This window comes from Camellia sinensis, chromosome 4 (assembly GCF_055761805.1).
Source record: "Camellia sinensis isolate YWXY chromosome 4, ASM5576180v1, whole genome shotgun sequence".
NCBI classification, from domain to species: domain Eukaryota; kingdom Viridiplantae; phylum Streptophyta; class Magnoliopsida; order Ericales; family Theaceae; genus Camellia; species Camellia sinensis.
In genome coordinates, this window is record NC_138964.1 from 8,157,741 (window position 1) to 8,301,919 (window position 144,179).

The 144,179-nt window shown below is 34.7% G+C and overlaps 4 protein-coding genes across 9 annotated transcripts; 2 read left to right on the forward strand and 2 right to left on the reverse strand.

The window, feature by feature from the left end:
- The first annotated feature begins 2,540 nt into the window (after positions 1 to 2,540).
- On the forward strand, positions 2,541 to 5,513 carry LOC114314476 (peroxiredoxin Q, chloroplastic). Its single transcript, XM_028260958.2, has 4 exons — positions 2,541 to 3,050; positions 3,253 to 3,390; positions 4,397 to 4,486; positions 5,184 to 5,513. The coding sequence occupies exons 1-4, from the start codon at positions 2,841 to 2,843 to the stop codon at positions 5,400 to 5,402; spliced, it is 657 nt and encodes a 218-aa protein (XP_028116759.2). The 5' UTR covers positions 2,541 to 2,840; the 3' UTR covers positions 5,403 to 5,513.
- A 457-nt stretch (positions 5,514 to 5,970) lies between these two features.
- Positions 5,971 to 13,948, reverse strand: FMO1 (flavin-dependent monooxygenase 1). Its single transcript, XM_028260955.2, has 5 exons — positions 13,413 to 13,948; positions 11,498 to 11,738; positions 7,257 to 7,435; positions 6,795 to 7,144; positions 5,971 to 6,704 (listed from the first exon to the last, which is right to left on the reverse strand). The coding sequence occupies exons 1-5, from the start codon at positions 13,854 to 13,856 to the stop codon at positions 6,359 to 6,361; spliced, it is 1,560 nt and encodes a 519-aa protein (XP_028116756.2). The 5' UTR covers positions 13,857 to 13,948; the 3' UTR covers positions 5,971 to 6,358.
- A 31,012-nt stretch (positions 13,949 to 44,960) lies between these two features.
- Positions 44,961 to 71,322, reverse strand: APEM9 (3-phosphoinositide-dependent protein kinase-1). 6 transcript variants are annotated; one of them, XM_082924216.1, is made up of 9 exons: positions 71,104 to 71,319; positions 63,943 to 63,977; positions 63,246 to 63,868; positions 58,373 to 58,460; positions 56,879 to 57,043; positions 53,601 to 53,678; positions 51,005 to 51,290; positions 47,720 to 48,075; positions 44,961 to 45,459 (listed from the first exon to the last, which is right to left on the reverse strand). In XM_082924216.1, exons 3-9 carry the CDS (start codon positions 63,265 to 63,267, stop codon positions 45,330 to 45,332), a joined length of 1,125 nt encoding a protein of 374 aa, XP_082780342.1. In that variant the 5' UTR covers positions 63,268 to 63,868; positions 63,943 to 63,977; positions 71,104 to 71,319; the 3' UTR covers positions 44,961 to 45,329. The 6 variants fall into 6 exon arrangements, with proteins under 6 accessions (XP_082780342.1, XP_082780343.1, XP_082780344.1 ...); XM_082924217.1 differs by having other exon boundaries at positions 63,246 to 63,871; XM_082924218.1 differs by lacking the exon at positions 63,246 to 63,868 and having other exon boundaries at positions 58,373 to 58,456.
- Positions 71,323 to 127,047: 55,725 nt separating this feature from the next.
- Positions 127,048 to 128,109, forward strand: LOC114314471 (uncharacterized). The gene has a single exon (XM_028260950.2). The coding sequence runs from the start codon at positions 127,370 to 127,372 to the stop codon at positions 127,964 to 127,966; it is 597 nt and encodes a 198-aa protein (XP_028116751.2). The 5' UTR covers positions 127,048 to 127,369; the 3' UTR covers positions 127,967 to 128,109.
- Positions 128,110 to 144,179: the final 16,070 nt, after the last annotated feature.

A 144,179-nucleotide genomic window follows, 5' to 3' on the forward strand; every position in this document is an offset into this window, starting at 1 on the left:
TCTAATAGTCAGATGTCATTTTGACATAACTAAATACAAAAATTGGTGTGTTCGGAAACACACTAATTTCTGTGTTTTTCTGTATTTGGTTCTACCAAAATGGCAGTTTTGCAAAATTTTATTTGTTTTGTTGGAAAGAAAGAAGGTTTTGCCTAAATTGACACATATGACAGCTGTCAAAATTTGTATCAAATTTGGCACAAGTTTGGTATTTGCCAAATTTGACAACTGCCATATGGCATGATTGGAGCACCATTTTCTTTTCTAGTTGCCAAATTATAGCAATAGCGGCTCTAATGGTAAACTATTGGAGATACTCTTACTATATCATCTTAAGTGGTGTTTTATAAAGATGAAAACTGAAAACTAAAAGTTACGTATTGAAAATTGAATACAGAATTTTTTAAGCTGAAAAATTATTTGATAAAAATTTAAATGCTGAATTAAAAATAAGTTGTTCAATAAGTATAAGATCAAATTTGAAATTTATTATTTTTAAATTATATATTTTAATTTTTATATTGTAATGGTGGTGGTAATGGTGGTGATGTTGGTATGCTGGTGGTATGATGGTGGTGGTGGTGGTGGTGGTGGTGGTAACGGTAGCGTTAACATTAATGGTGGTGGTAGTAGTGGTAACAATGGTAATGGTAATAAAAAGATGATGATGTTTATAACAATAATGATAATAGTAATGAAGGTGGTAGTGGTAGTAGTGATGGTGGCAACGGCGACGGTGGCACGATGGTGGTGATTGTGGTGGTGATAGTAGCAATGGTAGTTGTGGTGGCAATGGCTTGGTGATGTCATGGTCATAGCGATAGCAATAGTAGTGATGGTGGTAGTAGCGGTGGTTGTGATAGTGGTAGTGATAATGAGTTTATAATAATATATATCAATAGTTATATTTAATATTTATAAGTTACATATGATTTAATAAGTTTCATATGATTTAATATTTTCTTAAATTTTAATTTACATTTTAAGAGGCACTTAAGTTTGTAAGTGATATCAATTGTGATTATCAAATGGACTTAATTGATTATTATTTAATACATTCAGTTTTAAGTGCTGAATCAAATTATCAAACACCCTCTTAATTTGTTTTCTTATATATGTACCATTTCACAAAAATATTAATTTTTAATTCTATCTTTCCTAATTTTACTACACATACATCTAAATATTTCCATCTCAACTATACTAATTTTATATAGAGTAATGATTAAGAGCTATAAAACTAGAACTCTAATTTGAGCTCTAGTGATATGACATAGAAAACAAAAAAATAAGCAAGCATAAACATCACATCACAGGGTGAATTTCACCATTAGAGCTTCTCCTAGAGTTTCAAAATTAGAACTTCCAATCATTTTTGTTTTATATATATGTTATTTTTATGACAAATTTTTTTTTTCTTTTCTAAAACAATAAAAATAAATTCACTTTATCACCTTCACTATGGATAATTTTCACTTTACCTCTTGCCCCTTGATCTTTTGATTTACTTCATATGAGTTATACATATCAATTTTATGATCACAATGCTCATTCAAAAACAAATTTATTCACACTACCAATGTATTATAGGCAATGTTGCTCAAGTTGCAATGCACACAAATAGCCAGAAAATTCAAGAATTAAATCAATTCGACCTTTATAAGTTGGATTGGTTTGATTTTTTTTTATTTTTAAAAAATATTAGTTCAACTTGGAGTTTTAAAATCATGTCCAAATTGGACTGATTAACTCAATACATAAACATAGGATAATGTTGTGGTACACACTCTAAAAATAGTGTACACCATATCTAAGTTATGTCATTTGTGAGTTTGATTATCACAAATGGCATAACTAAATACAAAGAGAGTGTAATTTTTTTTTAAAAAAATTAAGTTATTACAAAATATCATATGAAGTATAATAAACAACTCCTTTATTATAATTAAAATAATATCATAACTAATATCACAATATATCATAACTAATAACATAAGTAATAATTTATAACCATTAATACAAAAATCACAATTAAGGCTTCGTTTGGCAAGTGACTTTTTAGTTAAAAAGTCAAAAAATCACTAAAAAAATCAAAAAACCAACAATCCATACTAAAAAGTCAAAGATTTTCTTTTTTCTCTACCTTTTGTACATCTTTTCGTAAAAAGTCAAAAAGTTATTACAAACATACTAATTTTTTTTATATTACATTTTAACCAAAAAATTAAAAAATTATCAAAAAAATATGTTTCCAAACGAGGCCACCCAATAGAATTTCTCGTAATTGTAAATTTAGTCCTAACACGAACCAAATCCCTAATGCCAAATAGTTGTATTTAGTAGTACAACCGTAATCAGAGGTTGAGGCCAACAATTGTCCACGCCCAAAAAAATAAAAGCCAATCTATCCCCACCCCATCTTCCCCAACCACTCATCATCACCCTCTTGCACTTGCCTCCCCACCACACACACACCTCCCTTATCCTTCCTCAACACCAACAACAACCAATAACAACTCACAAACACTACATGTACTACTATATTCAACAATATTGTAGATCCCTAAAAAACACAATTTTCACCATCCTCACTTATCTGTGATTAATCCAGAAAGGAAAGAACAAAAAACAAAAACAAAAACAAAAATACATAATGAGGTCCCAACTTTGGGGTCTGTAGCATTGTTATTATGTGAAAAACAAACAGAACAAACAAATTAAGAGCATGGTTTCTCTGAGGAGATTAAAAAGAAAGTAACTCTGCAACTGCGTGAACCTATCCTTCATTTTCTCCAAAAGCCTCACACCTTCTATCCCTATACACTTCACTGCTGCTGCTAATGGCTTCCCTCTCCCTCCCAAACCACTCTCTTCCTTCTCTACTTCCATCCCAATCTCCTAAAACCCCATCATCATCATCACCTCTCTACCCCTCCATTCTCCCCAAATCATCATCACATTCTCAATTCTATGGTCACAAACTCTCCTATGCCTCCTCTCTATCATTCCCATCTTCTGCTTCTTCACTCAAGACTTCCATTTTTGCCAAGGTATATGCATTTTGTTGGCTTCTTCATACTATGTTTGGATCTTGAATTTGTGAATAATTCATTCAAGACTTCCACTTTTCCTGCCTTTTCTTTGTCCTCTACCAAGCCCTTTCCAAATCCAAAATACATACACAAATCTTATGCATTGTACGTGTAATTGATGTCTTATATATAATAATTGTGGGTATGTATTTGTTTAAAGGTAAACAAAGGTGGGGTGCCTCCAAACTTTTCACTGAAAGATCAAGATGGAAGGAATGTGAGTCTCTCCAAATTCAAAGGAAAACCTGTGGTTGTCTACTTCTACCCTGCTGATGAAACTCCTGGTTGCACCAAACAGGTACTCTTCCATTTCTCTTCCCTTTTTCTTTTCCCTGTCTTTCCCTCCATGCTGTGTTTGGATTTGGATAAGAATTTATGGAGGGAAAAGGAGAAGAGGAGGGAAATGTAAATGAAATATACAAGCTAGATTTTTTTCACATTTCCCTTCACTTTTTTTATATAATTTTTTTTTTTGTTTTCCGTCTAAAAGTTCCTAATCAAATCCAAAATCCAAACACAATCCTAATGTTACAGTAGTTATAATGCAGTGTTAAGACTTCCAAGTTCTGGAACTTCCTGGAAATCATAACAAAATCATCAAAACATTGTGCAAATCACTACATTTGACCAATAAATGCGTAATAAGAATTTGTCCACTGCATATACACAGATATGTTTGTATGCTAGTGATTCTTTTATTGTTGACTGTGAATTTAGTTTTGCTAGGGACTGATTCCGAAATCACTTTGCATGTGTTTGGTTTACTAGAATAAGACTAGAATGGAATTGTCATTCCATTGAAATGTAGGTAAAAAAAGAAAGGAATTTACATTGCAAATGGAATCACCATTCACCCATTTAGGAGAATGGCAGTTCTGTTGGTAGGCCAAGAAATAGTCATTCCATTTCTGCTTGAAATCATTCCAACAAACCAAACTCTACCTTAGAAACTGGAAAATTCTTTTGAAATAATTCCAACAATTCTTGGGACTTCATTATAATCATGTAAAAATTATTTTTTTAGTACCTTCCTAGAAAATGGATCATACACCAGATGAGCACAGATGAGCTAGTACTCTCAATTCAACCAATAATGTTTGTTTTTTGTCTTTTTTTATTTTTTGGCAAGAAATAATATACTGTTCCAATTCAAAGCCTTATTTTGGCGATTTTGAGGTGCTACTGTCTGATTAAACTAGTGAATTTCTGTAAGCACTGAGAGTTACTAGCTTTGAATGAAGATTTCTCAAAGCAGCCTCTTAATATAAAGATGCTAATGAATTTATGAGTCTTTGTATGCACAGGCGTGTGCTTTCAGGGACTCTTATGAAAAGTTCAAGAAAGCAGGAGCTGAGGTTATTGGAATCAGTGGTGACGACCCCTCATCGCACAAGGTAATATCGACAAATGCATTTCCTGGACACTGCAGCTGAAACAACTTTGGTATCTCTGATTGTTTAACCAATCAGTTCAGAGGAAACACTGCAGTTTTTTTTTTCCCCCCTTACACTTGTTTGGTTATAATCAGTCCATTTTTTCTTCTAAAATTCTGTTGCCAGCATTTGTTTAATTTGGAAGTAATAATGCTACAAAATAGCATCGATGCATCTTGGGCGCTTGATGGCCCCGTCAGATGCACCTTTTTTCTTTTTTCTTTTTTTCAAATTGAGAATTGTGATGAATTAATATATTTGACACAACCTAATCAGTCGCCATTCTGTTTAAATTAAATGTTAATTTTCTGCATTTTAAGCCAATGGAGAATTCTTAGAATTGTGAATTTTATTGTTACTACTTGATGAAAGCATGTTTCAAGTTCCTTTTGCTTTGGCAAACAAATGTTCATTGATCCCTTTCTCTTTTTCTGTTTATTTACTTTCTCATTTTTTGGTAGGAGAAAAAACATGTTAAATTTTTCTCAATACCCTCCTCTGTTATGTTATGCTTCAACATATACATACCATTTTTTTTTTCTTGTTTTACTTGTAACAACAGAACTTCAACAAAGCAAGTGAGCAAATCTGTCTAATGTTTTTACATTTTCTTCTTACAATTTAGCTTGTGGTTGATGAAAATTTTGGATGGATATAGGCTTTTGCGAAGAAATACAGACTTCCGTTCACATTGCTCTGCGATGAGGGTAACAAGATCAGAAAAGAGTGGGGCGTACCATCGGATCTGTTTGGAACATTGCCCGGAAGACAGACCTACGTTCTTGACAAGAATGGGGTGGTTCAACTTGTCTACAACAACCAGTTCCAACCCGAAAAGCACATCGATGAAACCTTGAAGTTACTTCAAAGTCTTTAAACCTTTCTTAATTTGAACTTGTCTTACTTCCTCCTCCCCCCTTCACTCTCTTTCTCTGCGAGTTATTCTTATTTTCTTGAATTTAGATAATCGATTTCTTGATTTCTCTTATGAGTTTGGGCCTTGTGAGTCGTGTATATGTTATGTGCAACCATTGCAGTTATTAGTTGAATCAGGGCCTTTCCCTTACAAAATTCATGAAAAGGGGATGATTCTGCTCTATGCCACCTGAATACTGTGAAATGTAAGCAATGAGAAGTCAGAGATTGGTTAGCCTTTGTGCAGTTTAGTTTTCGGGGTTAAATTGTAGCAATCCACAACTAGGTGGAGCTGAGTGAGTACTTAATCTTGGACCAACCACGTTGCACGAAGAGGGAGCTAGGACAGGAGAGTGAGGGTCCTATAGAAGAGTTTAAGGTTACGAGTGGGAGTGGCAGTGGGAGTGGGAGCAGGAGCGTGGACAGGAGAGTTTAACGTTACAACCAGGAATGGGGGCGAGGGTGAGATCGAGCAGTGAAGCCCCATAGGAATTTTCTGCCACTAATAAGGAACCAAACCATGTATATACTTCTGATGAAAACATAAATTTCTCATTAATTATTTTCCAATAGTACAAATGCTTCATTGATTAAGCACAAGTCTTTATAGCTTCTACGCATTGATATATCTAGCAATTTCTTCCTATAAACATTGGCTCTTCTTTTTTAAATTTGCAATAAAAGATATTAAATTAAATAATAAAGAGGAAATATCAAAAGATGGAAAAACAAGAAAAGTAACTGCAAATCAATAGAATACGAGTGAGACTTGTGCAAAAATGACACGGTTCTCACTTGCACCTAGCTGCACTCCATTGATTTGTAATTATTTTTTCCGCTTATCATTTTTCTGATATTCCCTTGATAAGAAATCACTTAAATAGATATAGTTAAAGGCAGAAGTGTAGCGTCATAGATTTATTTATTTTTCTCCTCATAATCTTGACTGTTATACGGGCTAAATGCTTCGGCGAGCCAACTCTTCTTCCTCCAAGAAGTCCATCCCATCTCTTCGCAGATTTCGTCGCTGTGGTTGATACTGAAAGTCGAAATGCAGCTTCTCTTGTAGAAGCGGGTTGCTCTTTTCATGATTTCCAGCTCTTCAGTTGTTTGCTCAAGCATCTTCTCCACAGCTGGGAGCTTAAAATGATCATTTACAAGTCGAGCCAGCCATTTGCACCTCAACTCTGCAGTGTGCAGATTCGAAACACTCTCAATGTAACCGACAAATGCCATGTTGGGAATCAATGGATGGATCGTGCCCCTGACAGTGAAACAAAACTCATGTTGTCATCATCGCATTTTTCACAATATTTTTCAAAACATTTTGTTTTCAAAAGCACATTTTGTTTACCTGTACAAGGGCATCATGCCAGAGTAATACTCAATCAAACTGCAAAAAGGCTCGGGGATTATGGCTTTGAGCTTTTCCTTACCATCAAAACCGGTTGCTAGGATCACAACATCAGCTTCCAACTTGGTATTGTCTTCAAATTCAATTCCTTTCTCTGAAAACCACCATCTTGATGCTTTTTTGAATGCAATCTTTCCTTTGTCAGCCTCGGCGAAGAAATTTTCAGGGAGAATAGCCATCTGGCAAGATGCATAGTCTTCTTCAAAGGGGTGGTCTGGCCTCAATCCATACTTGTCCAGTGGAAGCTTCCAAGCCAAATAGGACTCGATGATTTTCGACACAGCTTGTCTCTGTCAAAAACGAAAATCAAAGAGCCATGATTTTAGCAGTACAGATCTATTATCAAATTGTAGCTAGAAAATAATGAGATACTGTTTGTTTGTAAGAGAAATTTGAACATACCGCGGGAGATAATAGGCGGCAAAGGAAGTTTCTAGGGAAGCTCTGGTTGGGTCTTTCATGGAGGAACTGAGAAGATCTTGTGGAATAGAACATGTAGAAGGGTAAGCCCCAAATCCAGTAATGTGGAACAGTCCAATGCAGGGTCCTGATCACCATGGTGCATGTCTGCCCATCTGATCCTAATATATAATACCAATTCAAACAACAAAATCATTACATAAAAACCTCAACTTCTTAATCATTATAAAAAAAAAAAAAAAAAAATGATTTGATGGAGGTGTGTAAACGGTTGGATTTAGTTCGATCGAAGTTTTGCGTGTCAGTTGTTGATTTATTATAAAGGGCAAATTCACATAAAAATTTAAGGATTTTATAGAAACTGTCGAAAAAAGGGTGGGGTTATTCTATAAATGCTTTTCTCTTTTAACTTTCACTACAAAACATGCTAAATAATTCTCTTACTCAAAGAATTATAATATAATAAGTATATTTAAATGTAGTAATTCAATCAATTCAGTTGGTATTGAATAAAAATTCTCAAAATCAAAACAAACTGTATCTTATGAAAATTTCAAATTTCAATTAGTCTCACGTGGTCAATTCAATTTTATTGAATTTTTTTTAGAATGAACCCAATTTAAAGTAACATATATGTGTCATCATTTTAATGATTTTTATTTTTTTTTATAAAGAAATAAAAATATTAAATAATAAAAAGAAGAAAATAAATTAAGGGGTTGTTTGGGATGTCCTAAATAAGTGTACTTTTTGACTTTTTGGACTAAAAAGTAGAGGAAAAAAATATGGTTGTTTGTGTTAATTTTTTGACTTTTTATGGAAAAATGTGTATTAAAAAATTGTATAAATTAGTGTGTAGGGGAAAATTAGTATTGGGAGTTGTGCAGCCGTAATTTTTGACTTTTGGTGAATAGTGATAACTTTTTAACTTTTTGAGTAACTTTTTGACTTTTTGTCTTTTGGGCAACTTGCCAAACTTGACCTAAATTATCTCAAGAAACATGTAGTTCTTCCTTAATTTTCAAGTTCACATGTTGAAGATAAATCAAATTTTCTTGAGCAACATGTAATTCTTCCTTAATTTTTAAGGTCACACATGTTGAAGTTGATTTTGTTAATTTTTTATTTGGTCATGTTTGGATACACACTTTGTGTTCTGAAGAGAATTTTCAAGATTGACCAAATAAGGAAATGAAAACCCAGTTGTTTGTGTGGATGCTGAGAAATTTTCTCATACGTAGTTTTAAATTCTCTCTCCATTGTCCAAACTTGGCATAGTATAATTCTATAATAAAAAATAATAAATAAATAAATTAAAAACATGAGTATACAATGGTCAACACATCACATGCTTCATCGTCTGTTCTTTTGGTCTGTCACACACTTCATTAATTGTCTATTTGATGGCTTGACCAAAAATGGCCTTTTCTCACTCAACTCTCTCTCTCTCTCTCTCTCTCTCTCTCTGTCTAATGACTTTCTTGAGAAACAAACACAAGCATGTAACATGTTCCACATTCTCGTGGAAATTCTTACGCAATCATTTGTATAATAACTACAATTTTTGGTCAACTATAAAAGGACAAATTAAAACCCAACAACCAAAGAAAAAAAACTACGGACCCAAAAAATTACTAACAAAAACTGGAAATTGATTCACAAACAAACAGAATTTTTGTATGGAAGCCCAGTAGCATGATGTGGTATTGTTAAATTACAAATTTATGAGCAATAATAGTTGGTGTTTAGTTTAAAATGAAAGGACTATAAGAGCATTCACACCAAACTCTTTAATCTTTTTAGTTAAATTAAAGTTATTTCATTATTTTAGTTACTCACCTTTTAGCACCTACTGCATCAAACTCTTTATTCTGATTTATTCTTATTAAATATTATTTTCTTATTATGTTTGTTAGTCTTGTTTTTTATATTAAATTAATAAGTTACCAGCCAAACAATTCTTTAAAAAAAAAAAAAATTTGCCGTTGACCTGTTGACCGAGCGGACATCTGGTAACACACAAATAGCGATGAACAGTGCCTCATTTATTGTAACAAGTTACTATACCGATCGTAAATTTTGACGAGTTTCATGCGAGTTTGATGCTGCCTCATTTTTGAAGTTTTTAGCTAAAAAATAAAGTTTGAAGAGCTTGATGAGGATGCTCTAAAAAATTGCACCACTTTGTACAAAAATTATGTTTGCATAGTATTTAGTTTTTTGAATTCAATTTTTTGAAAATTGAGTTTTTTATTTTTCGTGTTTTATTGTTTTTAGTGAATATTTTTAAAATTTTAAGCAATTTTTTTTTTACTTTTTTAGATATACCTTACTGAGATTTATCTAAATAATAAAATATTTGTGAAAAAATATTTTAAAAAATTAATAAATACACAAAAATCTGAAAAATGTACTGAATTTTCATAATTTTTTTTTTATATTTTTGGTATTTAGTGATATTTTTTAAAGATTTGTTTTCATAAATATTATACTTAGGCATGTCTAAAAATTAAAAAAATTACTTAAAATATTTAAAAAATTTAGTGAAAATAAAAAAAAATACAAAAAATAAAAAAATAGAATTTTTTGAAAAATAAATTCTGAAAACTGAAACTAAATAAAGTGATTATTATTCAAAAAAGGATGTGGTGACCATGCCACACACTAAGGCTTTGTTTAGTAATTTTCAAATAAGCTGCTTTTTGGTTTAAAAAATCAAAGTAAAATGTTTGTTTCATTTGGCTAAATAAGTAAATTCCACATAAAAAAATATAACTCTATTGAAAATTCCTATAGATATCGGGCTCAATACTTTGAAAAATTCTACCTTGTTTCTTTCCTTATGTTAACAATAATTCCACAACACTAGGTTTTGTTTGAGAATATATTATTTTAATACTTTTTTATTTTTTAATTAAAATATGACGTAAAAAGAATTAGTATTTTGAGATTGATTTTTACGAAAAGATGTGTAAAAAGTAAAGAGAAATGAGAATATTTGATTTTTTGATATAATTTGTTGGTTTTTTATTTTTTTTAAATGATTTTTAACTTTTAAACTAAAATTGAATATTGCCAAACGAGACCTAAGGATTATGATCACCCATTTCTCATAAATTCAAACATTTATATAAAAAAAATTTACAACAAAAATAATAATATTTTTTTAATTACCAAATATACCAACTTTTTTTAGATTCTAAATATATATATATATATATACTAAAAAAACAATTGCTAAATTCCAATGGAGCAAAATAATGCAAGAGTTCAATGGAGCAAATGTTTGTAGAGGATTGAATAATCCCATCGAAGCAAAATGACTTGGATATAAAAAAAAAAAATTAAAAAGCAAAAACAAAAGCAAATCTCTATTGAACTAATAAGTCTCACATAACTTTGAATCTTTAAACGTTCTCTTTAACTCGTCAAATACGGAGACAACAACGTCAACAATATTATTATTAATATTTTTGGTAAGAAAACACATGGGGAGGTATTGTTGATTAAACTATAGCAACTTAGCGAGAAGAATCATGACTATGTGGATGCCCTTCTAAGACACATTAAGTTAAAACCATCTCACGCGGATAAGAGCAAAAACTAGAGTATTTATAATCTAGTAACTATAAAAATTTTGTAGCAACATTTTTTTATACAATTAATTTGTCACTAGTCAGATTGTCTGTTTGCACGTATTTTTGACAATAAAAAATAAAAAATAACACACTAATCACATAATAAGTTGACTTAATCGATTGGGATCAATCATTATCAAAGATAAATATTAATTACCGCTCCTATATTATGAGGTTATATTGTGCTGTTGAACTATAATTGTCCAATTTGATGTAATAATTATCATATTCGTAATTAATCTTATATTAACTAAAGAAAAAAAGAAATCGACTTGACCCATCTTAAACAGCTAAGTGAAAGGCAAAGTACACCCATTCAACCCTTTTGTGTGCGCATTATTGACCATAGCATATAGATCAAGGTTTGAGCTCTTATGTTTTTATATTTTTATATTCTCATGTCTTAAAACTCTCAGTAATTAAATAATGTCTTTAGATTTTCACATCTTAAATTATCTTACATGTATGTTTTAAGACAATAAAATATAAAAATTTGGAGACTGAGGTTACTAGACCTTATATCTATTATGTATTGTGTAGTGGTGAGTGTGTGTGTGTGTGTGTGGATCTTAAAGCATTAGTTACCTTGGTTTGCTTCAGCACATTCAAAAGCAAGATCAATAGCTGATTTCTTGTAGCCAATGACTGCAACCTTTTTTCCTTTGAGTAGTTTTGTGGAAGCTTCTCTGTCGAGTTTGCAATAATCAAGGGAATGCAAGACCTGCCCCTTAAAGATTTCAGGGCCTTTGTTGTGTGGAAATTCTGGTATTTTTGGAACATCGCCATATTTCCCAGTGCAAATCACAAGAAACTCAAAAGCATACCACTGCCATCAAACAAATTAACATAACAAAAATCAGCACAACAACCTTAATAACACACGCACATATACTAAAAGAGTTCACACACTGCGTGCAGGTGTGTGTAGTTGGAACTGTTGTTGAGCTCGTGACCTAGAAGAGAGAGGTGTGTAGTATTTGGTTGATCGATTTTATGTTTTTTTTTTTGTCTGGTTCTTTTTGAGAATCAAAACTGCGTGACAAAATGTTCACACTAAGTGAAGAATAGCTATGTGTGTGTGTGATAGTTAGTCTCACATGCATAAATACAAGTATGCATGCACACTTGATCATGAAGTCATCAATTTTGTTTTGAAGAAGGCTTAATTCTCCAAGAGAAGAAGAGCGGGATAAATTTGATCATACTATGAAAGTAATATTATATAAACAAAAATTATGAATACATAATGACGTGAAATTGTTGATTTTATAATTTGAAGCTTAAGGCCCATATAAGTGGCTTAAAAATTAAAAAATGTCACTGTTACATAATTTTGAACAAAGCTTCGGTGTTGAAATTATGTGAGAATAGGCTTTTCCTAATGCAAATTTTTCTCCATTAATATGGAAGATATATGATTCTACAAAAAAATAAAAAAGTAAAAACGTAAAAAAAAAAAAAAAAAGAAGAAAAAGAAAAAATCTAATGAAAATTCTCCATTAATATGGAAAGCATAGGAATCTACAAAATATATATATAGAAAAAAAAATACAATAAATTTATACAAAATGATATAGTTGAGTTGTGGCTTATTACTTTAAAACAAGGGAGAATTACACTGATATGGTGTCAATCAAAAATATTTATAAAAAGTAAAAAGTAAAAAATATTATAAATATTAATAATTATAATTATAAATTTTTTCACCTTTTATAAATAATTTTTTGTGATCCGCTGATATGTTATTGTCCCTTAAAACAAAATTCGATAGGATTTTTTTAGTTGCAAATTAGAATAGTCACTATAACATCATTGTAATGAAAGATTCTCTACAAAAATTCTCAAAACATTGTGTATTTATTTCACTAGTTAGGCCTCGTTTAAGAATTTGTTATTTTAGTAATTTTTTGATTTTTTATAAAAAAATATGTAAAAAAATAAAGAGAATGATATGATAATTTATAATAATTTTTTAACTTTTTAACTAAAATATATAATTGACAAACGAATTCTATAAAAGTTTTTAAAAAATAAAGTATCACTTTCATTTTCTAGTCACTTTTCCAATATTTTCATAGGGGTGTAAGATTGTTATCCCCCAATTATGATTTTGCCATCATATATTGATCATATATTTATCGATATCAAATAATATTGACTCATATATCAATAATTAATAATATAAAAAATTGAATAATATCAAAAACATAAAATCTCATTACTTATCGGCCACGACCCCACCCACCTCCTCCCTCCCCTTTGACATTTTTGTATGTTCTTGTCATATGATTCAAAAATACCCCACGTCTTAAGTACTGTCCTTTAAAGTGTACGCCATATTCATTTGAAAAATCATGAATCAGCTGACACAACTTTATTCCCTAAAGGAGAGTAAAAATTGTCAATCACCGAAGATGAAATTAAGTTATCTTTTTCGAAAAGGACGGTGCTTTGGATGTTTTTGAAATCAAAGTTTATAGGTTACAGGGAGAACAACCACCTGAACAGTCTCCGACTGGTCGGTCCGAACAGCGACCTCCCATACCGGATGTCCTGGCAACAGACTCCCAAACTCTCCCGGATTACCACCATGATCAGACTCAGTGGTTTTCTGGTCACCGACAAACTGGATTTCCACCACCTTCGAGTTGAACATGACGAGCCTCAACAAGTCAAAGTGCCTAGCATATGAATACAAGTATTCCAATATCTCCTCCGCGGATGGGAAGCTTGAATTGTCTCTCTCCGGCCAAGGATAGTCGGAGAACTCGTAATCGCAACGAGGGGTCTGGAGTTTCGTAGACCTGAAAGAACAGTGCTTCCAGACCCCTCCAAGTGAACCGGTGGCCTCAAAGACCACCGGATCGTAACTGGAGAGCTGTTTAGCAGCAGCTAAGCCGCTAATGCCGCCTCCGATGATACCGATTTTGGAGAAGATAACCATTTGTAGTTGAATTTAGGGTTTAGAAAATGAAGAGAGAGAGAGAGAGAGAGAGAGAGAGAGTTGAGAGAGCTAAGCTTGAGAGAGATGTGTCTAGCAACGTAATATGTTGAGAAGTATTTATAGAGGTAGTGCATGTGGGTCACGCTAGGAGCACGTGACATGGACTTTGAGCTCTCTTGAGAGAGAGAGAGAGAGAGAGAGAGAGAGAGGGGTACAGGTCGATGAAGGGAGTGTGTGGGGGATGTGGGAGATGACCAATTCTTTTTCGAAATGTTTATTGTATTATATATTGTGTTTTGTTAGTTACAACAGGTTTAATAACACAAAAATCTCTTCATGTCTCTGGCGTTACCGATATTTTATATTTTATTATCTATTTAATTTTATATTTATAGCAAAATTGGGTTTTTTTTTTTTTTATCAGCACAAAACTGGGTATTTGATGATGGAAATAGCCATCCAAAATGCTCACTGAGTCACTAGAAAATGAATTAGAATTTTAAATTTAAACTTCTTATCCTTGTCATTTATATATATATATATATATCTATATACATATATATATCTCGGCAAAAGTTGAAAGTTGTTAGATTGAGATCTACGAAAATTAGCCTTTCCACCCTTTGCCAATCACCAAAAGCTTACTTTCTTAATTCAACTTCCTCTAAAGAGAATTGAATTCATAACCTCTCTCTAAGAACTAAACTCTTTGAAAAGTTATGATAACCAACTAGTCTAAGCCTAGTTGGTTTGCAACGACACATCTTCAATGAAACTTCTTCATACATTTAGATTCAAATTATTATTCTGTGTTTATTTTGTTTTTTGGCCTTTTCAGCTAACTATATAGTATTTTTGTTTGCTAATTACATGATCAATTCACATGGAAAGCAATATGAGTCATGTATGATGATACAATTCAATACATACATTAATCTGAAATTTGGTAGTTATAAGGTGGAAATTTCGCAGGTTTTCTTTTGGTGATTTGGTAGTTATTTGGTGATTTACTCTGTAGTTTCAACTCTTAATTTTGTGTATATCATTTTTTTATTTTCAGTCGACATACGCGGTACAATACATGTTGATGAACATGTCTTTTGCCTAATCCCATTTTTTTATTTATCATTTATGTTAATGAAATCAATTTTAAATTTAAAAATATCATAGTTATGATATAATGGCATTTTTTTTTTTATTCCATTGAAGTAGTCAAAAACTAACAGTGTAAAAGATATATATATATACATATATATATACTTCTCACACTAAGTCCTCTCTGCTATTTGATTTTATTGCTCTTAACATCTGAAAATTATTAGAATGTTTAACGCGCAAGTCAAACAATATTAATGTTCATGGTCATTTTTTTCCTTCAAATGTTCATTTTAATATGTTGTACTCTAACTATAAATGAGGTTGAATAAGTACACACACAAATGCATATCATTACATATTGAGCAATACTATACCGATATAATTTTTGTACAAAATTTCGTACAAAATAATATTGTGTTTTGGAATCTTTTTAATTAATACTCATTAATTAATCACTTATACAAGTTAATAAATCTTTGAGAAGAACTAAAAATCTTTTAGTTAGAGTACAAACGTTAACTTTTTTAAATAAAACAAATTATGTATGGGTAAGAACCTATTAGTAGAATTAAAAATAAAATTGTTAAAATTTCAAAATATGATAGATAATGGGATTAGAAAGAAAAATAAAAATATTATTAGGTCAAGCAATATTAGCTTAAAGTAAAAAATTTAAAGTATATGATTGTCCTTAATCTTTATTTATTTTATTTTATTGCTAATGGGATTCAAACTCTAACCTAATATATATGGTCCATTTAATTTTACTTTATAAACTTCATTCATCAAATAAACTTTTAATTGCAACCACCCAATTCACATAATTTTGTATGATTTAGTTAAATTACTTTAACATTGAAGTTATTTTAATTTTCTATCGATAATTTTTTGATCAATAGAAGAAGAAATTTTATCGATGAAATCAACATACATACAGTACAATTTTTTATGTATATAAGAATAAGATTTACCTATTTAAATGTATATCTATCAAATTACAACACATTTTCATTTCCATATCAATCCAACCCATATTTTTGTCCCATATTATGATGGAGAATGGATGCAAGAAAGATATGTTTATCTACATATGTCGTTTAGATGGAATATAAATTTATAAGAAAGATTTAATAAATTCCATAAATTCTATAAGTCTTCAACAATACACTCTATAAATTCCACATTCTTCGGTCTATTAATAAATTCCATGGTTTGGGAAGAAAAAAAATAAAATAAAAATGTGTAATGAGAAACTTCATGTGTTAATCAATTTATAAAAAAGGTTGGGTGCAACTAATTTCACCGGCATTTTAAAAACATAAGAGCAACTAGAGTGTCACATGAGTTCCAATGAGGGATAACAAAAATTTGAGTAAACTCTACTTTTATTGCTTTATATTAGCCCTGTTTGGTAGAACTGTGGGAAAGTGCTTATAGCTTATGCCTAAACAGCTTATAGCTTATAACTTTCAACTTAAGCTGATTTCCAGCTTATTCTTAAAGCATCTCCTGCCCTACTCAAAGAATAAGCTGATTTCTGACTTCCACAAAGCTATAAGTTATAAGCTATAAGTTAAACCAAACACATCAAAATAGCTTAAATTAAGCTGAAAGTTGAAATAAGCTATAAATAATTTCTGCCAAACAGGCACATTAGATAGATTTAAATCAAGATTTGAGAAAAACAAATGTTGACATCTAAGTAAATGGATTGAGCTTTCAGAAAGAAGGGGAGATGAATTTAAAGTAGTTGAGTTCTATACATTTCTTTTTTTTTTATCAGCGAAAAAGCAAGTTTTATTGATAAAATTCAATGTACAAATCAAACATTGAAAGTAAACATCAATACAACTGAGGCAAATTCTAGATTTTTCTCTTAATATGAATGTCTGTAATTTTCTGTGTAGAGTAATTAATTTCAATTAGAGGCAAATGTTTAGGATCTGTTCAGTAACCATTTCGTTTTCAGTTTATATTTATAAAAATTTTAAAAATTGTCATAAAAACTTGTTTGATAATTTTTTTGGATTATAAATTGTTGTCTCAGTTTATAAATTTGAAGAAAAAACGTAAACTCATTTTTCAGTTTTCAATGTTTTTTTTCAATTATTTTTTTTTCAAATAATTTTTTTTTTCAATTAATTATTTTTTCAAATTTTTTTTTTCAATTAATTTTTTTTCAATTAATTATTTTTTCAAATTTTTTTTTTCAATTAATTTTTTTTTCAATTAATTTTTTTTCCAAATAATTTTTTTCAAGTAATTTTTTTTTTCAAATATTTTTTTTAATTAATTTTTTTCCCAATTAAATTTTTTTTTAATTATTTTTTTCAATTAATTTTTTTTTTCAAATATTTTTTTTCCAATTAATTTTTTTTTCAATAATTTTTTTAATTAATTTTTTTTTTCAATTATAATGTGTGTGATCCCATTGTCATAAATAATAAAAATAAATATAAATATTTTAGGCCTGAACAAATATATTTTTTAGTTTATGTTTTTAAATTTTTTTAAATATTTTGTTCAAACCAAACGCGTTTGTAATTTATGTTTTTGTAAAAATAAACAAAAATCAATTTATAAAATTTTTGTAAACATAAATAAAAAATGTAAACGATACCAAACGCTACCCTAGTAAATGGTGTAAGCTTTTAAAGAGAAAGGGGGACAAGGGTTTCTATATTTCTTTCTTTTTTTCATTTATTTATTTTTGTCTACAATGGTTGAGTGTTTGAAGAGTGATAATTCTAAATGGAGTCCTCTAATGTAATTTTAAATTAATTTTCTTTGTAAAGTAATTGAGTTGAATTAGAAAAAGGAGAAAATGTAACATGTGTTTATCTATTTCTTACTATCTTTAAGACGTAACTTTTCCAAACAAAAACAAGAATGGAAATTAGTTATTTCAACATCAATTTCACTTAAAGTATCCACAATTGACTAATTATTTCTCTTATTTAGCTATTTTAGCTAGCTCAAATCCTTATTTCATCATGATAGTCTAGCAAAGGGTTGGCTAAGTTGGCATTGTGCTACAATACCTAACCAAAAGTAAGTAGGCATTGTATACTAGCTCAACAAATTTTATCAATTTATTCCTTGCTTATTTTTTTCGTTGGTAAGGCTAAAGTATTTTTCTTTTATAGAAAAAATATTTTAATGAAGATAGTTAAAATAGAGAATATTTTTGGACTATATATAGCAAAAGTGACTAGCTAAAATTTAAATAATAATAATAATAATGAATTTGGCCTGCTATTTTGACTAACCATTGTTGGAAATGCTCTTAGGGCATCCACACATAAAAAAAATTTGTGCCAATTATAATTCAAAATGCCAATTTTATATTTTATGTAGCTTCTTTTTTTTTTCTTTTTTCTTTTTTTAAATCACCATCCATTAAACTCTCTATTCTAACTCTATTTTATTAAAAATATATTTTATTATCCATTCTCTCAACGAACTGAATTGGAAAAGTCAAAAATATTGTGATCAAATCTATCAAAAATGATAAATTATTAAATAACTAATGAATAGTAGTATCTCAACAAATTTGTTGACATACTGGTCTCTTTTGGAAAGTTGACTATTTTAGTAGGCTATTTTAATTTTTCACTATTTTAGTATGTTAAATTATTTGTATTTGGGAAGATAGTTGAATTTTTTTGTAGTTTGATAGGATGTTTGTCAGAGAAAAAGTAAAATGGTTATGGATTTGATGTAATATTTTGTCTTATTAGCTATTTTAAAAAAAAAAAGAACACTTTACCAAAGTAATTATAAATAATAGCTAGTTATAGAATTATTTATTTATTTTTTTAGGTGGGGAGAATTAGTTTGTTGAAATCGATGAAATAGTGTTTACATGGTTTATTAGCTATAATTACTCAAAAAGTAAATTTGCCAAGATTGATGTAGTGTTTACATGGTCTTAAAGCGTCTCCAACGTGTCATTTTTTTGTATGTACAAAATTAGTGCTCTAACGTTAACATCAAATTAGTATCAAATTTAGGATATCTCAAATTTTTTATCAAATTGACGACACTGAAACCTTTTACCAAATTATTGTAGATAACTATTAGCTTTACAAGTGGGTGTTGGACAATACATGAGCACTGAATGACCAGCCAGATGTTCAGCTGGTTGTCCACGCAGTTGACCACCTCCTTGTAAAATTGCCTATTAATTTACACTGACCGGTCTATCGACTAGACATTCCTCTGATTGTCCTCCCAGTCAATCGGTAGTTTGATGAAATCTCAAATTATTCCATTGAAACGAGCGATATCATATGAAACTTTTACTCAAATTTTTACTTAAATTTGATGGAAAAAAAGAGAGTAAACGTTAAAAATGTTCTTATGAGAGAAATAAATTGAGATAACTTACTTTTAATGCTATACTAGCGATATGTGTTGTTAAATTTTTTGATTTGGCAATTATATGAGACAAAAAGTTATAAGAAGTTACGTGAGAGTATTTTGGAAAAATTAAAAAATCTTGATAACTTGGATGCAGACTTTATATAATAGTATAGATATTATCAATTTTTCTCCTTATACGTGAGAGTATTTTGGAAGTTACGTGAGAGTATTTTGGAAAAATTAAAAAATCTTGATAACTTGGATGCAGACTTTATATAATAGTACATATATTATCATCACAAAATTAGATATATTGTGTAATTGATTTATGTGTTTATAGACTTTTTCATATATTTTTAGAATAGATTTAGAGAGAGACAGACAGACAGATAGACAGACAGAGAGGGAAAGAGAGTTGTATTGAATGTAGTGAATATGCATGAACCTATAGATTCTCATGGAAAAAAGACTCTGGTTTTTAGTGCGCAGCCCATGGGATGGAAAAGGAAACAACCAAGAATATAACAAGAAACATGAAGGAAATGAAGGAAGAAGGATCTTGAAAACTAAATTTAAATTAATTAATTAAATAAAAACAATTGATTATATTACATACACAACAAATATGAAGAAGAAGAAGAAGAAAAGTACACGCGATTTGAAAATCAAAGTCCCTCCTCATATCTTGCATTATCTTTTTCGATTGTTTTTTTCTTGGTAAAGAGTTCATTCAAGATTTTCTCTTTTCCTGGTAAAGAGTCTCACCATGTTGATTCAATTCAAACCTAAAGATTGTTATACATATCTCTAGATTTTCATTTTCCTGGTAAAGAGACACTGTGTTGATTCAAACCTAAACATTTGCTTTCACTTTGAATTTACTATTTTTTATTGTTAATTACACCAAAACCCTCCAACTATTAGCATATATCATATTACCTACTCATTGATGAACTTACATATTTTGACCCATATAACTATAAGAATTATCATTTTCACCCCTCCATACTACCTTCAAAATGGGATATTTGTACCATTTTTATAATTGAGTGGTTAATAGATGAAGGGGTAAGATAATATTCCCTAATAATTGAGGGGTTTTAGTGTAATTAATTTCTTCTTTCCTTTTTTTTCTTTTTTTTATCCTTTTTTAATTATTACTATAGGGGCGTTTGAGACTTTGTTTTGACTATTCATGAATTTTTAAAAATTATTTCACCTAAAAAAAGAAAAAGATTTTTAAAACTAATTTTAAAATTTTTTAAATATCTTTTTGAGTGTTTATTTTTATCAAATTAGTTTTTTACTTTGCAAAAAAAAATTGAAAATTCAACAAAATAGAAGATTTTGAACCCGTGACTTTCCATATAGAAAACAAAGAACATCGCCAACCATCTATATATATATATATATAGGGAGATGTTACTATAAGCACCTTTACAATGGTGCATGCATGACATATTTTTCATAGGTATGGTTTGAAAAGTGGGTTGACTTTTTGACATTTTGACATTTTTGACTATTTTAGCATAAGGCTAAAAAGCCTGATTTGATAAGGGTTTTTGGCTTTTGTAACTTTTTTATAAGAGAAAGAATATAGGACTTTTCTTAAGTGTGCAACTTACACCTCACATTTACGCCTTTCTATTTGCTGTCATGTTTTATGTTTACACCTTCCACTTACACCCTTTGTGTTGGTTGCATATGGTGTGCAACCTTAAGGGGTTGCACACCATAACAGCACCCAAGAATAAAATGATTATAGGTTGGATGTAATATTTGGGGTTGGTTTGGGATGTCTAAAAAAGTGCACTTTTTGACTTATTGGTGGGTTTGGGTTGGGTTTGGGTTGGGCTTGATGTGATGTGTTAGAGAGCTGATGTGATTTAAATAAGATGATGTGACTTAAATAAGATAGTGACTTTTTGACTTTTTGACTTATTTAGTACATGCCAAACTAGCCCTTGGTCTTATTAAGCTAAAAATCTTATTTTATTTTTTATAACTATTTTAACCAAAAAAACCTTCAAACCCTCTTCCCAAACCATGCCATAATAATACCACAATATTTTATAACATAAATGATGACATTATTTTTTTCATTATAGAAAAGATAAGTTTTTGTTTACTATTAAAAAATATAACTTTCACTTCAGCGTACACATCAAAAATTAGCTATTTGTAACTTAAATTACAAATCAATAAAATATATTATAAATATTCATAACTTTCAATACAAAAAAATAGTAATTTTTTTATGGATATATGATATATCACGCCCAACAATTACCTTTACATGCACGGAAAGCCTAACCCTTCTACCACGGCAGCCGGCCTTAAAGACGTGACCAAAATACATTGGAGATCAAGCTATCCAACTTTAAAAAACTACATTAAATAAAACATTTTAAAAAAATATATTTGCATTCCATTTGTTTCGGAAAAAAATATTTTTTAGAAAATATTTTACGTATTTTTTGATGTTTCGTAGAATGAAAAACGAAATTCAATGAAAGATATTTTGTATGGTCAATAAAAAATAAACCTATGGGTGGAAAATATTTTTTATTTTTAAAATACGAAAAATATTTTTCAAATTAAAGTCTTACCAATGTCACCACCCTATTACAACCATTCTCACCTCACCATCACCACAACCATTGCCACCATCACCGTCGCTATCACCACCACTGTCGCCCCATCACCATGCCACTACTTCCACCTCCACCACTACCACCAAATATAAAAAAAAGTTTTGTCCAAAAAATAATTTTTGAAAAAAGTTTTGCATAGAAAACCATGCCACTATTTCCACCTCCACCACTACCACCATATATAGGTCCAAAAAAATATTTTCTGAAAAAAGTTTTCCATAGAAAACCATGGAGTGTAATCATGTCATCATCATGATTCAATTGATATGCCTTACCTATCAAAAAAATTTCAGCAACGATTGTGTGAATATTACAAATACATCTTTACCCACATAAATTTTCACGTAAATAAAAAATGAAAATATGTTTGTAAAATTACAACATCAATGCTACAGTGCCACCGAATAATTGCACTCTCTATATATGAAACTTTCCAAGGTCAAAGAAGTATTTCATTGTCTATAGATGTAACAAGGCAATTGTTTTTTTTTCTAAGTACTGAAAGACTACGGCTCTGTTTGAAACGATTTCCAAACTAGTTTTCTACTCCTATATTTGAATATGATGTTTGGATAGGTACGTGGAATTAATTTTCCACATATCTGCAGAAAATTCTGTTTGAGAGCGTGATTTTCAAATTTTTTTTTTTTTTTTGAAATTTGGCCTAACCGGTTGTTTCACCGGTCGTCTGGCCGATTGGCCAAAACAGTGCAATATATATATATATATATTTTTTTTTCAATTGATATGTTAATTTTTACATATTTGAAATATATATTTTTCGAATTTTTTAAAATGTTTTATGTGCTTTAATAGAATTTTGAGTTGTATGTTTGGTTATGAGTTGTAAGTTTTTGTATCAAATATCAAATGTCACATCAAAAATTCCCTACTCAATTCAAAACTATTTTCAAAACTCTTTCATCAAACAAATTTTTCACGCTCAAATCATAATTCCAAAACTCACAAACTCAAAATACAACTCATACTCTCAAATCATAGTTAAAAAGCTCTACCAAACGCAACCAACATTTGTATGTCTTTATGGATATTTTTTTTTTTTTCCAAGTATTGATTGACAACCTTAGTCCTTTCAAAGGAAAAAAAAATTGGAAAAAGAAAAAGAAAAAGAAAAAGAAAAAGAAAAAGAAATAAATAAAGACAACATTTGTTTCTTTCAAGTTTCAATATTAATTATCAGCATAACAACCCAAAGCAAAAAAGACCCAAAATCTCAACCAAAAATTTTTAAAAATAAATTTTAAGACCGATCCAAAAAATTCCTCTGCTATAAAATGTGAAAACTAGGCCTTTTCATGCTCTCCAAAATAATGGATTAATTTTATGTAAAACAAATAGAAGGTGCTTAGACTTATACTTATTCCAAGTATGTTAAATTCAGTTGTTTCGTTAAATATAATATTTGAAAGGTAAATCCGCTCTAGTGTAAGTATCAACGGTTAAACTCCAGCCACCAAGTAAGATTATCATACGTAATCAATCCTTGAAAAATGTTGTTTTATATTTGGTAGTTTTTTAATTACTTCACACAACCAAACTATATTTGATAATTCTGTACTTGTGATCACACTGGAGTCTGGATTAAAAAATAGTTTTAATGCAAATCCACTCTCAAATACATTCAAACTTTCAAGTTGTGTGATCACACTGAATTTTCGTCATACCATTCAAATTCACCCCTATTTTATATTCAAAATTTGGTGAAACAAATTAAGTCTTGACCTTGGTTGAATTAACTAATTTTCTATGCTTTAAAAGGTAAATTACAAAATAATGTTCGTTTAAGAAAAAATTTAATTAGGGAGAGGAGAAATTACCCTATTACATAAAATATAAATAAAATAAAAAGAGAGTAGAGAAATGAAACAATGGATAATATTGTTCCATTATGATTAATCCGCTAAAAGCAAAATTAATTATTATGTCAACTATATCGTTTCACAAGAGCGTTATGACATAGTCGAATCCATTAGGAAGAACACGAGAGTTTAACATACATTATTTAAAACTCATACTTAAAAGTTTAAATCAATAAGTGGATAGCCCGTCAAATATATATAAATATTAAGATCCATTCCTTTGATTCACCCAATGTGAGACTCTTACCTTCATATATGCTCCAACATCAACAATAGATCATGACAATTTAATTCTTGATTCCTCCTCTCTTTAATTGGACTTTCAAGTGGTGCTTTTAACTAATGACATAACAAAACAAAAAAATAAAAATTGATAAGATAATACTGACCCATTTTATTAGATAATTTATTTAGTGTATTTTGTGATTCCTTAATTATTGAGCACCACATGTTAGTATTTTCTCTAAGTGGCCGAATATACTAATTGTTTTTGGTTTGTGAAAACAACAATGATAGAGACCACTAATTTTGGAGCTCTAAAAAGACCACTAATGACATGGCACTCAATAAAAAAAGAAAAAAAATAAAACACCAAGGCCAAAACATCAAATCATTCCTGGTGGGACCCACTGCCACATCATTAGTGATAGCACTAATTAGTGCTCTCACTCATTTTCCTTGTGAAAAATCATATTTTATTAGGCATACTAGTAAATCCCTTATAACAACTAGTGATCGTCAGCGGCAGTGGGAAACGGATCCTAACCCTTCCAAGGTTTTGGTAAATCATATTTTACATGTATATATTTTGTCAAAAAGATTTATTTTTCATGAATGGTCCCTCCAGATTCAATCTCACGCCTTCTAAAATTTTAGAAATTTCACTGTGTAAAGGTTTCTCATTTTTTGATCAGCAAAAAAAGCTTTATTAATATAATAATACAAAACATGCATAAATTACATCAATAAAGCGGAGGAGTGCACAAAGCATCATAGCTAACCTTCACGATCCCAACTAAGTTGGCACCGCAAAGGAAGCACAATCATTTACTAGCACTAGCCCAAGATTGGTGAGAAACCAATCAGAAGCAACCAAACAAGATAAAGAAAGAAAAAACAACGAACATCCAACATAGCAACAACACCCAATTCAACTGCAACCAAGATTGGTGAGATACCAGCCAGCAATCAACACCATACAGCAGCACCCTTCTACTATCTGCACAAACCAAAGCAGCCTCCTACAGTAACCAGACCAGCCTCCAGCAGCAACTGCAACCAAGAACAACAGCAGCAGTTTCCCTTGCCACAAGAATTGACATGATCCAAACCCGTCCCTATAGGTTTAGCATCGTAACCGGCCAGTAATCCTTGGATTACTGAAGGCCTCTGAACAAATTAACAAGATTAAGGGGCTAGCGGAAGCAAATACATAAATATAGTTATCCAATGAGTTGTGCTGACTTATGTAAAACAAAATGTTTAAAACTTTATATACATAACCGGTAGTCGTATATTATACCCACACACATTACAGTATTTTAAGTACAACCAATGACATCAAATCAAGTCTTAAATAAACAGAAACCACAGAACTTAAACACAGGACATTTCAGAAACCTCCACGTGAGGCACAATGGCTGGCTGACAACAGAACACAGATCCAGACAAAAGCCTTCAGGCTCGGGCTCCAGAATGCTCACCTATACATATATATACACACAATGAGCTAAAACCCAATGAATAACATTAAAGTAAAGGGGTTAGTGAACGAAATCCGAATATATCATAAGCAGAAAACAGACCAGAGCATAATCATTCTCATATCAGAACATAATAAAGGTACATCCCATAGAACACATCACAAAACGTCTTCCGACTAGAGTAATCGGTCCTGGATACCGATTAAACACATATCACTACAATGAAGTGGCTAACGAGATCTCGTAATTACTTGTATGTCATGGACCCGCATTTTCATGTCGTCCCCCATGACTTGGGACTATCTATGTATGCCATAATAGATTTCAAACATGGAATACTCATTCACGAAAACAGATATCATTTCAGAAATCAGAACTTATCATATTTCATTTGAAACGTAATTCATATGAACGTATCTTTACAATAACGTTACTCACAATGGTTCCAGCAATGGTCAATCAACCCTTGAGTCTTGACCTACAATCACAAAATACATGATACAAACATGTCTTATCATTACACATTCAAGTGGCCATTAAGGCTTAGCTTTCATTACATTGGTTCTTATTCTTTCTTATCACATTGCCTAAAACACACACACTTGCAGTCTCGGAACTTAGTACATTCTTTTCTTAGTGTGTTTCTAATCCATAACCTCATTACTATGGCTTAATTAAGGCTTAGGAATGCCTAAAATGCAATGAGGATGCCAAAACATGCCTTGGAACACTTAGGCAAAATTTCTGAAAATAAGGTCCACGCTTGAGCATAGCTTTCCTCGCTCAAGCGGACATGCAAGATGTGAATGGTCACTCGAGCGCACGTTCCTTCGCTCGAGCGATCTGTAAAAGACATGAAGGGAGCTTGCAATTCACGCTCGAGCGGACTTTTGGTCGCTCGAGTGAAAGTGCATGCACTCAGAGCGGTAGCTCGAGCGTAAACTCCTACACTCGGGCGTAGATGCAAAATCTGAAATTTCCAGATTGCACCTCCAAGCTCAAAACTCGAATTCCAACCTTCAAAACACATCTCTTGGGCCCCAAAACTTGAGATAACATAGAAAACTTGTAAAACATAAAGAATTTAGGATTATTTCATAAAATTATGGCCCAAGAGTTTTCCAAAAGCTCACAATTTCAACTTAAAACATGATGAATGTTCATGAACACAACATACATGGGTTTTTCTTGTATCAAACTTCTCAAAACATAATCAAACACCACAAAACAACTTGAAACTTGATGATTTCCCTAAATGAAGATGAATTTCAAACATGCATGAGAGAATTCTTGGAATTCATGCTCAATTTGTGAGAAAATGTACATGCATGCATGAATTGCAACTCAAATCTTTATTCTAAGCTCAATATACACATCAAACTCATAATCTTGAAGAAATTTCATGTTAAATGACTTAGTTACACAATCTAGAGGTTGTAATCTTACCTAGAGTCTTGAATTACTCTTGTTCTAACACAATCTTTGATCAATTCAAGCTATAGCCTTCAATTCTTCTACAATCTCTTTCTTTCTCTCACTAGAATTGTGCTCCCTCTCTCTCTAAAATGTCTCACCAGATTTTTCCACTCAAGAGATAAAAGAAAATGAGCTCAAAATGAGCTTATGTCTCATATATATGTTTATGGTGCTAAAACACATTAACTAGAATATTAGGCTAATCAAGCATGACTTAATGAATAAGACTAAATCAATTTTTAATAAAATTTGTCATATGGTTCTAAAAATTTCAAATAACATATTGACGTAATCAATTTCGGTTTCGGATGCCGATAAGGCTTTCGATTTACATATTAAAGTGAAATTCCAAACAGATATTTCTGTAAGTAACAGATAGAAAGCTAAAATCATACAAAGTGCAGAATAAACACATAATTTATTTTAATCCTCTCATTAACATCATTAAATACGGATTAGTAGCTAATTACGAATAGGGGTTGTTACAGTCTCCCCTCCATAAAAAGTTTGGTCCTCCAAACTCAAGTTATCTTATATCAAAAGAAATGATGTTCATCGAAAATATAACTGCAATTCTTTACAAAAAAGAAGCATAACCATATTCATAAATATGCTCATACTCAATCTCGACCTTAGCTTCGCATAGAAACAGAATCACAAATCATATACAGAGATTAGGGTTCGTATCAAAACAGAGTCTTATACGCATTCAGATTTTAATCAGAAACAGATTCATATACATGTTCATATTCACATTCATGTCCAGATCATACACAGATGTCACAATTCTTACTTAAACATACGTGATGCATACATTAGCACTAACAAATCCGATGACCCATAGAGGGACCTGATAACCCATAAAGGGACCTGATGACCCATGAAGGGACGCATATTATATGATGCTAAGGATGTCACGAATACATATTATAAATTAGACAATCATTCAGCATACAGCATATAGCACTTCAGAAAACAAAACTTATTTTGTCACACAGAAAATAAATACAGTTGGACATAACTTTATTAAGTTATTACTCTCATTACTTATGTCAAGTACTTATGGGATGTCATAGATTCACACTGTTTCCTGTTATTAAATCATAGATTCTTGATTTACTCACTCCCGAGTCATCCATCCGGTCCTTATTCGATTTGGTTTTCAATCCGGTAATCTTATTACAGTTAATCCTGGTCATTCTGAAGTTATCATTCATATACTATTCATCAGCCTCAGTTTCCACAGATTCAATCGTACTATGTGTCAATACAGAAGCAGTCATACTGATTGCATATCCTCCCAGGTAATCAGAGTTTATAATCGAACCAGTCTGCTGTCAATAAATTCCATCAGTTTTGAAGTACAGTAACACAAAAGCAATCATTCTCTTAGTCAAACAAGTTCATGGTAGTAACGGTAATACCGGAGTAATTAACCATGTGTCATGTATACGGTATTCCCATATTCCCCAAGCACAAGTTACCAAATTTCATAATCTCATTCACGTGTTTTCCCAATCGATTACAAGCATATAGTAAGAAGCTATTCAAAATCACATAGTCTGTTGTTGACGGTTCACATTCTTCCTAAGGGTTCAAGATTGATTCTAATTCTCATTCGGTTAGTTCCCTTAGCAACACGGCCCTGTTATTCAATCATAAGCAATTCACAATCCCCCATAATGTAATCAGTCAGATAATAGCTCTCAATAAGGGTCTCCTCAGATCAAATCAATGAAAGTTCAACCAGGTCATATCAGATGAAAGTTCTACCCAGTCATATCAAATAAAAGTTCAAGGCGTGAGTCATCAAACAGAAATTCTCTCAGGTAAACAAAGGTCTCATCAAACCATAGTTCTATCAGATTAGATCAGGTAAAGGTTCGAGTTCATACTTCATTCGCTTAGGTGCATAATCAGGAGTTCTACAATTGTTCTAAGTTCCTCGATTCTCAAATCACATCAAAGTTATGTATCACAATAGTTCATGTCAAAGTGTTCCAGGTCATATACAATGTGTTTCCTCCCAATGATTCTACAGGTAAATGCACAGGCATGCAGTTATTCATATCGAGAGGTAAGCATTACAGTAAGTATAGCAATTTCCCTAATGAGTTTTTCATGTAAGCATGAGGTACACAACGGTGTATCACATAAAGTTTCTCGGTGGTACACAATAATAGATTGTTATACAAAAGTTTCAAATCGGTCATACAGTCGCTAAAGTATAGGCTCACTAGTCGAGTCAAACAGTCTTGTCAATGTTCAACAATTACAGTCCACGGTTTAGAGTTTATCATTCAGAGTTTAGTCACACAATCCCAGAGTCATAGTCCCAACGGTCAAGTTATCAAACAAATAATCATATCAATCATTCTGAGCAAAGGTATAGTCATATATATACATGTCCAGAGTCTAACAACTTTCCCAATACAAATTCACGAGGTCTATGTACAAATGAACACAAAACAGTTTCCCTAGATACAATAGTTAAGGCAACAAGTCATAAGTCCACGCAGTCTAGATACAAATGCAGCGAACACAAAGAATGTGTCGAGTTCAATTAATTAACATCCCACGCAAAGGTATAGGCATATGTAAGTCCAAACATGTTCCATATCCAGTCAATAATAGTGTGTCTCCCTATTTAACAGTTCAAGCATAGTTCAACAGGTCAGTCACGATAGTTCATATCAGCCAGTAAGTCTCTAAGTGTTCATTAACCACGGTTCGATCCCATCAATACTAATAATATTACAAGCATGGAAACATACAGACAGGTACGAGTCCAAAATCAATTATCATTTAGGCATTCATTCACAATTCATAAGCAAAAGTTCGTTCTTCCAAACTGACATAGGTTCTCAATTTCAGAAATTTCGTACGTGGCTGATTCATGTATATAATTCGAGATCACGGGTCTACTCATTCGATGATGTCAGTCAATATATAACAGCTCAGTTCAAGTCATGGTCGTACAGATTTCCCAAACTATAGTCAATCATGATGTGTTCCTATGTTCAATAATTCTAGCATAGTTCAATGGTCATACCTAATAGTTTATATTAAATTTTGCAATACGATACAAGGATTTAACCCAGCAAGTTCTCGTTGTCCATAAGTCTCAACAATTCCCAAAGCTCAGGTAATTCGTTATAGGGCTTCGGACATCTCACATAAAATTAGCAAGTTTTTGAGGCAGTCAATAACTAAGGGTTCATAATTCTAATAATTCAATTGGTTCAATTAACATGTCTACAATCTATATCAAGTTAAGGAATGTACACTTCCACACAAATTCTCATATAAACAATTGCACATAGTTAAGGTAATACCTACGTCAGTTGTTTCAGTGTTCCGAGCATTTTCTGGAACTAGGGTGTAAACCCTTCCTTGCCTCTAGGTGTTGTTCGGATGAGTTCGTGAGCAAGATTTAGCCAAGTGCCCTTTCTGACCACATCTAAAACAAGCCCCTGATAGGCGGTGACAAATGCCCCAATGTTGTTTCCCACATTCTTTACAAATAGGTATACCATTGTTCACATTGCTTTCCCGACTCTCCTTGTTCACAGTTAGTGCCCTAGATTTTTCATTCGTAGAGGTCATCGAATTACTAGTCATTTCGATTTTCTGTTTCGTTCTTTTGGATTCAGTTGATGATGTTGATTTTGATATTTTCAAGGCTACTATGTTTGCTTCGGACATTAAGGCCCTATCAAGAACATCCACGTATTTTGACAATTTTAAGACGCCAACTCGATCAAATACATCTAAGTCAAGCCCACCTTCAAATTTTCTAGCCTTTTTGTAGTCAGTGTCTATCATGTGGGGTGCATGTCGGGTCAGTTCGGTAAATTTTGTTTCATATTCAGCCACAGTCATATTGCCTTGTTTTAGTTGTTCAAATTCGGATACCTTCCTATCCCGAATGCATTAGGAAAAATATTTTTCAAAGAAAATTTCTTTAAACTTATCCCATGTCACACCTTCATTATCATTCCGTACTAACATCCGCCATCTCCTAGCTTCTTCCTTGAGTGTGAATGTTGCCAACAAAACTTTCTGTGCCTCAGTACACGGAAATACCTCAAATATTTTCTCAGTTTCTAAAACTCAAACCTCTGCTTTTAACAGTTCAATACCCCCTTGAAATTCCGGTGGTTTCATCTTATTATATTTCTGTGTCAGTGTTGTCATATCATAATTAGCTGGTTCAGGTACATGTATTTGCCCTTGTTGCTGTTGTTTCAGATTTTCGGTTCAGGCTTCAACCATTCTTTCTAACTGGCTAATTCTAGCGTCAGAAGATTCAGATTCGTCTATATTCCTTGTCCTTTCCAATGGTTACACACAAACAGGGTGCTTATTAATATAAGGAAAGTTCTCACTAATTTCACATTTCATTCCATATCAGACGCGTTTATACTTTTATTTCAATTCAGATACAGTTACATAATCCCTTACTTTCATACGTTCATGTTCACATAGATTCCACATTCGGTATTGAAATTAACATCACATGTTATTCCACTTAACTTCTTTGATCATGCACAAAGGTTTCATTTCAATTCATTTTCAATAAGGATGTGTTCATAATAGCTCACATACCTACACATGATAATGCAATGTCCCTATTTCATTTCTAGAACATCCTATAGCTCATATGGATACGTGTGTGCGATATAACTCGTGCTCTGATACCACTCTATCACAACCCAAACCCACCCCTATAGGTTTAGCATCGTAACCGGCCAGTAATCATTGGATTACCGAAGGCCTCTAAACAGATTAACAAGATTAAGGGGCTAGCGGAAGCAAATACATAAATACAGTTGTCCAATGAGCTGTGTTGACTTATGTGAAACAGAATATTTAAAACTTTATATACATAACTGGTAGTCGTACATTATACCCACACACATTACAGTATTTTAAGTACAGCCAACGACATCAAATCAAGTCTTAAATAAACAAAAATCACAGAACTTAAACACAGGACACTTCGGGAACCTCCACGTGAGGCACAATGGCTGATTGACAACAGAACACAGATCCAGACAAAAGCCTTCAGGCTCGGGCTCCAGAATGCTCACCTATAAATATATATACACACAATGAGCTAAAGCCCAATGAATAACATTAAGGTAAAGGGGTTAGTGAACGAAATCCGAATATCATAAGCAGAAAACAGATCAGAGCATAATCATTCTCATATCAGAACATAATACTAGTACATCCCATAGAACACATCACAGAACGTCTTCCGACTAGAGTAATCGGTCCCGGATACCGATTAAACACATATCACTACAATGAAGTGGCTAACGAGATCTCGTAATTACTTGTATGTCATGGACCCGCATTTTCATGCCGTCCCCTATGACTTGGGACTATCTATGGATGCCATAATAGATTTCAAACATGGAATACTCGTTCACGAAAACATATATCATTTCAGAAATCAGAACTTATCATATTTCATTTGGAACGTAATTCATATGAACGTATCTTTACAATAACGTTACTCACAGTGGTTCCAGCAATGGTCAATCAACCCTCGAGTCTTGACCTGCAATCACAAAATACATAACACAAGCATGTCTTATCTTTACACATTCAAGTGGCCATTAAGGCTTAGCTTTCATTACATTGGTTCTTATTCTTTCTTATCACATTGCCTAAAACACACACACTTGCAGTCTCGGAACTTAGTACATTCTTTTCTTAGTGTGTTTCTAATCCATAACCTCATCACTATGGCTTAATTAAGGCTTAGGAATGCCTAAGATGCAATGAGGATGCCAAAACATGCCTTGGAACACTTAGGCAAAATTTATGAAAATAAGGTCCACGCTCGAGCGTAGCTTTCCTCGCTCGAGCGAACATGCAAGATGTGAATGGTCGCTCGAGCGCACGTTCCTTCGCTCGAGCGATCTGTAAAAGACATGAAACTTTTGGGAGCTTTCAATTCACGCTCGAGCGGACTTTTGGTCGCTCGAGCGGAAGTGCACGCACTCAGAGCGGTCGCTGGAGCGTGAACTCCTACGCTCGAGCGTAGATGCAGAATCTGGAATTTCCAGATTGCACCTCCAAGCTCAAAACTCGAATTCCAACCTTCAAAACACATCTCTTGGGCCCCAAAACTTGAGATAACATAGAAAACTTGTAAAACATGAAAAATTTAGGATTATTTCATAAAATCATGGCCCAAGAGTTTTCCAAAAGCTCACAATTTCAACTTACAACATGATGAATGTTCATGAACACAGCATGCATGGGTTTTGCTTGTATCAAACTTCTCAAAACATGATCAAACACCACAAAACAACTTAAAACTTGATGATTTCCCTAAATGAAGATGAATTTCAAACATGCATGAGAGAATTCTTGGAGTTCATGCTCAATTTGTGAGAAAATGTACATGCATGCATAAATTGTAACTCAAATCTTTATTCTAAGCTCAATATACACATCAAACTCATAATCTTGAAGAAATTTCATGTTAAATGACTTAGTTACACAATCTAGAGGTTATAATCTTACCTAGAGTCTTGAATTACTCTTGTTCTAACACAATCTTTGATCAATTCAAGTTATAGCCTTCAATTCTTCTACAATCTCTTCTTTTCTCTCACTAGAATTATGCTCCCTCTCTCTCTAAAATGTCTCACCAGATTTTTCCACCCAAGAGATAAAAGAAAATGAGCTCAAAATGAGCTTATGTCTCATATATATTTATGGTGCTAAAACACATTAACTAGAATATTGGGCTAACCAAACATGATTTAATGAATCAGACTGAATCAATTTTTAATAAAATTTGCCATATGGTTCTAAAAATTCCAAATAACATATTGACGTAATCAATTTCGATTTCGAATGCCGATAAGGCTTTCGATTTACATATTAAAGTGAAATTCCAAACAGATATTTCTATAAGTAACAGATAGAAAGCCAAAATCATACAAAGTGCAGAATAAACACATAATTTATTTTAATCCTCTCATTAACATCATTAAATACGGATTAGTAGCTAATTACGGATAGGGGTTGTTACAACAATATACCAGCAAATTGCCCAAATTTACTCTTGGCATCACAGCAGCAAGCACACCAGCAAATTTACTCTTAGCATCACAGCAGCAAGCATTCTACAGCAAAACATTTAGCAGGAAGCAGAACACTACAGCAGAGCACAGAATAGAGGAAGGTGCCTCCTGCATGCTAACTAAACCACCATGCTCAGGTTCAGACAAAAACTCCATCAACACAGCTCCAAGCCAATGAGTTCCATTAGGCAGGAGCCTTAAGACTAAACCAAATATAGCAGCAGCATCCTTGAGCTAAGCCAAGCAGATCAGTAAACTCCCTTTGTGATAAAGCCAAAGCAGATCAGCAAACATAGCATACACGGCTCCAAACCAATGAGATCCATCAGCAGCCAACTTACAGGCATATAAGCATACATAGCAGATCCCAAATACAAGCATTGGACCTCCAAAGCCCTGAAGACCACCCCATGATTGATGCAGTACTACACCAAAAAAAAAAAAGAACAAACCCACACTACTGCTCCATTAACCCAAGCATTTTCTCACCAGACATCACAACAGCTGCCAGATCTTAATCCGGACTCCATTGGTAGTACCAGAAAGCTTAGCTCCATTCACCGCCACATCTGATACATGTTCTTCTGATTTCCCTGATCCTAAGCTTCCAAAACTGATTCCATGCCCTGGTCCACAGGTTATGTCCGTGGCCTGCACCTTCTGTGACCCACTTACTATTGATATACAATCATCACCAACAGACGAAACTTTCAGAAACACCACTGCGCAGCATAGCAAACCTATAATACAGCAGTAGTCCAACTTCAGTCCAGCAAAACTGCCTAGCCTATCAGTTCTTCAAACCCAGCAAATAAAGTTACTAACAAAACAAACCGAGCATAGTAGACTCAGCAGAGCACCACTGCTGAGCAAACTTGTATCCAGCTTACCCACCCAGCACTAGCACCTAACTTCTTCCCATAGGAACCATAGAACCAAAAGCATCAGCCATAACAGTCCAACAGTGAACCAGCAAATTGACAGTAGAACATAATAGTCCAACAGCATAACATAATTTAACAGCAGATTCAACCACCATTTCTGATACAGTACTGCACTTGTTGCAAATTAAACACCAGATCAGTAACAGAAAACACCACATCCATTGGAGAGGCCTTTAACCACATTGCTACTCTCACCTTCACAATGTCGCGCAGATCATCCCAAATGGACCATAAGATGGTTACAGGGATAACTGTCCAAATTTTCCTTTCTAACTTTTTCATTCTACTCCCTAACCACCACTGCAGCACACCATTTACAGAGCCAGGCATAACCCACTGGAAACCCCACCATTTTATGATGTTTAACCAAAGCCTCCATACAAAAGAGCAAAAAATAAGAATATGGTCCACTGTTTCTACCTTACTTTGACGAAACACACAGACAATAGATGCATTCCCATGAAGAATACCGATTCTTTGCAAAAAACTAGAAGTTTTAACCTTACCTTGCCAAGCCAACCACCCAAAAAATTGCACCTTAGGAGGAGCATAATTATTCCAAATTGATCCTACCACATCCAGCTTAGGTCCAAGGAAAGACTCATACCAATTATAGGCTGACGAAACGGTAAACATCCTTGATGTGTCTGCCTCTCAGATCAAATCATCTGTTTTGTTACTGCAAGGTGTAGGTACATTAATAAGCAAAGTGTAAAATCTATTAACCTCCTGTTCCTCCCAAGCCAGCAAAGCCTTTCTGAATATCACTATCCAGCAGCCAGCTTCACCCCTTCTCTGAAAGAAGCTCTTTACCACTCCATGTTTGTTAGTGGATAAGGAAAACAGCCTGGGAAATTCCTCCTTGAAACACACGTTACTTGCCCCACTTATCTAACCAGAAATGTGATCTACTTCCATCCCCCAACACAATCTTGGCATTATTAAGGTAATAGTTATAAAGATTTGAATTACACAAGACATTATATATTAAATCAGACCACAGTTTAGATCCTCTTCCAACTAAACTTGGACGCCATCTACCACCATCTATATTATATTTTCTACAAATCACAACCTTCCACAAAGATTGATGCTCATACCCAAACCTCTACCACCATTATAATAACAAACATTCGTTTAAAGTTCTAATTCTTTTCACCCCCAATCCACCAAGAGCCTTATTTTTTGTAATAACCTCCCACTTCCCCATATGCACCTTCCTTCTTAGATCAGATCCACCCCAAAGGAAGGCCGATTGGATTTTTTCAATCTCCTTAGCCACCCCTACAGGAATCTTGAACAGAGATAAGTAGTAAATAGGCAGGTTAGTCATGACCGATTTGATTAGAGTTAGCCTTCTAACAAAAGAAAGCACCCTTCTCCTCCAGGTAGATAGTTTTTTCTTGAATTTATCTAAAACAGGTGCCCAAGTACTTTTCCTACCTGGATTAGCCCCCAAAGGCATCCCTAAATATTTCAAGGGTAGCTTCTATTGCAGACAATTAAAACTAATGGCAAAAGCTTGCATCAGCCTATCATCCACACCCACGCCACAAATGACACTCTTGTGGTAGTTTATTTTCAAGCCTGATAAAACCTCAAAGCATCTCAGAATTCGTTTGAGGTTCACAACTTCCACCCAGTCAGCTTCACAGAACAAAATAGTGTCATCTGCAAATTGTAAATGGGAAACTATAACACCATTACGACCCACCTCAGCCCCTTTTATGAACCCCAACTCCTTAGCCCTACATAGCAGGATATTCAGCCCCTCTGCTACAATGTTGAAAAGAAATGGTGACAATGGGTCACCTTGCCTCAGACCCCTTTGGGGACTAAATTCGAATGTTGGAGACCCATTAACTAGGACAGAGATCTTAGTAGAAGTCACACAGGTTCTCATCCATCTCACCCATTTCTCACCAAAACCAAAGTTTGATAGCATGGAAAATAAGAACTCCCAGTTAACTGAGTCATACGCCTTTTCAAAATCCAATTTGATTACCAAGCCTTTTCTATTAGATGTTTTCCACCCATCAATCACCTCATTGGCTATCAAGACCCCATCTAGTATGTGCCTACCCCCCAAAAAAACAGATTGAACCTCACTAATTATCATGGGCATCACCTGTTTAATCTTGTTTGCTAGCACCTTAGCAAGAATTTTATACAAAGAGCCAATCAAGCTAATGGGCCTATACTCATTCATACCAGATAGGTTATCAGATTTTGGGATTAGTGCAATAAAGGAACTATTGAGACCTCTGACCAAGCTTGCATTCTGATGAAACTCTCTCATGAATTGGAGCACATCATATTTTACAATGCCCTAACACTTCTTGAAAAATGACATGTTGAACCCGTCAGGCCCAGGGGCCTTCTCACAACTCTTGATTACCTCTCTTATTTCCTTCTCCGTGAAGTCAGCCTCCATTTGTTCCACCACTTGAGCACCACCTATGTTTTTAAAAGGACCAGATAATTTAGGTCTATGGCTCCAAGGCTCAGAGAATAACCTCTTGAAATGATTCTTAACTTCTTCCTTGATTCCCAAAGGCTCCTCAATCAAGGATCCATTCACAAGAATTGAGCACAAAGAATTTCTACTATTTCTACTAGAAGCCAAGATATGGAAATATTTAGTATTTCTATCACCTTTAGATGCCCAGTTACTTCTAGATATCTGCAACCATATCTCTTCCAACATTTTACTAAGCCTCCAAGCTTCACTCCTAACTTCCTTTCTTCGAACCTTTTATGGAGTAAGCAGTGGTCTTTCTTCAGCTAAAATATCAAGGGCATGGGCTTCATCTTCTACATTTTAATCTTTTCTTCAATCTTACCAAACACCTCCATGTTCCACTATTTTAAGGCATTTAAACCCTGCCACCCTTCCACTATAAGCTCTAACCAGGTTTGCTTCATAAAAGGAAGAAAATTAGGATGTAACAACCAGGCATTAATAAACCTGAACGGCCTAGGGCCCCAATCCCTATCATCCTCCATTAAAATAATTGGACAATGGTCAGACAACATTTGAGGAAGTCCCCATAATTTGAAATTGAAATGTTGCACCCATTCATGGTTAAGAAAGAATCTATCTATTCTGCTCCACTTCTCACTATCTTGTGAATTACACTAAGTGAACTTCCTCCCAAGCATGGGCATATCCATCAATTCCAATTGCTCAATCATATAATTGAAATCCCTCATCCCTCTATTCCCCCTGGAGCACCCAATCCTTTCTGAGATGGTTCTGATTTCATTAAAGTCCCCATCCATACACCATGGCCCCATAAATCTCCACAAATTGAAAGTCTATTTGGTTGGTGAAATCATTTTAGTGTGTTTTTTTTTTTAACTAAAAACAAAAAAACAAATTTTTCTCCTAACTTTTTAATAAATATCTTTTTTCCGACTTAGTTAAATTATTTTTTATTTTATAAACTCTAAGAAAATTTACACCAAACACTTTGGCATATCCACTAGATAAAAAAAATAAATATATATATATATATATATTATAAATAGCCCCAATAAATTGTACCAAGTAAGGACTATATAAAGTTATAGAAAGTAGATAGCATGTGTAAAATTAAATTACTCTTATAAAATTTTGGAGAAATTACCCGTAGCTCCCGTTTGAAATATGTATACATTATTTAATCTAATAACTTTTTTAGTAGACGCAAAAGTCCTTCACATTTTCCCCTCTCTCTCTGCTTTTTGTCTCATTCTTTACGTTTTCCTCTCTCTCTTTTTTCTGCATTTTCTTTTCCTTCCCTTTGTTATGTCCGACGACCGATGATCACACTTTCCTTGTTCTCTTTCTCTTTCTAATAGATAGTCACCGGTGACCGATGACCACCATTGATAGTTCACCGACAACCACCAACCACTGACATCAACTCATGACTTCATCCTCACCGACAACAAAGATGTGATCTACATCAGATTTAAATAGATCTACATGAGTTTCGAGTAGATCTAAACCAAAAATAGTTGCCAGAGTACAATATTCTTTCTATATCTATTCTTTCCTTCGATTTCTCAAATTTTCTAGCTTTTCTCTGTTACACACGTTTATTTTTCTATTTTAATGGAGAAAATTTTCGAATTCTGAATAAGTTGTTTTTAAGTTTTAGGTACAGGTGGTGTAAATTGTAAAATTTTACAATTTCTGCTTTTTTGGTGCTGAATGAATCATGCTTTAAACTGCAAAATTTTGCAGTTTCATAACATGTTTTCCAGATTAATAGAATAATGCTTTGAAACTGTAACATTTTACAGTTTCAAAGCTTACTTTTCAGTTTGTTCAATATTACAAATTATTTGCTTAAACCCTACAAAAATTAAAAAATAATATACATTTTTTCCCATTGTTGTTTGTTGTTGTTATGTTTTTTAACTATAATTTCTCCATTTATCCTTTTTTTTTTTGGACAATATTCTGAATATTTCGGTAAGCCTTCGATAATGTTCTTTACATTTTCCAGTGATGTTCAGAACACTCTGGTGAACTTCTGACGCTCCGGCAACTTCCCGGTAATGTTGAATATTTCGGCGAGTCTTCGGTGAGTCTGACGGAAGTCGTTGGATGTAACAGCATTTTTAAAGTTCTGAAAAAAAATTTAAAAAAAAATTGGTAACAATTAAAAATATGTAGAACTAATTAGTGCAAGTATTTTGTTTTAGAATTGAATGAATTTTAAACTTTGTGTATGAGACTTATTAGTAAGTGTCTTATAATTTTTTATTGAGCTAATAGTCCTATATTGATTTATATTTTGATAATTATTTGATCTTTTTAAACTTGGCCGATCCACGGTTTACCTTATGCCTTTCTTCTGGGCGGGCCCCCGATGGAGGATTCGCGTGGGTGATTGTCTATCATGATTAGGGGTGTGCATAATACCGCCGAAACCGCCGAAACCGCCAAAACCGCACCGCGCCGCACCGCCAAGGCAAATTCGTTATTATTTGTCAATCGAACCGCCGGTTTTTGGTAAGAAAAATGGCAAATTCTAGTGACACTTTTATCAATCCGCCGGTTTTTATTTTTCTTCCAAACCGCACCGACCCGCACCGCTATTAAATCATGTTTTATAAGATTCTAAAAATTCTTTTTTACTTAAGTTTGCTTGTTGTTCTATACCTTAGAATATAGTATTACATTACTACTCGAGGGGAATTCAAGATGTCAGTAATCCAAAATAAAGTTAGATTCCAATTCACTTTTCAATCTTTTTTTTTTCTGGCCATGTTGCAAACTTGTATCAGCTCACTTTTCAACCTAAATACTTTTCAACAGTAAATATTTTCAATTTATTGTAAACCCTGAATGATATTAATTTTATGTATTGTATTTGATCATTGTAGCTTCCACAGATGCTTGTAATGAACTGATGACATAGTCGTTAATATTATCATGTTGTTGCTACATTTGCTGCATCAGAAGAAAGCTTCGCAAGATGCTTAACATCACGGTATCTCTCGTCTTTTTTTTACTCTTTGATTTAAGTTTTGTAATTTGAATGATATTTTTTTATAAACCGCCAATCCGCTCAAACCGCCAAGGCAAATCCGTTATTATTTGCCAACCGAACCGCCGGTTTTTTATAAGGAAAATGGCAAATTCTAGTGACACTTTTATCAATCCGCCACCCGCCATACGGTTTCTATTTTTCTCTCAAACCGCACCGACCCGCACCGCGCACACCCCTAATCATGATGCACGTTAACTTAACCATTCATGTAGTGTAAGATATTTATGGATGGTTGTGAAAAGTAAAGTCCGTGATGGGAAGGACTTTCAAGGATAACACACCATACATATTTTTTGATAATTTGATATCTGATTCATCGAATCGACTAATCTACGAATCAACACTAACGTCCACTTGTGGAGGTTCAAAATTAAAGTCAAGATAAAACTTTATATAGACTGATTTCAAAAAAATATTTGTACTTGAGAGATTTTAAATTCGAGATCCTGAAAGGAGCACACTCTTAGAATCTAAGTCTTAACACAACACTGAAATTTTCCATTGACTTTGCATTTGACTGGCTTATTTCATGTTTCAACCTAGTTGAGATATGGCCTTTAAGTTATGATGCTTTTGTCTTGGTCCTTTGTATCTTCTTGATGTAATTTTTTTTGTATTTCTTGTACTTTTATTTTACATCAATGAATCTTTTTTTATTGATAAAAATAAAAAAATAAATAAAAAAGATCATTGACACACCACATATATGATGGCTAAGGTCTCTGCTCTCACACATATTCTGCAATTCAATTCCATTTAAGAGTGCATATATGGTTTTGTGTAAAGAGTAGAAGATCTACTCACGTTTATGAAGCTCATTCAAGCATAAGAACTCATCTCGTTTGAAATCCCAAACAAATTCAGCATCAATTTCACAAAAATAATATGTAAATAATGCTATAAAGGGACAACCTAATAATTTTTTGCTCTATAGATCCTACATTATTCCATCCACTATCTTATTAAATGCTAATTTGGTCAAAGACAATAAGCAATTAAATTTGAGAGCTAGTACAACAAGACTACACACACACACTTGACTTTGGAGTGGTTAATGAAATGGAGTCAACAAATGGAAATGTATGTTTGATGACATGAGCTCCATCCTAACAATCCAACCAACATGCGTTCCCAGTTGAAAAATAACTTTTTGCCCCCAGATTGAGCCCATCAAAAAAATTTATTTTAATTTTTTTTTTTATAAATGATGTGTTCTTGACTTCATGCTCATTTCATTTAGAGGGCATAGAATGGCTCTCAATATGAAAGTTAATAATTAAAAAAATATAAGATAAAAATAGCATTCTTACCATTGATGATTGATCAACTGAAACTATTTTTATCTCATAAATTATAAACAGAAGTTGTACAACAAAATTTACACAGACTTAAAAAAAAAAAAATTAAATAATAATAAATAACTCTAATAAGTTGTACCAAACAAGATAACGTTAAATATGAAGCAATTTGTGATATTTTTTTAATAATTGTAAAAGTCAGCCAGTGTTGACCATGCAAGTGAGAGTAGTATTCATTAGAGAGAAGTCAAAGTTGCAGTTCCTCCAAAATTTAGGTTAGTAATTAAAAGGCTCTCTCTCCCTCTCTCAACAGACAAGATACAAGACGTAGTGATGGAGACCTCATTAAGCGTTGAAGCTCCTTTTTCACATACACCTAAAGACAAATTGTGATGTAGTGATTGAGACTTAAGCATTGATCGAACTCCTTTTTCACATATACCGATAGACAAATTGTGAGAGAAAAATGAACTGTAAATTCAAGTTCTTCTATATGTATGTTATGTTATATATGAGGGTCAACACGAATGGTAAGTCATCCAAGTTCTATTTCACACGTCTTAAATTTAAATTTTGATATCTTATTTCACCCGATATGTAAGATTAGTAAATGATCATATGTATCATGAGTTTGCGCTTTCGAATATGTCCAAATTGTTTTTTTTTCTCTAGCATTGGTTCTCGATTATAAAATATATATAAATATATATTTGTTGCTTCAAAGGAACAAACACATGGAGGGCTTATTGGAACGTTGAAAGGGCAATAGATAAGTTTGAACATGTGCTGGCATTGTCATGAAACCTAACTTTGTCAGCTCAACCCCTTTGACCCTCTGAAGCTACCTAGTATTTAATATATATATTGTCTCTTCTATCGGGAGTTTAAATCTTATTCACTTGATTAATTTTGTTAAGACTTTGGGCTGGGTTAAGACCCAAACCAAATGTCCACAGATGGTTTGACCCAATAGTTGTGATAGGAGAGTTACCTTGGTAGCTATTTCTTTATGTCTCATCATTGTAAGTAGAGGTGTTCAGCGGATATTTCCATCCGTCAAAATCGATCAAACTGAACTGATTCGCCGTATTTTGAACGGATACGTAATGATGAGCAAACGGTTGCAAATTTATTTTTTTTCAATCTACCTAGTTTTGGATGGATAGCAGATTTGAGATTCTTTTGGCCGCAACCGAACCATCAAACCGCGAGCACCCTAATTGTAAGATGCCATAGAGACTGGCCTTGTTTGGCTAGAGGTTATTTAACTAAAATAGTCAATAAGGTAAATTGTCACATCTAACTCATAATGATTTCATTTTTTCTCTTACTATCATCTAAAACATAACTTTTTTAGCCTAAGCAAAAATAGTCAAATAGCCAACTAAAATAGCTTATAACCAAACGGGGCCTAGTATTCTCCTTCTACATCGAACGGTCCGCCATCTTCACCTTTCAAATCAAAGGGTTTGACATATCCCCCCTCTAGATCGAAGGGTCTACCAAAATTAATGTATTTTTGTAAAAATTTTTTCTTACACAATTGTAATTGTCACTTATGAATGAGACTTAAAAGTTGAGGGAGTTGAGAGAATGAGAGTTGATAAATGTGTTTAAAAAATGAAAGTTACCCATTATGCAAACATTTCCAGATGAAAGTTGCCCACTTGGGTGGAATCCATAACTTCCAAACCTTCTTCCACACGAAAGATCCATCCTGGACAGCAGGGGCTGCATTGCTTAATTGCAAATCCAAAGCAATCATGTATCCAAATTTGACTGTATAATCAACAGATCGGTTTGGGGCTCAAACTGGTCACCCTTATTATCCAAAAGAAGATGAATACCCTGAATATGCCTGATGCAATCCTCAGGGAAGAACACCCTAAGCAAATCCATCTGCCATCTGCAATTCTGTTCATCTATAAAATGAAACAAAGACACAGAAGAAAACCCAACCTTCTCCCTTTCAAACGATTGTGCATGGACAGTATCCATTGGTCCTCTAATGGCTCGATGGTTCTGCCATCACCTACAATCTACCTTGGACCTTTCTAAAGAGATAGGTACTCTTCCCCACAAGGTACTCTTCCATCCCAAGATCCTGAAGAGATAGGTTGTACCATCAAAAAAGCTGTAAACGACAATATTTCCCAAACAACACGCAGGCTAACAAATTATCTAGATTGGTGATAATTCTCCAAGCATGCTTAGCCAAAAGCGCTTGATTGAACAAGCTTAAATCTCTTAACCCCATCCCTCCCCCATGCTTTCGGAAGACAAATTTGACTTCATTTTTTCCAGTTGATGCCCTTATCCTCATTACAGAACCAAAGGAATTTTCTAATAATAGAATTAATTTGGTGAACAAAAGCCTTAGGGATTTTGAATAGCAAGAAGATATAAATGGGGATAGACTGCGGGACAAGTTTTACGAGGCCTGCTCTTTCAGTTAAATTCAAGAATTTACACTTCCATTCCATCCTTGAAGTCTGTTTAGAATCCTTTCCAACAGATTTTTGAACCACAGGGATTTATTCCTACAGGCAAAATCCATTCTCACTCCTACATAGACTCCAGAAAAAATCATCTTGAGTACATTTTGATCCTCTATGGTACAATTCGGACTTAAAAACAATTCTGATTTCCTAAGATTAATTTTGAGGCCCGATTGATCACAAAAGACTTGAAGGAAACCACTGAAGACACCAAATTTCTTTGAGACTAATCGCTATACCACGACAAATTCTTTGAGACTGTAAACGATTAAAATCTTCTGACAACACTAGCATTACCAAGATGAGAAGGCAAGGGGACAAGGGATCCCCTTGAGGAAGGTCATCTTTGGGTTGAAAATAAGCAGAATGGTGACCATTAACAAGCACAGAAAAGGATACACTAGAATAACACTGTTTAATAATCTGGAACCTTAACTAGCTGATGAATCAATTTGCTACGACTTTTTCATTATTATTATTATTATTATTTGAAATAAGAAACCAGTAAATATTGTTATATTAAGAAGAACGAATTAGAAAAGCTAGTAGCAAGCCCAGTCATCTGCTACAAATTTGATGCACTATTGAGAAACAGCAGATTAAAGGTCCACAGAATTTATTGACATTGCTTTCGTTCACTGGCAATGAGGACTGTCATAAAAACTTCTTGAGCCCACATACTACTAGCTACCTAAAAAGGGACCTCGATGTAAACATTTTATTGTTATGTACACTGATTGCAACAGTGCACTTTAGTCCACAAGGGACAAAGTGAAATTTGTCTTAAAATAAATTATCCATACCAGTTCAAAAAAATAAAATAAAATAATACAAAAAAAATTTACTGATTGCTAATTTGCCATATAGCCTTGAGAAGAGTCCAGTTAAACAGCACGGCACCATTAGCGGGTCCCACGGGTTGCAGCAGGGACAGATTGAACAGCAGCTAGAGGGTTCACTTGGTAAGAAAAGGCAAGCTGCCACAAGTCCACCAAAGCCTTCTTCATGGACAAAGCTTGTCTTTTGAAAATCCTGAAATAAAAATAGACTTCAATGCAATATTAAACAACCATCCCAATAAATTCAACAAAAATTGTAGAGGCATTTAGAGAGGGGGGTAGCTGGGAAGCGACTGTCGGAGGTGGAGAAGTGGCAGGGAGAGGCTTATGGAAAGGAGGCTACCAGAGGACGGGCATGGTAGGGGTGGAGGTCTAAGAAAGAAGGGTAAGATTGGGATTATGGTGGGTGTTCTCGGAAAAAATGGTGGGGATCAATTTTGGTCATGGGGTTCCAAAGAAGTGGGGGTTTCAAATTAATATGATGGGGCCATTTAGTAGCGCTCTTGATAAATCGTTGAGAACAATTTCTACCACATTTCAAAATGAAATAGAGTTGATATTCTCAGAATGTCAACCTCCAAATGGATCCATAGTCGGAGGCAGATCCACCATGGGACTAAGGGGAGCAGCTGCCCTCTCTAAATTTTTTTAAACTTCAACTTTTACTTAGTTTTAAAATTTTCTTTTCAATTTGTCCTCACTGAAATTTCATATATGCCTCCTAAATCGTTGTAATCCCTCATCTTTTATTTTTTTAACCTAATTCCTGCAAATTTCCCCCCTTAATACTGTGGTTGTTCATAGGTTGGATCGGATCAATTTTACCGCCGACTATGAAGCACGGACACGTCTCTGGAGGCAGCGTATGGGTGTCGGACACGTGTCGGACACGGACACGCGTCGGACACGCGGTAGACACGTGTCCGACACTCGACCTAACGTGTCCCCTTTTTTTTTTGAATTTTTGCAAGAGGACACTCTGTCGGACACGCAAACAAAAAGAAACCCTAACCAGACCTAACCTATTGAAGATAGAGAGAGACAGAAAGAGAAAGAGTGAGAGAGGAAGAACCTGTTATAGCCTAGATCGAGTCCTCTTCGTCTCTGATCGAGGTATTTCTTTCGCGTCGCTGTTCGTCTCCTCTCTCTCTGTGTTCGTCTCTCATCGTCTTCGTCTCCTCTCTCTCTGTCCATCTCTCTCTGGTCTCGCCTCTCGCTCTCTGATCGTCGCCGTCGCCTCTCGCTCTGTGTTCTCACCGTTGCCTCTCGCTCTCGCTCTCGCTCTCTGTCTCTCCCTGTTTTTTTGTTTCTCACTCTCTCTTCCCTCTTCCTTATTGCCGTGTCTGGCTCTCCCTCTTTATTCTTTATTCTTTTTTATGCCTTTCTTTTGTAAATAAATATAATAAATAAATACAAATAATATATTTATTTTTTAATTTTACATATAATAAATAAAATAAATAAATAAAATTAGTATATATTTTTTAATTTTACATATAATAAATAAAATAAATAAATAAAAATAAATAAAAATAGTATATATTTTTTAATTTTACATATAATATATAAAAAAAATTATATATATTGAACGTGTCCCTAGCGTGTCGTGTCCCCTATTTTTTAAAAATTTGCATTTTTGCGTGTCCGTGTCGTGTCCGTGTCGTGTCGCGTGTCCGTGTCCGTACTTCATAGACCGCCGAGTTGAAAATACCATCATCCGATTTTTAACTGTCTTGCTCAAAATCGATCGTTTCTTATATTTAGTTGAGGTTAGTTTTGGTCTGGTTGTTAGAACACTCTTAAATGTGGATGAACACTCTTAAATGCCTTCTCTCATCAAGAAACCCCAAATGGGGGTGTTGGGTGTAAGTAGCCTAGCCCTCCGGTAGGTATAAACCACTTGTTTTTTAAAGTTTTCCCAGTTGGTCAACCAAATTTGTACCCTGGTCGACCAAATGACCAAGTTGGTTAATCAAAGTACTAACATATGTTACAAACACCACATATCTCTCATAACAATAGCTAAATGGTGCATGTCCAAATGTTGGCCTGTTCTCATATGCATAATAAAGGTTGTAAGAAACAGATAAGTTAACAATGATGAGAATGCAGTAGTTAACAGATATAAGAAAGTATATTTTCTATCCTTATCACCAATTTCACAGCTCACTGTTTAGTCATGAAAGAGCACAGTCCTCATTTCACTCTAAAGAAAAAAGGACGGGGTAGTTTATATTTGATGTTTGATTCTAAACAATCTACAATATGCTCTCTCTCCACAGGATATTGCACATCATAACTAACAAGTAACAACCAAAGTAAACATCCAAAACCAAAGGAGACATAAATCCTTTTTTGACTGTTGATATTGATGGCTTGCATAGAGCAAGTAAAAAAAAATGAAAAAGTATATCATAACCAGCAGAACAACCAACATGGAAAGCACCACTTACCTCTTTAATGTGGCTTGCTTCCTCTGCAAAACATAATACAAGAGAATCATAAAACAGCCAAGTACAATTTTCCCATTTGATATGACCAGCTGACCATTGCCAAACTTAAACGTGATTGTACGGAACCACCAAAAGCATGGAACTCTTTGAGACAATTTTAAAACTGCTCGTTTCATATCATTCCCTCCTTTGAATGGGTATGAGGCTTTGAAGGCTTCTGGAGATCCCTCAGATGTGTTTTGTTGTTTTAGAGAAGAACGAGTCTCATGTTTGTCACCTGGCAAAGCTACGACAGAACCTTGTGATGATACATGGGCCTTGGGAGAATAAAGAGAGTGTAATCTCCTCAAAAGGTCCTACAAGAAGAATTAGGAGAACAATTAAGTAGTGTGAAAAAACAGAAGAAAATGCAATGTATTGTAGCAATTTACTAATACCGGCCCAACTGATAAAAATAAGGGAGATAAAACCTGCTGAGATAGGGGTGGCTTTCGGGCGGTTTTGTAGTGTCCCACCCACGCCTAGTATCTATGATGCACGGACAAAGACACGGGACACAACACGGATACAAGGACATGCAAATTTTCAAAAAATAGGGGACATGACACGCTAGGAACATGCTCAATATATTTTATAAATAAAAAGAATTTTTTCTATTTATGCTCAGATTCAACAAAAATATTCAAAAAATAGAAAAAAGAAAAAAAGGGTAAAAAAGGGTTTTGTTCAAAAAAAAAGTATTAAAAAAGAAAGAAGAAACAAATACACACAGAGAGAGAGAGAGAGAGTGTGTGTGTGAGTGGCACACAGAGTCAGAGAAAAGGGGTCAAACACAGAGAAAGAGGAGAGTGAGTTGAGAGAAAGAGTCGTCGAACAAAGAAAGAGGGAGAACTGAGTCGAACACACAGAGAGCAAGAGAGAGTCGAACACACATAGCAAGAGAGAGATAGAGAGAGAACAAACATCAGAGAGAGATGAACAAAAACGAAGAAGAAAAATGAAGAAAAGAACATACCTCAATCTAGGGCTGAGGGCTTCAACAGGTTCTTATTCTCTCTCTCTCTCTCTCTGCGTGTGTCTTCGATGGGTTAGGGTTTCTCCCTCTATCTCCAATGTGTCCCCAAGCGTGTCCGGCTAGACAAATTCAAAAAAAAAAAAAAAAAAAAAGGGGGGGGGGGGGGGGGGGGACACGCCAGGTAGAGTGTCCGACACGTGTCAGACACCCATACACTGCCTCCAAAGAGGTGTCCGTGCTTCATAGCCTGGTATCATATAGGGGGTGGGCCAAATCGGGGAGATGGTGGGAACAAAGAGAGGTGGGGGCAGATTAATTTTGTAACTTCAAAAATGGGAATACCAACAAAAATTAGAGATAGAATAGAATTATAAATAATGATTAATTAAAAGATATAATATGAGAAATAAATGAATACAGATGAATGCTAAGTAATATTTTAGTGTTTTAATCTTATTATACTCAAAAAATTAAATTATATATACACTACACACACATATTTAATAAATATAATCAGTGCGGGGGTGGGGGCGTGAGGCCCACCCACTTCCTCATCGGGGTGAGATTGGGGGATGCAAGCGTAGAGCAGAGCAGGAAAAATTGTCATCCCTAGGCAAACTTTCTAATAAAGAAATGAATGTAGTATCCGCATTAGAAAGGATAACTGTAAACCGAATAGTACAGAAAAGTAATGCAGGTCCTTGCAATTCTTTTTAGCCACACCTTTCATGCTTTAAGAAGCTGTAGAGACTGAATTGACCCCTTATTTTGAGGGCCAAGAAGTTGCAGGAAAAGAAAAATAAAAAATGGAATTCAAAACAGATTAGACATGCCACTTTTGATTACCTCGAAGATGTGAAACATATAAGAAAATCAGATTCTTATTATAAGAAACTCTAGAAAAAACTAGTAAGATTCCGTATACCATTTTCTATTCCTACAAAGCTACAACAGCCTTATATAAGAATAAAAATAAAAAAATTCTACCCCTCAAAATTGGGAGATTCTTTTTCCCAAAAAAAAAAAAAAGAACAAGAAAAATAATAGTAGGCTTTCAAACACAAGATTGGTTCTTCAACATCACTTAACTAAAAGCATAGATGTAAGAACCAGATTATAATCAACAACTCATGCAGAACAAACCTCATGCAGAGAATGGGAACCAAAAGGAGACAGACTGAAATTATTTATGGGCATAACAAAGGATTTGTTGCATAATCAATTTTGGGTCAATTTCAATTTTACAGTAGTTTTAAGCTAAAATATTATTAGCATAGTTTTACTTATGCTTTCTTATGTTTGTACCATTAATGATATTTTTATTTTTACTTCTGGTATATCAAAAAATAATAATTTTGTGATTTCTGGATTGCTAGGCAAGTTCTGGTCCATGGGCTTCGGTACAATTATATTACTAACTCCAGTTCCAGAGCAGTCTTGGCATTTTTTTTCTTATTGCAGTTTCCAATGTAGTACTACTCTTAAAAAGTAGTCCAGAAACATTAGTCTTTTGAATACATAATACTGTAAGAATTTGAGAGAAAGTGAAATTTTATGATCTAATGTAGAGATGAAACCAAAGGAATTCTAGGTAAGAACCCAAAAAATTCTTTTTGTTTTTCCTTTTTTTCGTCTCAATATGTGAGATTTAGCACTCAACATCTTTGATTTTCATTCTGGAACAAAAGATTCCATAATGTTAAATCATTTTCCCTACCCATTTAACCTTTAATTGAACACTAAGAACCATAAATGGTTGCTGTTGGGACCAAGCATATTGCATTCCTTCAGTTATAATGCTCAGTAGCATTTTGCAACCTAGTGAAAAAGTTCCAACATTTGCATACAATGTTTCTAAATGTAGCCAAAAGTTATTCCAAGGTTTCTCTTGGTTGCTTAGTTCATGCCGACCGTCTGGCATCACCATGGGAACCCCTCCTAGTAACTGTCGAATATGAACACTTAGATATAAAAAATCAAAATTTTTCCAAAAAGACTTAACCCTATATACTCCATACATCAATAAGGAAAATAAATAAAATAAAATAACATTATACTTCTTGAATGGAACATAATTTAAGTGCAAGGCCAGGATTTTGAAACATAGATTTCTACAATCCAAGTCAAGGATTGACAACAATGATTACAAACTAACGCTAAACAAAGAAATGGTAACCATATAAATGACCTCTTTTTTGTTGTTGTAATAATAACCTCAAATCATCCTAACAATGATGAAGTTCAGATTAAGATGAGTGAGCTTATTTTACCTGTCGCTTTTCCTCAGGTAATGTGGCTTTCTCAACCCAACAGATAGCATGGTCTATGTCTCTCAAAACCATCCCAAGAAGTGTTATAACATAGACTTCAACAACTTCCAAGTACTTGTCAACTTCTAGCAAAAAAGAACCACTAGATCCTTCCATATAATCCATATTTGATTCTAAACTTGCAAGAACATAGTATCGTTCATCCAAAAATCTCCACTTGCTAAGAAATTCCTCAAGAAATTCTTGAGTCCCCGAACAAGGACCTTCCGATATCTGAAAACACACCCTGAAAAATAAAAATAAAAAGAAATTGTACAATTGTTGCACCCAACTTGTTAAAAATTACTTCCTCCAGAAGATATGTTTGCCATGACACCTATTACCGTGACCTCTTAGAATAATTACTTATAACACAGACCACAAAATTGAGTATGGGTAAGCATTTGGCCTAGAAAGCTTACTGTTCCAACATTCACGCAACATGTGTTGTCTACATAAAAATTTAAGTCCTAACATCCATCCTATTGACACATCAACATGGGTTAAGTAACCACATAATAGCAGCATACACACTTCACATTACCAAAGGTAAAGGTGGATGTAAGTATATAACAGACATTAATACGTCAACAATGTCCTCACATCCTAAGTTGTGTGTAGCATAGACATCATGAGAAAACTCATGATCTAATAGAGGCTGCATGTTCCATCGTGAGTAAATTAGCAGAAAAATAAAGAGAGTTTTCAAGAAGGCACTTTAATACTATGTTTGGGAATTTAGGAGAAAAAAGAAAAGAAATGATTACTTAAGTTATAAGAGAAAAGAAATGATTGTAATTTCTCTCTTTCTTGTTTGGATTAGTAAGAAATAAAAGAAAAGAAATGATTGTAATTTCTTTCATTCTTGTTTGGTTAGATTTCATAAGAGAAAAGAAAAGAAAAGAAATTGTTTTATGTTATATTACCAAAAGCCCTTGAGGACATGGGTGTCAATCTTTTTATTTCTTTTATTTTTAGAAGGGCAAAATTGGTATTATGAAAATACAAGAATCTGTTAGTATCTTTTCTCTCCCAATCTCTCTACTTTTAGAAAGATTGAAAATAAGGGTTATAAAACAAATGGGTTTCTCTCCATTTCTCTCTACTTAAGTTATTCAAACAAGTAAGAGAAATACATATCTCTCCCTTTCTTTTCTTTTCTCTCCAAATCACTCAATCCAAATATAGTGCAAAATTAAATTGAATTGGAGGAGTTTAATATTGTGTGTGTGTGTGTGTACTTGTGCTGCTCCTTTCCTTTCCCTGTTCTTTTTCTTTCTTTTTTTTCTTTTTTTTTTTTTTTTGGACAGGTTATGGAAAAGGCATATGAGTAGCTTTTGGCAATTCCTAAAATATAGTGATATTTTCCCTCAACAAAAATATCATTTCATGCATTTAATACTTCTATCAAAATATTTATTCAAGAAAATTCAAAATATATAACTTCCCAAGCAAAGAGTGCCCTCCACATGCTCTTCCGGTTAAATGGAATTTTTGACATCATGTTTCTCTTAACACATTGTTTTAGTTTTATGGGCAAAATCCTCTTTGTCCCCCGGTGGTTTTAGTTTAGAGCACTTTACCCCCCTAACATTTAAATACATGCAAACACCCATTTTGGCTTGTTGCATTTTACCTCCTTGTTACTAATTCCATCCAAACTAAAGTATGGCACATGCTTATTTGGAGAGTCGCCATGAAAAAAAGAAATGAGTCAAAGACAAATTTCAATGTACAAAGACAATTATGCCGTTGTACTCATCATCTTCCTCATTTGAAAAAGTTAACCTAAAAATGCAAACCTTAACCCTAACACACCCATCCCACTACCTCCACCTTCAGCCCCACTACCACCTCCCCGCCACCACCAACTGCCTCCACAACAACAGTCACCCCACCTTCCCACCACACAATCTCCCATCCTTCGCCAACACTGCCTTCCCCACTTGTTCTCACAACTACCTCCCTGCTAATATGTGGTTAGGTTGTGTTAATAATAACATATGATTTATTTAGTTAATAAGTGGTTTAACTTAGAAATTATGTCTAAGAGAGGAGAAAGAATAGAATATAAGAGAAAAGAAAGCAATGAGGGCATTAAGATCATTTTACACATACTAAAATTAGCATTGCATTTTGGTCCACTACTACATGAGGTTCTTTGCATATATTTAAATGTCAGGGGGGGTTAGCATGCTGTAGACCAAAACCATTGTGGGATAAAGAGAATTTTTGCCCTATTTTTATTTACAAGCAAAATCCTATTGTAAGGCACTTCAGGACTGAAAAAGGAGAAAAAAAAATAAAGAGGCATTTTTTTAAACAGGTCAAAAGATGCACCAAAAATTGTTTAAGGATGAAAAATTCTATCTCCAGGAGCATTGTTGTCAACAATGCTTGTATTTACAAGTTGATTTGAATCACATAGACATTTAAGTTTATTGTAAACCCTCAACACATGAGATGACAAAATTTCAAAACTCAGTTGGAAAATTTGGTCCCAAAAACAGACTTTGAACTGAATTGAAAAGTAACATGTAAAAGAGTCAAGAGATACCCAGCTAGAAAAACTTGAACAGGAATGTCAGTGACTGAACCAAACAACAGCAAAAGCTCATTTAATATGTCTTGTGTCCTGCCATTAGAAAGAATCACAAAAATCATAATTAGGACTTGAAACACGTATATGAAAAATAAAATGAAACATGTAATGATATTAGGCTTTTAAAATCATAATTAGAATTTTAAAGTTATGCATTGTGTACATGTATATGAAAAATAAAATGATATTAGATGGCGATCAGGCTGAAATAGCAACTTGAAACATTTAATGTGCACACACATGCAACCAAGCACATAAGCATAAGGAGACACAAAGAATACACCCCACAGAGAAAAATGTGCAGGCACATACACACATACTCCTACTTATTAATGGAGTCTCAATCAAAGTTAATAATGTCAAGCAGACCTTGTGATCAATGTATCCCTACCCTATCATTCATATGAAGGGTAAACTCACACAAGACATCAATAATGCAATTAAATCGGAATGAATGAACAATAGTTCTGTTAACTGTCATCTTGGGACTTGGGAGTATACCCCATCAAGATTCATGGACGAGAACGATACTTCGAATCTTGATTTCATCCACAACAAGACATCAACCAAAGAACTGACGAGAAGCAAGTGTGCAAACTGGCAGTGCAAAAACATCACCTCTTGAACAGACACTATCAGATAAAACAAAAGGCTGCGAAGTGCCCTGATCAAGTAGTACCACCGTATTTTTCACATAAAATATTGGACCAATATTAAAAATCCAAGAAACATCAGTAAAATATGCATGTGGTCCACATATTCAAGAACGGCTAAAACATGCTCGAGAGATGTGAGAGTGAAATAATTCTTTGGACCAGACTTTTGTTGCAACAGAGTGATGATACAAACGCCATGATCACAAAAATAAGAAAAATTTCTTCAAAAGAGCTATTAAAATCAACTGAAGGAACTAGATTAAGAGACTCATGAGATGGATGCTCATAGATAATATGGAGAATATTCTCACCATCAAATACAGAGGTAGGGGTAACAGGCTCATGAGTAAAGTTATGTTTACTTGTTTCCACCCACTGGTCTAGGTCAAAGATGTAGAAACTATCATGATAAAATGCCGACTTTCAACTTCATGAACTAGAGAGAATATTCCGAGAATTTGTAAATAAGTTAAAAATCAATCAGGAAGTGCTATGCTTCTTCACTTCTTTTTTCCCCATACAGTGTTCCTTTGTAATTGTACATTGTTGTATAGTTAACTTTGCATTGTAATTGCGCTTAATGGTAACGATTCATTGCAATCAACTGTAGTAGTCATCCACAAATGTAATATTTTTTTAATTTTAAAAATTAAAAAAAAAAAACCACAAATTTTTTTTTTTTTTCTGTTAGAGTGGTGAATATATAGAGAATAAAGAACTTGTGAGAACCCGATATAAAAAATAAATAAATAAAATAAAGATAATATTTATGATAATATTATAATACTTTCATAAATATCAAACTACTTTCTTGAATCCTAAAGTGTCAATTCATATTATTGAAGGGTATTTTAATTAAGTTTAAACCTATAGTAAATTTATGATGTAAGTCTATAATTAAGAGGCAAGGTTTTAAATAATAATAATAAACTTAAAAAAAAAATAAAAATAAAAAATAAAAAGAAAAGAGAGAGACCGGTTATGCAAGTGTTTTGGAAAACCCTAAGCTCTCATATTATTTCCACTACTCGCAGTCATGTGTGGCCAAGGGAAGAGAGAGAGAGAGAGAGAGAGAGAGAGAAGTCATAGCCAAGGGAAGGGATAGCTTTGGGTGTGTTGTAGCCATGTGTGGCTATCTAGGAGGTAGGCACCTAGTTTTCTTTCTCCTTTTCCTTGTTCTTCATCTTTTATTCCATTTTTCCGTAACTATCAATTCTTGCTTATTGCTTGACTAAATAGGTGTTTGAGAGGTGGATTCCTTATACTACTTTATTGATGATTGCATGTGGTAAATGAGTGCACTTTAGCTTGGAGTTGCTTTGTTTATTATCCCTTTTAGTAACTTTTGTGTTAGTAATAATGTGTAGTTTTTCACACTTTGTTCAGGGCACTAGTTGGACTTTCATATTCTTTACAAGGATTGTATTGTTCCCTTGTTAAGTGAGTAGTTGCATGCTACGTATTTTAATAATGTTCCCTTAACCTAATCTATTTGAAAAGTGAACTATCATTTCGTGACTAAACTTTCTTGGTAAATTTATTATTATATCACTGGAACTAAGACATGCTTGTAATAGTAAATTATCTTGTTTTATGAAATTGAATCATTCTGATTATATGAGGACCATATGTGAAAAGTCCAACAAACTTATTCCATTGTGTGTGGTGACTCTAACCACTAGAGAATAGATCCAGATTAGGCTGTGATGACTCAAGTGCTCAACAATTGTAACTAATAAATTTGGGTTAGGTTGGGTGACCTTCAATCAGATTGTCTTTAGAGAAAAGATCCAACATGTCATCCCGAGAATGACTCTTTGCTCAATGTTGAAACCATAGGGCTTTGTTGCTTTGAGAACTTTGTGGCATTTGTTAGTTGTTATTCTTTGGTACCCAGATTATGAATAAGGTTATGCAATTGCTATTTTAAGTGGAGACAAGTACTTGTTATGCTTTTTCTAAGACACTATAAGGTTTTAATTTTGAACTGTGGAACCCAATTCTTTGAACAGTATTTTTATCAAAATTGTGTATGAAACTAGTTCCTGTCCTATACTTTTTATTTTGGAATTGAAACTTGTGTCAATTGACTTAGTTATATAACATTTTCAAATGAGAGGACTTAGAATTGGACTCATGGCTTGGCAGGGACTCTATTGCATGGACTTCTAGGACAATTTTTTACCTAGTTATGTCAATCATTGTACATATACATTTTGGTTTGAGTATTATTTAGAATTGTTTTATTGCGTGGTTTATTTGTGTCCACTTGGTATAATTCTCGAGTTGGTTAGGGCTAGTTCTGCCCATTTATTATTTTGACTTGTCATTGGAACGAGTATTGGTTTGTTTATGACATTAGGCTATAATTGCATTATTTAGTGTATGATTATGCATTCTTGTTTAGGCATACGCGTGCATTGGGCTAAGGCTTATGGCCCACGGCCTGTCATACCTTAGATTTGGGGTGTGACAAAACTTAGAAGGGAACATAACACATCCTACCAGAGACACTAATGAAGACATCACCAGGAAAGAAGAAATCTAGAAGCAATATGTATAGATGAATTATGGCACCTCCTAAGCTCCTTCCAGGATTGAACTAGCACCATACTGGCTGATTCCAACATGTCATTCAATTGAGTTTCTTCTCCAGCTTTAATGAACTTATTATGACATAAATCCCTTAGAACAGAAGAGGCAATTGATGTTGCTTCCTCATACATGCAGGAAACAAGGTAGCTGCAAACAAAAACAACAATAAATAAATAGATTACCGATACTGAACAATTAAAACCCATTTTTCATTATTACTACTATATAAGTATGTATTATCATCACAAATCTACCTAATAGTGTAAGTGAACAAGAGGGATCACCGGTATGCTAGATAATTATTTATCTCATATAGTCATAAACATATAGGCACAACACATATATGAGGAATGGGTATCATAGAATTAATCTTCCCAAAATTATATGAGCATGTTTGTTTGTTTTCCTAGAAAAACTTTGGAACAATTTTGAACTACTATGTAAATAACCTATTTTCTCCATTCTCATTAAAATGCGTGTATGCATTACTCTGGTCTCGTTTGGGAAGTGGCTATTTTAGTAGGCTATTTGGCTATTTTAGTGGCTATTTTAGTTTTTGTGTTTGGGAAGATGAGATGATTTTTTAGTTGAGTTATTGTATTGAAAAGTGTGTTGAAATGATGTTTAAATTTAAAATGACAAATTTATCCCTAAAAATATATTTTTTTAAATTGATATCAAGGGGTAAAATGGTAATTTAATTATTGATGGGACAAAGGTTGTAGCTGACAGTGTAGGCACAGCCTACACTGCCGGCTGTGCAGATTTTTTTTTTTTTTTTTTTTTTTTTTTTTGAAAAAGGTTGCAAAAGGTTGTAGCTGACAGTGTAGGCACAGCCTACACTGCCGGCTGTGCAGAATTTTTTTTTTTTTTTTTTTTTTTTAAAAAAAAAGGTTTGCAACAGTGTTGCTTTTAGGCTAATTTGTCAAAATAGGCTATAATAGCCTTATTTGGTGCTTCCCAAACAGCGCCTCTGTGTGTGTGTGTGTGTGTGAGAGCGCACGTGTTTGGGTTGTTATTGTAATATTAATGGCTTATTGCTTTCAGATAAACAAAAACACTTGAAATTCAAGAAATTTAATGCAAATTTAGAACAATTTTGGCAATCAACAAGACTAAGAATGTGGGTATGTTTCCGTTTTTAATTGAATTAAGATATTAGTAACCAAAGGGCACTTCAGAAAACTAAATGGTTACTGAAATGGTTATTTATTAATAGTCCTGCTCCAGGAAGCAACCCACGTCATACAAAGCAATAACCTAGGCTTCAATTGATGTGCATAAGAGTAAACATCCAAAACAGAGTAAACACATTCAACTTCCCCGATTGCAAGAGAAAAATAAATTGCAAATTTTGAATCTCAAATATGATTATGATCATTTCATATTTGGGATTGGGAAATCTTTTTTTTTTTAAGAGAGAGAAAATCATGGAATTATCAGCAGAAATAACCCCAAAAAAATCAGGAAACTGACCTTTCAGAACGTTCGATTTCTTCCCAGATTGCATGGTTAGAAGCAGAGATGGAGATGGCCATCTCTGTACAATTCTCTCTCTCTCTCTGCAATTCAATAGGTCCAAAAAAGAGTTAGCACGAAGGAGCGGATTAGGGGTGGAAGAATGGATTTTATTTTAATTCTAACACAACTCCCTAACGGAAAATGAAGATCTAGCAAATTGATAGAGACAAGAGATGGAAGCAAGGTCACCAACACAAATATTGATAGATCTTCATTTTCTGGTCGGGATTTCTTTGCGCTATATAATTTGGGTTTCTTGAATGTATATGTGGTAATTTTTGTACAAAAATGGATTTTATTTTGAGAAAAATGCATCTTAGGGAGTTGTGTTAGAATTAAAAACCCCAAAAAGTGTTATTTATCAACAACAACAAAAAAAACAAAACAAAACGTAAGTGTTATATTTATGAGATTTGATAAATTTTGATACACATTACAATGCTTGACATGAGATTGAGAAATTAGTGAACAATAAATTGGGGCTTTTATTTGTCTAACAATAAAAAGTGTATAAGTTATCATGTTAGATAATTTTATGAAGGGTTGTGTGATTATTAAAGTTAGGAAAAAAAATACCCACCCCAAAAAAAGTTGGAAAAAAATTAGCTATTTGAATAGCTTGAAATTAAATGTGAATAGATTCGAGAGATGAAAACCTTTAGACTAGATTTGGTATTTTTTGTTTAATTTCGGGATATGTTATGGCTACTAATTTTATTGATATAATTAGTTGGAAAACTCTGCAATACATATGGTATGCAATGCTTATATATATTTGTCGTATCAATTATATTATGTAATTTTAGGGTTTATATTATGTATATATGTAGTTTTAGTACATAAATTATTTTCAAGGTGGTTACCTGTTTAGCAGGTTACCAAGAAGGTCACCAATATTAAAATAATAAATTATACTAGTTATGGCGTAATAGAACTACAAAATTTCATAACTAATCTTTAAAAATACATAATACTACCATAAATGTGTAAAAAAAAAATAAAAAATAAATAAAAAATAAAAAAAACCATTAAATTATGTAACGGATCATTCAGTGTTGTAACGAACTATACTTTAGCATAACTTGTGTGTTTTAACTCAAAAAATCACTACAGAAGGCATAATAGAACTACAAAATTGAGTAATGAATCCCCAAAAATACGTAACAGTACCATTAATATGCGTAAAAGTTAAAAAAATTAGAAAAAACCATTAAAATATGTAGCAGATCATTAAGTGTCGTAACTCACTATAACCATAAATAATGAACTACACTTTGGCATAACTTGTGATTTTTTACAAACTCAAAAAATCACCAGTTATGGCGTAATAGAATCACAAAATTACGTAACGAATCCACAAAAATATGTAACGCTACCATTAATATTCGTAAAAGTTTAAAAAATTAGAAAAAATATTAAAGTACATAGCGGCTATGTTATGCGGACGCGGGTACGGGTATCGGGTGTGGGTGCGGGTGCGTATTTAGGGGTCGGACACTTCAAAATTAAAAATTAAGGATGCGTGGATATGTATCCAAATTTGGATACGGGTACGGGTATACATTAAATGTATATATTTTTTTTTTTAAATATAGTTATTAAGATGAGTTATATTATATAAATAACAAATAAGTATTTTACATATATGTGTTTATTTATTTTTATTAATATATATAAGTATATATTGTCTTCTAAATATATTATATGTTATACATTAATTATTATATAATAATAATTGTTATTATTATAGTTATTATAATAATAGTTATTAACTATTATTATTTTATATAGATATATACGAATAGATATAGATGTGAATCAAGAGATGTCAATCAGTAAAGTCAAGAATAAAACGAGAGAGAGAGAGAGAGGGAGAGAAGCGAAGCGATCGATCGATCGCGATTGCGATCACGAGGGAGAGAGAGAAAGAGAGAGAGAGAGAGAGTCGTCTGGGGTGTTCGACTGTTCAATCGACTGATGGAGCTTCGATCTTCGACTGGATCGACATCGATTTCAACCAAGTTCTCTCTTGCTCTCTCCTCTTTCATTTCTTTTGCTGTCTGTAAAGAGCCGTGTCCGAGAGAGAACAGCCGAATCCAACACAGATCCCACACCGGCACCCGTGTCATGTCGTGTCGACACGGGTACTTCGCCCCAAAGTGCCGAGTCCATGTAACACAGCGTAGCGGATCATTAAGTGTCGTAACTCACCATAACCATAAATAATGAACTATACTTTGAAATAACTTGTGCATTTTATATCAAAAAATACTGATTATGGCATAATAGAACTATAAAATTGCATAACGAATCCACAAAAATACGTAACATTATCGTTAATATGCATAAAAATTAGAAAAAAACCATAAGTACGTAGCAGATCATTAAGTGTCATAACTCACCATAACCATAAATAATGAACTACACTTTGAAAAAACTTGGACATTTTATATCAAAAAAACCACTCGGAATGGCGTAATAGAACTACAAAATTATGTAACGAATGCACAAAAATACGTAATGCTACCATTAATATACATAAAAGTTTAAAAAATTAGAAAAAACCATTAAAGTACATAGCGAATCATTTAGTGTCGTAACTCACCATAATCATAAATAATGAACTATATTTTGAAATAACTTGTGCATTTTTATATCAAAAAAACACTAGTTATGGCATAATAGAACTACAAAATTGCGTAATGAATCCAAAAAACTACGTAACGCTACCATCCCTTTCACTTAAGTGTTTTCTTATAATAAATCTTAGCCTGGTGTGTTTTGTACGTGTTGTAGTGAGGTCATATGCAGGAGCGCTTGATTGTGACATAAACCTTCTCTCTTTTTTTGGGCAATCTAGAAAGGGTTCAAACCCCAATACATGGCTCCCAAGGTTCTAAAATACAATTATGGTCCAGTGGTAGATGCCTCTACAGTGCTAGAGTAATCCTCTACATTATATTGTATGTTGCTCCACTAGCAAATCTGCATCTCTTGTTATGAAATTGGCACTCTTCTTTATGTTTTTAAAATATAGGGTAAATTATACTAACACCCCCTTAGGTTTCTATTTAATACAGATTCCCTCTCACGTTTGAAAAATTACACTTACCCCCCTGTCAAATTAAAATGACATATTTACCCCTTAGCCTATATACATATAAAATAATAAAATAATACAGATATTTTGTTCATGTCATTTCAAGAGAAATAACAATCATCTTCTTTGGTTTAACTCACACGCAAAAATTGAATTTTTTTATGTTTTGTGTTTTTTTATTTTTACTAAAAAAAATTTTCTAAAAATATTTTAAGTACTTTTTTATTTTTTAGATACACCTAATCTAGATATACTTAAGAAGTATAATATTTTGTAATTTTTTTTTAAATTCATCAAATACAAAAAATATAAAAATTCAGTAATACTATAATAAATATGTGAATTACGGTGTTTGGTAATACTGTAATAAATGTGAGTGAATAGACAAGAACGAAAAATGCTAGTGGAAATAAAAATAAAAAATTCTATTCATATATAAAAATTTATACAAAAAATATCATAAAAATATTGTGATAGTGATATTGTAAATATAAATCATGTTTATGGATGTTTTGTTTTAAAGTAAATGTCACCATTAAGCTATATCATTGTGTCTGAACATTTTATATAAAATTTATGTTTGTATATCATCACTCAATAAGAATATGTTCAGGTCAAATTTAATGATGGAAAGTTGTAGAACGTAGTCATGATTATAGGAAGAAGAACTGGTAGGAAAAATGGCAAAATGGTCATTTAGAAAATTTTAGGGCATAACTTCAACAATCCAAGGGGCAATTTGCAATAAGATTACAAACCTCAGGGAGGGGAATGTAATTTTTCAAACGTAAGACAGAGTCTATATTAAATAGAAACCTCAAGTCAATGTAATTTACCCTAAAATATAAGAACAGAAAGTGAGAATTGCAAAATTTAATCTATGTATCAAATTCAACAATTTATTTTAAATAGTTTATCCATGTTCTTCAAATTAAAATCTCCTTTTGGTTATTCGTATAGCTAAGAAAAGTAATCTTGAGCTTTATGTAATCTGTCTTAACTTATGTTTTGGTTTGGTAGTAAATTATCCAAAACTTAACTATGTCCAATCATAGAATGTCCGGTATAGATATTTTTCTACATATTTGTTAATGTCATCATGAAATATTATTGACATTGTATTATAAAGTCTAAAAAAAAGCAAACAAATAAAATAGCACACCCACCAATGCCCTGTTATCAATTAAAAGCAACCAAATAAATCGGCACACTGTCAGTGCCTTGCTATCACTTAAAAGCAAGCAAATACAAACGAACAAATAAATTGGCACACCCACCAGTGCCCTGCTATCAATTAAAAGCAAAAAATAAATTGGCACACCCACCAGTGCCTTATATCAATTAAAAGCAACCAAATAAATTGGCACACTCGTTAGTGCCCTGCTATCACTCAAAAGCAAGCAAATACAAACAAACAAATAAATTGACACACCCGCCAATGCCCTAATAATACTCTGCTATCAATTAAAAGTAAACAAATAAATTGGCCCACCCACTAGGTATGAAGCATAGACACGGCAAAATCAACGCCGTGGCGGTGTCGGACATGGGGACACACTGGGGACACGCCGGGGACACGTACGGGACACACCATCTGCCATGTCCCTTTAATTTAATTGTTTTTCTTGTAGGGGACACGCGTGTCCAGATCTGGACACGGCGTGAGGCACAGCAAGGAGGGAGAAACAAAGGAGAGAGTGTGAAGGAAGAGAGTGAAGAGAGACAAACCTGTCGAAGATCGAAGCTCCATGAATCCAGTTGAAGATCGAAGCTCCAAGCTCCATCAGTCGATCGAACACCCCACACGATCGTGATCTGTCTCTCTCAGATCGAAGCTCCAAGCTCCATCAGTCGATCGAACATCCCAGACAATCGCGATCTGTCTCTCTCTCTCTCTCGCGATCGCGATCGCGACCTTGACCTCGACCCTATCTCCCTCACTCTCTCTCCTCTCTCTCCCTTGCATCTGTCGTTTTATCTGAGAGGGTTTATTGATTATATAATGACTATTATTATTATATATTATATAATAGTTAACATATTATTATATATTATATAATAGTTATTATATAACATATAATATATTTAATACATATTGTAAGATAATATATATTCATACATATTAATAAAATAAATAAATAAACAGATGTATATAAAATAAAATAAAAAAAATTAATTATTTAAAAAATATAATAAATAAATAAAATAATTAATGTGTATTAAAGTAAAAATATTTATAAAAAAATTAAAAAAATTTGTCGTGTCCCCTGCCGTGTCCGTGTCTCTATTTTTTAGAAATTGTTGTGTCCCGTATCCGTGTCCGTGTCCGTGCTTCATAGCCCACCAGTGCCCTGCTATCAATTAAAAGCAATCAAATACATTAGCACACTTGCCAGTGCCGATGCTAGGGTAAAGAGAGTTATACCTCTACTTGTACGTAAATATGATGAAATTGAGGACCTGTAACAAAAGAAAACAAAACATGAACATGGGAATTACTAAAAAGGACTATGCTTAAGGAAATTTATGATTATGGGGAGAAAGGGAAGAGTATATGTACAACAAATATCATTTTGCACATATCCTTTCACATTAGCAAACTGCATAACTAATAAAGAAGATGAAACTTGTAATACATTTGTTCAAAGTATCAATACCCATTACGCGAAAACTTAAACGAACGTACCAAATCCAACCCCTCAACCAATTAAAACAAATAAATAAAAAAAGCTACCAAAAAAACTAGGACAACAATTACAACCAAATATCAGGGCCATGTTATGGATAATTCTGCAAAACAACGTTTTATTTCACCAATTAATTTCCCCCCATTTTTTTCCCTTCCCCCCCTTTCTCTTCTCTTGATTTGCCCTAGCTATTGTTGCACCTCTGTTATCTCTCTCTCTCAAGCACCTCTCTTTAGCTCAGCTCATTGCATGGAGCACTGCCGAAATGGCCAATTGATAGCCACCCGTCATTCTCCCTTCTCAAGCCCTCTCATTGGCTTCTCAATCTGTAACGCCCCCCAAAATAATACAATAAATACAACCCAAACGCATATTAATAACAGCATGAATTTGGGTAAATAGTCTTTTCATTACATAAAGTTAATAATACAAAAGAGTTTAACAGAATTAAATGCCCTATTGGCTTACATCTTTCCAAGCCTTGACTTGGTTACACAAAAAGGAGACTAGCTTATATACATTTAGCCCTAGGCTTTACAAAAATATACAATTCAGTTAAAGAAGCTCTCGCTCCCAAAATGTCCCTCCAAGCTATTGCCTTGGTGGAAGTAAGTCACCAACACCTAAAAATGTTATTCCCAAATAGGGTGAGCCACAGCCTAATAGAAATCATCTAATATAGGGGGTGTTTGGCAAGGAAAAAAATAGCCTAGTTTAAGCTAAAATTCACAAAAAGGCAAAATAGGCTAAAATAGCTAATAAGACAATATCACATCAAACCCATAATCATTTCACTTTTTCTCTCACAAACAACTACAAAAAAATCCAATCATCTTCCCAAACACAAAAATTTTAGCCTACCAAAATAGCCAAAAACTAAAACAACCTACTAAAATAACAACTTCCCAAACGAAGCCATAGTATATGAAATTTAGCACAGGTATAAATACAAATGTATAGACAATGCTTTTGATAAAAAATTTCACAACTTTTTATGTATTCATAAGATATCAATTTCAAGCATTAACCCACTTACTTTCAATCCACATTTCGATTACTTATCTTTCTCAATTCACGAGTCAATTTCATTGTTTCACAACAACCGAATTGAGACTACAACTTAATTATTTTCAATTCACACAACACATATGCACAAACACTCCAAACTTCCATTTCACGGATATTTTGTCCGCGGGTAACTGTCAAACGGAACCCATGTAAATGTAAGCTATACAAGTACTACAATTGCCATTTTACGGATATTTTGTCCGCGGGCTAGGCACCCATGCATAATTTCGGGACTTTCACCCACGACACTCCGGCCAACCTAATTATAATAGAGTCCATCCCATTTCTCCTCCCAAACAAATCATCCATACATATGCAATATATTTAAACATATAATCAAACATGAAACACATCCCCTTTCCACTCCCAAACAGGCATACATATACAATGTATATAAACACGGTCATATTCAATGGCAACCATCAAAGATTAGTTTCAATTCACCTAATTGACATACAATTTCTACAACAGTCAAAGCTATCCTCCACCGATAGCTCAATACAGTTATCTCTAGACAGATATTCAATCTCAAACAAATAGTTTATTCAAAACTTTGAAAAGAATGAGTTAATACATAACCAATCCCACCATTCATATCAACACCCACTCAATTTCACATTTTTAATAAAAATTCCAATTATTTGTACACAATAATAATTTAATCCACTTAGGGCAATCTCCCCCTTTTTCCCAAATATTAAACAAGTGTCAAACTCAAAACCATTAAATTAGGCATAACACATCATTTTCAAACCCTACAAGTATTTATTTCACCTTCACCCAAAACCTCTCTTTCCATATTATACCAAAACCTTAGGTTTGCTTACAACACCCTCAAATCACACCATTGTTACACAAGATACAAATAACTAAGCTAAATATCATATGTAGATGTAGAAAAGATCCCTATCTCAAAGAGAAAAGACGAGCCAAGTAAGAATAAAACTTCAAAAATGACGAAACCAACTTCCAATTGAATGAGAATGGAGATCTTGAGAAGCTCCACCTTTTTATCAAAGGGAGTAGGGTGAGAAGATCAAAGGATCTAGGCCAAAATGTAGAGAGAGAAAGAGAGTATTTTAGAGAGAGAACCTCAACTTTTAGGGTTTCGGAGAGTTTTAGAGAGAGAAAGATATGAAAAAGTGATATAAAATGTCACTTTTACGATCTGATATACATGCAGGCCGCTCGAGCAGAGAGTTTGACGCTCGAACTTCAGACAAAAAGTTTTGTTCCGCTCGAGCGCAAGACAGACCTGCTCGAGCATAGAATACACACTTCCAGAACTTTTGCAGAAAACAGACAAACTGCTTGAGCGCAATAAATGACGCTCGAGCGTAATAAATGCCCCTCGAGCATAATAAATGCCGCTCGAGCGTGAAAAACACATTCTCAGCATTTTTGCAGATGCGCAAAGTACTGAATGTTTGCAAACCCCACTCGAGCACAAGAAAGCCCACTCGAGCGAGAGACCAAAATTTTGGGCAACAACATTCTGGACCAACTAACACCCAACCTGTTCCAAACACGCCCAAGATATTCCAAAACTCAAATTCAAAGAGAAAAATGAGAAAAAGACCAAAGTAACGATATTAAACCACAAGACCCAAGTCTGGAATACAACAAAAGTTTAGTCAAAACCAGAATCGCTATACAATCTCTCTTATCGCCAGTCGTTCACCATCCTGGGGCATTGAACCACCACCACTTCTCTCCCATTGTCTTTTCTGTTTCTCAATTAAAAATAAATAAATAAAAGAGTTACCAAAAATAACTGTGACAACAATTACAACCAATTATTAGGGCTAAGGCATAGATAATTACAACTATGGACATCACGGCCAAGTCAATGAAGGCCACCCCCAAAGCCCAGGTAACTTCGACATTGGACTTGAAAGACAATAAATTTAAGATATAATCATACAAGGCTTAGAACCAAGGGTAAGTCTAAGGAATCCAAGGCCATCACTAGGTCGAGGCAAGGTACGGCCACCCCAAGGTGAAGGCAACCAAGGCCAAAGCCAAAGGAAAGACAATGAGAAAAGGGTATCAATAGCTATTATTATGCTTTGAATGATATTTTATGATCCAAGTTTAGTAAAAAGGGAATTTCTCCCTTGATGTTATGTCAGAAATGGCACACCTTATTTCAAAATAAAGATAACACATAAGATGATTTTGCTCAACTATTTTAAAGTTGATCTTGCTTCTAATGTCCATTATCAAACCAAAAACTATCTTAAATATTTTGTTGAGTAAAGATATTTTCAAGAAAATTTTAATAAATGTTTTCTAGAATGGTGCATCAAAATTGGCTATCATGTCATTTGTTTTCCACTGTTTCACACAATAAAAATAATTCCAAATTGTGTTACTTTATTTTTTATGCGATCCCAACCACCAAATAGATTTCATTGTCATCTTTCTTTACTTAATTATGTAACTTCAATTTAAACACACTATTAACCAAAGAAACATAAATTTTGATAGAGGGATGGAGAGTGAATTTGCAAAAATTTGACACAGAAGATATATACTTTTGTTTAAAAAGAAACATGCATAAAAAATATTCATGTAGTTCAATCATATTCTCTCTTTTTTGCTGTAATAATGGTTACCTCATCCTTACATAAACACATGTGAAAGTTAAAGGGAACCTTGGAAGCTTGAGGAGTTGTTCAACAGATGAAGAAACCATAATTATTCATAAGAGTTCAAATCCAATGAAGGAAACACAAGGTAAAACCACCTAAAATTTCATTAAAAAGGCAAATTGAATTATCTTCTATCTACTTCTCTTCCTAACATGTTTTGAGGTTGGTTGGAATCCTCCTCTTTCTAGTTCTTTGCTAACTTGTTCTTTTCAAGGCCCAATACATACACATATACAACTATAATTATAGAACTGGTTCAGTTAGCAATTTAGATAAACTAAATACAAACAAATAATCTTCTTTATATGGACCAGTCAGCTGGAGCTGGAGTTGAGCTTGAACACAACTGGACAAACTTCAGAGTTCCAAAACAGGACCTAGAATAGGAATATCAATGTAAAATGTAAAGTTAACACACAGTCACAGTGCAACAAACAATCACTAGCATGTCAACTTTTACTACTTTTATCTGGCTTATGTGCTCTTCCCCATGGAAAGCTGGCTAGTCAAGCAAGGACATCAAATGTTGAATACATCCTTCTAAACAACAAAGCAAATATAAAACAACAGCATATGAGCATTACAAAGGGGAAATTTCAAGGTGCAACAAATCCCTAGTCTAAACAGGTTCCCTGTAGTTGTTCCTGATGATGACATCAATCTCTATGAGATACTCAATTACATATGCCTTTATATTAAAGCAACATAATTAAAAGTTCTATATTGACTACATCTGAAGTTTGGCTCGTCATTTTGGTAGAAATTAGGAGGATGAGCCCACCACAACAAGAGATTGTGAAGGACATTGGGTTAAGTGGATTCTTTAAAATATTGGGAATACAATTCAAAGGTTGGGATGTTGAGTTAAAAAGGTCACTTAACAACACATTCAACGTCACCCCAAGGCCTAGACAAGCCTTTGCCATGAAAGGACAAGGCAATCCAATGCTTAGAGAAACCATGGGTCCTACATATGGTCACGTAGGTTAATTGAGGTCTACATGGGTCCTAAGTTGGTCCTCTTCAGTAGTTTTTGAGGTGTATCCTAAATCTTTCCCTTTCGCATTATGAGGTTTGGGGACATTTTGGATAACCTGCTGTCCTGCGCTAAGATCATCCACCTATGCATCCTCACTATCTTCTTAGACACTTCATTCATCCTCTTTTCTTTTTTCTTTTTTCAAAGTCCTTTTTGTCCTATTTCGTTTCTTCATTTTTCCATTTTGGGACGGAGGGAGTGCACTGTATTTTTGTAAGCAAGTGCACAAGATTGGAACTTCGAGCTCATATGCTTAATATGAGCTATTTCTCACAACCATTATTTACAGGTCAGGTCCAGAAATCAAATAACCATAAAGCTCCTTATCTTTCTTTCATGCTAATGTGGCCACTTTACTTTATTCATACACCTTTCATTTAGGATGACTCATGCAAAGAAAACCCAGCAGTTCTCTAAAAAAAAGTTTGATTGAATAAAAACTATCTTTACTATTAATAAGTTATTAAACTTAGGAAAATTCTATTATATGAAGTAGTTATGACGTTGTGGTCTTTAGTTATTATAACCTATTGTGCTATTAGTTATGACTTGGTTATGATTCATTGTGATGTTAGTTATCACTCATTGTGATATTGGTTATAACCGATGAAGCATGGGTATTCCGAAAATGTTTCTGCACTCGTACCGGGTACTAATACTCGTACCGATAGGGCTAAATGCGCACCGGGTATTCGAAATACGTATCAGGTACTTTTTATACATTCTTTGGCAATTGGGTACTCCATGGATACTTCATGGGTACATTGAGAGTGCACCAAGCTATAAGACATTGGTGGGGATACGTTTAATTTATTAGAGAGTTCTTCTTTACTTGATGTGCCAGAGATGAAAGATGTATTATTCAATGATGAAGTTGATGGAAGTGAAACCTAAAGCTAAAAGTTTTTAAATTTTACTTAGCTTGCTTTTGGAATGAAACTTTATTTTGTAACTTCCCTATTTTATGGCATTAAAATGGCTTATAAACTTTACTTTGGTATTGGTATTGTTAAACTATGATTTCTCTATAGGTTTTGTAATTTCTCCTTTTAGTTTTGGTATTGAACTCTGATTTGTAAATTGAATTTCAAACTATAAATTATAAAAAATAAAAAATTTATTGACATACCCCAACAGTACACGTATTTTTATTTTTTTTAGGTCTTGCCATATCAGCGTACTCATATCATACCCGTACCAGTATCCGTACCCGCACTAGTGCTTCATAGGTTATGACCTAGTCTGATTATTATTTTAGTTATGATCAAAAAACTCTTTGGCTATACCTTATGCAGTATTTGGCTATGACTCGTTATTCTTTTTTTAGTTATGCCTAAAAAATGTTCAATTATAGAATGACACATCTAATAACTGTATGAAATTTATTTTTAAGACTCAAACTTGACAAAGTTGCATTGTAATGTTTGAAGCAGAGGACAAAGGTCAAAGTCACTTGAACAAACTCGTTGCCTAGCTAGGCGGCCTGCCTTTGAAACTATGTGTTCTATATCATTAACTCTTAAACCACCCTTTTATCCAACCCACGACCAATTGTGGGCCTACTTGTAGCATTTCATCGAGCAGTTCAAATGCTTCACCCACATTTCATGGAAAATTTATTTAACTAAGGCCAACTTCCCTATGTTGGAAAACAATTTTTTTTTTTTTTTTTATAACACCACTCACCAATTATTGCAATGCAGAGAGCAACATCAACTTATCATAGAACTCAATTGAAATAAAAAATCCAAAAAAAAAAAAATCCAAACCCCAAACCCCATTTGAAATCAAGAACATTAAGCCCTCTGTTTCAGGGTTTTTTTAAGGTGAAAAAAGTTTGACCCAATTGAGTTTTGGAATTTTTTTCCATAGCAAAATAAATAAAATGCTTGCTCGTATGTGCATATGGAAAATAGTAAAAAGATAAGATCACATAAACAGCTCAAACGAAATTTATATAATGGTCTCCAAAATCACAATTTCATACTAATAAAAATCAAATATTACATTCAACTTTACTCAATATACCCAAAGGAACCCAATACACAGGATATACCAGAGATGGAGAAATGACTAGTTAAGAGGCAATAAAATGAAGTAAAAAGAGTGGATAGGATTTTAGGTATTTCAAGCCATACCTCTTCAATGAGAACTCTTTCAAACCAGTAAGCTACTGGAGAAGTCAGAAATCTTCAAGAACCCTTCTAGAGCAAGAGACGACAGATTCAAAGAGAAGATTCTAGGGTTCTTAGAGCCACACCGTAACAGAAAAGATGAACCAGAGAAGAGCGAAAGGGAGAGGTGAGAGAGGAAAGATTTGGGTTTGTTTGGTTTGTTTCCTTGAAAAACAAATCAGCCTTCTTGATTTAATTTAATTTTTTTTTAAAGATCTGAATTTAATTTTTTTTAAATTGAATTTTTTAAAAAAGTTTTAAATAATTTTTTTATTTTTTTAAATTCATCTTTCTTAAATATATCTAAAAAGTAAAATATTTATAAAAATATATTTTAAAATTTTAATAAATACACAAAAATATGAAAAATTGTATTGCATTTTCATGTTTTTTGTATTTAGTAAATTTTCTATAGATTTTGTCCACAAATATTATACTTTTTAAGTATATTTATATTATATATATCTAAAAATTAAAAAAAAAATGCTTACAATATTAAAAAAATTAATAAAATAAAAAATCACGAAAAACACAAAAATTTAATTTTCTAAAATGTGAATCCTAAAAATCCAAACTAAACTAGCTGAATTGTTTTTGAAAAAATGGAAATCAATTGGATAAAAACAAGGGCAAATTACATTGACACCTCCTGAGGTTTCTATTTAATGCAGATCCCCCTCATATTTGAAAAATTACACTTATCCCCTCCTAGATTAAAATGACATATTTACCCCTTAACCTTTATACATATAAAATTATACAGATATTTGGTTTATGTTATTTTAAAAGAAATCGCAATCATCTTTTTTTATTTAACTCATATAAAAAATTGATTTTTTTTATTTTTCGTGTTTGTTTTTTTTACTGAATTTTTTAAATATGTTAAGCAATTTTTTAAAATTTTTTAGATACACCTAATTTAGATATACTTAAGAAGTATAACATTTTGTGATTTTTTTTAAATTTACCAAAGTACAAAAATATATAAAAATTCAATACATTATCTTCTTTTGTTGTATTCAATGAATTTTTAAAAAAAAATTGTACAAATTTTATACTTTTTAAATATATCTAGATTAAATTGATCTAATCTAGATATAATGGTGGAAATAAAATATTCATATATACAAATTTATACAAAAAAAAATATCATAAAAATATTGTGATAGTGATAATGTTGTAAATATAAATCATATTTATGGGTGTTTTATTTTAAAGTGAAAAGTCACCATTAAACTATATTTTTATTTGAAAATTCTATATAAAATTTATATTTATACATCATCACTCAATAAAAATATGTTCAGGTAGAATTTGATGATGGAAACTTGTAGAATATAGTCATGATGATAGAAAGAAGAAATGGTAAAGAAAAGGGCAATATGGTCATTTAAAAAAATTTAGGATATGATATCAACAATCTAGAGAGCAATTTGTAATGAGATTACAAACTTCAAGGAGAAGAATGTAATTTTCAAATGTGAAGAGGGAATCTATATTAAACATAAACCTCAAGGGTGTTAGTGTAATTTATCCTAAAAATAAATATAAAAAATATATTTTAAAAATTATTTATGACCTCTCAAAATATAAAATTATATAAAAATAATAATTTTTTTTATTTTTTTAAATTTCTTTTACTAAATTAATTTTTAATATTTTGGAAAAAAAAATTCCAAAACAAGCTGCGGAAACTAAGCCAAACATGTTTCTTAAGTCAGTTTAGTTTTTATTTGGTATAATGGCATTTTTATTTTTAGGTTGTTTCCTATCATGTCTCCTTTGTAAAAAGCAGTATATTTTTTTTTTTTACCCATACATTCTGTCTGCTAGATCGTTAAGGTCTGTTGCTGAGAGTTGGTCGTAAAATTCATCCCCATCTCCCATGGGTGGTTCATCGTACCATTCTTGATCATTCTCTCCCATCACCGGTGATTCATGAGAGACGCCATGCTAATAGTTCGGGTACTGACTTTCATCGACAAATGTCTCTTTGTTGAATGGATATCCTGGGATGGCTAGATTACAATGTATCTTCTGATGTCTATATTCACAGACTAGATGTCCATAATTTCCATTATAGGTTAAGAGAGAGTTGCTAGCAAATTTTCTCCATTTATTGAGCTGGTCTTTGAGTGAAAATCTTCTGCATGGCCAGGGTCTCCTATTGAGAAGTCCTGGGTATCCTGGGAATGTAGAGGTTCCTCTGAGGTATATTTTGTGTTTAGCTGGATTGCACCATATTCCCTTCCACTCTGGTAGTTTGCTATCTATCAAAGCTTCCACATACGGATGATGTTCTTCCATTACGCACAGTATTGCATGAGCAAGCTTGTGTCCAAAGTTATCTGTCTGATCTGGATCTGTGAAAATTAGTCTAGAGATAAAGCCGTAATCTAACAATTTTGGGGCTGTTAGATAACGAGTTTCGCCGATAATTTCTATCTCCAACGGCTCGAATGTAGCTAAATTTATCTGGCAAAGGCAAATGCTGAAGTCTAGGTTACACTGACATCTACCAAAATGTTCTGACCTCTTATTGCATTTTTCTTCGTCTAAGCAGGATTGCTCTTCATCTTCATAGGAATAGGTCCATTGATAAGCTAGGCCGGGGCAGTCAACTCTTGCTATGGAGAGATCTTGAAGAAATTGCTGAATAATAACTAACTCGTTATTTCTGCTATCTCCGGCTAAGGTATAAATATAGGGTTTTAGGTCTTCCATTACTTGGCTTTTCTCACAAAAGGATCGAATGATAGAATGCCTGAAGAAATACATTCTAGCACTCAATTGGTCAAATTCCTCACTAGTGAGTTGTTTGATTTATGGGCTAGGTAAGGAGGTAGGTGTTCTTTCTGGAGCTAATTTTTTAAGCTGGTTGGTTAGGGTTCGAACGATTGCTCTCAATTGTTTTTCTTCGTCTCGGAGCTGGTCTAGCTCTTCACTGACCTTCTTGCCTTTATCCATAATTTTCTTGAAATTTCTGGAAAGGCCTTCACAATGTCTGCACATTTGGAGAGGATTCTGAGAATCTATCTGAGGATTAGAACTACTGCTGCCTGTACTACTGCTTCCAATTGTCTGGCTAACTGGAACTCCACTGGTAACAAGGATGGTAGATCTCATCTTGCTCAATGTGTCCAGGTAATCTTTAGCTATCTGGCTAATAAAGTAACTGGTTCCTATTTGTCTTCGGGCATAGGTACTGGCTGACTCAAAATCATAAAATCCTTTAAACTGAGGTGTGGGAAAATATTTGACTAAAGGTTCTACTTCTGTCCAATCATGGTAAATATCAGGCTTGGTTCCTTTAGCTACTACATAGAAAGAAAAACTTTTAGACAAGGACTTGTTTTGGATTTTTGAAAAATATATACTGAGAGAGTTTAGGGCTGAAAGACGCTTAGCTGGGTGGTTTTGACTGGTCCAAAGGTTATCTAAAAGGCACCGTTGAACTGGGTCTAACTCAATCCCTGTTAAAGGTCTGAACTTGGTTCTGCCTTCATGAATGGGAAGAGAAAATCTCCCAAAGTTCATGGTCTTGCTGTTTTCCATTATCTGCACAAAAATTAAACTGGTTATCTTCTTTTTCTAAATAAATTTTTCTACTTAACCAGTCTGTTAATCTATTATCACTTCCTTTAATACGCTCAAATTCTACTTTATATCCTTGTCTTACTATACAATCTAAAAATTTTGCCCATCTTCTAGTACTTAATTTACGCTCGTTTAGTTTGTTATGAAATCTAACTATGACTTCACAATCTGTCCTTATTGTAAAAGGTTTGTGCAAAAATAATCTAAATTTATTTATTGCGTATACTACTCCTAGTATTTCAAAATCTAGGCTGGTCATAGTTGTATATTTTTCTTTAAATTTTCCAGAACTGTATCTACAAATGTGTTCTTTATTTTTACTGTCATATTTACTGGGTTTAGCTAATAATATTGTTCCCCATCCTAATTGACTTGCGTCTGTTTCTACAACTATGTATTCTGATTCTAAGGGAAGTTGTAGGTCTGGTAGATTTTTACAAATATCTTTTATTTTTCTAACTAGAGCTATATCTTGCTGATTGAAATATTTCTGTCCTGTGGGTGTGGTCTTACTATAAAGGGGTCCTATTATTTTACTAAGGTTAGGAATATACATTCGTGCATAATTTAAAATTCCTAAAAAAGATTGAAGTTGTTTTGTATCTTCTAATTTATCTGGATAGTCTAAAATTTTCTTGACTATATGAGACTGTAACCTAATTTTTCCATCTCCTAGCTCCATTCCTAAAAATTCTATGTAGGGTTTATTTAATACCATCTTTTTCTTGCTGATTTTTATTCCATTATTTATGAATTCTTCTAATGTTATATACAAATGATCTATGTGACTATTTTTATCTGGACTGAACACTAATATGTCATCTATATATACTAGTATAAAACTATATTTATTAAATATACTATCCATTTTACGCTGAAATATGGAAGGTGCATTTTTTAATCCAAAGGGCATAACTAGCCACTCATAATGTTCTTGAGGGCAACAAAAGGCTGTCCATGGTATGCTTTCCTTTTCCATTTTTATCTGCCAAAATCCTGACTTACAATCAAATTTGCTAAATATCTTTGATGTCTGTATTCTATTTATGAGTTGGTCTTTATCTGGTATATTATATTTATCATCTTCTGTATTATCATTTAATCTTTTATAATTTATCACCATTCTAGCTTTTCCTCTTTTTATCTCTGCATGATTTCTAACCATAAATGTTGCGCTCCTGTGCGGGCTATTGCTGGGTCTAATTACTCCTAGATCTGGTAATTCCTTAATCTGTGTTCTAAATTCTTCTATGTCTGCTGGTGTATGATCTATTTGTGCTGAGGTAATCCTATAATCTTTATTTTTTATATCTAGACTAGCTAAGATTTTATTTCTTTCCCAATATTTCATAGGCTGTTCTCCTAAAATTTCTGTTGTTTCAGCTAATCTTATTATCTCATCTAAATCATTTTCGGTTCTCCTGTATATTGGTTTTTTCTTTATTTTTCCTATTTTTGCAAAAATTAATTCTAAATTAGCTGGTTATTTAAAATCTTCTAGGTTCCAATAATCTTCCTTATTTTCAAAATCAAATTCTTCTAAATCATAATTTTCTGTATCTAAATTTTCTAAAGACGTATTTGCTATCTCATTAGGTATATATTTTTGGACTAGGTCAGGAAAAATATTTCTACTTGGAAATAAAAAACTAGCGGGAACTGAATCTACTCCTATGGTACCACCACGCTTCGCACACAACTCCGAAGAATGGGCGATGGTGCTAAGGGCATAAGCTGTTGCGGTATGTACAGTTCACTTGAAGAAACTAATGTTGTGTTGACTGAGTAACATGCCACCTTGTAAGCTAAGGATGAAATTAAGTCCTAAGATGAAAGGATGATTCTGTCGGGTATTTCCAATCCAAACCTGAGGTAAAGGAAACCATTCTATATGCTGATCTTGAGAACCTAGATGATGAAAACTAATCTGTGCTCCATTGATGCAATGTGTGTATATCTGTTTAGTGCCGTCGGCTATACTAACTAAAGCTGGGGTTGTTAAAGTTGTGCTCCATCCTGGGGGAACTACTTGTTGTTCAATATATGATTTACTAGCTCCTGTATCTATCATGGCATCTATAGTAAGGGTTTTTGCTGCAAACTTGATTACACAAGAGATCTCAACTAGATTTGGTTTAGGTATAACCGGATAATTGAATGGTAAAGATGTAGTATCTAGTTGGGCTTTAGAGTATTGACTAAAGGGTTGAGAATCAACTAGGTTGACTAATTCTAATGAATTCATATGTTCTTCAATCAGTTTGTCTTTTAAAGGGTACTTATTGTGAAATTGTTCTAGCTGCTGTTTAAGCTGTCTATTCTCTAATTCTAAGCATTCTATGTCAAAACTAGTCTTAGTTTCTATCTCGTGTATTTGTATCTTAAGTTCTCTTACTTGTAGTTCTAGTTCTCTAATTGTTAAATGTAATTCTCTGCTTTCTAGACTATGATCTTCTTTAGTATTTCCTAATGCTATCTTATGTGTCATATTTAATTTTTCCAGACAGACTATACAATAGGTTATACTGCATAATAAACATTGAGCTCGTTTATCTTTAGCTAGAAACCAATTACAATAGCTGCATCTAGTGGTATCAAATCCTAATCCTATTTGAAAGTTATGCTGACATTCAGTATCCGCATTACATTCCATCATAAAGAAAGTAACTTGGGAAGGTGTTAGTCCTATTTCTTGGTTGAGTTGTCCTAAAAGATTATCTATATTAGTATCACTTTCTGAATCACTATCTGAACTTATGGCTTCTATTTGATATTCATAATCGCTGACTATACTATATACTTCTGAATCATCACTAGTTATGCTAACTATATCTTCTTCTAAGTCTTCTATAATATGTAGTCTTTCTATCTGTTTATTAGTATTTGGTCTTTGTCTTTTTGGGCAGTTTTTTGCAAAATGATTGGGTTCTCCACATATAAAACAAGTGCATTTTTTACTGTTGGGTTTTCTAACATATCTTTGTTTTCTTTTATCTTTTTCTTCTCTAGGTAATTTCTTATAATTTGTCCTATTAAAAGTTCTACTTTTTCTAATGAATTTTTGTTTTTTCTATGGTTTTCTATATTTTTTCTTCCAATATTTTTCTTTTCTATATTTTCCATATTTTTTGTATTTTTTCTTATTATATTCATCTTCATATTGCTGAGGAGTATATATTACACTGCTACAAAAGCCGTAACTTTGTTTTTTCAAGTCTTTCTGTATTTTAACTTCTATACATTTTTCTCTGAGCTTATAAAATGTAAAAACTATTCTAGGTCCTATTCCTAAAGTTCCTCTTATTCTTAACTCTCCTGTGGCTATTTTTGCTGGTAAACTTGCATAATAAATTGACCATTTGTTTTCTATTTCTCTTCCTAATTCTCCTGATAGTTTTCTAAAATATTTATTTTCTATTTCTTCATCAAAACTTTTTTCCAGTTCTTGCTGCTATGGCTAAGTATTCTTTACTAAAAAGTACAATATATTTCCAACTTCCTAATGTTATTTGGTCTAACTCAGTTAATGCTACACTTTGAGCGGAATCATTTCCTCTAGAAGGATCATATCCTATAAGTATTTCTTTAATAAATTTTTAAAATTCCACGGGTTATTTCCTAATTCTTTGAGCTGTTTAATTGTTTCTTCATATTTCCCCTTTAAAGTTAAATAAATATTATAAGCTGAATCTCCTAGAAGTGTCTCCATATATTCCCACATATCCGTTGATTCATAGGGACTAGTCATCCATGCTTTTACTGCATCTTTTTCTCATCTTTCTATTACTTCCTGCCATATCTGAGGGTCGAATCTAGCTAAATCTAAAAGGGTTCCTTGATTATGGACTGGCTGTAATTGTATACTCATATGTAGTTGTCTACGCTTTCCATGAAACTTATAGCTTTTATTTGGGTCTGCGTGACTACGTCCTGAACTGGCTAATGGTCTTCTTCCTCCTACTGCATACTGCATTGGTTCTATTGGATCTTCTACAATTGGCTATGGATTATTGGTTCCTAAGCTTTCTGTATTCATATAAAAAGTATCTTCTAGGTTAGATTGTTCTGGTATTCTAAATATTTTGCTAGGATGTATATTATCTTCTATGAGATCATCTACATATTCCGTATGAAATTCCTGATCCAAAAATGACACTGCTTCGTCATGGGTATCTCCTCTGGCTAAGTATTCATAATATCTAGCATCCAGTATTTTATTCATGTCTTCTAGGGTAAATTTTTCTAAATCTATCTCATCAATATTATATATCTTATTTTGTGATATAATTTTTTCTTCTGTCATTACGTAAAGTTGATTTATTTCACTACGATTATCTTGATTTTCTTCCCTATCTATACTACTAAATTCATCATCTTCAGATTTTTCTGGTGCTACATAATAAATTATCTTGAGGGGCTAATCTCTTTTGTCCTAGAAAATCTCCTAGTTTCCAATCTAGTGCTGCATTATCTTCAAAATTAAATTTTTTAGCTGGTAATGCTTTTATTCCTTTTGCGCCTAATAATTTAACTATATGATCATTAGTAAGTCTATAGTGAGTATTGCTTTCTGAGACTGCTAAACCTAAAAATCCTGTGCAAACTAATAAATTCTTTTCTCCCTTTTTCATTTTATATCCTCTACTCTTTATTCCTATTTTTATCTTTTTATGAAAGGTCGAGGTTGGTAGTAAAAAAATCTGGTGTAAAATAAACTATTCCTCATTTTGAATTCATATCTAGTTCATAACTACCTAAAATACTCTGTCCGACATCATTAAACCTATCATCATAGAGACATACAAACACTTTAGTTCCTAAATTTTCTCTAGTTAAAGCCTTAACTCCTACCACTACTAATCCTAAATGAGTCATTTTAAGGTGTTCATTCACTGCATATTTATAGCTTTCTCTTTCTATTAAATTTAGTTCTATTTTCTCATCTTCTTGAGTCATACTAATCATTTGTTCACCATAGTGTTTAAATAAATATTGTTTTTTATGAATCTTACCTAGCTTATACACATATTTAGCTGGAATTAACTCTAACTTTTCTTTTTTAAATTTTTCTATCTGCTGTTCTACATCTATAAATTCTTCTACTTTAACATCTTCATCTTCATTACGCTTTTTACTACTACTTCCTTTTATTAGTTGTTTAAACATTTTTATTTTCTGTAAATTCTACACGCTGGTTTCTTAGGTAATTTAAGCTTTTCAAAATATCTAGCTATATCTTCCTCGTTTACTTGAGATTGAGGTTTGTTGGATTGTCCTTCTATTCCTTTTCCTTTCTGAAGTACTATTTTTTCTAAAGACGCTAGACGATTTTCTAAGCTATGTAGTTGTTCTGATAGGTATTCAAATTTTTCACACAATCGAATTAAAATAAAATTTCTATATTATTTTGTCTTACTGATATTTTATCTGATTGATTTATTCCTTGATAGCTACTAATTCCTTCCGGGTTATTATGAAAATCTTCTGCTTGTTTTAAAATAGTCTGGTAATCTCTATTAGCTTTCTTACCACTACTCATAAACTAAGACCTTACAAGTTGTTCTAAAATTTCTAATTTTTGTTTTAAATTATCTTGAATTTGATTAATTTGTTCTATTTGTTTAGCTATTTGATTTGTAGCTGAAATTAATGTTTCTATTTCTAACTTAGTAGGAAATTTTTCTAAATTTAAATCTATTCTTTTTTGTAGGATAGAACTACACTGATCTTGGATATAATCTAATTTTTTTATCTTGATCTTTAATTATACTACGATTATTACGAAGATGATCTATAGATGAAATAAAAAGATTACTAATTTTATCTATGTCCTTTTTAATATTTTCTGCAAAATTAATCTGATAATCTATGATGCTATTTAGCTGAGGATTATGTTCACTGTGAAGCTGATGTGTAAAAGTCTCTTCAAAATTACAACGGAAATTATTTTTATTTATGCTAAGGCGACGGTTATGGCTGCTGAGTTCTAAATCTAGATACTCTACTTTTTTCATACACAAAATTAACTCCTACTTTAAAATTATTACAGGCTACTATAATATGAAATTTAAAACTAAAATCTCCAAAAATAAAAACTACTCTATTACCATAAGCAAAATGCATAAACTAACTTAAACTGTCCTAAAACCGAACACTGTTCTGATACCAATTTTTGGGGGTTGAGTTAGTGGTCTACCACTATTTGGAATTGGGCTGAGAATTATCTAATTAATTCTACAGTTATGCTAAAAGATCTTCAAGTTGTTGTATGGCTAACTTTAAGGCTTCTTGTTTTATAGTTAGCTGTCTATTTATCTGAGAAATTTTTAAACTGTAATTTTCTAGAGATCTGTTAGAAGCTAATGATAAAAGAAACTGATATCTAAATTTTTGATCTTCTAATTCTTGTATTAGTTCAGTACTAATTTTAATTTTATTCCTAAGGTCTTCATCTAAGGGCATATACTTTTTTGATTTTTTGAAATTTAATTTTTATTTCTAAGGTCTACGTCTAAGGGCATACAAATTTTTAATTTTTTGAAATTCTTATATGGACAATATTTCCTTAATATTTCTACTCGGGTTGCTCTCCTTTTATTCTAAAATTCTTTTCTATGGCAAAAACTATTTTTAGGCAATGTTTGTTTTCATTACATGTACTCCCACCTTGATACTAAGCCTCGTTCAACATAGTATATTTTTATTTTCCATTTTTTACTTTTCCCTTTCTGCCTACAATTCGCCCTCCAACGCCTAACCACGGCTCACACGGGCTCTTCAGCTAAGGTCATTCAGTAACAAAATAGAAGACTGAAGATACTACGAAGGTTCAAAGCATGTAATATTAATGAGCAAACAAGCATTCCATAAACTTAGTTTTCCCAAAAAGAAAATAAATTTTTAGAATAGAAGAGTTACCCTTTCGAAATATTTAAGGAAAAAGAGAAACTACTCACACTTCATATTAATAAGAAATATACTTACAAAGATTATATTACAGACTCTGAGGCTCTGAAAAACTTAATACACTTAGAGGTTTCTGAGAGGGGTTGAAAAATTTACAACGCAGAGTGAAGTGGTGTTTTTCATTCTGCTTTCTTCGTTGGCATGCAAGCCAATTTATACAACTCAAAAGAAAGATATAAACAAAAACCCTAATCTATGTCTATGACTATCCTACAAGCCTAGACTCTAGGCTTTTTGAAAACTTTCCTAAACATATGCAAACTTTGACGGAAAATTGTATGCATATAAAGACAAGACATATATCTATACAATTATATGCTTGACTTAAATCACTATTCTGGATATAGATAAATTTTATCAATAAAAGATTAGGATAATGATATCGGGTACTACTTTGGGCCCCATCGCATATCATTCAATCCTTCTTTTTTGACAAAATTTTGACACTATAATTTATTATAAGACACGTATAAAGATTTTCACAGCTTTTCTTTAATAAAGCAGGATAAGAGATATCCACTTTATTAAAGTAGTGAGTGAAGGAAAATCCTTATCACTGACAGACTCACAAAATATCTACAAAAATCTTTTTTGTCTTTTCTTGGCGTGCATTTTTCTGATATCTGAGGAGAATCTCTATCTTCTATGGATTTTGTCTTCTTTTGACGGAGAGCCAATTATTGATGCTGACCTATGGAGTGATGCTTCTAGGCGGGTTCTCGAATGTTTTGCAAAATTGAAAGAGTCACGTAGAAATACTTTTTTTTTACCCATACATTCGAATGTGTTGAGGAAAAAATTAGCATCAAATCGAACATTTCAATTTTGATAGTTAATGAATCAACACAGATCATATGCTTTGGTTCAGTTTTATTGATTTTGTCAATTTAGTTTAGATGAGAGATTTACATGAAGGTTTTAAAAGGTTTTATAAAAAAATATTGAGAATAAATAAATAAAAATATAAAATTAATTGGTACTCAGGTGAAAAATCTAAATTTGAATTTCTTTTGACCAAAGATCCATCCGTGAAAAGATTATGTCCAAAAGGACATGCTTTTACAGAAGAACCAAACTAACCTCGAATATACGCGTATCTGTTGAATCTCTATAATCAAACCCCCCATCTCTCTCTCTTGCATCCATATTTATCTCTATAGTTGTTCAAATTAACCCTTCTCTTTCTCATCCTTTGATTCCTCAATCTTCTCTCTCTAGAAACCATGGTTAGAGGTGTGCGTGATGTGATTCAGGCAATTTAAGAATAAAATTATAAATTGAATGGCGAATTGACAAATTGAAATTTGAGGAGTTTTAGGCAAATTGGTAGATTAAAAAATATTCTAAAATATTTGCATAATATATAACACTAATTTACATAAGATTTTTCATATATATAACACAAACTAATTTTACATAAAAATTTTCATATATATAGCTACTAATTTGTAATAAATTTCACATATTAAATTTCTCTCACACTTCTCGTTTGGGAACAAGCAATTTTAGTAACTTTTTGATTTTTTGGCTAAAATATGAGGTAAAAAAAATGAGTATGTTTACGATGACTTTTTAGTTTTCTACGAAAAGATGTGTAAAAGTAGAGAGAGAAAGAGAATTTTTGATTTTTTTTTGAATAGTTTGTTGGCTTTTTGGCTTTTTTTAATAACTTTTTGACTTTTTGATATTTCATTATAGGTTAAAAAATATATACGTATTAACTATAGTGGAGCAGAGCGGTTTCAAAGGCAGATTATAAATTTTAAAGTTTAAATCATAGTTAACGGATAAAGCAGTGCGCATTGATGTGGATTACTGCAGTTTTAGCGGATTGGGGAGGTATTTTGCACAGCCCTAGCCATGATAACTGTCAATTCATCGTTCTTCTCATCTCTTATCTCTTATCTCTCTCTCTCTCTCTCCGATACTACAACCACCACCCCAACACCACTGTCTCACGACCCATGCTTTCACCTCTAAAGTCGTCGAAACTTTAGATCGAGCTCACATATTGTCGCCTCAACTCCCCACTGCCGTTGTCGCCTTCCTCCATTCACAGATCAGAGAACACTCTTACTTTTCAGATCATAGAACATTCTCAGATCAACTTTGTCTTTATTTTCTACATCGGATCTGATTCTACCCCCTCAAATCTAAACTCCTCTACCGCTCTCGAAGTTGTATAGTAGATGTAACGTAGATAGTATTGCTCGGAAATAGGTGATTTGGGATTGAAGAGGATCGTTCTCATTAGAGTCTTAGTCATGTTCTCGCTGATCTGCACTCGATTCTTAATCCAAATTTGTGGCATTTCTAAAGATTGACTTTAGAAAATCCACTAGAAAACATATAATCATCATCTGAAATAAAGCCTTTCCTAGGAAACTCCACGTTTCTTGGACTAATGCTTTTATTTGATGATGATTCACCAGTAAGAAAAAGAAAATAGTGTCCATATTTGATTTGAGAAATGGGCAAAAGATAATGAGTATTTGACTTCTCTAGTACGACTAATCCCTTGTTTGGCTTTCAAGATTTTGGATTAAGGTCTAGTTCATGAACTTTTGACTTTTCAGCTGCATGAAAGTTTAAGTTTTTGTGTGCAACAATGTGCTCATCACCGCTCAATAGTCCTACTGACATTGCCATAACAGAGAAAAACTTGATTCTTATATTTTTTAGATCTCTTATTCTGCTCTCGTTTTTTTTTTTGATTTGTTTTATTTATATTTTTTAATCAAATGATGATGATGTGTTAAAAAAAAATGATGATAAAATAAATGTGGATTCAGACAAGTTCTAATCCATCATGAATCAAGTGGATGAAAAGTCCTTTTGTTGTTATTGATTTTTTGTGGTTATTGTTGTTGTTTGTTGATGATAATGAAAGAGATTGCAATAGGTATTTGTTAGGTCCCTACTTGTTGCCAATTTCGCAAACAAGCTTAGCTTAATTGAGTTGTAATTTTTCTTCTGTTTTGGTCTTCTCGCTTGAGCAGGGAAAGTTGCGCTCGAGCGGAGTTTTCACCTTCTCAGTACTTTGGCTTGTCTGCAAAAATGCTGAGAGGTATGATTTTATGCTCGAGAGTAAGTTTCAGCACTCGAGCATAGACCCTGTTTTGTCACACGCGTTTTAGTGACACCGCTCTAGCGGCAAGTCCTGTGCTCGAGCGGAGATCGCGGATCTGTTTGCTATAAAAGCTGCGATTTTGTCAGGTTTTAGGTTACGGCTTCCAGATCTTCTTTGAAGATTCTAGGGTTTTCTTCTGGGGCTATTTTGCTAGTTTTCTTTAATGTTTGATTGAGTATTAAGCTCACATGGTTTAACAAGCATACATCAAAGAGTTTGGTTGTTTGAGTGTTCTACTTCAAGAGTGTTCTTCTTCGGTGGAATCCAGATATTCAAGCGTGGAGTTTTCGAAGGTGTTCGAAGTTGTGCGCAGTCGTTGATTCGATATGGATGTTATGGATTCAACATCAATCTGATCAATTCCGAGACGAAGGTTGCAGTAAAAGAGATACAGATTGTTGAAGATAAATTGTCAGAGTTTGGGTAATTTATTTGGTAAATTTGTATTCTTTCTTTCTTTCATAGTGGATTGATTAGTGGCGTTTAGCCCGTGGTTTTTTTAATCGCAATTGGAGGTGCTCCAATTGTAGTTTTTCCACGTAAAAATCTATTGTGTTGATTTATTGATTTTGAAGCAACAATCTAAATCACTTTCGTATATACTAGATGATTTAGATTGTTTGTTTTAATTGTTTGGGTATTGTTGCAATTAATCTTGATCTGAATCACTAATCACTTAGGTTTTTCAATTGGTATCAGAATGGGTCACTCTTTGTTTTTCTCAAAACTATAGAAGTGTGATTTTGTGTAATTTGTGATATAGATTCAATTCGCGAAGATAACTCGACCCATAGAACTCCGTTGCTCAATATTACAAACTATTCTTATTGGAAAGCTCATATGAGGGCATTTTTAAAATCTATTGATGAGAAAGTTTGGCACTGTGTGCTCTATGGGTGGAGTAAACCTGTAGTCACAATTGATGGTGCTAATATCCCCAAGCCACTCAATAGATGGGACGTAATCAATTATCAAAAATCAAGTTGGAATAGTAAAGCTCTCAATTCCTTCTTTTGCTTTGTCACACCAGAAGAGTTTTGTCGTATTTGCACATGTGAGGTAGCAAAAGAGGCTTGGGACATTCTTGAAACTATTCACGAGGGCACTACTGCTGTTAAAATATTAAAACTTCAGCATCTTACCTCCTCTTTTGAAACTCTTTTCATGCGTGATGATGAGACATTTGATGATTTTTATGCTAAACTTAGTGACATCATGAATTCCTGTTTCACACTCGGTGAAAAAATCTCTGAATCGAAGGTTGTTGGAAAATTTTTGAGATCTTTACCCGAGAGGTTCCAATCAAAAGTGACAGCTATTGAGGAGGCTCAGGATGTTGAGAACCTCAAGCTTGATCAGTTGGTTAAAAACTTGCAGACTTATGAAGCCCACCAGATTTTGAAGAAAAAAACAAAAAGATAGTGTGACTTTTACCAGTGGTCATGAGACTACTAAGACCCCTGAGGTTGAGTTTGATCTAGAGTCCAAAATGACGGCGATGTTTACCAAACAATTTTAAAAAAAAATTAAAGAAAAAGAAGCCGAATTTCAAGGACTCTAGTTCAAAAGATAAGGGTAGTGAAAAATTCAAAACTTTTCCACCAAAAGTTGCTCCAAATACTGAGAAGAAGACTATGAAGGGACAAGGTGTCAAGTGTTATGAATGTCAAGGGTTTGAACATATTGCACTTAAATGTCCATAAAAAAAGAACTGTAAGAAAGTCTATACTGTGACTTGGGATGATGAAAGTGAGTTAGACCAAGAACCCGAAGAAACCGAATTCGGTGAAGACAGGGATAGTACCTACATAACATTCTGGTCTACTGTCACTCAACCATCTCTAAAGCTAGTTGAGTTTGCTTGTGGTCAGAGTCTGCACCGTGCTCCTATCTTTGATGGAAGTGATTACTTATTCTGGAAGATACGAATGGGGATATATCTTCGAGCTTATGACCCTGAAGGTTGGCAAGTAATTGAAGAGGGTGTTGAAAGTGCTGACAATGTGAGCAATAAAAGAGAATACAATCCATGAAGCAATTTCTGAAGAAGAACAACAATAGATTACTCACTACACTAAGGCCAAAGATGCATGGGACATTCTTAGTTAAGTCTATGAAAGAGGTGAGTTATCTTTACAACCATCCATCAACTTTCATGCTTTAGTTGCTCGACTGGATGAGATCGAAAAGAAAGAGGAGCAAAAAGAAGATAATGAAATCTCGAAAGACAATGATGAGCTTGATGGTGATGACCAATAACAAGCTTTTGAAAAGCTTTACAATGAATCTCTGAACTTGTCCAAGATCAATGACAAACTAACTTTCAAGCTCAAAGCATGTGAAAGCGAGAATGTCAAGCTAAATGGAGAGGTTGCAACAGCAAAATAGGATGTCATCAAGATCTCCAATGATAGGCAAAACCTATGTGGAAAATTTTTGTGTTGTGAGACCGAAAGGAATGAACTTATGAAAATCTATGCCATATATGAAGAGAAGACTGAAATCCTTGAGATGTCATAAGCTGCATAGGAAGAGATGGTCGGTCAGAAAGAAGAAGAACTCAAAGATGCTAGGGCCACAATTGCTATGTGGAACAAAGGGTCAAAGACATTGGAAGGCATCCCCGGGTCTCAACAGATGAGTTACGACAAAAGTAGGATAGGTTATGGTAATACAACAGTTCAAAATGGACAGACCTTTACATCACATGACTTGAAGACTCAAGCAAAGGGTAAACTAAAGGTTCAACGGGGTGATTCCTCTCTTCATCAACCAAAAGAGGGTAAGATCAACAAAAGGAAGGTAGAACCTATTTTTGTTTGTCATCATTGTGGTAGGTGTGGCCATATTTGTCCTTATTGTTATGAGTTGTTTGGTAAGGTGTCTCAAAAATTTAGAAATTCTAATATTTCATGGGTTAGGAGACAACCTTACATGCCTAGGCGGAGCACCAAGATTCATGATGGTGTTTACAATGCTAAGACATTTACCAAAACTACTAGTCTTGCTTCTGTTAAGACCAAAAAGATATGGGTAAGAAAGAATGACTAAACTTGTTTTGTTGTTCACACTGCACTGAAAGCACGCGACTCATACATATGATATCTAGATAGTGGGTGCTCTCGTCACATGTCTAGTGACAAATCCTACTTCACATCGCTTGAAAAATATGAAGGGGGAATTGTTACTTTTGGAGATAGTGGCACTTCTAGAATTATTGGTAAGGGCTCTACAAGTGTGCCCGGTCTTCCCAAGCTCGAAAATACGTTACTTGTTGATGGTCTTAAAGCAAATCTTTTGAGCATTAGTCAAATGTGTGATTCCCACCATGAAGTATTATTTTCAAAAAATAAATGTGAAATTTTGGATAAGAAGGAAAATACTATCATGCATGGGGTTCTCACATCTGATAACTGTTATGGGATTGTTACCACTAATGATCTCACTTGCCACTCTGCCATTATAAGTAATCTTGATCTGTGGCATCAAAGATTAGGTCACATGAATTTCAAAGACCTAACTAAAATAGCCAACAAAGAGCTTGTGAAAGGAATACCCAAAATGGGTAAGAATGTGAACCATGTGTGTAGACCATGTCAACTTGGGAAGCAAACTTGTGCCTCTCATGAAAAGGTGAACAGCTTCATAACCAAATGTCCTCTTAAACTGGTTCATATAGATCTTATGGGACCCACGCGCACTGAAAGCATTGGAGGTAAAATATACATTTTTTTAACTGTTGATGATTATACTCGTTTTTCATAGGTTAATTTTTTATGAGAAAATTTTGATATATTTAATGCTTTCCAGGCTTTAGTCCTTAAAATCCAAAATGAACAAGGTGTTTTTATTTGGCATATCATAAGAATTCGAACTGATCATGGTCATGAATTTGAAAATAGTTTGTTTTCGAATTTTTGTGATATGCATGGAATTAAGGATGAGTTTTCTACACCGATTACTCCATAGAAAAATGGAGTTATTGAGAGGGAGAACGGGGTAGTTCAAGAGATGGCTAGGGTCATGCTCCTTATCAAGAAAGTTCCTCCTAAGTTCTGGACTGAAGCCTTAAATACCATTGTTTATGTTGTGAATCGTGTGTTTTTAAGGCCCAATACTTTACAAACTCCATATAAACTGTGGAAAGTGTTGAAACCTAATGTAAGATATTTCAAAACTTTTGGGAGTAAATGTTACATTTTCAAATATAGAGAGCCTTTGGGCAAATTTGACTCCTAAAGTGATGAAGGTTTTTTTTCTAGGGTATTCAACCACTAGTAGAGCTTTTCGTGTCTATAACTTGCGTAGTTTATCTCTAATGGAATCAATCAATGTGGTTATAGATAACACAGGTTCTCCTATGCTAGTAATACATGGGGAAGAATATGGTGAGTCTCCAATCTTGGATACTGAACCACAAAGACAACGAAAAGCATAGGGTTAAGCCTAAGAAGATGAGCCAGCACCAACTTCAATGGTAAGTTTGAGTCCACAGAGTGCATAATGAGATATCACCTCTGATACTCTTGGCACTACTAGTCCAGAGTTAAAACCATCAGCAAGGGTAAAACTAAATCATCCAACTCAACAGGTGATTGGAAGTGACTCAAACAGAATGAAAACCTGGAAACAAATTTGAGAAGAGGTATCTCATATGTGCTATGTGTCGTTAATTGAACCTAAAAATATAAAAAAGGCCTTACTAGATGATAGTTGGGTTAATGCTATGCATGAAGAATTAGGTCAATTTGAACGTGACAAAGTTTGGACTCTTGTTTCAAGACTTAGAGACATGAATGTGATAGGTACCAAGTGGATCTTTAAAAATAAATCTGATGAGAATGGTACTGTGGTTAGAAATAAAGCGAGGTTGGTTGCTCAAGAGTATACACAAGTAGAGGGTGTTGATTATGATGAGACGTTTGCCTTGTTGCACATCTCGAATCTACTCGTATTTTACTTAGTGTTGCACGCTTTCTTGGGTTCAAATTGTTTCAAATGGATGTAAAAAGTGTCTTCCTGAATGGGTACTTGAAAGAAGAGGCTTATGTTGAGCAACCAAAAAGGTTTGAGGATCCAAAATATCCACATCATGTTTACAAGTTAGACAAGGCGTTGTATAGGTTGAAACAAGCCCCTCGGGCGTGGTATAATAGACTTATTACTTTTCTTTTTGATAATGATTTTCAAAGGGGTAGTGTGGACAAGACCTTATTTGTGAAGCATTCTAAGTCTCATATACTTGTTGCTTAGATTTATGTTAATATTATGTTTGGATCCATTGTTGATTTTCTTGTGAAATATTTCTCAGATTGCATGACACATGAGTTTGAGATGAGCATGATAGAAGAGTTGTCTTATTTTTTGGGTCTTCAAATTAAACAGTCTCCTTCAGGTATGTTTGTCTCTCAAACCAAGTATGCTAAAATCTTGTGTCTAAGTTCGGTCTAGAGTCAGCTAAACATGCACGTACTCCCATGAGCACCAGTTTTCACATTTCCAAAGATTCCACTGGTAATGATGTTGATCCTACCTTTTATAGGAGTATGATAGGGAGTCTCTTGTATCTCACAGCCAGTCATCCTGACATTGCGTTTAGTGTAGGTATTTGTGCCCGTTACTAAGCATGTCCTAAAGAGTCTCATCTGCTTGCGGTCAACCACATCATTAAGTAAGTTAATGGGACATTGGGGTATGAGATTTGGTTCACAACCGACACTACTGTCGAAATCACTAGTTTTTCTAATGCTGGCTGGGCAAGGTGTGCTAATGATCGTAAGAGCACATCTGGAGGGCGTTTTTATCTTGGGAATAATTTGGTTGCCTGGCATAGCAAAATGCAAAATGCAAAATGCCATCTCTTTTTCAATCACTGAGGTTGAGTACATTGCTGCAGTGAGTTATTGTGCACAAATATTGTGGATGAAGCAAATGCTTCATGATTATGGTATAGACCAGAACACTCTCACCATTTTCTGTGATAATACAAGTGCCATTAAAATTTCTAAAAATCATGTCTAACACTCTCGCACCAAACATATTGGCATTCGTCATCATTTCATTTGAGAGCTAGTGAAAAAGGGCTTTGTTGTTCTTGAACATGTACTCACTGAGCATCAAAAGGTTGATATTTTTACAAAACCTCTCGATCTTCTTAGGTTTGAGTTCCTTAGAAAGACCTTGGGTGTTGTGCTTAGTTACTAAGGTGTGACCTGTTACTTGGGTTGTGAGAGTGATTGGCTTTATGTGTACTTGGATGCTATAATCTCATTATCATTGATTCTTGTCATCTCTGCATTTAAGACTCGTATGAACACTTCTCATGCTGCTTACAAGATTTCATTCTTCTTTGTTCATAGCTCATTTTGACTGCTCATACTTATTGACTTCATGATTATATTTTGTACATATCCTTGAGATAAACTGTTGCGGGGGTTTTCGCACAAGTGATCAAAGTTCTCTATGGACCTCTAACAGTGTCTCTTATAACCTATACTGGCATATCATAGGTGATGTTGAGTCTCTTAACCATCTACCATCATTTTTCACTTTCACGGTTCCTTCCTCAATTCTTTGAAGTTCGGGCATTAGGAAAAGGCTACCTATGAGGCACCAACTAGGCCTTCCTTTTTGTTTTCATGCTTCTCTGGTTTGGTCTCCATACTCTTGAGCGTGAAAGCCACCAGTGAGTGCTCAGAAGAAAGAAAAGTAAAAAGTCAAATGAAAAGAAAAAAGACTCGTTGATTGAGGGGGAGCCTCCGCTGTTACTCAACAAATACCTCTTGATTTTCAGTGGTTTGACTTTCTTGATGATATTTAGTTACTCTTGCTGGAGGTCCAGCCATCCGATCACTACGAGGATTAACTCTAGCATTGTGGCTTCTCAAAGATTGCACACACATACCTTTATTATGTGAGCTCTCATATTTATCTTTGAGTTGTGTATTTCCATGTAGCTTATGCTTTATTGATTAATATTTATCTAATTTGCTCATGATATTATGCTTCAAATTGTCAAAATTACGAGCTTGCGGGCTTCATGGTTTGTGGATTTTCTCATCTTAGTGTCACATTCTTGCTATTGTGCTCACATTTGTTTGTTTTTGAGGTTCCACTTGACAGTGTGAGTTGGTTTTAACTGCTCAAAAGGGTGTTTTTTTGCTTATGGTGTTTTTTTTTACCCGCTCGAGCGACAACTTTAGTGCTCAAACGCCTTTTTTAATCATCCAGTACTTTTGCAGAGTGCACGAGATTCTAAGAGTTTGTTTTTTTAGGCTCGAGCGCCTCTTTCTCAGCTCGAGCGGTGAGACGCGCTTAAGTTAGTTTGATTGAGCGTTAAGTTTCACGCTCGAGCGGTAAGCCCTAGTATATTTTTCTTCACCCGTTTTTTCAAGATCACTTTTTTCCCCATTGTTCGTGACTGTCTCTCTCTCTCTCTCTCTTTTGCCTAAGGCTTCATCTGCAACTTCGTTGGACTGTGGTTTGGTGATTTCATCTTCCCTATTCTCCTCTGGTTCGTCTCTTCCCCTATTTTTTGTTTTTTTCCCTTTTGGCTCTTTCTCTCTTTGTCTGATTCAAGGTTTTTTTTTTTTTTTTTTTTTTTGTGAATTGGTCTATGTTGTTTTTTGTTTCTTTTTGTTCACTTGTTCACACACTTCCACCGAAGGTTTTGAGCATGTTGAATTTGTTCTATGCCATATTGGTGATATTGAGCATGTTGCTTTTGGTCTATGCTATTGTGTTACCACATATGCTTCTATGTCGTGGTCTTTGTTTTCTTTTAAATGTATGTGCCTTTAATGCTACTGAATTGTTCTGCTTTGAAGTTTGGTCTTTGGCTATTTTTTTTCTTACTAATGGATTATGCTATGTTGGGTTATGCGTTTTGTCTCTTTGAAATTTGGTTATACTATTTTGGGTATTGCTATTATTTCATTGAATTTTGTCTAATTGGATTTTGTTACTAATGGTTTTTTGTTCTTATTATGCTGTGGTCTTTGGTTTGTTTGTTTGTTTGTTTTTTTTTTTTTTTGGGAGGGGGGAGATTATCTTGTTGGTTTGGGTGTGGTTGGTGTAGCCATGTCTACCTCTAAACACTGCAAGTCCACTGCTACCCGCCTACATTTTAACTCTGACCGTTTCCCTTCTGCTAACAAAGCCAAAAACTTTAGGGAAGCTTACATCTCTCAGACTGTCCACTTGGAACGCAATGTGTAACCTAATGCCTTTGAGTCCATACCCATTCGTCCGGTGTTTGATCCATTGGGGGCTGATCTTGTCCTTTCCTTTTTTAGGCATCAAAACTTAGACTGGGTCAGGAAATTTTATTGCAACATTGAATAGGTTGATGATATAGGTCATTCTTTCAAAACCTAGGTTAGGTCTAAGGAACTTGTAGTTGACTAGGACCTTATTCGTTATCTTCTCGGCATTGGCCCTGTTTTCAATGCCCGCTTCCCTTTCTTTGTCCGCCCCACATGCGACTTTAATGAGGTGGCCACTGAATTGTGTGGTACGCCCCAAACTTGGATTCAAGGGGCTCTAATCAAGCAGAATGACCTCTTTTCTAAATTTAGGTTGCTAAACCTCATCATTTGCGTCAAGCTCATTGTCACCAATCATAGTTCAGAAATAAACCAAGACCAAGGTTATACCCTGTGCTGCATTGATCACCAGTTGCCCATCAATATTGCCACCCTTATCCTCTACAAAATGATTGCAGTTATTAGGAACAAATAATTAGGGTTGCCCTATGGTTGTTTGATCAATCGTCTCTTATCTAAACTTGAGGTCTCGGTCTTCGAGGACGATGAGTATGCCACTCAAATTAAACCCTTTACTACGAAAACCGTGTCTCAAAGTCGGGCTCATGTTAAAGGGGAGTTGTCTAGGGTGGGTCCTTTTTCTACAAGTGATGATGATCTTCTCGTTGAAGAGGTTGAGATTGATGTAGCGGTTCCCGGTGTAGAGGAGCCGGATGTCCATCCACGGACCATTCGTGGCCAGCTTCATCGTTTTGAACAGTCCATGACTTAGCAGTTGGATCACATGGATATTTGACTTGATGCCTTCAATGGTCGGCTTGGCCATCTTGAGCAGTCAGCCGCATAGACTACACTTCAGCTTGATCAGATTCTCTCTTTGCTTTAGTTCCAGTAGCTTTCTCCACCGCCACTAGCTCCATGATTTTGTTACTTATTGGACAGTATTGTTTTCTCTTTTTGGACAGTATTGTTTTTTTCTCTTGGACAGTTTTTTTTTTTTTTTGTCTCTCATTTTTTTTGTTACTATTGGCTAGGTTCTCTTGTCTCCCGAACAAAAAAGGGGAGTACTTTTGCTGTTTTTGTTGTTTACCAATTACATACTGCTAGACATTTTTGGGCTTGGATATTGGGATGCATGGATATTAGGATGTTTTGAAATAGATCACTTTGGATATATATTTGGCTATCTTTCCTTATTTCGATCTATTTGTCTTATTTGGTTATACAGTTTTGGTTTGTATGGTATTTTCCACAGATGGATTGTTCACGATGTTTCTAAGTGTTTCTCAATCAAATCGGTTTTTGTGTTTTTTTTTGTGTGTTTTTTTTGCAGTTTTTGTTTTTGTTAGGTCAGAGCTTTTGATTGTGTGAGTTAGTGTGTCTAGTGCGTGTGTTTGTTAAGAAAAATTGTTAGAAAAGTTTTGTTCGGGAATTGACAAAGGGGGAGATTGTTAGGTCCCTACTTGTTGCCAATTCCGAGAACAAGCTTAGCTTAATTGAGTTGTAATTTTTCTTCTTTTTTCGTCTTTCTGCTTGAGCGGGGAAAGTTGTGCTTGAGCGGAGTTTTCACTTTCTCAGTACTTTGGCTTGTCTGCAAAAATACTAAAATGTGTGATTTTACGCTCGAGGGAACGTTTTAGCGCTCAAACGTATACCCTGTTTTGTCACATGCATTTTAGTGACACCGCTTAGCGGCAAGTCTTGCGCTCGAACGGAGATCGTGGATTTGTTTGCTATAAATATTGCAGTTCTGTCAGGTTTTAGGTTATGGTTTCCAGATCTTCTTTGAGGATTCTAGGGTTTTCTTCTAGGGCTATTTTGCTAGTTTTCTTTGATGTCTGATTAAGTATTAGACTCACATAGTTTGACAAGCATACATCAAAGAGTTTGGTTGTTTGAGTGTTCTACTTCGATGGAATTCGGAGATTCAAGCGTGAAGTATTCGAAGGAGTTCGAAGCTGTGCGCAGTCGTTGATTCGACATGAATGTTGTGGATTCAATATCAATCTGATCAATTCAGAGATAAAGGTTGCGGTGAAAGAGATACAGATTATTGAAGACAAATTGTCAGAGTTTGGGTAATTTGTTTGGTAAATTTGTATTCTTTTTTTCTTTCATAGTAGATTGATTAGTGGCGTTTAGTCCGTGATTTTTTTAATCATAATTAAAGGTGCTCCTATTGTGGTTTTTCCACGTAAAAATCTATTGTGTTGATTTATTGATTTTGAAGCAACAAACTAAATTACTTTCGCATATGTTAGATGATTTAGATTGTCTATTTTAATTGTTTGGGTATTGTTGCAATTAATTTTGATCTGAATCACGAATCACTTAGGTTTTTCAATGTTGATTTTTTGTGGTTATTGTCAATTTTTGTTGTTGTTTGTTGATGATGAAAGAAATTTGAACAGATAGGGAGAGAAGAGAAATATTTGAACAGATAATCAAATTTGGTTAGATATTTGAACAAATAAAGGGGAAAAAATTAAATAGATAATTAAAATTTTGAACAGATAATGAATTTGGACAGATATAATTTTATTTGCTCAAATATTTAAACAGATAAGGGAAATTTGAATTGAAAAGATTAAAAAAATAAACAAATAGGGTAAAAAAATTGAACTGATAGGAAAAAAAAGGAATAGATAGGGAAAATTTTGAATAGATAGAAAAATTTGAACAAATAGATGAAAAATTTGAATAGATAGTCAATAAAAGTCAAATAAAAACAAGTCAATAGAAACTTAAGGGGTATAATTAAAAACAAATGTCCTTTAAAATCAACGAAATGATTCCTCACCAAACTATTTCATAAATGGTGGACCTTTTAGCAACAAAAAAATATCCACTAGACCTAGGGCTACAAATGAGCCGAGCCGAGCCGAGCTGAGCTTTGATATGTTTGGACTTGTTTATTAAGATTTAAACTCGAGCTCGAACTCAATAAAAATTTAACGAATCGAGCTCGAATTGAGTTGGCTTAGGCATGACTCGAGTTTGAACATGTTCACGAGCCTTAACGAGCCAAAAAATTTATAGATTCATACTTATGTGTTAGACTAAAGTTACAATTAAAATTTTGATTATATAACTATATATACAATATATATAAATATACTAAAAAAAAGTCAATATTTTACCAAAATAACAATATCTACCACCACTATTATATAAATATACTATCTATAGTTAACTATTATTTACATTTATATTTTTTATATATATTTTTACATTATTTAATATATAAATAATAAGGTCAAGTTTGGCTAACAAAAAAAAGTGCACTTATTTCATTTTTTTATCTTTTTTGGGTCACATCAATCAACATCTTCTCTCTACTTTTTCTACATATAATACAAAAAAAAGTCAAAAAGTACACTTATTTATGAGTAATGCTAGGGATACCAAATTTTCTACCAAACAAATGACCAAATGTCTCACATGGGTGTGGGGTCCACCCATGTGAGACATTTGGTCATTTGTTTGGTAGAAAATTTGGGACCTCTAACATTTTCCCTTATTTAGTCTTCCCAAACTTGGCCTAAATGTTAAATGAGCTGAGCTTTAATATGTTTGGACTTATTTATTAAAAATTTAACGAGCTCGAACTTGAATGCAAAAAAAAAAATTTAATAAAGCAAGTTCAAATGAGCTCTTATCAAGTCGGATTTAAGTTTGTTCACAAACGACTCTGTTCATTTACAGTCCTAGACCTAATGCCTTATGTCCTCCTTACATTAGACTTTTCAACAATTATTTCAAAATTATTTTATAAATGTCTTCCTCTTCAATTTTTATCACAAAAAGTGTATTATATTGTTATTGGTCTTCTAATACTCAAAAAAATTAAAATAAAAAAGTATAAAATATAATATTTTGGTCGGATTGGTTTGTATCAGTATAAAAAATTTTAAAATTGAAACATAACATATGTTATGAAAATAAATTGAAAATTGAAATTTTGATCAATTTTGAATACTCAGTTCGATTCTATTAATTTTTCTTACACCTCTATTAGATAAATCAGACATATAGATGGACAAAGTTTTATATTTTGCTAAAGAAAAATCAATAATAATAAATAATAAAAAAAAAGAAAAGAAGAGAGAGATTTTCCTAACAGGCACTGTCATTCTAGAGTGGGTTTCTATATTTTTTTCAATTATAGGGTAACCGGCTTTTCTAAAACTTTTTCTAGAAATCGGCTTTTTTATCTTATAAAATTGATTAAGATAATAAAAAAAAAATTAACACCGAAATCAACTTTTGAAAAGCAGGTTTTAATTAAAACTTAATTAATTAAAAATGGCTTTTCTAAATATGTTTTTACACTAATTTTTAAAAAAAAAATTATTTTCAACATAAATATTTTTTTTAGCGAAAATATTTTTATACAAAAAATGGGTTTTAAAAAAACGTTTTATAAAATGGCTTTTGAAAAAGTTGTTTTTACATTTAAAAAAAATTGGATTATAACTCTAACCTACGTGTTTGGCTCAAACTTTTCTTATTCTCCAACACTTAAACACTAACTCTTTTTTTTTTGAACATAGAAAATGAGGAACAGAGCATAACTACCAAATCAACCAACACTACACAAATTATGTAGAGCAGAAGGAGGGTGTGAGACCCAATCTAGGGAAAGATTGCCATGTAGGAAGGCCTGGGCCACCCAGTGAGCTGCTCCGTTTGCTACTCTCGAACACCACTGGAAAGACAACTGACTTCGAACAGCTATCCCCTTGATGTCATGGATAATAGCTCCACACTCCCAAGGGGGAACATCCTCTGAAACACACAAGTGGATGACATATTTATTGTCGCTTTCCACAACCACTGGTGCTGGATTGTACTCTTGAGCCAACTGACAAGCGAGTCGGCAAGCTAGAGCTTTGCCATAAAAAGAGGAAGAAATACAACACTTCTTGGTGATGCCATCAATCAGCTGACCCTTAGAATCCCTAAGGACCGCTGCAACTGTAGCTAGATTAGAGCCCCTCTTAACAGCCACATTGCAATTGATTTTTAAGTTCCCCATAGACGGAGGCACCCAATTTGCTACAGGAAAAATGATAGCAGCCTGAAACTGTGAACGCGAACCTGCCCCCAGACCCGTAGCTGACTCAAATTCTGCCATGGCCATCCGAACTCAAGATAAGACTGAAAGAGGGTCAATCGGTTGGTTGTTAAAAATAAAATCATTCATGCCCTTCTAAATAAACCAACCAGTCCAAGCAACTTGCTGAAAGAAAAACTCCCATTTTGCAGCATTTTGAAACTGCTCCATCATAGCACATGACCATTCAAGGACCGAGTGGATGGAACTCCAGTTGACTCTGAAATTTAGATTACTCCCAAACCATACTGCGCGAACCCAGTTACACCCAAATAGTAAATGCTCCACCGATTCGGGTTTGGATTGGCAGATTGGGCAGAGATTAGAAAAAGCACACCTTCTCTGGACCAAGTTCTCTCTAGATGCTAGAGCATTTTTGCACACACGCCACCAAAAGTGGCGGATTTTTGGCGGAACTTTGAGAGCCGAAATGTGTTTCCAAAAATTACTAGGAGGTTGGAAGGAAGAAGACGGAGTTTGTGTTAGAGGGTCATGTACAAGGGACCTAGCAGTGTGATACCCTGAGGAGACCGAATATGATCCTTTTGATTCAAAATGCCAAACCTGAGAATCTGCCACTCGAAACAACTCTTTATCACAGATCGAAACAATAACACAAACTAGAGAAGAGACCACTGTAAGGCACCGCAATGACGAGACCCTCACAACCAGCAGCTGTTTCATATCTATCACGTCGAAGCTTCGCATCTCTCTCTCCCATCGTCCACACTGAGTTTTGTTTTGCAGAAATTAGGTTTGGGATTTTCAATTTCAAAATTAGTTCTTTTTGAAATTAGGGTTTTGATTTTGATTGAGTAAGAATATATGAGAATTAAATGATTGATGATTTAGGGTTTCACTCATCTCATACTTCATTTTTGCTCTTGTGATTTTTTTTAGAAAAGCCATATTATACATAAATATTAAATAAAATATTTGACGTTGAAAATTTTTTTTTTAAAAAAAAATTTGGGTGCAAAATCGACTTTTCAAAAATTATTTTTAATTTGTTAAGATAATTAGTACAACTTAATTAAAAACGGTTTTTGTAAAGCTGGTTATTATGTAATTTTTTTTTGTTATTATTTTAATCAATTGTGGCAGGAAAAAAAAGGGTTTTACGAAAACTGTATTACAAAAAACAGCTTTTCTAAAGCCGGTTTACCCTAATATGAAAGAAAAAGTCAAAACGGCCAGAGAGACGAGAAAAAAGATGGGCCTTACAAATCATATTCGGACTTTTGTACAAGAAAAACCCATTGTCATAAATGTCAGGGCCAAATTTCTTTGGTGGTTCACAAATTCCCAAAATAAAGTTTGGGATTCTATTTGCACCCAAAATATTATTTAGGCCAAATTTAGGAAGACTAAATAAATACATTTTTTGAATTTTTTTGTATTATGTGTAGAAAAAATAGAGAGAAGATGTTGATTGATGTGACCCAAAAAAGATAAAAAGATGAAATAAGTGCACTTTTTTAATTTAGCCAAACTTGACCTTAGTATACTCGGTTTCTCAATACTTTTTATTAAACTATTTAAATTTATAATTTATTCTTAATACTCTCAGTACTTTTTCATAAATTACTCTTTAAATAATTTGTACACCCAAATAATAAACAAATTAAAAATCCCAAAATTATACCACTTTTAAAAGCCCTTAAATAGATTTCTCATTACATGGAATGACAACATACAAATTTCTCATTCCTTTTTGTTCATATACAGGGAACAACGATACTGGCAAGGGAGAACGATGTCGGCAAATCCTCACCTCTGTTGAGTTTGAGCTTGAACTTCGCATTTGAAAATAAGCAGAGGCATCCCCTTGGGGGCTTGGAGTGTAGAACCTCTCCATTCCTGCCCTTTTTTTTTTTTTTTTTTTCTTTTCGCACCCATTTTTTTCGTTCATAGCAAAATACTTTTTGCAACGATATAGAAAAGGTGAATGAGGAAACCTTGTCCAAGGCTATGAGAGGGGGAGAAATTAACCAATGATGTTAGAAGATAATTGTGAGTTTTGGTAGGGTGAATTGAAGTTTTGGAGTGAGAAAAAAGATGAAAATAAAATAATTAAAATTTGGGGAAGAAGATGGAGAGACTTGAATATGAAGAATACATATAAGTGATTAGGGTGTATCATGAGAAAAAAAAATTATTTTAGGATTTAATGTGTATTATCCTTATTAGACAATTTACATTAGGGTATAATAGGAATCAAAATTTTAAAATGAGACATTCTACTTACACAACACATTTATCTCTTTACAACCTTCATTTGAGATAGTTTCTTTTCCAATTTTATTCATGTGTGAAATTACCTTTAAGGACAAAACATAAATAAGATTAAATAGATTTGATTATCTCTTTACACCCGTTACACTTCAATCCCTGCTTCTTTTCTTTCTTTCTCATTTCTTCTTCTCTACTATACATCTACTTTTAAGAAGTGAGAATCATAGTGTTTTGATTATAAAAGAAAGTAATGCACGAATAAATGGTGATGAAGGACCAACAAAAAATTGAAATGGTGAGTTTTTTTCTTTATTTTTTATATTTTTGTTTCGTTTTTGAAGGTTGTTCAACTTTTATTCGGTATATTAGAACCGAACAAAATCAAATAGTCCAGAATCACACTGTCGAACAAAAAATACATATCCAATAACACTGCTGAACAAAAAATGCTTGTTCAGTAACCTACTGCCGAACAAAAAGAACTTGTTTGATAGTTCACTGCTAAACATTTCTAGTTTTTTTTTTTCTAAATTTTTATTTTAATTTATTTTGTTTTGAACAATTATGCTTCTATTCATTGTAATAAGGCTAGTAGTGCATTGTGTGGGGATGTATTCTCTGAATACCAACACGTGGCATGGTGACGCCGACGTGTCAGCCGAGGTGCCACGTGTCATGGTAGTTATGCCAAGGTTATCTTTGGCGAGGCCGAGGTGATCTCCGAAGATATCAGAATTCGAGATAAGCGGATAAATGGATAAGGGGCAAGAGTCCTAGAGGAAAGAGAAGCCCTTGCTAAAGATAAGGATAAAGCTCTTAGGGAGTCTATCTTTATCTCTTGAAGAATCCAAAGTCAGTATTGAATTGAAATCCATAGAAGTCAGGTTTCTAGTAGGACTTGGATTGAGTAAAACTATAAAAGAGAGGCACCCCATGGGTCTGAGGTACACAGTTTTATACTAAAGTTTGTGAGTTTAGCACTTGATTATCCTTGAGAGATATACTGACTTGATCGTCGGAGTGCCCCCGGGTGGAAGAGCCACCGCCGGAGCCTTTTCTTTTTGTTACAGGTTTGCTGAAGCCATTTATTCTGCCAGTGCTCTCCAGCTGATTACTAGGCGGGCAATGTGGTCAGAAAATTACCCACACAATTTGGCGCCGTCTGTGGGAACTTAGAAGAATAGATGGCCAGTGACGGACAAAGGGAAAACATTGGAGGCGACACTCCTGCTGGGAGTGGCAGACCAATTGATCTTGACTTTGAAGGAGACAACCATAACATAGAAACTCATGGCCAGGGCCACGGAGAGAAAGACGTCGGCCAGGAGGGCAACACTTCAAAGAAGACAGACCAAGGCAAGTACTATAACGAAGATAACCTTCAGGTATGGATGGATAGGTGCCTACGGAGGGATGAGGAAGTAAAAGACTTGGCAAACAAGTTGGCGGACCTACAGTCAGTCGTCAACTTCATGATGCAAAATAATGTCATGCAGCCACCATACCCGCTGCAGGACACACCGATGCCAGCAACCAATGCCCAGAAGGGAGGAAGGAAAGCAATCCCCGAAGCCCCTCAGCACACCAGGAGTGGAAGGCACTCTCACCAACCTTCCAGGGAAGTCGGACGAGAGGAGCCGATGCAAGAAGAGTCCCGAAGGACACATCACATGAAGGATCCAGGGCCCAAAGAACATCGGCATGTTCAAGGGCAAGCACTCTGCTTTGACACAACCCATGGAGAAAGATCCAAACGGGCCCACCACGAGGCCGAAAGTAGTGTTCCAAAAAGATTGAAGTCCAGAGATAGCCGAGCTCCAGGTAGGAGTAAGGAAGACTTGAGGGATTACCTCAAAAGGAGGCAGCAGAATGTTGAAGTCGAGGTGACTTCCCCAGTTAAGCCGAGAACACCATTCTCGGTGGAACTGGACAAATTTGAAGCACCAAAGAGATTCAGTATGCCGAGATTCCAAATTTATGATGGTAAGTCAGATCCCAACTTTCATGTTGGACTATACCTGAATTCAATGGCATTATATAGTGGGAACGAGCCGTTGCTCTGCAAAGTATTCCCCTCATCCTTCGGGGAGATTGCATCCGATTGGTTCCATAAACTACCAAAGGGAAGCGTAAAGACGTGGGAAGGCCTGGCGAGATGTTTGTGGCCAGGTTTGTGACGAACAAACTACAGCCCTTGAGGGTCGACGCCCTGATGGCTTTAAGAATCACCAAGGAAGAAGGACTTAGGGCCTACGCGAAGAGGTACTACGAGGTGTTCAATCGAATACCCGAATGCAACCAAGAAGTGGTGGTCGTGTCTTTCAAGAACGGCCTAAAAGATGACTGCCCATTACGGAAGTCTTTGGCAAAAACACTGCCAAAAAGCATGGAAGAACTCATGGCAAGAATCGAGAAGTATGCCAGAGCTGAGGAAGATACATCGGGAAACAAAGAGATAAAGAAGGAGAAAGGAAACGACTCACCGAAGCAAGGCCGGGGTAACAACGGGCCAACCAAACAAGAAACAGAATTGAAAGGTAAACAGGCAGTGACGACGGTGTTCCGAATCCCTATCCATAAAGTCCTGGAACAAATACGAAACTAGCCCTATTTTAGGACACCAGCAAGAGCACCAGGGGAATTTATGGGAAGAAACGTTGGTAGGCGCTGTACTTACCACAACGAAGAAGGACACCCAACTCAGGGTTGCAGAGTTTTAAAAGCACACTTAGAAGATCTGGTAAGGCAAGGCCATCTGAGGGACCTTGTTGATGAAGCCAGGACAAGAGAAGAACAGGTAAGATTACCTCAAGCACCCGCAGCTCCGCCTCCCCCAGCACAACAACCACAGGCAGGAGGACCACGGGTGGTTAATGTCATCCACTCAAGAGTAAGCGAAAACAACATTTGGGGAGAAACCCAAAGAGTAAAACACCTGCAGCACGTGAACCAGGTCGGACATAAAAGACCTCGGCCTGAAGAATGCCAAGGACCGATGATAACCTTCACTGAAGCCGACCTAGAGATGGTCCAGCATCCGCATAATGATGCCTTGGTAGTATCCCTCCAGGTTGAGGAGTGCCATGTAAAATGCATCCTAATAGATCAAGGCAGCTCTTGCGACATCATGTACGTCAGATGTTACAAGGAGCTGGGCCTTTATCCTGACGACCTGGAACAATCCAGCAACCCTATGGTCGGCTTCAATGGAACGCCGACATGGCCACTTGGCGCAGCAAGCGTGGAAGTACAAGCGAGTACTAAGAAGATCAAGACAGAATTTATGGTGATTGACACACCCTCACCATATAACATCATCTTGGGAAGACCATGGTTGCATGCAATGGGGGCAGTTCCCTCAACATTGCATCAACTACTACGGTTCCCAACAGAGCATGGGATTGAAGAAATCAGAGGAGATCAACTGCAGGCAAAAAGTTGCTCCATGGTAGCAATGAAGTCTACTTGCTGCATTCGAGAGCCAAAGGAGGCAGAGATTGAAGACGAGAACATGGAGGTCCTAGATGATGTTGGCAAGGAGCCAACCAAAAAGAGTGAAGAGACACTAAAGAAAATCCTTATCCAGGAGGGCGACGAAGAACGCTTCTTTCTTCTCGGCTCAGGCTTAGCCGAAGAAGAGAAAAGAGAACTGGAAGATTTTTTGAGAGCCAACATTGAGGTGTTCGCCTGGACACCTTACGAAATGCCCAGCATTGACCCCGAGGTCATTTGCCACAGACTGAATGTCGACAGGTCGGCAAAACCTGTGATTCAACGAGCCAGAAGACCGACGTTGATGCACGTTGAAGCAGTAGAAGAAGAAGTAGACAGACTTCTAGAGGCCAGGGCCATCCGAGAAGTTCACTATCCGACATGGCTGTCCAACACAGTAGTAGTGAAGAAGAAGAACGGCAAATGGAGGGTCTGTGTAGACTTTACCAGCCTCAACAAAGCCTGCCCCAAAGACAGCTTTCCTCTGCCCAAGATTGACCAGCTAGTAGATGCAACTTCAGGGCATAAAAGAATGAGTTTTTTGGATGCATACAGGGGGTACCACTAGATTGCCATGTACCCTCCAGACGAGGAGAAGACCGCGTTCATCACCCCTAAAGGCCTGTACTGTTACAAGGTAATGCCTTTCGGGTTGAAAAACGCAGGAGTAACTTACCAAAGGTTAGTAACAAAGATGTTCAAGCACCTGATTGGCAAAACGGTAGAAGTCTACATCGATGACATAGTCGTGAAGACCAAGGAATCTAAGGGTCATCTTGCCGACCTAAAAAAGGTCTTTGATATACTCAAAACATACCAGCTCCGACTCAACGCATCAAAATACGCGTTTGGAGTTGGATCAGGTAAGTTTTTAGGGTATCTGGTAACAAGAAAAGGCATTGAGGCCAACCCCGATCAAATCAAGGCCATCCTAGAGCTGAAGAGCCCAACGTCGGCGAAACAGGTTCAGATGCTTACTGGAAGGGCCGCAGCCCTAAACAGATTCATCAGCAGAAGCTCAGATAAGTGCAAACCCTTCTTCAACTTGGTAAAAAAAGCCACAGACTTTCTGTGGACAGAAGAATGCGAAGCCGCTTTGACCGACCTGAAGAAGTACTTGACCACAACTCCGGTTCTTTCCAATCCAGAACCAGGGGAAGAACTATATTTGTACTTGATAGTTTCAGAACACGCAGTCAGTGCAGTACTAATCCGAGAAGAAAAAGGGGAGCAAAAGGCTGTTTACTATGTAAGCAAAACCTTGGCCAACGCAGAAACAAGGTATCTACCACTGGAGAAATTAATGCTAGCCTTAGTAATGGCTTCAAAGAAGTTGAACCATTACTTTCAGGCGCACAAGATTGTGGTCTTAACAGAGCATCCACTGAAGTCTTTGTTGCAGCAAGGAGACTTAACAGGAAGGATAGCAAGATGGGCCGTAGCCCTAGGTCAGTATGACTTGGAGTTCAGGCCGAGAACAGCAATTAAAAGCCAAGTTTTAGCCGACTTCGTGGCAGAATTCACTCCTGAAACCATTGAACATCGGGCTCCGTTGAGCCAGGATGAGCATTGTCCCAGCAAGTAAGGAGAATCCCAGCCAAAGGCAAAAGAGCAAAGGAAGGAAAAGCTCAGACCCTGCAGCATCTACATCGGCGACTCATTCAGACTATTCGTCGATGGAAGTTCGAACTGACAAGGAACGGGGGCAGGAGTACTGTTGATATCTCCAGATGGAGAAATAATAGAACAGTCCATCCGTTTGGGGTTCAAGGCCTCAAACAATGAAGCGGAATACGAAACATTAATTGTAGGACTAAAACTGGCAGCAACAGCAGAAGCAGATGAGGTAATAGTTTTTTGTGATTCACAACTTATTGTTAACCAATCAACAGGTGAATTTGCAGCCAGAGACGAAAGGATGTCGGCATATGCAAAAGAGGTCATCAGATTAGCAGCCCCATTTTAGAACTGCAGATTACTCCAAGTTAGCCGAGATGACAACACCCACGCCGACGCGTTGGCTAACCTAGCAAGTTCAATGCAAACTGGCAAAACAAGGACAATTATGATCGACTATATGTCGGGCCCGAGCATAGAACCACGGAGCACAGGACAGGAAGCAATGTGTGTGGACATGGGGCCAAGCTGGATGGATGCAATTGTCGCATTCCTGAAAGAAGGAAAGCTGCCAGAAGATCGTAAGGAGGCACATAAAGTCAGACTGAAATCGACAAGATTCTGTCTGACAGAAGATGGACACCTCTACAGAAGGTCCTTCACTGGACCACTTTTAAGGTGCGTAGACCCTTTGCAGGTTGAAGATTTCCTGTATGAAATTCATGAAGGAATTTGTGGAAGCCATGCTAGGGGCAGATCATTAGCCCACAGGGCCATTACCCAGGGGTATTGGTGGCCCTACATGCAGAAGGATGCTGAAGCCTATGTAAAGAAGTGTGAACAATGCCAAAAATTTGCACATTTGATACATCAGCCAGCTGCTGACCTAAACCCAGTGTCCAGCCCTTGGCCGTTTGCCCAATGGGGCATGGATCTGGTTGGGAAACTTCCCCAGGTAACTGGGCAGAGAAAATACTTGCTGGTGGCAACAGATTACTTTACAAAGTGGATAGAGGCAGAACCTCTTGCCAAAATCCGAGATGTGGACGTCAAGAACTTTATATGGAGAAACATCATCACCAGATTTGGGATTCCAAGAGCAATAGTTGCCGACAACGGAACACAGTTTGACAGCAAACTCATCAAGAACTTTTGTGCGAAATTCAAGATCAAGAATTACTTTTCAATACCAAGTTTTCCCCGAAGTAATGGTCAAGCAGAAACATCCAACAAAATAATTTTGGATGGAATAAAGAAGAGGCTGCAGACAGCAAAAGGAAAGTGGGTAGACGAATTGTCCAACGTGCTTTGGGCATATCGGACTACGCCGAGAAGAGCAACGGGGGAATCCCCCTTTGCCATGGCTTATGGCACAGAAGCAGTCATCCCATTAGAGATCGGCATCCCAGGGATCAGGACCCAGGGAGTAGAGAATGACACCAATGACATACTCTTAGCCCGAGATCTGGATCTTCTGGAAGAACGAAGAGAGAAAGCTGCAATACAGCTCGCAGTATACCAGCAGCAGCTTGCCAGAGCTTACAACAAGAAGGTCAATCCAAGAGATTTTCAAGTCGGCGACCTAGTCCTGAGAAAAGTCGTCGGCAACAAGAAGGATCCCAGAGAGGGCAAGCTTGGCCCAAATTGGGAAGGATCGTACATAATTACTTCGGTATTAGGCAATGGAGCTTATCGGCTTGAAGATAACGAGGGCAAAGCACTGCTAAGACCTTGGAACACTTGTAATTTGAAATTCTTCTATCATTAGATGTGCACTATTTTTGGCCGATGTCATCAATAAAATCTTTTCCCTTTTCTTTAAAACACATATGATGGATAAAGTTACATACTGGTATTTTTGAAGACATGAATAATGAGAACCCAAGTAGAACTCAGGTTCACATTGGGGGCAGAGAGAAGACAGAGACATTTAATTCACTTGTTGAAATTTGTAGCAATTTACAAGTTGGAATTAAGCTGATTCCTTATCTTCACTTGTTGAAATTTGTAGCAATTTACAAGTCAAAGTTAAGCCGAGATTATTCCTTAATTCACTTGTTGAAATTTATAGCAATTTACAAGTTGAAATTAAGCTGATTCCTTATCTTCACTTGTTGAAATTTGTAGCAATTTACAAGTCGAAGTTAAGCCGAGATTATTCCTTAATTCACTTGTTGAAATTTGTAGCAATTTACAAGTTGGAATTAAGCTGATTCCTTATCTTCACTTGTTGAAATTTGTAGCAATTTACAAGTTGAAGTTAAGCTGAGATTATTCCTTATCTTCACTTGTTAAAATTTGTAGCAATTTACAAGTTGAAGTTAAGCTGAGATTATTCCTTATCTTCACTTGTTGAAATTTGTAGCAATTTACAAGTTGAAGTTAAGCCGAGATTACTGTTTCTCTTCACTTGTTTAAATTTATAGCAATTTACAAGTCGAAGTAAAGCCGAGGTTATAGTTTGCACACCTATAGCAATCTACAGGTTGATCCAACCAAAAGAAGATGCTTAACACTTATTGAAATTTGTAGCAATTTACAAGATAATGTTAAGCCGACATGTGATCATCTGTTGAAATTTGCAACAATTTACAGGTTGAGGTAAAAGCTAAGTATATTGTTTAAACACTGGTTGAAATTTGTAGCAATTTACAAGTAGATCATTGTTATAACTTGAGAAAAATTTACAGTGTATGATTAACACTTGTTGAAATTTGTAGCAATTTACAAGTAGGTTAGACCAAGATCACTGTTTAAATACTTGTTAAAACTTGAGAAAAAGTTTGCAAAAGTTAAACATCGAATAGTATATGTTTCATACTTGTTAAAATTTATGAAAAGATTGCAGGTCAGTATCTTGCCGAAGTAAAGCTTGTAGTTATTACACCCGAGATATGTAACCCCGAGAAGATCGCACAAAGATGGCAAAGTATGAAAAGCATACAAAATATTCTAAGTATAGAACTATGCAGAAGCAAATTAAGAGAAGTTAAAAGATTAAAGCATCCATAGAAAAACTTGCAGTTGTGTACAAAAGAAGGCACTACGGCCTACCAGAAGTAAATTGTTTCGAAGTAACAAAGAAAGGCGCATCGGCCATGAAACAAAGTACAAGGGTGCAAAAGAAAAGACATGAAAGCTAAGACTTTTCAGCATCAGTAACTGGCTGGATCTGAACCTGAGAAGTCTCCTGAAGAGATACCTCGGCTTCGTTATCTGCAGCAATCTCGGCGTCGATCTCAGCAAGGGTTTCATCAACGCTCCTGCCGATTGGAGGAACATCAGATGATGTTTGCTCAGGAGTGGTCTCCTTGATAACCTCCTCATCCTCTTCATGAGTCAAGTCTAGGACTTGATCATCCTGAGGAGGGGACTTGATCTCACCAGCCTCCTTGGACTTCCTTACTAAAGCCTCGTCCTTACCTTCCTCCTCAGACTCAGATTCAGATTCTCCTTCAGGTTGACTTGATGGAGGAGGTGGGGGGAACGACAGAGGAATAGCGTCGGCTTTGCGCAGTGGCGAATCGTCAGGAATGTTAAGCTTCTTGGCAAGGGCCATCCAACCAAGAGAGAAGCGCCTGTTGCATGCCTGCCTGACTTGAAGTTTATATTCCTCAGTGATGTCGGGCATCCCCTGGGCGTAAGCCTTCTCATCAGCTTCCTTGATTTCGGCTTTTTTGGTGGCCAGAGCCTTCTGAAGCTCTTTTTCGGCTTGGGCCTTTTTTACCTCGGCCTCGGCAACTTTTCTGATAGCCTCAATAGACTCTGCTTTTTCTTCGGCCATCTGTTGGGCCTTAGTGGCAGCCTCGGCCTGATCTTCCAACTTCTACATCTTTGTCAGAACAGTTTTGTTTTCCTTTTTCAAGGCAGAAACCTCCCGCCTCATATCGGCCAACTTCTCCCTTATTTCAAAAGCTTGCATGGAGAGAGAATGGGCATGTTGAATGACCTGAAAGAACCCAAGGGAAAAGTTATTACACAAACCTTGCAAGTATAGAAAAAGGGACAGAAAGACAAGTTACCAAATGGGGGAACTTACTTGTACAGAGCGTTGGAGCATGAGGGCGTAGTTCTCGTACTCGCTCATCTTGGCATTTCGCTCAAGATCACCAGGAAGGAGAACAGCAGTACTGAGTGCCACGCCGACGTTTATGTCTTCGGCACTGTCAGAAGCTAGAACAGGCTTATCCTCTAGGGTGATTTCAGGCACCCAGGGGACTCTTGGTATTTTGGAACCCGAGGTCGTCGCAGACGATGACCTCGGCTTCTTTGATTGAGTGGACTCTGACGGCTGGGCCTCAGCAGACCTCTTGACAGAAGCAGAAGCACTCTTTTTACTCTCAGCCAATTGTGAGATGGGCAGAGCATCCTCAGCCTCAACCTCAGTAGCTTTGGCCTTGGGTTGAGCCTTTTTGATTCTTTTTGGCTTTGGTGGGGGCATGGATTGAGCTGGAACAGAATCAACATCGGCAGGAAGGTCGCCTAAGAGATCAACAGCAATAGGCTTTGGGCGACCCATCTCAGCAGTCTTGACAAGTCGTCGCCGACGTTTTCTTTCTAGTATTGGGATTAAGTATGGGGCTGAAGTAGATGGCAGATCAGCTGGGTCAGAAGTGGATCCTTGGTCTGCTCGTGATGTGGAAGCAGTGGGAAGAGTTGTAGCAAAATGTGGAGAAAGACTCTTCTTCTTTTTCTTCGGGACGTCGGGCAGAGTGGATTTGTACGTAGGAATAAAGTTCAGAAGAAGAGGTGCTTTCTTTTTGTGGACAGGCAAGTCCAGGAGCTTTTTCAGGTCCTTGCTAGGAACGTAAGATTGGCGAAAGTCTTTCGCTGGTTTGCGAACGTCTGCAAGAAGAAACAGACATTAGAAACAGATAAGATATTGAAGACTTGAAAAGAAACAACTAAGTAAATAACACTGGGCTCTTACCCTTGCCCTCTTTAATCGTTCGAGGAAGAGGGTATAGATGGACATCTTCGTCTGGGGCAAATTCCCAATTTCCAGAAACAATGAAGTAGTCATCTCCAGCCCCCTTGTTGGAGTCTGGGAGGTCGGCTACGATTTTGAATTCAGTGGACCTCGGCTTGAGGTAGTAGACGTAACCTTTTTCCTTCAGGCTAAGGGGGCACATGGTGTAACAATACTGTATGTCGGCTAGGGTGATTCTAACGTTTTCTTGTTTGGCTAAGGCGATGATACCAAAAATCACTCGATAAGAGTTTATGGCAAGTTGCATAGGGTTCAACTTATAATAATGCAGAATCTCGCGAAAAAGAATGTTAAGAGGAAGCCGAAGTCCACACTCAGTAAAGGCTACAATAGGGAGAGGCATGGTGTTTTCAGTGGGCATGATGGAGTCATCATCCCCAGCCAGTTTCAGGTGGACTTCGGCAGGGACGGAGAACTCCTGCCTAAAGTACTCAAGTTTGGTCGGGGTATTAACCCTATGTCTCCACATACCCATGACGTCGGCCTAAAGATAGAAGGCTAGATTTCGGAAAGAAGGTGCTCTTAAGGGGTTATCGGGACCTCGGCGAAACCCTAGGTATATGCTGGTAAGGATTGTTTCAGTTTTCCCTAAAAATTGAAGGTTCTATAGACAAAACCCAAACCTAAATCTATGAAGACAAAAATTAAAGGCAGAAATCTGGAAAACAAGAAACAAAGAACGACATTTCAGAATCAAAGAACAGAGGTATGGTTCTCAGAAGTGAAAGAAATACAGAAGTAAAAGATCAAGAACAGTGACAAGAAAAGTGTTGAAACAGTGCAAGTGTTCAAAATATAAGTAAAATCATGGAATAGACGCATCCAGATGAATAGTTCAGCAAATCAAAGGTTTGAACAGAGCAATAATGACAGTAAGTAAACGAAAAGCACATAGCAGAAATTGGGAATGAGAGGAACAGAGGCTTACCAGAACAAATGAAGCCAGGATGAAAGTCGCCGAAGTAAGGCAACGGCTGTAGACACGACGAAACGGCGAAACCCTCGCTGAAATGGAAGAATGAAGACGGTTGCAGAGCTTGAAGCTAGAGCAATGGCAGATTTGGGAGAGAGAGAGAAAGACAGAAAATCAAGTGCAAAAGTGAAGAAACGAAGAAAGAAAGTAAATTTTTGTAAAAAACTTGAAACGGCGGCAAAACAGGGCATTTATTGCGCCTGGAGGAACGTATGCGTCAGACGGCGCAGACAGGTGAAAGATGGCTTACAAGCGCGTCACAGACACGGGCCAATGACGATAGAACATGTAAGGGAAATAGTTGAGAAGAGGTGCATGACAGCTCATGCGCGTGGGAGAGTTCGTTTGAGTTCTTGTTCTCTGATGAGGGCATGTCGGCCTAAAATGAATGATCTCAGCCACAGAGTTCTTACGCCGAGGTACTGGAAGAAAATACCGATATAGGTTCCATCACCTCAGAATGCCGAGGTAATAGAACCTAGGGGGTAGTTGTGGGGATGTATTTTCTGAATACCAACACGTGGCATGGTGACGCCGACGTGTCAGCCGAGGTGCCACGTGTCATGGTAGTTATGCCGAGGTTATCTTTGGAGAGGCCGAGGTGATCTCTGAAGATATCGGAATCCGAGATAAGCGGATAAATGGATAAGGGGCAAGAGTCCTAGAGGAAAGAGAAGACCTTGCTAAAGATAAGGATAAAGCTCTTAGGGAGTCTATCTTTATCTCTTGAAGAATCCAAAGTCAGTATTGAATTGAAGTCCATAGAAGTCAGGCTTCTAGTAGGACTTGGATTGAGTAAAACTATAAAAGAGAGGCACCCCCTTGGGTCTAAGGTATACAGTTTTATACTCAAGCTTGTGAGTTTAGCACTTGATTATCCTTGAGAGATATATTGACTTGATCGTCGGAGTGCCCCGGGTGGAAGAGCCACCGCCGGAGCCTTTTCTTTCTGTTACAGGTTTGCTGAAGCCATCTATTCTGCCAGTGCTCTCCAGCTGATTACTAGGCGGGCAGTGTAGTCAAAAAATTACCCACACACATTGTTAATGGATTATAGTCATGAATTCATTACAGATGAGATTTGTTAGATTTATCTGCTTCCTAGTCATCTAGTACCTCCGAAAGCAAGTAATTGAATTCGTTTTCATCACTTGTGTGCTAATGGATGGAATAAAGCATATACTACCGGTATTGATCAATTTTATACGCTTGTCCGCCTTGATGTAGTAACTACTGAAACTATCAACATAGATGGATTGTGATAATATCTTAGTGTGTTTTTATAGATATTTGTATTGAAAAATTTGAAGTTATTTGTATTGACAAATTTTATGAATGTTTTTATATATGTTTGTATGCTTTATTTTTTATGGATGCTTGATGCTTTAATGAAAGTGAATCTATAAATGTGCGACAACAAATGACTGGACAAATCTAATTTGTTCAGTAACATGACATCAAAATAATTCAAGTTATTGAGCAATGTATAATCGAACAAGCCCATCATAAGTTTAGAAAATAAAAATGATGTTTTGAGGAAAGTGAATCTGTAAATGTGTGACAACAGATGGCTGTACAAATATGGTTTATTCGGTAACACAACACTAAAGTAATTCAAAAGAAATAGGTGTAATGAGAAAAATCTATAGGAGTTTTGAAAACGGTTTAATTTAGGATTAATTTTGGTATTATAAAAGGTGTAATGAGAGTTTCAATTATTTCTAAAAATGTAATGAAAAAATAGGTGTAAAGAGATAAAATTGTGGTGTAAGTAAAATTTCTCTTTTAATAGTTTAATTGGACGTGCTAAATTACTATTTGAATGCAAATAGAATCACTTTGGGCTAAGCCAATCCAGTACAATCATGCTAAGCTCAGCCCATGAAGATTTCTCTTTCTTTTTGGGGTAAATTACACAAACCTCTGCAGACAATTTCAATAATTATACTTGGGCCCATTCGTATGAGAAAATGACATCACCCTCTCCCTTGATCGGTCTCAAAACTTAATTCCGTTAACAACATATGTGAATATAAAACATGCTCCTAGAGAAAAGAAAAAAATGCTCTTCGATATTTTCTTACATACATTCGATTTGCATCTAGCCGAGCCACCTCACGGCAGCCTCACTACTCATTTTCTATGCATTTTTGTTTCCAAGAACTTTTATAAATAATTTTCAACATTTATCGAATTCTCTGGTAACTGCAAGACAATTGGTTTGATTTAATTAAAATCCAGTACATTTTTTTAGGAAACATCAATTGTCATAATTATAATTTTTGTCTACATTGATGTTAATGAATTTAAAAGAAGTGCAAAATAGGAAATTCATATTATTTTAATCCTCATTTTTGAAAATGGACTAATATTTTGAGACAATAAAAAATTAAAAAAAGAACTAATATTTTGAAACGAAAATAGTATTTATTTTCCATTCCTTCTTACTTTTTCCACCCCCACCAACCTATCCACCGTTTATCATAACATCCAGCTACCCCCCACCTCCAGCCACTATCCTTGATAATTGATTCAAAATAATGAGATTAACAATTTTAGATGAAATCAATACACGTTTTGAACTGTCCACAATTGTGGAGAAATCCAATTATATGCTTTGTACACACTCTCCCAAAGTATGTCAACAAATTTAAATTCTGTTAAAAACACATACAATTAGTACTACATTTTCATTTATATTTCTTTTAATCAGAAAGTAATGGATGAGAGGATTTGAAACTCATCAAGATACTCATTATCCAATTCTCCTAACAAGGAGAAGAATTGGGAAGCCAAACCATTAGATTTTTTTTTTTTTTTTTATGTTTGGTTGCAGCAACCCTCCTTTAAAAAGATGCTTGGACCTCTTGCTATTTAAAGGGTAAGGAGGTTTTATCCTCTTAAAGAAAGCTTCAAGTTTTGAAGAAAGTCATCAATGAGTGGAATTCCACATTTTTTGGGAACATAATGAAATGGAGACGGGTTTTGTGTACAAAACAAGGAACAGTGAAGGTGATTAAGGCCTCGTTTGGCAAGAGGCTATTTTAGCCAATTAGCCAAAAAGTTATTAAATTAGCCAAAAAGCCAACAACCCATACCAAAAAGTCAAAGATTCTCTTCTCTCTCTACTTTTTGCACATCTTTTCGTAATTAGCCAAAAAGTCATCCCAAACATACAAGTTTTTTTTACCTACCTTTTTAGCCAAATAGCCAAAAAGTTACTAAATTAGCCTGTTCCCAAACGAGGCCTAATTATCAAGTCGTAGAAAGCTCACGCTGCAGACAAAAATCAAGAGCTTTATGGTTAAAATTGGGAGATAACAACACCTATTTTTTTAACCTCAAGGGGTTGGTTGAGTTGAAAAAACTTAAGAGTAACATTTAAGATCTCAAGTTTGAGTTTCTCAAGTGGCCACTAAAAATTTGTTCGGTTGTTAGTTTTAGGACCTCCAAAAATTAGTTTTCAACTATCTAGATATGAGGTAACTTGAGCCCAATTGGGCTAGGCTAGGCGGTAAGGTATCTAGATTATAAAAAAGAAAAAGAAAAAAACGAAGATCCTAACACATCTAACTCTGTTAAGTCATCAATTTCCCATGTGCAACACCATCTTGCCCGTAGAGAGATAAATAGATAACAGGGACAAAATACTAAATGTCAATAGAGAGACTTGAACTCAAGACATCTCTTAACTTGAGATTTGATACTATGTTAAGTCACAAATTTTTTCAAAAACTTAAACGGTTAAGAAATAGGCTCAATAATATATATCAAGCTTTGTAATTCAGATAGAAAATGAAGTCGTATGTCATTTTCCCTGGGTTATTTAAGGAAAAAGATGCAAAGAAACTCAAGGCAAAATTTGGGGATAGCTCAATTAAAGCTGCGAGGAAAGTAGGTCCGGATGAGTTTAATTTTAATTGGCAAAAGCTAGCACATGCATTGTTTGATATTGGGATTAGTGTAAAAAGTGTTTTGCAAATGGTGAATTTATTTATTTATTTTTTCTAAAGTTTTAAAATAAATAAAAGGAATCAGTTTCGTGAAAAGTGACTTAGGTTCTACAATTTTATTATTTGAGTTTTACTACATCCGTCCATTTTATCACCGTCAATTATACTTCTAATGATGTGACAAGAGAGTAAAGCTCCACATAATTGAATATGTGATAAATCAAAAATTGATATCTATCATTTCACATCATTAGAGTGAAATTATGGAAATTTTATTAGAGTTCACAAACATATTCCATTTTATTTTTTTTTCTTGTGCCCTGGCACATAAAGAGCTTCTAAATATTTTTGAGGAATGACATAATGAGGTAGTTCCATGAGAACGGAATCACTTGTCAAATGTCTAAATGTTACCTTATAATTTTGGTACCAAAAGTTAAACGTCTTGAGTCTCTTGCAAATTATAGACTTATCAGTTTGGTGAGTTCTATTTATACAATTTTATCCACAACTTTGGCTAATACACTAGACTAATGATTATAGATAATATGATTGCCAATGAAATTATTGATTCCATTGAGAAACAGAAATAGTCATAGTGTGTTTGGCAGCACTATTCCTGTGTTTGGCAAGGGCTTTTTCAGGCTTTTTTGGCTATTTTAGCCACAAAAAACAAAATAGGCTATTTTAGCCATAACAAACAAAACATCACATCCAACCTATAATCATTACATTCTTCTCTCATAAAAAAAGTCAAAAAAGCCAAAAAGCCAAAAAGCCCTTCCCAAACCAAGCTTTTTAGCCCAGGCTAAAATAGCCAAAAAAGTCAAAAAGCTAAAAAGCCAACCCACTTCCCAAACGGAGGCTTAATGATGAAATTGACTTTTAGAGATCTTCTTTACTACATCTGAAGGTACTTGCAGGAATTTGACTTCTACAATGACAACTGTTTTTTGGGAGAATTTGATAAGCTTTTCTGAACTTCTTGATTTGCTGAGGGAAAATATGTTTCTTAAATCAAATGAATGATAGATTGGTGAGGAAAGTTGAAAATGATGGTCAATTTAAAAGTTAAAATCCTTCTGTAAAAACTTTGAATTCTCAATGGCTGCAGAGTTGTCAGAGTTCAGATTTGGAGAAATGCAACACCTTCTAAAATCAATTTTTTTTTGCTCGTTAGCATCAATGCGGAAGATTGAAACTAGAGACCTTCTAGTAAGAAGGAATATCATCCCACCTAATGTAGATGATTTATGTGTTGCGTCACCCTGTGTAATAATGACTCTGTTTGGGGTAGATTACTTTTTTGAATTTTGAATTATTAAGTTATTTTAATTTTTGAGTTTCAAAAAATGAGTTGACATTTTTTTAAAAATTTTTGTATTGAAGAATATATTTGAAATAATGTTAAAATCGAAAATAATTAAAATGCCCCTACAACAATGATTTTATTGCCAAGCATAATAGGGGGTGATGTGACAATACTCTTTCGTGGAAATGAAAGCAACAACTATTGAATCATAGGGGCAAAAGCGTCATTTGACAACCTATCCTCATTGTCCTAAAAAGCCACGTGATGGACTTTTAAGGTTGGTTTAGCATCAATTAAAAAAGTCAAAAAGTCACTATCCTATTTAAGTCATATCATCTTATTTAAATCACATCACCTCTCTAACATATCACATCAAACCCAACACAAACCCAACTCATGTAAGTCAATAAATTAAAAAGTACACTTTTTTAGAACATCCCACACCAACCCTTATTTGTTTGTGTTTATTGGCTATTTTCACCCCAATCTTTGCTTTTGAAACGCGCCAATGATTCTTGGTGTGTTATAATTCTTGGTGCGTCTGTTCTGCTATGGTTGAATGGTGGGGTATTGTTTGGGCATGGCCAGGAAGCATTAATGGCCTATTTTGTTGGTGGTTTGGTTGTGGGTATAAGAAAGTCATTTAAGGAAGCCTATATAATTGGGTGGCTTGATCAAGTTTGCACACCCATCAACCAACTTGACATCCTAATGTAAATGACTGGGGAAATCTCTAATTATTGTCTATTAAGATGATTTGAACTCGAGATCTTAAATTCTATCATCAAATCTTTATTACTCTGATCAACAAGAAATAGTATAATTTGAAAATTATGACTAACAAGAAATAGTATTATTTTTAATCAACAATATTTCATTTGTGTTTATATTTGCATGATAGATTTGAATAAGATTTTAGAAAGAAAAAAAGAACTTATATTTCATTCAAATGAATATATTCGAAGATATAAAACTCAAGTTGCAAAGGGGTAAAATCAAATACCAACGCTTGCTTAAATGACATCCTTTTTCATATTGATGGCGTAAAATAGATGAAGTGTTGGTATTTGGCGATGTTGGTTTTGTTTTATTTGATTGAAAGATGAAGTTGTAAAAGTGAGGTTGAATCAATTGATGTAAGCTCTAGAGGTGGATAAGTCTGTATACACAGATTTTTTGTCTACAAAATAAAAACAGAAAAATAGAGTAACAAAATATAAATTTATTGATTTAAAATAAAATGAGTACAATCTTTGATGAAATTTCTAATCAAAGAAAATCTTTTGATTCTTCTCTTCAATAAGTTGATTCGAGGCCTTGATAGTTTGTTCCAAAATTGAGCGGTGAAAACTCCTCAAAGTAACACAAAAAAGATGGCGAATTGGTAAAATTTTGATTTGAGAGCTTGATAGCTTGATAGCTTTTTCCCAAATATGATTGTCGAATCCTCTCCAATTTGGTAGAAGATAAATTTGATTTGCAGATTTTGACTACGAACTTTGATTTGAATCTCTAAATTTCAAGCGTGATGGAGACTGATGGAACTTCGTCACAAACAATTTGATTTGATCCTCCAAGCTTCATGCTTTATGGAGATTGATAGATTTTTGTGAAAAGACCTTCGGAGTTTTAGAGGCTTGAATCAGATGGAGCTTTCTCCCATGGTTTGATGTAGATTTTTCTCTAAATTTTAATAGAGATCACTCCTATTTATATGAATGGATGAAGGAGAGTCTTAATGAATTTTAACTTCTTTGATAATTATCTTTGATTTATTTAGAGATAAATACCAAAATATTACTTTAATAGTGTGCCATAATTTTATTGGCTTGACTACCTCAATGTGATAAGTAGCTTAACTTGATTAGTCAAAAACTTATTTGTTGCATCACTCTGACTTAATTTGATCAGTCAAAGACTTACTGTATTATTTTAGCACCTGACAATATTTAATTTGACCACCATGTAATCTTGATTTGAAACCAATTCGACACATGACAAGATTAATTTGCCAATAATTATGTCATATTTTGTAGCCCTTTATAATACGTGGCAATTTGTAATTAACTGAAATTTTCCATGCTTACAGAATCGTCTACAAGTTTTTTTTTTAGATTTTGAGTTTAGGTAAGAATTTAAAAAAAGAAAGAAAAATTGTGGTAACAATGTGAACAAGATATAAGTTAAAAATTTTCTCTATTTCATTTTTCGTTTTTAAATTCTTATCCAAATTCATTATCTAAATACAATGTTAAGCTATGTTTTATATTTCATGTTGGTTCCTTGCCATCCTCTAATCCATTGGTAGTTGCATTTAATTTTGTTAGATTTTTAAGTGCCAAACTAATTGAGATGTGTATTCTAACAATGATGCAAGTTTTTTACCATTGCTCTTCTTGTTAATGTATTATGAATTGTATGTTTTGTAAACTTCTTTATATCAATAATATTTCTTTTTAATTGATAAAAAATAAATAAATAGTAAATAAAATAAGTTGTTTAGGATGTAGAAGTACTTAATTTCTTTACCTTGAATTGATTTGTGAGATTTTTCATCACTATTTTCTTCCGCTTCGTGAGTCCTCCAAATTCTCTTGAGTATTAAAAGACAAATTGCTTTATCATTCCATGAATCAAGTTAGGTGTTGATTTTTCTTTTCAAATCAAGGTACTCTGCGAAAGAATCAGAGTTAACCAATAAAAGATGCATTTTTTTATTATTACTATACATCTTTTCAATAAAATATGAGAAATGAAAATAATTTAAATAAATGAGAAGGGAAAAGAAAGCCCCTTTTCCTATTTCGATTGCTTTTTTCAATGATATCACAGATTCATTAACTAAGGATTTAAGCAGATGGTTAGCAATTCAAAAAAACTACCCTACAACTCGTAAGTAAGATTACAAAATCAAGATTGAGATAGCTCGGGATTCTAAAAACCTTCTAATCCCATTATTAACTAATAGAAAAAGAAGAGGAAAAAAGACGGAAGCTCACGTTAAAACAAAGTCGAAATGACTAATTGAAAATTTATGCCAAAAAAAGAAAAGAAAGAAAGTATAAATGCATATTTAAAAAATATAATGTATTGTCCAGATTTATTTCAAATGTGATCCCACCATACATAAAATGAATTTGAATAACAATTTTTATTTATTTATTTATTTATTTTATCTATACTTACTATTATTAAGTGAATATCTCAATTGATGTGGTAAAACATTTGCTCTGCTCATATCACGTTATACAAAGAGGTAGGTAAGGTTTGAACCGATGATCATACGTTTAAGAGAGGAAGACTTATACCACTTAAACTAAATATACATTATAACATTAATGTTATTATTATTATTATTTTTTACGTATTTAAATTATACACACATCATATGCCACCCGTTAGTTTGAATAAAGTGGATGTTTGAGAAATTAACTATTTTAATAGATTAAAATAATATGTTCGAAAAGAAGGTTAGATTTTTCTATAATTGAATGTGATATTTATAAAAAAAAAAATAAAATAATTATAAATTTAGATATTTTATTTTATTAATTATATTAACTTATTTTATCTTTAATACTATTTTAATCCAAAAAAACAAAAAAATTCTTTCCCAAACACCCCTAAAAGTGGAGGCTGAGCCACGTTGGCCTCATGAAGATAAAAAAGAAAAAAACTGAAGAGAAGGTTTTAAAGAAAAAAAATTAGTAAGGCCTAGTTTGGGATCTACTATATAATTCATCTTTTTTTCTTTTTATCTTTTTTTCATCACATCACCTCTCTGCTTTTCTATACATCTTTTCGTAAAAAGACAAAAAGTACACTTTTTTAGGACACCCCAAACAAATCCTAAAATGAATTCCAAACTTGAGAAATTCCACACCTTACCTAGCCACCGAAAGGACTACTCATGGCCTAGCTTAGAGGATGCGTCACCCCAAATAATTGCCTTTCATCGTCCAACCAACCCTCTTCCCCACTACTACATTCTCACCATTCAATTGGTCTATTCATCCTTGTCAACCCAAACAACAAATTTATTAATTCATACCCACCATTTTTTTTAATTTATTTTTGTACATATTTATATAAACACAAATTAAATAAATTAGTGACAAGTAGATAAAAGAGGTTGAAAATTCACATCTACTTGTAAATTATTTTCGTTTTTAAGAGAGAAAAAAAAAACTTCTATCCGTTAAATAATTGTCATTTGTCTATTTGATTTTTAAAATATTAATTTCATCTATTTCATCCATAAAAATTTCTAATTTTAGTTGGTATGATCCAATTAAGAATAGCCCTTCCAAATTCGTAATGGTGGAAACTGAATTTAATGGGAAAAAAAAAAATTATAGTTTGGAGAACCTAAATTATAAAACCAAATATTCATTTTTTTTCCTTACATAATATTAAACTAGCCATTGGCACACTCAATGAGTGTGTAGTTTAAATAAGTAAAAATAAATTAAAATATTTATTATCTACTGTGTATTACTCAAATAATAAAAGTCTTTCTCAATAGGCTCAAGATCCAAGGTTGAAATATCCTTCCATCTATCTACTTTTTTTTTTTTTTTTTTAATAGAAAAATGAGAGACAAGCGGCATAATGAGAAACAAATAAAGGCTTAGGCTTCGTTTGGGAACTTTCTTTTTTAGTCAAAAAGTCAAAAAGTTACTAAATTAGCCAAAAGTCAACAACCCATACTAAAAAGTCAAAAATTCTCTTTTCTCTTTACTTTTTGCACATCTTTTCGTAAAAAGTCAAAAAGTCATCCCAAACATACTAGTTTTTTTAGCTCATATTTTAGCCAAATAGCCAAAAAGTTACTAAATTAGCCTGTTCCCAAACGAGGCCTTAGACACCAAATCTAGGAGATGAACTCCCTCTCCATACTTCATTTCTTCATACCCATTCATGCTCATTTTGTGGACCTCAATTCGGACTCATTTTGATGATCCAAGACATCTACGTTATAGACTTCACAGTAAAGGTTATTCATACAAAAAATTAGATTTATCGAACAACTATATATACAGAAATAAGTCAGGCCTTGTTTTACAAAATGAATGGTTTCAGTTTACAATCTTATTTGCTATTTATTTTATAAAACAAAATGTGATTTGTTATTATATTTATAGATATCTGATAAAATTGATTTTTTTATAAGGATGACCTTTATTACGGAACCAACAAAGTAATTAGTTCGAGTCATCAATATGAGTCCAAATTTGAACCCACAAAAAGAGTATGGAGAAATGCAAGTGTAGAGGGGAACCTATTTCTCATTGACTTAATATAATTATAGGTAACGTATACTGTACAACCAAACACCCATCTTCTTCCACACTCATTTGAAAATAGTGAGTAAGAAAAGTGGAGTGTTTGGTTATATAGGTTTCGTTTGGGAAGCGGGTTGACTTTTTTGGCTATTTTAGCCTGGAGCTAAAAAGTCTAGTTTAGGAAGGACTTTTAGCTTTTTTAATTTTTTTGACTTTTTTGTGAGAAAAGGAAGGTAATGATTATGGGTTGGATGTGATGTTTTGTCTTATTGGGCTAAAAATCCTATTTTTGTGACTATTTTAGCCAAAAAAGCTCCAAACCTCTCTTCCCAAACGAAGCCTAGTTAAGCTATTCAAATTTAGAAATTACTCTTTTGCCAATAAGAATGGGTTTTAACATAGTTGATTTAGATAATTATCTTTGACTGACCCACATTAGTTTAAATTAAACACTTTAAGAGATTAAATAGATAAAATTAATAGTTTAAAGATGTAATAGAAAACAATAGAAAAAAAAAAAAGTGAAATTAACCCCCCAAAATGAATCACATTTCCTTACCATAAATGAATCACATTTTGTACTATAGTTTATTTAGAACTTCATGTATCCATTTATATAAGCATTCGGGTTTACACTTATTAAATTACTAATGCTGTGTTTGGTTGAGGGATTTGAGGAGGGATTTGGAAAGGGAAATGGAAAGGTAGGTGAAATGTGAAAAAAATATACCTACATTTCACATAGTTTCACACACCTTTTCCCTTTCTTTTTCCAAATCCTTCCTCAAATCCCTTAACCAAACACAGCATAAGTGTCAAAGTATAAAATAATTGAAATAAAAATATATAATCATCATAAATTATGAATTTTGAAAGCACCTTAACAAGCTCTGTCCCCAAACAACAATGCTACCTTATTAAATTTACAAACAAATTTTCATATTAATAAATGTGTACCTACAAAACAAACACAATGTGGAACCACTTATATAACACTTAAATATAGAATAATGTTATATGCTCTAATTAGTATATTAACTAGTGTATTAATTGATGATGTGTCATAATTTAAGAGGTTTTTAGTATTTATAATTTATATAATGAGTGGAGTTAATAATAATTGATACACTAGTTGACACTAATTAATGCATTATGTTTTCAATTAAAACAAAATGATTATGTATATATCATCACTATCAAGATGCACCACAAATGCTACCATTACCATCACCCTATAACCCTCCTTACTTACCACCACACAATCAACATAAACAATGCACCACAAATGCTACCATCATCAACCCTTACCATCACACAATCACCAGAGTCACCCTCATTGTTAATCCAGTATTACAAATGTTAATATTAATACCCATCACCGTCCTCATCCTAAGACTACTATCGCCATAACTGGTATGTGTTATCACTATAATATATAAAAGTTTTATAAATTAAATTTTTTGGTCTTTAAAAGTAAAAATTTTGTTGCAAAAGATATTTATGGACCAATTTTTATCGTCGTAATGATAGTCGCTAAAATATCGTCTCGAAAAGTCAAAAATAAGACTTTTAGGTCATGTTTGATTCACTTCACTATTAGTGAAGTATTAATAATTCTATCAAATTAGTGTGGTGTTAACTATCCCACCCCTACCCCATTACTAATAATCCTATAAATTTGTTGGATTAATTATCTATTGGATTAATAATCCTAAACTAAAGTGTCAAAACAAACATAGGATAATTGGGCCCACGGATTAATAATCCCAATCCCATGCTTTAATCCCTCCAATCAAACATGCCCTTAGAGATAAAATTTGGAAAATGTCACTAATAAATAAACTTTTAGGGACAAAATAATTTGGTCTCAAAATGATTTATTTTTTGAGACAAAATTTAGTCCCAAAATGATAATAATTCATCACTAATGTCTAATTTTTGTTACTAAAAATATAATGACAACACTTTTTGTAACAAAAATATTTAATCCCTAAAAAATAATTTTATTCTCTAAAACTTTAATTTTTTATAATGTATGTGCCGCTATTAATTATAATGGGGAATATCCGTTATATCATTCAATGGGTATGAAAAATCATCTCAATAAATGTAACATTTTTTTAAAATTTAAAATAATAATAAATTCACATACCTATTTTATAGCCATATTAAAATATATTGAATAGCACTATATTATTACCAGTTCTATTATTACACCACCATTTCTACCACATCATACAATCTTATTTCCACGTAAATCACCACCACTTTATTTGTCACCTTACCAACACAATATAAAGAGTGAAAGATAAACATTAAAAATATTAATAAATTTCAAATATTAACTTTCTAAATGCCCATTAGTTTGATAAAATTCAATAATAAAATTTTAGTATATGTTATTAAATATTGTTTTAGATTAGAAAATTTAACGTTTATTTTTTTAAGGCTTAAACATAATTTTAGCTTTACAAAAAAATAAAAATAAAAATAAAAACACTTATAATTTAAAACTCAACTTTTAAGTAGACTTGTCCAATTCTGGCCCACTTTAATAATTAGAACCGTCAATTTTTTAGTCTCAAATTTGTGAATTATTTATACAAAAAAATAGATTAATCTTCAATAATTGTAACCATGCTATTAATCACATTTATTTTTAAAAATTCGAAGGCTCTATTTTTAAATTATACTACCTGTACACTTTTTCGAAATAAATATAATAAAATCATATAATTATAATTAAGGGGATTTTAATGCAACTCCCTAGAAAATGCTTTGTATTAATTAACGGATTACTAAAATATACTTGTTAGTTTAAGGACACTAACTTTTTTTGAATGAAACTACCCTTAATTTAGTTTCATTATTCCATCACCTTATACTGCCACTGCCACTACTATTTCCGGCCACCACCTTCGATCATTGGTGACTACTGTCAGTTGTCGGCGACATTTTTCAAGCGACTCCCCGATGAAGTGAAATTTCACTCTACTAAAATCAATGAAATTTCTTTGATTTGCAAAACAAAATGTTTTTAATTAATAGCTGAGTATAGTGATTTTTTTTTTTTTTTTTGAGTTAACATAATTATATAAAAGAAATTTCATAGCTTTCAAAATAAGAAAATTTTCATTTAATGGTTAAAAGTTATAAAATTGAAAGTCAATTAAAGTTTGAATATTTTATTAGTGAAAATTTACTAAGTCAGAATCTAATAAAATTACACGAGGTTAGAGAAATTTCATTGGCCTTGGCTAGAGAAATCTCACAAATCTTTGGTTTAGATTAAGGTCAATGAAATTTCTCTGACTACTGGCTTCGACAATTTCATATATTTATCTTAGCCTCCGTTTGGAAAGTGGATTGGCTTTTTGGTTTTTTGGTTTTTTTGGCTATTTTAGCTTGGGCTTAAAAGCTTGGTTTGGGAAGGGCTTTTTGACTTTTTGACTTTTTTGAGTTTTTTTATGAGAGAAGAATGTAATGATTATGGATTGGATGTGATGTTTTGTTTGTTATGACTAAAATAGTCTATTTTGTTTTTTGTGGCTAAAATAGCCAAAAAAGCCTGGAAATCCACTTGCCAAATACAGGCTTAGGAAAGTAATAAAATATATTTTTTATGACACGTTTTTTGATGAAAACTAATTCCAACTCACCTGAATTTCTTTTTAAACATGGACTATTCTTGATCCAAGTGTTAGTAGCTTCAACGTCATTGTTCAATAGTAGTAAACAATCCAAGGATATGATTAGAGCGGATGATAAATCGTCTTGTTGATTCTCAAGCATTACAGAGATAGAGATATAGAAAGAAGATAACTGGAGAATTAGAGAGAGTTGTAGAGATCTAGAAACGACATAGAGAACTACGGCGATGGTGGTTGAGATGATGGTGGCAACAGTGACGAACTCTAGTAGATACAGTGATAGCTGTGAATAGTAGATTAGCAAATAACCAAATCATGATTTGGACAGTTTGACAGTTTCAATTTGCTAGTTGATTGAAGAATAATTAAACAATTATCAACTATTTACATAATATATATGTACGGGGAAGAAATAATTCTCCTCGTATAATCCTGTTGACTAAGTACACGCTCCTCCGTACGACGTCGCTTTGTCACCTGAAAACACAAACGTGAGCTAGCCGGCGGGTGTGTGCCGGAAACCTCTCCGATGCCTAAGTTAGAAAACTTGACAAATAGACAAAGCTCTATGTTTTCAGAAAGCAAAATTGTAAGTTGTGTTACCTTCACCAAGGTGATGTTTGTGAGCTTTTATAAGTTTCAAATGGCTCAATCCTAGTAGGACTTTTATTCCTCCATGCAGAGTCCTCCTAGGATTCATACTCCTAAGGATAATGCTTATCCTTTTACACCCCCACTGCTTAAACCAAGTGGATGGTTTTCATTACGGCCGAACTGTCATTTGACCGAGATAAACCTGGCTTTGTATATAACACAAACCAATTATATAATATTTTTTTTTTATATATAACACTATTTGCAACAAATTTTACATTTTAAATCTATCTCACACTGATTTTTATTTTGATATTTTATTAGAAATTAAATATATATATATATATATATTTTGAAAATAAATTATAAATTTTAAACACTGATCAAACTAACATGCGTGCAAATTAGACAATTTTAACGAATTGAATAGTATTTTGTATAACCCTACCAAAATTTTAAAAAAATAAATCCATCAAATTATCAAAATAGACCGCGGTGAAAGTAGGGCAAAACCGAATGAATCCAGTCCACCAATCAATAAATGATATAAAAGAAAAAAAATCAAAAGAAAAAAGGAATACTATTTTTTCACTAATCACAAATATATATGTCTTTAATATTTTTCAAACACCTAACAATATAATCCATATTTTACTACCTTCCACCAATTATAACAATAGAATATACCAGATAAATATAAATATATCCTATCCACATCTATAAATCACTACGGATAGTAAGCTGAGGCTTCACACGTGTCAAAAACATTATATGCCACACAAATGGGTATATTTGGATCTACTATGGCATCTGAGTCTCGATTCTCGGCATCTTCGTATTTGATCCCCTCCAGCCAATCAGATCCAATGGCCACCCACCTCTCTTCTCTCCTTAAATCCCCCTTCAAATCCACATACCCAATTCACACACCCCAAAATAGACAGTTTCATATATATTTTTAGAGAGAGAAAGATAAAAAAACAACAGAGTTTTAGAAAGAGAAACACACAGTTTTTGTTTGTGGGCAGGTGGGTGAAGAAGAAGAAAAAGAAGAAGATGAACATGAATAATGTCTTGGATTCTCCGCTTGAAGCCTTGGCCGTCAATTATCTCAGCTTCGGTTTCTTAACGGCCGTCAATAAGATATGGACCTGGGTCGCCGTTATAACCGCCGCTGTCAGTCTCTGGCGAATCAAAGCCTCCGGTGGCCCAACATCCGACCCAGATGAGCTTCCTCCGCCTGACACGGCGGCGCTTAATTCCGAGCCACCTTCAACTTCAACAGAGTCAGTGGCGGTGGCGAGTGCTTCGGCGGTTTGTGCGGTGGAGACGACAGAGGCGGTGACGAGAGGGAAGTTTACGGTGTATTACGAGGATGACAGTGAGGTGGATGAGGGCGGGGATGGGGATTTTGGGGAAGTGGGTTGTGGAGGAGGAGAGAATTTGTGTGATGGGTGGAAATGGAAATGGGAAAAAGAGATGAAGATGAGAATGGGGGATGAGATGGGTTGGTATCATTATCAGGACTTGACGGTGCTTGACGGTAATGTTGTCAGGTTATGGGATGGTTGTAAGGGCAGAAGTAGCAACAACGACATCAATATCTCATTCTCTCAACTAGTGTCTCAACTAGTGTTATGTAGTGATAGTTGAAGAAGAATTGTAGTTGTTTGGTGTAGTAACAATTAAAAAAAAAAAAAAATCTTTAAATTGTATATATGGATGATGATGATGGATGGATGGGTGGCCATGTTATACCAGCATTAATTCAGTAATGCAAGCTTCCATTTTTGTTCTCTCTCTCTCTCTGTATCTGAAGAACAATTATGCTGATGATGAACTTTTTGGTTTGCTTCTTTTTTTTTTTTTCTTGTTTATTTTCTGTGTATAGATTATTTTTGTGTGTATAAAAGTGGATCCTCTGTAATTCATAAGTAATGATTGTTGTTAAGTAATCTATACATATATATGTATAACATATATGTAAGTATTAAATAGTGCTTTTTTGTAGTATGTTCTTGGCTGCTGAAGTATATTCCATATTAGTGAAGAAACGGTGCAAGGGAAGCAAGGTGTGTTTGACTCCAGTGGCATCTGTCATGGTTTTGCAGCATGTGATCATACATGAAATAACAAATTTGCTATCATTTTTTTTTTCGAATTTTTATTTATAAATCTCTTTTCACATACTTATATATTTTACTTAGCATAAATTATTTTCTTCTATACCAATAAAAGATTGTTTGAAATGATCTAAATAAGTATATTTTTTGACTTTTTATGAAATATGGGTTGGGTATGAGTTGAGTTTGAAGTGATGTGATAAAGAGGTGATATGACTTAAAGAAGATGATATAACTTATATAGGATATTGACTTTTTGATTTTTTTAGGTTATGACAAACAAGTTACCAAAAATATTCATAATATATAATATTAGTGTGAAGTTTCACATTGATAATGTGAATATTCACATCATGAAATATTCACACTGTCAAATTTATTTATTATATAAAATTACATATTCATGTGAGATCTTTTTTAATAGATCTTGTTAATTAGGCTTCAAAAATATAAATTTTAAAATATCTATATGTACAACAAAAATTATGCATTTTTAAAGTTTAATATGTAAATTATCCAAAATAGTGCAAACCTAATTGCTAACGGTTTAAAAAATATTTGTAAAAGTAAAATTGTCCATAAAATACTTTAAATATAGTAATTAGGATTTGGTGAATCAAATGACCAAATAATATAACATATTGGAATATAAGAATCTCTTATGAACTAATTGGAATACAAGTATTTAAAAGATAATTTTCTAATAATTTCTTCTTCTATTTTTTATTTATTTATTCATTCTTGTTATTGTTAGGCCTGGTTTGGTATGTCTTGAGAAAGATAAAAAGTCAAAAAGTTATCACTATTCATCAAAAAAAATATTAAAAAATAAATTTTACACACAAAATTACAACTCATAAATCTGACCGGTCCAGATTTGTGGCTGCGTTTTTTAAGAAAAATTGCACAGTTAGGGTGCAATTTTAACACACAGCTGTTCGGCCCATGAGAGCCCATTACGGGTCCTGTTTTGATAATCTGAACCGTTCAATGTGTAGAACTCGTCGAGTACTATTTGGCTATAGAAAATCACATTGATCAGATATCGCTAACTACATGATCAAATCAGTTTTATATAAAAAAATGGATGGTGTTATCTTTAACGGTTGAAAAAAACTAATCTGATCAGATAGCTATCGATATCAGATTAACGTAATTTTTTACAGGCAAATAGGACTCGACGAGTTCTACACATTGAACAGTTCAGATTATCAAAACGGGACCCGTGATGGCCCCCACGGGCCGAACAGTACCGTCCAGTGCAATGCCCGAAAAGTAGCCAACCATTTCTTAGTATCAATTAGCCTGTGTAGATAATACAGCGGTACAACTCACACTCCTAATCTTCTCATACACACTAATTTATACAATTTTTAATACACATTTTTTCATAAAAAGTCAAAAAGTTAACCCAAACAACCATATTTTTTTCCTCAACTTTTTAGTCAAAAAAGTCAAAAAAGTGCACTTATTTAGAACATCCCAAATAACCCCTTATTAGAGAAAAAGTAAATTGCAAAATATAAAATAAAAAAAAACAGAGATTAAAATAATTATAAAAATGGAGGGAATAAAAAATAATTATAGTCTTCAACATCTTTATCCATCTTTTCATTTTTTCTCGTCCTCCCTCTCCTATTCTTTCCAACAATCGACAATCTCTACCCCACTCTTTTCAATCATCGCTAGTCCCACCTCGACCATTTTCTTTTATTCTCAACTTTTCCCATACATTTTTCGTAACCCTTTCCACCCTCCTTTCCCTCTCATCATCCTCTCTCGTCGCAACAACCACCCTCAACCTTCTCTAAATCCTTCAATCAAGCCCTAGTCCCTTTCTTGACACTGCCAGTACAACACCCCAACCCCTCTCAAAATCCTAGCTTTTCTAATCCTCTCTCTTTCATCGTGATCTCACTTTGTCCCCTCCATTCAATCCTATCCCCTCCTCTACCATTATGACACTTGAACCCTTTCAAAACCCTGGCTCTTCAATCTTCTATCTCAAAGCAATTGTGATTGTGAGAGCCAAAAAGAGGGTACACTTAAAATGGCAAACACAGCGTCCAAGCCCATCTAAAATGGGCTAAATAAAGCCAAGCCCACTGGACTAAAAGTCATTGTCGAATAGACATGAAAGAATCAGGGGGTGTCGAGTTATAGGTACTTGTGCCGAACAACAGAGCCGAGTATGTCGGGTGAATCGACATGATCCCATTAGGTGGGACCAAACTGTTCCTTTCAAGAAAGTATAGTAAGGGGATGGGCCCTAATAGAACAATGATAGAGGGCTAAGTTGTATAGAGTAAATATCGAGGAGGGTGACTCTATAAAAAGAGGGTGGAGGCTAGAGAAGTAGGTATTTGCTAAGAACCTTGAACCTGAAGAAATAAAAAAGACACCAATCTTTCTACAGAGACTAACTTGCTCGTCAGAGTGGTAATTCTGGCACCACCGTTCGGAGTTTTATTTATATTTCAAGTGATAGTTGGGACGATCCTATAAGGGCTTGTTTGGATTGAAGGAGAATTCTATAACCATTTCCTTACAATTAGCGCTGTCTGTGGGAATACTTAAACTCATCTATAGCAAACCCAAACTAAAATCCTCCAATCACCATAGTTGATAATGCTGCAGCAGAAGTAACTTTAGGTTCCGAAGAACCCCTGTAAGGAGGTCTCTGAATTTTGATTCGCTAACCCCATTTCAACCTTCAACATTCACAGAGGATGCTATGCAAACATTAAGGAGTCAGATGCAACGTAGTGAACAGTGTCTCGAAGACATGGCAGCGGCATCAGGAGTTAGCAAAGTCCCAACAACTACTACCTCCTCTTGAGCATGGTCGGTCGCCAAGAATGCAGAAAAAGCGGCAACGTCAGCCTTGGAGACACAGTAGCAGTATGTTAGATTCTTCTTGGGAAAAACCCAGGAAAAGAGGCAGAGTAGATGTGTTCAGCTCATCAGATGGTGGAAGTCCTCCGTAAGTACGAAGCGGATGTAAATAGAGAGACGATGATTCAGATTTAAAGGACAAACATGATCTTTTCATATGACGTGCATGATCCTTTCATATGAGGTATTGCCAAGGTCGTTTTGCCTAAGAAGTTTAAAGCACCATCGTTCATTCTTTATGATGGAAAATCGAACCCCATGGATCATGTTCGTCATTACGAGCAAGCAATGACATTGCATGCAGATGACGAGGCACTTATGTGCCGGATATTCCCTAGCAGTTTGGGACTGCTTGTCGTCAGATGGCATTACAAGCTTGAGCAGGCTTCAATCGAGAGTTTCTATCAACTCTAGAAATTCTTCAAGGCTAGATTCATCACCAATGAGATCTTATCGAAACAAGCAGACTCTTTGTGGGCAATGGAAATCAAGCCAAATGAGACTTTGCATGAGTACTCGGCTCGATATTGGGAGTGCTTTAATTTAGTGGATGATGATTACAACGACTCCATGGCAATCACTACCTTCAAGATGGGATTGCGTCCCAATAGCCTTGTCAAGAGTTCGTTGACTCAAAGGCCGCTATAACAGTTTGGGCCCTGATGAAGAAGGTCGAAAAATTTTGCAAAGTGAAAAATAACACAATTCGAGTTAATGCCGGACTGCAAACTACGGATTTGGTAGCACCTATGCTAGTGCAGCTAGTGACTATTGCACCACCAAACAAAACCTCAATAAGCCTGGAGCTAAGAGGCCGATCAAGAAGGGAGAATCGCCAAGATTTACATCGACAAAACGAAGAATATCAGGTAAAAAATAGACACTCTAGGCGGTCAGATAAGAAATATGCAGAACTGCCTACCAAAAATCCAATATCTAGCCTCCTTAAATGGCCGACAAAGATATCCGGGTCCCTAGACATGAGGCAGAGAGACTTGAGATGCAAATATCACAAAGGCCATAAGCATACGGCCAACAAATGCTCTACTTTGAAGGATCATTTGGAAGACCTGGTCTAATTTGGCCGACTAGCATAATACTTTCCAAAAAGAGTTGACCCACTAGATGTACCCGTCCTATACCCTGATTCACATCCACTTGGTGTAATCCACATAATATATAGCTTATCTCAGCCAAACAAGGTGAATACAATCCAGTCATAACAATCTTTCCAACCCAGTTCTATACCTAGTATGTCAAGCAAACGACTGTGATTGTTGAATGAAATTAGCTTCTCCGATGCCAATTGTGAAGGGGTCACCGTGCCTCATGATGACACCCTCATGATAGAGTTGCGAGTAAATAAGTTTGCCGTTGAACGTATCCTAGTTGACCAAGGGAGCACCTCTGAGATAATATACTACAAAATGTTTCTCAAACTCGGCTTTAACGATGCGAATCTCATGCAGGCTGACTACTCTCTTTTTGACTTTAACACCAATTCAGAATACCCCATCGTTAAGATCGTATTACCAATGTGTACATGCACCAAGATGCTAGAGGTTGAATTCCTAGTCGCTAAGCTTCCATCACCTTACAATATAATCATGGGCTAAATGTGGCTCCACGTAATGCAAGCCATACCAAGTACTTACCACCAGCTCTTTCGATATCCGACTCAATACGGCATCGAGCAAATATGCGGTTCACAAAAATCGGTGAAAGATTACTATCTTACAACTGTGGAGAAGAAACTGGAGGTGAATTCAATCGAAATTTCGAATTAGGAGAGTCTTGAGGATGTTGGGAAGCTTCCAACTGAGAAAGTCATAGAAGATCTGGACTAAGTATTAATTAATGATGATTTTGAGAAAATCTTTTTAGTTGGGACAAGTCTGAGTACCGCAGAGCGATAATAGTTGGTTTCCTTTCTCTTTGGCAGCATCAATGTTTTTGCATGGTCACCTTACGACATGTCAAGGGTGGACCCCACCATAGCCATGCATAGCCTGAATGTCGACCCTAAAGCTAAGCCGTCGTTTAACAAAGCCGTCGTTCAGTTGCCGAACATGCCACGATTGTAGTTGATGAAGTTGACAAGCTATTAGAAGTTGGGGCGGTTCAGGAAGTTACCTATCCTACATGGCAACATTGTCGCGGTCAAGAAGAAGACAGGGTCATGGCGTGTCTACATAGACTTTACAGATTTGGACAAAGCCTACCCCAAAGATTGTTTTCTTTTACCCTGAATCAATCAACTTGTGGACGCAACTACCCAACATCAATGCATGAGCTTCTTAGATACTTACATGGGGTATCACCAAATTGCCATGGATCTGGACGACCAAGAAAAAATGACATTTCTCACTCTAAGCGGAACCTATTGTTACAAAGTCATGCCTTTTGGACTGAAAAATGTTGGGGCAACATATCAAAGATTGGTCACTGTCATGTTCGAGGATCAAATCGGCAGAACCATGGAAGTTTATATCGATGATATAATGGTGAAGTCCAAAGAAAAGAATGCACACTTAGTCGATCTTACCACAACTTTTGATATTCTTCGGAAATACAAAATGAAGCTCAACGCCTCAAAATGTGCATTCGACATTGGATTGGGCAAATTCCTCGGCTATATTGTCAATCAATGTGGAATCAAAGCTAACCCAAAACAAATCAAGGCCATTATGGAAATTGGCTCACCAGGTTTGGCCAAAAAAGTTCAGAAGTTAATGGGAATGGTTGTGGCCCTTAACAGATTTATCAGCTAGTCCTCAGATTGGTGTAGGCCATTCTTTCAAACACTTTAGCAAGGCAAGCTCTTTAAATGGACTTCAGAATGCCAAACCGCTCTGAAAGGGTTGAAAGTCTATCTTAGTTCGGTCCCACTTTTGGATGCCTCCTCTCTAGGTGATGTGTTTATCTTATATCTGGCAGTATCCGATCGGGCAGTGAGCGTTGTCTTGCTCAAGGATGAACTCGGCGAGCAGAAGCTTATCTTTTATGTTAGCAAGGCAATGGTGGATGCCGAAACCTGATATTTACTCCTAGAGAAGTTAATTCTAGCTCTTGTAGTGACTACCAGAAAATTGATGCAATACTTTCAAGCCTACACCATTAAAGTTCTGACGGATCACTCCCTCTGTTCAGTCCTCCGCAAAGTAGAATCATTGAGACAAGTTTCGAATTGGGCGTTGGAACTCGGAAAATACGACCTCCAATTTTCACTGACAATTATTATGGGGTAATGTAACAACCCTCACCACTGTTTACTGATAAACTACCGATTACTGCTAAACTGAGACTGATTATGATTGGTAATTGAACTGATTGAAATACTGGACTGACTGACTGGAATATGAAACTGAATTGATTAAGTATATCTGTTTAATTGTATGTCTATCTGTTGACTGTTCAATTATCTGTTCGACCTTTGTGTTTAAGTTGCGAATTGAAGGCCTTATCGGCGGCCGAATCTGAAATTGATTGATGATTTGTGATCCTTAGAATTAATGTGATTTTATGGCATATTTAGTTAAAATGTGATTTGGTATGATTAAATTAGGTTAATTATTGATAAATTGCACAACTTAGACTTAATTACTATTTTGCCATCCTTGGTGACCACTACCTCAACATATTGAGCCTTGTACACAATTAGACAAACTTTTCGTCAACCTCATTTGAGCACAAAACCGATCTAGAGAGAAAGGGAGTGAGAGAATTGATGTGTTCTTGAGGGATTTGGCTTGAATCTTGAGGATTTGAAAGCTTAAGTGCATAATTGAGCCTCTAGACTTGTAATTGAGGAACCTAGGTATGAATTTCATCCTCCTTATTGTGTATTTAAGTTCCTTCTAGCATGGATCATGGTAGAATAAAGAGTTAAGTCATGAATTGGTTCAAAAGTGCTGAATTGAAGCTTAATCATTGCATACATGGCATACTCTTGCATTTTAGAGCTTGTTCTTCATGAATTTGCCACATGCATGTCCATGTTTTGATCATAAACCATGTCTTCACCTTGTCTTTGAAAGAATTGGCTCATTAGAGCATGAAATTGAAGCTTTGAAATGATTTAAATTCATGCATGTTTGCATGTTCTTCATATTCTTAAAAATTGGTTTGAAATTGAGTTGTTTGAAACACCATTGGGCTTTGATTTTACAATTGAGCTTTGGAATCATGTTAAACTATGAGTTTTGGGATGTTTTCTGGAAAATTGGCCCAAGAGGATCGAAATTTATGTTTTAAAACTTGGTTTTGAGCTTGAGGTTCAAATATGGAATTTCCAGAATTTGGACTCACGCTCGAACGGGGTGACTGGCCCTCGAGTGTGGAATTCGTGCTCTCAGCACTTTGCACTGTTTTGATGTCTGCTCGAGCGAAATAATTGGCACTCGAGCGGGACATTGTGTCTCATGCTCGAGCGGGTGTCGAGCGCCCAATTGAGCGTGATTTTCATCTATTCAGCACTTCTGACTGTTTTGCAGAACGCTCGAGCGGGTAAGTCTACGCTGGAGTGGAAACCTTTGTCTGCATGTCCGCTCGAGCGGAATAACCTACGCTCGAGCGTGACCCCTGTTTTCTGAGAATTCTGAAAATGCTTTTAAAGTGCATCTTTGCATTCTCATCCCATCCTAGGCATTCTTAGGCCTAGTTTAAGACATCTTAATGAGGATATAGATGTAGAACCACACCGAGGCAAATTAGGGATTAAGTTATTATCTTTTCCAACTGTGTAGCTTAGTGTGTGTTCAATCTGTAACTGTGTAGGGTTGGCGACTGGGGACGTGCTCTAGCTTTACTGTAGCCCAGAACTCTGTGAGTAATAACTGTGTAAAGATATGTTCAAAATGATTATCTTCTGAACAATTGAACTGTACTGCTTTCTGAACTAATACTGTTAATTGAATAAATATGTGTCCTATATTCTGAACTGTATTTGTGGCATCCTTAGCAACTACTGTTTACTATTACTGTTACAGAGATCTCTGTCGGTTCCCTTGTTGGAACCACTACTGTTTACTGATTGATGGCCATCATTTACTGTTCGGTCTTTTAAGACCTACTGTTTACTGTACTGTTATGCTAATGGATGTACCACATATGACTGTACTGACTGAACGACTGAAATACTGATTTAATGAACTGTTTTCAATACTGAAAGGACATTCATTCTTAACCCCTTTACGCATTGTGTTATTCACTGGGCTTTAGCTCACTGCTCATATATATATGTAGGTGTACAGGCACCAGACCGTGGTTAGAAGCGTCGGGGTAAGCTCCAGTTTTGTCAAGCCAACCACTGTGCCTCGCTGCGAGGTTCTGAGCCTATCAAGTTATGGCTTAGGGGTGTTTTAGTTCCCCCTTCTGTCTCTGTAACTGTTTTGTTTACTGTACTTTACTGTTTAATAGGGATTAGGTTCTTGAACTGAATGATTGTATATATGTACATACTGTTTTTTCGGACTATATATATTTGAATGAAAAGTCTTTTTGGCATACAGACTGTCGCAGCTCATTGGACATTGTTTATTTACTGTATTGGCTTCCGCCAGCCCCTGTACTCTGTATTACTGTATTACTGTTAAGCAGGCCTTCGGTAATCCTGGATTACTGGCCGGTTACGGTACTAAACCCATAGGGGCGGGTTTGGGTCGTGACAGGTAAGTCTTGGTCGACTTCGTTACCGAATTTACTACACCTATTCCACAAGCCGAGTTAGACATTCAAGACCAACAGGCTTCTCAGTCACAGCCGGAATGGATAATGTATATCAGGGATATCTGGCAGTTGTATTGTGACGGGTCATCTAACTAGCGCGCCAGTGGAGCAAGGGTAGTTATTATGACCCCTGAAGGAGCAGTGGTAGAACAATTGGTTAAACTCGGCTTTGACGCCTCGAACAATGAGGTCGAACACGAAGCCCTATTGGTTGGCCTTAGAAACTCACTTCAAATCGGAGCTAAATGACTATAAATCTTTTGTGACTCGAAATTGGTTATAAACCAGTTGAAGGGCAAGTATATAGCTAATAATGACCGCATGATGACCTACGTGAGGATAACCAATTCCCTCTTCATGAAATTTGATAGCCATGAACTGAATCATATTACTCGTGATTAAAAAACACACGCCGATGCTCTCACTTGTTTAGCTTCAACCGTAAACTCAGAAGTTAAGTGCACCATCGAAATGGGTTTCATTTCGGAGCCGAGTATTAGTGTCTCTGAATATCCTGTTATAAACACCATTTAAAAGGGACCGAGTTGGATAGATCCCATTGCTGGATTCCTTGCTTCGAAACAATTGCCAGAGAACAAGAAGAAAGCTCACAAGATGCGGAATAAGGCTTTGAGATATTATTTGGATTCTGAAGGAAAAATTTATAAAAGAATCTCTTTCTGGACCTTACTTGGAATGTGTCTATCTGGACAAGATTGAAGATTTTTTGGCTGAGATTCATGAAGGCAGCTGTGGCACTCACTTAGGAGGAAGATCATTGGCTCATTGAGTCGTTACACAAGGGTATTGGTAGCCGACTATGTGTACCCACGTTGAGGGCTATGTTAAGAAATGCGAACAGTGCCAAAAATTTTCTCCACTAATACATTTATTCGTCAAAAAGCTAAACTCTGTGATCAGTCCTTAGTCTTTCGCTCAATAAGGCTTGGACATAGTTGGGCCATTGTCGAAAGTTTCAGGCAATAAGTGGTTCCTTATTGTTGTTACTGATTATTTCATGATATGAGTTGAAGCAGAACCATTGACACATATACAGGATGTTGATATCAAGGGCTTTGTTTGGAAGAACATTATCACTCGATTCGGCATACCTAGGGCGCTCATTTCCGACAACGGCACTCAGTTTGATTGCGACGTCTATAGGGAATTGTGAGACATGTATGATATTTGGCCCTATTTTTCTTCACCAACTTACCCGCAGAGTAACGGACAGGCGAAAGCTTCCAACAAAGTAGTCCTCGACGGCATCAAGAAATTTTTGAAAAAAGTCAAGGTCATGTGGGTTGAGGAATTGCCTAGTGTACTGTAGGCCCATTGCACTACGCCAAGACGTTCTATGGGGGAGACACCATTTGCCTTGTGTTTTGGCCTACTGACCTTTCGATCGAGGGCTTTTGACATTGGTTGGAATGATATGATGTTAGCCTTGGATATAGATTTACTTGAAGAACATCGAGATTGGGCCCTTATGACAATGACACGATATCAACAATAACTTGCTAAGTCATATAATCAACGAGTGCATTCGCGTCGATATACTCCTAGAGAATTGGTCCTTAAAAAAGTACTGCCTGCTGCTAAGAATCTTGCGGACAGTAAAATCGACCGAAATTGGGATGGCCTCTACTAGATTGATTCCATCTTTGGGGCAGGGGCATATTGACTTTTAGACATGAATGACAAAAAGTTATCCTGGCCTTGGAATTCTACTCATCTCCAAAAATTTTATCATTAGTATTCATAGTTAATTTCTTTAGCCCTCATAGTAATGCTTGTCGGGTTTTGTGTACATTGCTACCTTGTGCACGTACAGTCCATCAATGTTACAAGATGTTGTTTTACTTGTTTATTTAACTGTGATTGTCTTTTATTCAGCCTCTGAATTTGGAGCGCCCTTCGTTCTCAGCATGAAGCCTCATTAGCCTTAGCATTCAGAGCGCTCTTCGTACTTGGCACGAAATGCCATTAGCCTCTGAATTTAGAGCACTCTTCGTGCTCAGCACGAAATGCCATTACTTAAGCCTCCGAATTCAGAGCGTTTTTCCTGCTCGACATGAAGTGCCAATGTCCAAGCCTCCGAATTCAGAGCATCATGAAAGACATTTCTAGTAAGATTTGGAGACATAACCAGCCTGGCGAATTCAAACAAACAAAATTGAAATTTTTATTACTAAAACATCATGACAAATTCATACTATATTTTGGAAACATTTATCCTAAGGCCAATTGGCATCCTAGTTACAGTAATTGAACCCAAAAAACAAACTAGGGTCTGTTACGCCGATTAACTTTGCTCAAGATTCGCGACCTCTTCCTCATTGTCTCTTTTTTCGATGTCCTAGGTTTCAAATAACATAACATTGCTTTGATATAGAGGCGAAGCTAAATCCACACTCGTTGCTTGAAGAGCCTTTGTTCATCTATGTTTAAACCCCCAATTTTCGTATTGCCAAACATCATCGGCCAACTGTTCCCTTGTTTTCTCAATGCCAACCTTCATTCCCTCAAAGAAACCCTTATTGTAGGCTCGGTTCTCTATTACTTCATTGACAAAGATACTGGTCGTATTTTGATTAGTTATCGCCCAGTCCATAAGGCATTGGGCCACTTTGTCTCTAGACATTATTGCATCCACTGCCCCCACCGCCTTGAGTTCTGCCATCCTAGCCTTCCGAGCCTTATTCTCTACACGTTCTTGAGCCTCCTCTAGTCGGTGCTCTAAGTTTTGAAATCGGCCGATCTTTAGGATTAATTTCCTTCTGGGCGGCGCGAAAGTACATGCTGACTTCATATGCGCTATATAGTCCTTTGATAGCCCTGTGGACTCCTTCCCTAAAAACCTCGTAGTTGCCTCTATTGGTCATTGATCGATGCAATTCGGAGGGGAAGGCCTGTTATGTAAATTCAACTGCCCCATTTGGATTGTGAATGATTGAATCGCCTTCGGTCATAGGTTTGTTCCCAATGAAAATAGAGAAACTAAACGGATGTGGCGGTCTACTCGGCTCATTTCACACTGAGGTTTGGGTACCAATCGTTCTATTGTTTTCTTTCTTTTGGGTCGAGAATTGTTTCGTTCATCCATTATGGAAGATCTGCTCGGTCGCCTAGGCGATTGACGCTTGTTTTGCTCCTCCAGTTTAATGGTGTTCTTGCGCACAGAATCATTTGGCTATTGATGACTTATTTCTACGTTCAACTCCACTAGCGTCTTCCCATCCCTTTTGCTGTTGAAAAATAGTCTACCTGACATATATGTACTTTTGAGTTTCGTCGGAGGTGAGTTTCCAAGCCACGATCTGTGCTTCACCAGCAACGGAATTTGATCTCGTTATAAATGAGTTTTTACAACAAGCACATAAGTTTGAGTTTTCCCATAGGTAGCACAAACATCTCTTTGCAATAACAATCCTCCCACAGCAAGCATACTAATTATAGGAGCACACACTTTCAATGAACAACTTTAAATTATTGACGGAGGTGTCACTTTCCATACCACCTAACGATTCCACATGTCAATTGCCCATTATTAGTCAGTAAACATGCTGTCGATCGCACCCCGTATAGTCGGCCCATGTTTGCCTTCGCTCTTAACTAGGGCATAGGGTAGATATATGAATTTATTTGGCGTACATAGTGCCCTGCTGGTAACTCGGTAGGACTTATTGTGCCGATTTCAATGCATCCATTCCCAACTAAGATAGGGGCATATATATGAATCTGTTCGGCACATGGTATACCTTGCTTGAGAAATGGAAATACGTTTAATCGTCTTATAGTTTGCCTTTGCTCCCAGCCAGGGCATGGACAGATATATGAATCTGTTCGGCACGTGGTATACCTTTCTTGAGAAACGGAAATACGTTTAATTGGATTATAGTTGTATCCAACGGTGCTCATATTCGGCTATTAAGCCCAAGTACATTAATATATATTATGTCGATTGAGTGAGCATCAATTCATAAATGATTTAAGTACAATTACACACATTCAAAAAAAAGAAAATTTAGAAAGAAAACAATTTTGATGCACCAAAGAATATTTTCATTTATAAATTGACTTGTTACATGAGTCGGTCACTTTACATATGAAAATAACCTTAACACATCTATTACAAAAAAAAAACAAGAAACACATAAACAATAAATAAATAAATAAAATAAAACAAAAACGAACACGAAGCATTACAATAAAAGCATTTAATTCTAATATATTCAGCCTCTGAGCTCTTTGGGTCTGACTCCAATGGCCCAATATCCTTTACTTCAAAAGGAATTGGTACATCAAGTGAAACTTGAGCGATCGCAAGTGCATTTTGCCAACCATATTTGAAGCCTCTATTTTCGAAGGCCCAAAACTTGGTCGGCATACTTTTTAGTAGCATCCATTTCCCCTCACTTGAAGGCCTTCGTCGTCTCCACATGAACTTTAGCCAACAGTTTCTGCGCCTCAAGCAACTTGGCTCTTAATTTCTCCAACTCATCCTTGGCCGTTTTCAGGGCCTTTGCAAAAATCTTCACTATCTCTTCGGTATATCGACGAAGCAAGTCGGTATGCTTCACTTTCTCCTCTTCGGCAGAAGCTTTCTGTTGCTCTTTTGTAGCCATTTCATGAGTGGCTTCTGCCTTTAGCATCGCAACTGTCAGCTCCGCTATTATCGGCTTTGCCTTATGTCACTCAACTGCCACTTTTGTTTGAAAATGATAGCTCAACTCCACTGCGTTATGTAGATGGTGGCCAATGTCGGCAATTCATTTTGTAACCTATGAAACAAGATTCTGTTAGATGCCAGAGATTCAGGCCGCTAAATATAACCAAGGGAAATAATTAAACTCACTAAAATACCCGATTGTGTGACCATCGAACGGACAAAGCATCAGGCTCGGCATGAAACATCATCTTGTCCAACGGTAATGTAATAAAGGTTGCTATGCCGAGAGCAACCCTAGGCTTCTTTACGGTCGAAGCACCTGTCGGAATCGGAACATGTTTGATTTTGGAAAATATTTGGAACGGCGTCGTCAAGTTAAGGCTAGATGCAACTCTAGCTTTTTTTTCAATAGGCTGCTCCATTAACTGCGAAGATTCAACAGGATGCTTAGAGCCAGCTATGTCGGCGACCTCTACTGATACAGGGGGCTTTAATCGACGTTGATGGTGATGGTTGCGCTGATATCTTGGTCACGGATTGTTCAGTGGCCCCTTCTGTCTAGACAGTTAGAGTATCAACTACTCGACTAGTGTTAGTAGATGCCTTGTTAAACTTTACTCTTTTGGCTTTTTTCTTCCTTACAAATTAGGCAAGGAAAAAGGACTAACCCGCCATTTCTTCCAATCTAGAACCAAGTAGATCTCTCAAATCTATGAAGATATCTTCCTCTTGAAAGCTCTCTATATCTATTCGGACAGGGAAAGTCGTACGTTCTGAATTACTCACTTTTTTTCTAGAGCCGATTTGATCGAAAGCTGCCTTAAGCTCCCTATCTACATCTTGTTCTTACTGACGGGTGTCTTGTTCAGCGACAACGTTCAAATCTGCTTGATTGACTTGCTCAATTAAATCCACATCCTGTTTAACGTCCTCTTTTACGCCTTGTTCGGCATCCTGACCACCATTCCTATCACTTTGTTCACTGGCTGATGATTCCCCAACCCTAATATCTCTTAAGTTAACAAAGCTGGAGAATACAAAAGTCGAGAGTTGTTCCTTACCTCTGGGAATTGGTATGTGGTCAGCTGCTATGAAGGATGAATAAGACGGATCATATCTCAGAAGGATGTGGACAGCGCGTCCCTGTCCTTGAGATCCAGGCGTCCAGCAAAATCGAGAACAACCTTAACTTGAGCGAGAACGGCTTGGTCTCTCGAGGTGAGGGACTTCTTAAGGTCGTTACCTTTAAAAAATAAACCGTGGTTAGCCTACAGAGGAGCCAATTAACAAAAATAACAAAAACAGACAAGGGAACTACTCAACCACCTGATTCGCCTTTCTACCTATGCACAAGGTTTAGGCGATCTTCTCATTTCCCGAACTCCCAATTGCCTTAAATGGCAACCATCACATCGTCCACCCTTTTGCCAAAGCTGGCAAGCAAGGTTATTAGGTGGTGGTTGTTGTCCTTGGCTCTTAAGAAAAAACATCATTGCTGACCAGATGATTTGGCAAGGGCGTAGCAATGTCGAATGGTAGGAATTCCTAAGTTAGGATGGAGTCTACGGTTCAACTCTACTATGCCCATTATTATTTGGTCAAAATTTACATTGGGTTGTGAAAGAATGAGACCCCTATAATGAACAACAGTTCTGAGTAGAGGGTGTAAGGGGAAATAAACTCTACCTTCAGTAATCGCTAGTAGAGGGAAGACAATGGTATTGACGTCAGCCCTCTCTGTGTCAACCTTTGTGTCCCCAACAAGGGTCAAGCGAATATCGTTAGGAATTGAGAAGCGGTGACGAAAGGTGATGACTCTGTCCTTAGATAGGAGGACTTTCAAGTGATTAGCCATAAGAGCAAAATAGAATGTAGAAGAGGAGAGGTAGTAAAAGAAGGACGGATGAAAAATTTGACAAAAACAAAATAAAGAGTTAGACTAAGAGGACTAACAAGTTGAAGTGAAGGATTCACGAATGATAAAGAAAGTAGAGAGAACAGAATAGTCACAGATGAGGTGTTGAATGTGGGAGGTTGTGAGGATACAAGGATAAAGTCCTTTCAGAAATGAAACGGTAAAGGGTTTTCAAATCGCATTAAATGAATGATAACCACGAAGAGGCGGGAAACTGCAATCATTTCACATCGCGTCCCATCTGATGTGTTAGTAATGGAATAGCATGTCTATCACGCGCCTGAATTTCTTGGCACAAAGTACAATTAGTTTTGAAGTCTGTGAATACAACCTAGCATGAGTCAACACACAGCCCACTTGGCATGTGAGTTAACCCAGTGCTTGGGGGCAATTGTAGGAGCTGAAAAGAGGGTATACTTAAAACGGCAAACAGAGTGTCCAAACCCATCTAGGATGGGCCGAATAAAGCCAAAGCCCATTGGACTAAAAGTCATTATCGAATAGACATGAAAGAATCATGGAGCACCGAGTTAC

What these genes read in the sequence shown, in the direction of transcription:
- APEM9 (XM_082924216.1), bottom strand. Translation starts at nt 63,267, where the DNA reads ATGGAGCTTCGATCTTCGACAG. An exon ending in GGAGCTTCGATCTTCGACAG is followed by an intron (nt 58,461 to 63,245) that starts GTTTGTCTCTCT and finishes CTATTGAATTGC; the next exon opens with AGAGAGAGAGAGAGAATTGT. An exon ending in TCCTGGAAGGAGCTTAGGAG is followed by an intron (nt 53,679 to 56,878) that starts GTGCCATAATTC and finishes TTCTAATGGCAG; the next exon opens with GACACAAGACATATTAAATG.
- LOC114314471 (XM_028260950.2), top strand. Translation starts at nt 127,370, where the DNA reads ATGAACATGAATAATGTCTTGGATTCTCCGCTTGAAGCCTTGGCCGTC.
- FMO1 (XM_028260955.2), bottom strand. Translation starts at nt 13,856, where the DNA reads ATGGTTATCTTCTCCAAAATCGGTATCATCGGAGGCGGCATTAGCGGC. An exon ending in GCCGCCTATTATCTCCCGCG is followed by an intron (nt 7,145 to 7,256) that starts GTATGTTCAAAT and finishes CGTTTTTGACAG; the next exon opens with AGACAAGCTGTGTCGAAAAT. An exon ending in GGCATGATGCCCTTGTACAG is followed by an intron (nt 6,705 to 6,794) that starts GTAAACAAAATG and finishes TTTCACTGTCAG; the next exon opens with GGGCACGATCCATCCATTGA.
- LOC114314476 (XM_028260958.2), top strand. Translation starts at nt 2,841, where the DNA reads ATGGCTTCCCTCTCCCTCCCAAACCACTCTCTTCCTTCTCTACTTCCA. An exon ending in AGACTTCCATTTTTGCCAAG is followed by an intron (nt 3,051 to 3,252) that starts GTATATGCATTT and finishes ATTTGTTTAAAG; the next exon opens with GTAAACAAAGGTGGGGTGCC. An exon ending in CTCCTGGTTGCACCAAACAG is followed by an intron (nt 3,391 to 4,396) that starts GTACTCTTCCAT and finishes TTGTATGCACAG; the next exon opens with GCGTGTGCTTTCAGGGACTC.